Source organism: Thamnophis elegans, chromosome 17 (genome assembly GCF_009769535.1).
Source record: "Thamnophis elegans isolate rThaEle1 chromosome 17, rThaEle1.pri, whole genome shotgun sequence".
Classification (NCBI taxonomy): domain Eukaryota; kingdom Metazoa; phylum Chordata; class Lepidosauria; order Squamata; family Colubridae; genus Thamnophis; species Thamnophis elegans.
This window is the reverse complement of record NC_045557.1, coordinates 6,365,395-6,505,098: the sequence shown is the minus strand read 5'-3', so window position 1 is coordinate 6,505,098 and position 139,704 is coordinate 6,365,395. Positions and strand designations below refer to the sequence as shown.

The following is a 139,704-nucleotide window of genomic DNA, read 5'->3' as shown; positions in this document are numbered from 1 at the left end:
GAGGGACATCCTTGGTTGGATAGAGAAGAAGGACGTTAGCAAGTTCCGGAGAGACATCCTTAGCTGGAGTGTCTTCTTTTGAGGAATTCAAGGCACACCTCCTCCTGGAAAAGGGGTCCGGGAGAAGACCGACTAGGGGGCCACGTAGGGGAAGCTGAGAAGGAGCCCTTCCGACGGGAGCAGCTTCAAGTTCTGCAGATCCAGCGTCGTCTTCTCCCGGCTGGGGTGGGTGCTGAGCTCCACCTCTACTTGGGCTGGGAGGTGAGAGTGGAGGAGGGAGACGGTTCTCTCTTGCGGGGCGAAGTTGAGCGCCACCAAGAACCGCTTGTTCTGGTCCCAGACCCGGAGGTAGGAGAAGACGGACGTGTTCGAGCCTTGCACCAGGTGAAAGTCGCCGTGCAGGAGGGAGCGTTCCTTGGTTCGAAGCTCGCTCAGCTCCTGGAAGAAGCTCAGGAGGGAGCCCTTGTGGCCCTGCTGCGCCTGGAAAAGAAAAACCGGGCAATGGGGGGGGGGGGTTTATAATATTTTTTCTAGCTTTCTCGCGCCTGGTGTTGTCACCTAGAAGCTGTTCCGAGACAAGCTGCCTTTTGCAATCGAACGATGGGGATTGTTCTGACTGAGGCTTCCCAAGCACCTCCTGGTGATTGGACCAAAGTCACCTAGCCGGCTTCCGTAGTTAAGGCGGGACTAGAACTCCCTGTCTCCTGGTGACTGGTCCCAAGTCACCCAGCTGGCTTTCATGCCTAAGGCGGGACTAGAACTCTCCATCTCCTGGTGATTGGCCCAAAGTCACCCAACCAGCTTTCATAGTTAAGGCGGGACTAGAACTCCCTGTCTCCTAGTAATTGGTCCCAAGTCACCCAGCTGGCCTTCATCCCTAAGGCAGGACTAGAACTCTCCATCTCCTGGTGATTGGCCCAAAGTCACCCAACCAGCTTTCATAGTTAAGGCGGAACTAGAACTCCCTGTCTCCTAGTAATTGGTCCCAAGTCGCCCAGCTGGCTTTCATAGTTAAGGCGGGACTAGAACTCCCTGTCTCCTAGTAATTGGTCCCAAGTCACCCAGCTGGCCTTCATCCCTAAGGCCGAACTAGAACTCTCTATCTCCTGGTGATTGGTTCAAAGTCACCCAACCAGCTTGCATAGTTAAGGCAGGACTAGAACTCCCTGTCTCCTAGTAATTGGTCCCAAGTCACCCAGCTGGCCTTCATCCCTAAGGCAGGACTAGAACTCTCCATCTCCTGGTGATTGGCCCAAAGTCACCCAACCGGCTTTCATAGTTAAGGCGGAACTAGAACTCCCTGTCTCCTAGTAATTGGTCCCAAGTCGCCCAGCTGGCTTTCATCCCTAAGGTGGAACTAGAACTCCTGCTTCCTACCCTCTTGGCCCTGAATCTCGGTCCCAATTTTTTTTTCCCCGTTCCTGCAAAATTAGCTTCTCTCCCACGGTTTTTTCTTACCTGCACGGTGACGTTGCTGCCTTCATCCAGCTGTTGCCCCCCTCTGGAGAATCCGTAATTGGCCGAGTTGTCCCACTGCATGCGTGTGATGTTGGATGTCGCGGGCTGGAGGGGAAATTAAAGAGGATTGTTGCTGGGAGAAGCCAGCAAAATATCCCCCTATCCTCCATCGTTGAGCACACAGAGTTATACACCCCCATGTCCAGTGGTGGGATTCAAATAATTTAACAACCGGTTCTCTGTCCTAATGACCAGCTGGGTAGGTGGGACTCAGTGGTCATGTGACTGGGTGGGTGTGGCCAATTCAATGTCACTCACGTCGATGGCGGCTTCGCGTTGGCTGTTACAATGCAATAAGGGTTAACCGGAGAGGCAGTTTCGTAAACAGGGCAATAAAAATTAAGCTAATAAAAACACCAGAATTCCTGCCTTCCTTACAGGATTAGCCCTGCAAAGTGGGGAAAAATATCAAACGGAGGTTTCTTCCAACAAGCGGTTCTCCGAACTGCTTAGAAAGTTACCAACCGGTTCTTGCGGATAGGTGCGAACCGGCTGAATCCCACCACTGCCCATGTTGTCCAAAGTTGGCCACCTCCTATGGCTGATCTTACCTGTCCCGGCATGTCCCGTAGGCCAATTTCATCTCCGTAATCGGTGAAGGGCGTCCCGGGCAAAGTGTAGAAGAGGAGATGGTGGAGCCGAAGCAACTGTTCCCCCATAGATTGGGCCAAATGTCCAAAATCTGGTCTACCCATCTGCGGAAGAAGAAAAAGAAAAAAGAGAGGCCGTTAGCATCCCAGCAGAGAAAACCGAGCTGAGTCAGTGTCCCGAAAGTTTGGGTAAGGATGAGTGCAAGAGCCACAGAGGGAATTCACACTAGTGCTGATGACGTTACCCAGTTGGGTCATGAAACGTCTTCAAGGAAACCGCCAAGCTCAGAGAGCATCAAGGACCCCACAGTTCTCCTCCTCCTCCTTCTCCTCCTCCTCATTCTTCTCCTCCTCCTCATTCTTCTTCTCCTCCTTTTTCTCCTCCTCCTCCTCCTTATTCTTCTCCTCCTCCTTTTTCTCCTCCTCCCCCTCCTTTTTCTCCTCCTCCTCCTTATTCTTCTCCTCCCCCTCCTTTTTCTCCTCCTCCTCCTTATTCTTCTCCTCCCCCTCCTTTTTCTCCTCCTCCTTATTCTTCTCCTCCTCCTCCTCCTTTTTCTCCTCCTCCTCCTCCTCCTCCTCCTCCTTTTTCTCCTCCTCCTCATTCTTCTCCTCCTCCTTTTTCTCCTCCTCCTCCTCATTCTCCTCTTCCCCCTCCTTTTTCTCCTCCTCCTCCTCATTCTCCTCCTCCCCCTCCTTTTTCTCCTCCTCCTCCTCATTCTCCTCCTCCTTTTTCTCCTCCTCCTCCTCCTCCTCCTTTTTCTCCTCCTCCTCATTCTTCTCCTCCTCCTCCTTATTCTTCTTCTCCTCCCCCCTCCTCCTTTTTCTCCTCCTCCTCCTCCTCCCCACAATCCCCATTCCCTTTGTACCACTCACAACTCCCTAGTTGGGTTATGAAATGTCTCCAAGAAAACCCACCCAGCTCAGAGAGCACCAAGAACTCCCACAGTCTCTAAGGAGCCGAGGTGGCACAGTGGTTAAATGCAGCACTGCAGGCTACTTCAGCTGACTGCAGTTCTGCAGCTCGGCAGTTCAAATCTCACCGGCTCAGGGTTGACTCAGCCTTCCATCTTTCCGAGGTGGGTAAAATGAGGACCCGGATTGTTGGGGGCAATATGCTGACTCTGTAAACCGCTTAGAGAGGGCTGAAAGCCCTATGAAGCAGTATATAAGTCTTAACTGCTATCTTCCTCCTCCTTCTCTCTACAAACCCCACTCTCTTCTATGGTAGCACTGATGATGCTACCTAGTTGGGCCATGAAACGTCTTCAAGGAAACCACCAAGCTCAGAGAGCACCAAGGAGCCCACAGTCCTCCTCCTTCCCCCCTCCCCATCCTCTTTCTCCTCAACCCTTCTAGCACTGAGGCTATTACCTAGTTGGGTCATGCAAGAAAACTAAGGTCAGAGAGCACCAAGGATCTCACAGTCCTCCTCCTCTTCTTCCTCCTCCTGCCCCTCCCAAATCCCACTCCTTTCTAGCACTGATGTTACCTAGTTGGGCTATGAAACATCTGCAAGAACCACCCCCCCCAAGCTCAGAAAGCACCAAAGGTTCCACATTTGAACTCCGAGCTACAAATATTCTCCTTTAAATATCTCAAGCTGACACTTACGCTCCAACTGGGCCATCGGTTTCCTGCTTCTTGGATATAATCGTTGATCAGGGTTTGGGCCGTGAGTCCCAGCGTGGTGGTGTCTTTCCCTTCAGGCTTCACCAGCTCCTGAAGATACTGGCTGGTTAGCATGTTCACCCCTGTGGTTTCGTTCAGAAGCGAGAAAATCCCTTGAGCATCCTTACGACTGGTCATGGCAATCAGAACCCTGGAAGAGAAGAAGCGAAGAGGGGGATGTCTCCAGGTGGTCCTCGACTTACGGCGACAACCGGGAGCAGAATGCAAGATGGAAGGAAGGAAAGGGAAGGAAAAATGAGGAAGGGGAGGAAAAGAAAGAAAGAAGAAAGGGAAGGGGAAGGAAGGAAGGAAAGGAAAGGAGAAAAGGAAAGAAAGAAGGAAGGAAGCAAAGGAGGAGGGGAAGGAAGGGAAGATAAAGGGAAATGAGTGGAGAAGAAGAGGGAAAGACAGAAAGGACGGAAGAAGGAAAGAAAGGAAAGGAAAAAATGGAATGAAAGGAAGGAGATGGAAAGAAAAGAAAGGAGGAAAAGGAAAGAAGGAAAGAAAAGGAAAGGAGGAGGGGAAGGAAGGAAGATAGGAGGAGGATGGAAAGAAAGAAGGATGGAAGAAGGAAAGAAAGGTAAGGAAAAAATGGAATGAAAGAAAGAAGGGAGATGGAAAGAAAAGAAAGGAGGAAAAGGAAAGAAGGAAGGAAAGAAAAGGAGGAGGGGAAGGAAGGAAGATAGGAGGAGGATGGAAAGAAGGAAGGAAGAAAGAAAGATAAAAGAAAAAGGAAAGATTGAATAAAAGAAAGAAGATGGAAGGAAAGGAGGGCGGGAGGGAGGGAACGAGAGAGAACGAAAGAAAAGAAAAGAAAGGAAAAAAGAAAGGAAAACGATTTCTTAAGAAATGTGCCTGTTTTTAACTCACCCAGGCTGATCATCAACAGCCTCTTGTTCCGTTATGTTCTTCCACTCACTAAAGAGTTGGGGATCCTGTCGAATAAACAGGATTGAGAGGTGTTGGTTGAGACTGGAGGGCCCCCTCCCAGGTTTTAGCACCCCGATTTTCTTCCCCTTGCAAGCCCCCCCCCCCAAAGAAATAGAAATTAAAAGGGACAGCAGATGCCGAATGGGAAGGGGGCTGAGGAGGGGCAATCTGCTTACATTCAAATGCTCGATGCTTCCGAACTGGATTCCGGAGACACCTTTCCTCAGCCAAAACTGGATTGCTTCCTGTAGGGTAGAATGTCAAGAAGAGAATGAGACAAGTTAATAGTCCTCAGTGATCCCCGCCAACCCTAGCCGTGACAATTGGTTTTACTTCCCCATGAATCTTGGCCAATTAATAATAATAAAATCGGTTTTCATCGAGCTCCATTAGCAAATATAGAATACACAAACACACACAAACACACACACACACGTAAGCAAAATACCCCTCACGCATCATTACAAAAACTCCAAAACCGTCAAGCCTACAAATTTGAAATTTGGCAAATAGGTTCCTCTTCGCTTCTAAGTGCTCACGCTAAGAAAGGGTTTTTCCAAATGAACCTCACATAATTAGTATTTCTTACATTATTATTAGCACGCTCTGATGCTAAGGAGGTAAGATGTTCTACTTCCCCTCCCCACCTGAAAAGAACTCTGTTCCAACTGCCACTTGGGTGTGGGCACGGCCAGAGCGTGACTCATCCGGGCTGCGGGCTGGGAGTTTAGACATTCTACTCCCTCTCCCCACCTGAAAAAATGCTCTGATTCTAAGGAGTTAGACGGAGGGAGAGAGTTCGGAGAAGACTCTGTGGGGCAATCCTGAGGGAGAGAAGGGAATAAGATAGGAGAGGCCTCTGTGGGGCAATCCTGAGGGAGAGAAGGGAATAGAAGAGGACCAATGGGCCCAGTGTAGTGGAGCACGGGTATTTAGCTACCTATAGTAATAATTAACCAACCGTTGAAAAGACATGTTGGTTTTGATCAGAGTGGGGGATACTGCGACATCGTAACTGTGAGGAACAGTCATAAGTCACACTTTTAGTCAATGAGAAGCTGTAAATGCAAGGGCTACTTGTATCAACTGCACACTCCCTGATTAGATCCTCCTAATATATTTATATTTATTTTATAGGCTTAATTCATGCTTTTGCTGCTAGAGCTTATATTAGAGGCTGTTTTTAACCGTGTTATTGCAATTTCTTGATTGACTGATGAATCAATAAGAAATGCTTGCATCCTGTTCGTCTTTTGGCTCTATTGTTTACATTATTAAAAGGGACTTAATTGTCATTCTCTCTCTCTCTCTCTCTCTCTCTCTCTCTCTCTCTCTCACACACACACACACACACACACACACACACACACACAGGTTTTCCTTTGCGGGGAGACATGCTTTCCTTCACTTACTTTCATTTTGTTCTGGAAATCCCCCTCAAGCCATACATCTCGGCTAAACCAGGGTAACTGGCCATGATAGTTAGGGGTCAGGTCCAAGATAACCTTCACATCTGAAAAGAGAGACATGTTACATTACAACAAATAAGGAGACTAATCAAGGAGAGAAGCAACTTAGAACTCAGGAGGAATCTCCTGACAGTTAGAACAATTAATCAGTGGAACAACTTGTCTCCAGAAGTTGTGAATGCCCCAACACTGGATGTTTTCAAGAAGATGTTGGATAGCCATTTGTCTGAAGTGGCGAAGGGTTTCCTGCCTAAGCAGGGGTTGGACTAGAAGACCTCCAAGGTCCCTTCCAACTCTGTTTTCTATTCTATTCTATTCCATTCTATTCTATATTTTACTCCTATTCTATTGTATATTCTATTCTATATTTTACTCTTTCTACTCTATTCTATTCTATTCTCTTTTCTATTCTATTCTCTTTTCTATTCTATTCTTTTTTCTACTCTATTCTTTTTTCTATTCTATTCTATTGTATATTCTATTCTATTGTATATTCTATTCTATATTTTACTCTATTCTACTTTATTCTATTCTCTTTTCTATTCTATTCTTTTTTCTATTCTATTCTATTTTCTATTGTATTCTATTGTATATTCTATTCTGTTGCATATTCTATTCTATATTTTACTCTATTCTACTTTATTCTATTCTCTTTGCTATTCTATTCTCTTTTCTATTCTATTCTCTTTTCTATTCTATTCTCTTTTCTATTCTATTCTTTTTTCTATTCTATTCTATTGTATATTCTATTGTATATTCTATTCTATTGTATATTCTATTCTATATTTTACTCTATTCTACTTTATTCTATTCTTTTTTCTATTCTATTCTATTTTCTATTCTATTCTATTGTATATTCTATTCTGTTGTATATTCTATTCTGTTGCATATTCTATTCTATATTTTACTCTATTCTACTTTATTCTATTCTCTTTTCTATTCTATTCTCTTTTCTATTCTATTCTTTTTTCTATTCTATTCTTTTTTCTATTCTATTCTCTTTTCTATTCTATTCTTTTTTCTATTCTATTCTATTTGATATTCTATTCTATTCTATTCTATTCTATTCCAATCATTCCGTAAAATTCTACTCAGATCAACTCCAGCTTACGTCCTCAACTGGGCGCCAAAATTTATATCGTTATGCGAGACCATTGTTAAGGAAGTTTTTGCCCTATTTTACACTCTTCCTTGCCACAGCTGTTAAGTGGATCACCTCGGATGTTAACTTAGTCACACGGTTGTTAAGTGAATCAGGCTTCCTCATTGAGTCTGCTGGTCAGAAGGTCAGAAAGGGGATCGCAGGACGAGTCAGTTGCCAAGAGGCTGAATTTTGATCAAGTGACCATGGGCATGCTGCAACAGTTGTTAAGTGTGAAAAACAGTCCCAAAAGTCACACCTTATTCAATTGTTGTTGTTTTAACTTTTATTTCCATTAGGTTTTTGGGGCGGGCCCAAAGAGCCAAAAACAGAAATAAAGAGAGCGGGTTGAAAAATCTAACCTAATGCTAGGATGAGCCAATCGACAAAGCATTGTTTGAAGGGTGTCTGAATTAAATTAAATTAATATTTACACAGCCTTAGCTGTGAAATATACAGACACTGCACTTCCTTGTTTGTTCACCTACTTCAGAACTTACAAAACACCTGAGGTGGATTGAGAAACAATACAGACAATGGGAAAGGAATTAAAGAGGAATATTTCCCATGGAATTGTGTAACAAGTGACATTCCCAAAAATAGTCTTCCTTCTTTTGGCAAAAAAAATCAATAAAATTGTTTTTAATGTATTGTAAAGCACAAAATAAACGTTATTTGGGCATAGTGGTACATAAACAGTATTGTGGAGATTATTATCCTTCTTACAGTTCCTTGCACACTCAGCCAGATGTTTAAACATCATAGACATTATTATTTTTTATTATTTTTATTATTATCATACAATTGTATCACAGCGGCCAGTGGTTTCGCCGGATTTGGCATTGGTTTCTAGTCGGGCCCCACCCAGGACGTCGTAACGTATTTTCGTAATATGCGTGCAGATCCAAGCAGTGCGGCTTTTTTCATTTGCCTGATGGTGATTTTGACAATTTTAAACTGTTTTAAATGTAATTCCAGTGCTTTTGGAATAGCACCCAGTGTACCAATTACCACTGGAATTACCACTGCTGATTTGTGCCATAGTCGTTGAATTTCGATTTTTAAGACCTGGTATTTTGCTATTTTTTCATGTTCCTTCTCGGCGACCCTGCTATCACCTGGTATTGCAATATCTATGATTGTGACCTTATTTTTCTCAACCAGTGTGATGTCTGGTGTATTATGCGCCAGTGTTTTGTCTGTTTGTATGCGGAAATCCCACAAGATCTTGGCCATCTGATTTTCAGTGACTTTTTCAGGCTGATGTTCCCACCAGTTTGTGGCTGTTTTAATATTATAATTTTTGCACAAATTCCAATGGATCATTTGTGCTACTGAATTGTGCCGCAATTTATAATCAGTCTGCGCAATTTTTTTTACAGCAGTTGAGTTATTATTATTATTGTTGTTATTGTTGATTTACTCTTCAATTCGATGCACAGTCTAGGACTGGTAAAAACAGTCCAAGTCCTAACCAACAACATTACTAATATTACTATTATTATTACAACCCTATTGCTGCTATTACTACTACTACTACTACTACTACTACTACTACTACTACTACTACCACCACCACCACCACCACCACCATTTGGTTAATCTTTGGTGAGATTCACAGCCTTTGGGGCTGCTTGGTAGCTCAACAGCTCGAGTCCTAACCAAGGACCTAGGAACTGTTAAGGTAACGTTGGAGGATATAAGCTGTTCCAAGTAGGGTGTTTTTTTGTAGAATCAGAATGTTCAAGTCTGATAAATTTAAAATTCCCAAATAGCGAGGTAGCCCTTTAGGTATTGCTCCAAGGGCTCCAATTACAATCGGGACAACACACGATTTCTTTTTCCACAGTCGCTCAACTTCAATTTGCAAGTCCCGGTACTTTGTGATTTTTTTCTTGCTGTTTATCTTCAATCCGTGCATCTCCAGGTATTGCAATGTCAATGAACCATACCTTTTTCTTTTCAACTATTGTTATGTCAGGTGTGTTGTGGGCCAAGTCCCTGTCAGTCTGGATTCTGAAGTCCCACAAGATCTTGACTTTCTCATTCTCTAAAACCTTCTCAACCTGATGGTCCCAGTGGTTTTTGCTGTACTCAAATCCAAACTTTTGGCACAATTTCCAGTGAATGCTCTTAGCAACACGGTCATGGCGTTGTAGGTAGTCAGTTTGTGAAATTTTGCTGCACCCACTGATCACGTCTTCACCCCTGAGCCATTATTCAATACATATATTCTTGATTATTAAGTCCGTATATTAAACTCATGATTATCTATTTAAATGTATTTTTCGCCACTTACTTTTTTTCTTGGCAGCTTCTAAAACAAGCTGGAAATCTTGCAAGGTGCCCAGTTTTGGGTCAACGTCTTGGAGGTTGGTGCTGTCCGGCTGGTCCACGGGATTGACGTGAAGAGGCCCGATGACAAAACCTTTCACCTTCAGAGTACTTAAATACTGCATCCTGTCTTTCACCCCTAAAAAGAAAAAGAGAAAAAGAAACCAAGTTTACCAGAATGCAGAGGGGGAAAAAACACATTTTTGAGGCCTTTCAAAGCAAGTTTCCTGCAAATCTGTAATAAGATCCACATGGACCATTTTCCGCAAAACAACAGGTGAGATTCAATGGGAGGAGACAATACAGGCGGTCCTTGACTTACAACTGTCCCATTTAGTGACCGCCGAACATTATCACGGCACTGAAAAAAAAAGTGGCTTATGATTGATCCTCGTACTTGTGACGGTCACAGTGATCAACATTCAGATCTTGGTAACTGACTGGTATTTATGACGGTCGCAGCATCCCGGGGGTGTTTGTGTCCCATTGGAGGAGGGGGGGGGCTTCTGACGAGCGAAGTCAATGGGGAAGCCAGATTCACTTAACAACCGTGTGACTCCTTTAATGGCTGCGGTGATTTGCTTCACCAAGTTGTAAAGTGGGGCAAAACTCACTTAAGAGAGCCAAGGTGGCGCAGTGGGTAGAGAGCAGCACTGCAGGCTACTTCAGAGGACTGCTAGCTGCAGTTCGGCAGTTCGAATCTCCCCAGCTCAAGGTTGACTCAGCCTTCCGTCCTTCCGAGGTGGGTCAAATGGGGACCCAGATTGTTGGGGGGCAAAAGGCTGACTCTGTAAAGCGCTTAGAGAGGGCTGTGAAAGCACTATGAAGCGGTATATAAATCTAAGGGCTATTGCTAGTCCTTCCTTCTTTCCTGCAGGCAAACTCTGCCCACTGCCAGCAGTTCAATCCCGACCGGCTCAAGGTTGACTCAGCCTTCCGTCCTTCCGAGGTGGGTCAAATGGGGACCCAGATTGTTGGGGGGCAAGAGGCTGACTCTGTAAACCGCTTAGAGAGGCCTGTGAAAGGACCATGAAGTGGTATATAAGTCTAAGGCCTATTGCTAGTGCTATTAACAAAATGTCTCACTTAATTCCGTGTCATCCAGAGCTGGAAGGAGAACAAATCTTAGTTTGTTCTGGCCAGCATCCCAGATGGTGGTTGTATAAACTGTGCGTGCAAAACATCCGTGCCGAACGCTGTCTAACTCTTTGCTCAAGGTTACACATTGCCAGTCGGAGTGAGCAATTGTTGGATTTCCTCCCGCTCCCCCCCCCCCTTTTTCTTAATCCTTTCACTTGCTCCGTTGAACCGTTTCCTGGCTACCGTGATCCGCACTTAATCCCGAAGGTAACGAGGCGGAGAATTTATTCAGCAAGCCAACTCGCATTGGCTTCAACTGCACAAAAGAAGAGCTGTCTTTTTTTTTCCTTTCTCTCTCCCGGCGCTCTGGAAATTTTTGCCCTCCTTTTCTGCGTTCCACAGCAAAGCTGCCCCAGCAAATGACAGCAACTTTGGGTGGGAGGGCGGGGGTTAAATTTGTAGCGGGGAGAAAAGGCTGGGGTGAGATAGGATAGGATAGGAAAATAGAATAGAAAATAGAATAGAATAGAAGTAGAATAGAGGAATGAAAGAATATAATATAATATAATATAATATAATATAATATAATATAATATAATATAATATAATATAATAAATATAATATAATATAATATAATATAATATAATATAATATAATATAATATAATATAATATAATATAATATAATATAATATAATATAATAATTAATATAATTAATATAATATAATATAATATAATATAATATAATAATAGAATAGGAATAGAATAGAGGAATAAAAGAATAGAATAGGAATAGAGTAGAAAATAGAATAGAATAGAAGTAGAATAGAGAAATGAAAGAATAGAATAGGAATAGAAATAGAATAGAATAGGAATAGAATAGAATAGGAATAGAATAGAATAGAGGAATGAAAGAATAGAATAGAACAGAATAGAAAATAGAATAGAAGTAGAATAGAGGAATGAAAGAATAGAATAGGAATAGAATAGAATAGGAATAGAATAGAGGAATAAAAGAATAGAATAGGAATAGAATAGAAAATAGAATAGAATAGAAGTAGAATAGAGGAATGAAAGAATAGAATAGGAATAGAATAGAATAGAAAATAGAATAGAAGTAGAATAGAGGAATGAAAGAATAGAATAGAATAGGAATAGAATAGGAAAAGAATAGAATAGAGGAATGAAAGAATAGAACAGGAGGAATGAAAGAAAAGAATAGAATAGGAATAGAACAGAAGAATGAAAGAATAGAGTAGAGGAATGAAAGAATAGAATAGAATAAGAAATAATGGAATAGAATAGAATAGAATAAGAAATAATGGAATAGAATAGAATAGGAATAGAATAGAAATAGAATAGAATAGGAATAGAATAGAATAGAGGAATAAAAGAATAGAACAGAAGGAATGAAAGAAAAGAATATAATAGAATAGGAATAGAACAGAAGAATGAAAGAACAGAATAGAATAAGAAATAATGGAATAGAATACTTTATTGGCCAAGAGTGATTTGGACACACAAGGAATCCTTATCCTTTGCAAGTTCACTCTTTCAGCTTCTCTGTTGTTAAGTGAGACATGTCCTATTTTACGACCTTTCTTGCCACAGTAGTTAAGTGAATCATTGTTCTTAAGTTAGTGACACGGTCGTTTAAGTGAATCTGGGTCCCCCCGTGGACTGTGCTTGTCAGGAGATGGCAAAAGAGGACATGGGCAAAAGACAGGAAAATAGATAAACCAATTCCCCCAGCCTCTGTATTTGCTGCAAACTGGCGGTTTTAAAGAAGAGATTGGACTCAGATAGCACAGGGTCCCCTGCCTGAGGAAGGGGTTGGACTAGAAGACCTCCGGAGGTCCCTTCCGGCTCTATTCTGAATTGAAGTTAAAAATGGCTTTCGCCGGCTACTTGTGCGGGTAAGTTGCAAAATGACACCGTGGGGAATTTTTTTTAAAGACAGAGAAATCCAGCTGCAAATCACATCCTTTCGAAGGCACATTGAAGGGTGAATTTGCACCCTTGAGCAGGGGGGGTTGGACTAGATGACCTCCCAGAACCCCACTGACCTTAATGTTCTATAATGGGCCGCTCTCCTGAGAAATGCATCAATCCAATCCCGGTGTGTCATCTTCCTTTCCCATCCTTCAAGTCAAAAATATCTATTCTTTTGACTGGGGCTCTCATCAAGTTTGAACTGGTTTGAATTTGGCATTCCGGTTTTGGGCGTGGCGGTACCCGTCATCCCAAAACGCCTCCGCTTCAAAACCCACAAAGTCCTGACCCAATCTGGGTCAGTGGTTAAGGAGCTCGGGGCAAAATGCGTGGGCACGGCACCAACCGTTCCTTAGCCCTGCCCTACTTCGCAAGGTTGTTGTTTTGCGGGCCTCCAATGGAGGACAAGAGCCATCTCGTTTCCTTGTTTTGGTTGGGAAGTTCTCACGGCAACCTCTGCAAAACTGGCAACCAGGCTGCTCTGCTTAACAAGGATGTTAGAAAGAAGCTTAATTTAAAACAACAACTCAAGTTTCTGGTCCTCAAGCTAGGGCAACATGTGGGCCAGGAACTGCTTTTACGGTGGAGTTAGAGTAAAGAATGTAAGCGTGTCAAGACTTAGTGAATATTTATACCGTGTATGGGTTCTGGGAAGTCGGGGGGAGGGAAGGCTGGGGGGGGGCGGAGGGTAGGAGGGAGGGAGGTTTTACGAGGGGTGTTAGAATTTAATGTAATATGATTGCACAATGCACATGTATACTGTTTTCTCTTATTTTTTCTTTATAACTAAGTCTATTGTTATGGAAGTATAAATACTATCAACATAGATTGGAGTTTGCTCAGAAGCAGAAATACGCCAATGAGAGGAAGAGTGGGAAATAGAGGGGAGATGGGAAGAGAGGGAGGGGAGAGGGTGAGGGGGGAAGAGGAGGAGGATAAGGAGGAGTGGAATGTAGAGAGAAAGATGGGAAGAGAGGGATAGGAGAGAGGGTGAGGGGGGAGGAGGAGGAGGAGGATAGGGAGGAGTGGGATGTAGGGAGAGGAGAGGGAGAGGGGAAGGGGAAGTAGAGTGGGAAGGGATGATGGAGGGAAGATAGGAAGTAGGAGAGAGGTAGAAGAAAGAGGTGTATGGAGAGCAGAAGCGCTAATAATGGGTTTTTATTTTTTGGGGGGGTGTTGATGACAAGAGGAACTGATGTGATCATTATTTGTTACTATATGATACTGGCTATGTATAGTATACATGTGATTGTATGTTGTGAAAATGGAAATTAAAAAATATGTTTTTTTTTTAAAGACAGTGAATAATTGTCTTATTTTTAATGCCCCAGTTTTTGCTGCTGTCCTGTCTGGAACCTTCTTATTGTGGAATATTTCTCTTTCGGAAGATTGAAACTTTACAAACTCCAGAGAAACTGACTAGTCCCTGAACAGAATCAACCACTGTTTGTGAAGTTTCGTAACATCAGAACAAATTCCCCCAAAAGTTTGGGCCAAGGGTCAAAGGGACACCAATCCAGCAGAAAAGATCTGAAAAATTCCAGGAAGGAAGGAAGGAAGGAAGGAAGGAAGGAAGGAAGGAAGGAAGGAAGGAAGGAAGGAAGGGATAAGACCGTGTAAAATGAAAGACAGAAAGAGACAGAAAGAAAGATGAAAGAGAAAGACCCCGAAACAAAGAAAGAAAGTAGAAGAAAGAAAGCCAAGGCAGAAAAAGACAGGCAGACAGAGAGAAAGGCATTGAAGGAAAGAAAGAAGTGGATGAAAGAAAAAAAACGATGGAAGGCAGAGAAAGGACGGAAGGAAAAAAAGGTATGAAAAACGAGAGGAAAGGCGGGAAGCCAATGAACGGGAGAAAGAAAAAGAACAGAAGAAATGAGGGGAAAAAAGAGGCAAGGCAGAAAGCCAATGATCGGGAGAAACAAAAAAAAGGAATGAAAGAAATAAAGGAAAGGAAGAACGAAAGAAAAAAGACAGAAAGACAGTGAATGGAAGACAAAGGAAGAAAGGAGGGAGGAAAAAAAGAAGGAAGGAAGAAAAACCAATGAACGGGAGAGAGAGAGAGAGAAAAAAGGAAGGAATGAGACAAAAGGAAGAATAAAAGAAAAAAATAGGAAAGGCAAGAAATACCGGGGAAAAGAAGGGGGAAAAAAACCCATAGTCCTTCAACCTAACTCGCCGGGAGCTGAGTCAGCTATTCGGCTGACGTCAAGAGCTGATGAAACGCCAGTCAGCAATTACTCAGGAAGCTCAAACCGGCTCAAACTGGCAAAGAACAGTCCGACCGGCATGGCGTCCTTTCAACTTGGAACAGGGCAATCTCCCCCCCACCCACATGCCCCCCCAGCAGTGGTCAGTCTCCAAATGACCCATGGAGACCCCCCCCCAGTCCCTTTGGAGGATCTCCAGCTTCATTTTTTTAAAAAAATCCACTGGTTTGTCTTGCTCTTAGATTTTGGAGCAGGCTGGTTATATATATAACCAGTGGATTTAGATATATATATACCAGCCTGCTCTAGAATCTAGGAGTGAGAAAAATCAAGTGGATTTCTTTTTTTAAAAAAATCCATTTTGTGTGTGGATTTATATATAAAAACCAGCTTGCTCCAGAATCTAGGAGCGAGGCAAGTAGATTTTTTAAAAAAATCCATTTTATTTGTGGATTTATATTTAAAAACCAGCTTGCTCCAAAATCTAGGAGCGAAGCAAGTAGATTTTGTAAAAAAATCCATTTTATGTGTGGATTTATATTTAAAAACCAGTTTGCACCAGAATCTAAGAGCGAAGCAAGTAGATTTTGTAAAAAAATCCATTTTATGTGTGGATTTATATTTAAAAACCAGCTTGCACCAGAATCTAGGAGCGAGGCAAGTAGATTTTTAAAAAAAATCCATTTTATGTGTGGATTTATATTTAAAAACCAGCTTGCTCCAAAATCTAGGAGCGAGGCAAGTAGATTTAAAAAAAAAAACCATTTTGTGTGTGGATTTATATATAAAAACCAGCTTGCTCCAGAATCTAGCAGCGAGGCAAGTAGATTTTTTTAAAAATCCATTTCATGTGTGGATTTATATTTAAAAGCCAGCTTGCTCCAGACCCACTATGTGTGCATTTATATCTACTCTGTCTGTCCATCCGTCTATCTAATATCAGGATAGGGGGAAAAGGAAGTAGTAACCCCAATCCTAAACTCTCATTTAAGGAAAAAGCCCTCCACCTAAGCCACAATCAAGCCAGCCGAATCTGGTTTGATTAGACATTATTAGAAGACCCTTTGGAAAAAGATCCCGGGATCTTCCGTGACTTCCAAGTAAGGAGATCCCTTTTGCTATGACCTGGATGGATCCCCCCCCCTCCACCTGCAGGAAGCAAAGCGAGTGAGCAAGTGAGACAGAGAGAGAGAGAGAGGGAGGGAGGGAGGGAGAGAGAGAGAGAGAGAAAGAGAGAGAGGGAGAGGGAGAGAGACAAAGAGACACACACAGAGAGAGATTAAGAGACAGAAAGAGAGAAAGAGACAGAAAGACAGAGAGAGAGAGAGAGAGAGAGAAAGTGACAGAGAGACAGAGAGAAAGAGAGAGAGGGAGAGAAAGAGACACAGAGAGAGAGAGAGACAAAGAGACACACAGAGAGAGAGATTAAGAGACAGAAAGAGAGAAAGAGACAGAAAGACACACAGAGAGAGAGAGAGAGAGAGACAAAGTGACAGAGAGACAGAGAGAAAGAGAGAGAGGGAGAGAAAGAGACACAGAGAGAGAGAGAGACAAAGAGACACACAGAGAGAGAGATTAAGAGACAGAAAGAAAGAGACAGAAAGACAGAGAGAGAGAGAGAAAGAGAGAGAGACAGTGACAGAGAGAAAGAGAGAGAGAGAGAGAAAGACAGAGAGAACTGAGACAGAGGGACAAAGAGGGGAATGCTAGCGAGAGTGAGTCAGGGACTCCTTGGCATCACAATGCCCATCAGCCTCGGGCCCCAAACTCACCTGTCAGGTCCCCGATGCCATCGCTGCCCGAATCTTGGAAGCCCTCCACCTGCAGGATCCGGTAGATCCCTCCTTTCTGCCACCATTCCTGCTTGGGGAGATCCTTGCAGCGGGGGGCCTTCACGATGATGACCACGGCTCCGGCTAGCATGCCGAGCCAGCCGAGCCAGAAGAGGATGAGGAGGGCCCAGCGAGTCCGGACCCAGGCGGGGGTGCCGGCTACCTGGAGCAGCTGCTCCTTCGACAAGCCGGTGAACTTGGCGGCCATCTCGGCTTCCTCTTCCTCCTCCTCCATCTTCACCTTCACCACCCCGTTCTTCTCGCCCAGGCTGCCCGGAGAGCCAGCCAGGGGCGAGGAGGCGGTCATGGGCTGCTTTTCGGGGTCCATCTCGTTCAGCTCCACGTCCTTCATGTCCAGTTCTGGGGTCACGCCGGGGGAGCTCATGGTGTCACCTGCGGAAAGGAGACCAAGAAGTTAAATTTTTTGGGGGGAAGACCCTGAGAAGCTAGTTTTCTGAGCGCGGGGAGAGCCTTAAAACTCCTTTCTCACTGCGGGAAGACCTCGTGCTAAGGAGAGACGGACCAAGGTCCCTCTCGACCTTCCCACACCCTGAGAAGCTAGTCTTCTCCTTGCAGGGAAGGCCCCGAGAAACTAATTTTCTGAGTGTGGGGAACTCCTCACTGAGGGAAGACCTCATGCGAAGACAAGATGGAGCCATGTCGGTCTAGAGACCTTTTCAGACCCAGAGAAGATATTCTTCTCCCGGAAGGAAGAGAATGTTGGAAGAACCTTAAAAACTAGATTTCTCACTGCGGGAGAGAGATTTTATATTAAGGAAAGGTGGAAACAAGGAAGGTCTCAATCTTTCCAGGGCTGGTTCCTTGCCCCCGAAAGCCGGCACCTTGACCACAAACCCCATCCTCAAAGGGGATGGGGAAGATGGGCTGGGGAACCCCACCTGGCTGTGAAAAAACCACGCACCGCTCTCTCTCACCCTCGGTGGGGTTTCAAAGCGATCTTGGGTGGGTTTAAAAGAAGACAATTCAGTGCATTTGATCCCTTTGCCAGAAGGAATCGAGGCTCGCCCTACTACACCACCCATCATCCCCAGACACACACACACACACACACACCCAAAGGGAAGAAAGGCCAGCCCGTTTCCAAGCGCTCTACCTGGGAACAAAGCGGCGCGGAGCAGCCCCGACTTGGAGATCCGCGAGGGAATCTGGTTAGATCCGATTTGGGAACCCGATCGCGCCGGCCGGCAGCTCAAGTAGAGCCAGGCAGAGCCTCCGCCTCTCCCTCCCGCCCCTACGGATCCGCCTCCCGGGCTCCCTTAAGGTGGATCGCAGCTTTCAGCCCAGGTAGGACGGGGAGCCAGTAGATTTCCAGGTAGACTGCCATCGGATGGGGAGGTTCTACCAACCAGATCCCCCCACCGGCCCAAAGAAACCAGGGTATCGTTGGGAGCGGGGGGGAGGCAATTGCAACCGCGTGGGTCCTTTGCCACGAGGTCGGCGTGGGTTACCTGGGCAGAGGTAGACTGCTCTTAGACGTGGAGGCTTTATCTCAAGAGATGAGATCCAGCCCCATAGGAACGACTTCCATTCCTTGGGGAGGGGGGAGATGTACGAAGTGGGGTGTGCGTGTGTGCGCGAATCACCTGTTCATACCTTCAACCCATGGCAGAGAATAATACCCTCCCCCTGGGTGCCATAGCTGGGCACTTTGGGGATTGTAGTCCCCGGGGGGGGGGCATCGATGGGATGGGGAGTGGGTTTTAAGGGTTGAAAACGGGGGTCTCCAAACTTGGCGACTTCTGGACTTCAATACCCAGAATGCCCCAGTCAAGTTGGCAACTTTTTCAACACTTGTGGACTTCAATACCCAGAATGCCCCAGTCAAGTTGGCAACTTTTTCAACACTTGTGGACTTCAATACCCAGAATGCCCCAGTCAAGTTGGCAACTTTTTCAACACTTGCGGACTTCAATACCCAGAATGCCCCAGTCAAGTTGGCAACTTTTTCAACACTCGTGGACTTCAATACCCAGAATGCCCCAGTCAAGTTGGCAACTTTTTCAACACTCGTGGACTTCAATACCCAGAATGCCCCAGTCAAGTTGGCAACTTTTTCAACACTTGCGGACTTCAATACCCAGAATGCCCCAGTCAAGTTGGCAACTTTTTCAACACTCGTGGACTTCAATACCCAGAATGCCCCAGTCAAGTTGGCAACTTTTTCAACACTTGCGACTTCAATACCCAGAATGCCCCAGTCAAGTTGGCAACTTTTTAAAGACTCGCGGACTTCAATACCCAGAATGCCCCAGTCAAGTTGGCAACTTTTTAAAGACTCACGGACTTCAATACCCAGAATGCCCCAGTCAAGTTGGCAACTTTTTCAACACTCGTGGACTTCAATACCCAGAATGCCCCAGTCAAGTTGGCAACTTTTTCAACACTCGCGGACTTCAATACCCAGAATGCCCCAGTCAAGTTGGCAACTTTTTCAACACTCGTGGACTTCAATACCCAGAATGCCCCAGTCAAGTTGGCAACTTTTTCAACACTTGCGACTTCAATACCCAGAATGCCCCAGTCAAGTTGGCAACATTTTAAAGACTCGCGGACTTCAATACCCAGAATGCCCCAGTCAACTTGGCAACTTTTTCAACACTCGCGGACTTCAATACCCAGAATGCCCCAGTCAAGTTGGCAACTTTTTCAACACTCGCGGACTTCAATACCCAGAATGCTCCAGTCAAGTTGGCAACTTTTTCAACACTCGCGGACTTCAATACCCAGAATGCCCCAGTCAAGTTGGCAACTTTTTCAACACTTCTGGACTTCAATACCCAGAATGCCCCAGTCAAGTTGGCAACTTTTTCAACACTTGCGGACTTCAATACCCAGAATTCCCAAGTCAACTTGGCAACTTTTTAAAGACTTGGGGGACTTCAATGCCCAGAATTCCCCAGCCAGCTGGCTGGGGAATTCTGGAAATTGAAGTCCCCCAAGTCTTTAAAAAGTTGCTAAGTTTGGAGAGTCCTAGTTTTGTCAAATGCCTTAAACCTGCTTTCTTCTTAATTCTGATTATTCATAACGTGGAGCCATTTCGGTTGCTTAAATATCCTACTTTATTTTTCTGTGCTGATTGGGGATCCTTGGAAAAAAAAAGAAGAAAAGAAACGGAATCACTTTTTTTTAACCCTTGGATAAAAGCTAACTTAAATGTCGGTTTAATTGCCTTTAATGAGCAGGGTGATAACTTTCGCACTATTTAGGAATGCCCCTTTCCCGTCACATTCAAAATGACAGCTCCCTCAAGCTTGAAGACGGAGAGGCTGGGGGCCACTTCAAAAGTCTTGGGAACTCTGGTTTAATGGTTAAGCCAGAGTTTAATGATTGGCAGCCAAGAAAGTCTTGCGTGAGACTCCAGATGTCCTGAAAATCTCCCCTAGACTAAAGCAATGTTTCTCAACCTTTGCAACTTTAAGATGGGTAGACGCTGGGGGATTCTGGGAGTCGAAGCCCACTCATCTAAAGCACGCTGGGTGGTGAATTCTGGGAGTTGAAGTCCAGCCATCTAAAGCATATTGGATGGTGAATTCTGGGAGTTGAAGTTCTTCCATCTTAAAGCATGCTGGATGGTGAATTCTGGGAGTTGAAGTTCTTCCATCTTAAAGCATGCTGGATGGGGAATTCTGGGAGTTGAAGTTCTTCCATCTTAAAGCACGCTGGATGGGGAATTCTGGGAGTTGAAGTTCTTCCATCTTAAAGCATGCTGGATGGGGAATTCTGGGAGTTGAAGTTCTTCCATCTTAAAGCATGCTGGATGGGGAATTCTGGGAGTTGAAGTTCTCATCTTAAAGCATGCTGGATGGGGAATTCTGGGAGTTGAAGTTCTTCCATCTTAAAGCATGCTGGATGGGGAATTCTGGGAGTTGAAGCCCACCCATCTAAAGCATGTTGGATGGGGAATTCTGGGAGTTGAAGTTCTTCCACCTTAAAGCTGGATGGGGAATAATTGGGTGGGTGGGGGATGAAGTCCACCCCTCTTAAAGTTGCCAAGATTGAGATACACGGTTGAAGAGAAAATAAGTCTTAAATGTCATCACAGCATTGAAGCTCTTCTATTCTTGCTGTTGGGCTCAAGTTTTTTTATTTATTTTAGAAACACACCAGAAATGGGTGTGTGGCAATGTGCGTGTGATAGGACTGCACACTCCACCGGCCCTTACTTCTGGGAGGGGGGGGGATCAAAGGAGCAAACATCCCCTTTGAACAATTGCAAGAAGTGACCAATTGTTCTCGGCTTTGAATGGCGGGCCTTGCCAGCTCTGCGGGAGGGGGGGGGAGGCTTTTCTGAGTTAGGTTGAGATACGGACCCCCCTTAGCCATTAGCAACAATAAAACCCCTCCAATGCAAGAAGAGCCTTGGCAGCAGGAGGTAGACTCCCTCTCCCCATGGAGGTTCCACAAATCTAACCACACAAACACAGATTTTTTTAAAAACAGAATAACAGAGTTGGAAGGGACTTTGGAGGTCTTCTAGTCCAACCCTCTGCTCAAGCAGGAGACTGAATACCATTCCAGACACACATGGTTATCCAACATCTTCTTTAAAACTTCCAGTGTTGGAGCATTCATAACTTCTGGAGGCAAGTTGTTCCACTGGTTAATTGTTCTGCCAGGAAATTTCTCCTTAGTTCTAGGTTGCTTCTCTGCTTGATTAGTTTCCACCCATTGCTTGTTGTCCTGCCCTCAGGTGCCTTGGAGAATAGCTTGACTTCCTCTTCTTTGGGGCAGCCCCAGAGATATTGGAAGGCTGCTATCATGTCTCCCCTAGTCCTTCTTTTCATTAAACTAGATCTACCCAGTTCCTGCAACTGTTCTTCCTATGTTTTAGATCTCCAGGCCTTTAAATCTCTTCGTTGCTCTTCTCTGCACTCTTTCCAGAGTCTCCATATCATTTTTTATATTATGGCCACCAAAACTGGATGCCGTATTCCAAGTGTGGCTTTACCAAGGCCTTATAAATTGGCAGTAATATTCACTATGCCTCTTGGCCCTTTTCTTTCTTTCTTTTCTTTTTCTCTTTCTTTCTCCTCCTTTTCTTTTTCTTTCTTTCCTGAACGCCATCCCTCTGCTAAAACAAATAATTCCCTCAACACTGTCAAACTATCCACTAAGGTTGCATCCTATTATTATTATTTCTCTCATCGTTCCTATCACCCACCTCCTCCCACTTATGACTGCAGGACTGTAACTTTGTGGCTTGTATCCTTAAAATTTATATGGATATTGTTTCCTGATTCCTGATTTGTACCCCGGGACTATCATTAAGTGTTGTACCTTATGATTCATGATGAATGTATTCTATTTTATTTTTCTTTATGTGCACTGAGAGTATATGCACCAAAGACAAATTCCTTGTGTGTCCAATCACACTTGGCCAATAAATAATTCTATTCTATTCTATTCTATTCTATCCTATTCCATTCCATTCCTCTTCTCTTCTACTTTGTATCTCTTCTCTTCTATCTCTCCTCTATTCCATTCCATTATCTATTATCTTCTGTTCTGTTCTATTTCTTTCTTTTTCTTTCTTTCTCTTTCTTTTTCTTTCTTTCTCCCTCACTCTTCCTTCTCTTTTTGTCTTTCTCTCCTTCCTTCCTTCCTTCCTTCCTTCCTTCCTCTTCCCTTCCCCTCCCTCTCTCTTTCATCCCTTAAATCTTTGCGAGTACAGTCCTTCCGTCTGGCGAAGTGAGCTTCTGTAGAAAACCCTGGACTTCTCTTAGCCGAAATCAAAAAAATATTCTTCATATTGGATTCCTCCACCTTAAGCGGCCTGGACTTTGTTAGCCAAAAACCTCCCCCCCCCCTTCCCTTTCCTCCTCTCTGCTGCAAGGCAGATAAACAACTTTTAGACAAACAAAGAGGGAACTGAAGTGTTTTTGACTTCCCTAAAACATCTGGCCAGCCAATTCCTGTCTAATCTGGATCAACAACCCCCCCCCTTACTTTCAAGCGTTTTAGTTTTGAAAAGAACCATTGCGCGGATGACTTGGAGCCCAGTTTATTCATTCAACTGGCCCAATTTTTAAGGTTTGGGTCACCCTCTGAAGCATAGGTGGAAATTTGGGTAACATGTGAGGACACACATGGGGGGCCTTGATTTATGGGTCACAGGTTTGCAAACCAGCCTGATCTACCTCTTCTGCCAAGGAACACCATCAAATTTCTGTTTAAGAAACACTGGAGAAACACAGAGAAATGTCCCATTTTGTGGTTGTTGTTAGTCGAGAAGTCGTGTCCGATCCATCGCAACCCCATGGACAACATTCCTCCAGGCCTTTCTATCTTCTACCATCCTCTGGAGTTCATTGAAGCTCAGGCCGACTGCTTTGGTGACTCCATCCAGCCACCTCCTTCTCTGCCGTCCCCTTCTTCTTCTTCTGCCCTCCATCGTTCCCAGCATGAGGCTCTTCTCCAGGGAGTCCTTCTTCCTTCTTATCAGGTGGCCAAAGTCTTTGAGCCAAGAGCCGAGGTGGCGCAGTGGTTAAATGCAGCACTGCAGGCTACTTCAGCTGACTGCAGTTCTGCAGTTCGGCTGTTCAAATCTCACCGGCTCAGGGTTGACTCAGCCTTCCATCCTTCCGAGGTGGGTAAAATGAGGACCCGGATTGTTGTTGGGGGCAATATGCTGACTCTGTAAACCGCTTAGAGAGGGCTGAAAGCCCTATGAAGCGGTATATAAGTCTAACTGCTATTGCTATTGCTATTGAGTTTCCTCTTCAGGATCTGGCCTTCTAAAGAGCAAAGAGGGTTGATCTCCTCTAGGACTGACCGGTTGGATGGCCTTGCAGTCCAAGGGACTCGCGGGAGATAGATAGATAGATAGATAGATAGATAGATAGATAGATAGATAGATAGATAGATAGATAGATAGATAGATAGATAGATAGATAGATGATAGATAGATGATAGATAGATAGAGATAATTATATAGGTAGGTAGATAGGTAAGTTGATAGATAAGTTGATAGATAGGTAGGCAGTCAGTCAGACAGATAGATAGATAGAAGTCTCCTCCTCCTCCTCCTCCTCCTCCTCCTTCTTCTTCTCCTTCTTCTTTTGCCCTCCATCCTTCCCAGCATGAGGCTCTTCTCCAGGGAGTCCTTCTTCCTTCTCATCAGGTGGCCAAAGTCTTTGAGTTTCTTCTTCAGGATCTGGCCTTCTAAAGAGCAGCCAGGGTGGATCTCCTCTAGGACCGACCGGTTGGATGGCCTTGCAGTCCAAGGGACTCGCGGGAGATAGATAGATAGATAGATAGATAGATAGATAGATAGATAGATAGATAGATAGATAGATAGATAGATAGATAGATAGATAGATAGATGATAGATAGATAGAGATAATTATATAGGTAGGTAGATAGGTAAGTTGATAGATAGGTAGGCAGTCAGTCAGACAGATAGATAGATAGAAGTCTCCTCCTCCTCCTCCTCCTCCTCCTCCTCCTCCTTCTTCTTCTCCTTCTTCTTTTGCCCTCCATCGTTCCCAGCATGAGGCTCTTCTCCAGGGAGTCCTTCTTCCTTCTCATCAGGTGGCCAAAGTCTTTGAGTTTCCTCTTCAGGATCTGGCCTTCTAAAGAGCAGCCAGGGTTGATCTCCTCTAGGACTGACCGGTTGGATGGCCTTGCAGTCCAAGGGACTCAATGCAGGAGTCTTCTCCAGTACCAGAGTTCAAAGGCCTCCATTCTTTGGCGCTCAGCCTTCCTTATGGTCCAACCTTCACAGCCATCCATTGCAAACTGGGGAAACCAGTGGGAGGTTGTAAAAACATCCGCAGCTCGCTTAAGCACTTCACATAGCGATGGACGTCCCAATCCCCGTTTTGGTCGTAATTCGAGATCTACCTGTATGCCATTTCTCAGTGAGGTACCAAGTTTGGTATGGCAAGAGCAGGAAAACTGAGGATCTCAACCCTGAGAAAAATCTATCCCGTTTCAATCAAAGTGGCGGAATTGAAATCCTTAACTCTATTTTTTTTTGTCCTTCCCCTCCCACCCCCCCAATTTCTCAACCGACTGGTGTTTGAAAATTGACTGATAAGTCACATTTAATGGCAATGTTTACCCGGGCAATGTCTGTCTTCGAACAAACACAGCCGGAAAGTGGATTAAACAAGGCTACAGAGGCTTAATTGAGGGCCCAGAAAATATGCTTTCTCCAAACACCGGAGGCCTCTCTCCCTCTCTCTCTCCATCCCGCTCCCTCTTCTTTCTCTCTCCCTCCCTCCCTCTCTCTTTTTCACCCTCCCTCCCTTTCTCTCTCCCTCCCCCTCTCTCTCCCCATCCTTCTTCCTCTTTCTCTCTCCCTCCCTCCCTCTTTTCCTCCCTCCCTCCCTTTTTCTCTCTCTCCATCCCTCTTCCTCTTTCTCTCTCTCCCTCCCTCTTTTCCTCCTTCCCTCTCTCCCCATCCTTCTTCCTCTTTCTCTCTCCCTCCCTCCCTCTTTTCCTCCCTCCCTCCCTTTTTCTCTCTCTCCATCCCTCTTCCTCTTTCTCTCTCTCCCTCCCTCTTTTCCTCCCTCCCTCTCTCCCCATCCTTCTTCCTTTCTCTCTCCCTCCCTCCCTCTTTTCCTCCCTCCCTCCCTTTTTCTCTCTCCCTCCCTCTTCCTCTTTCTCTCTCCCTCCCTCCCTCTTTTCCTCCCTCCCTCTCTCCCCATCCTTCTTCCTTTCTCCCTCCCTCTTTTCCCTCCCTCCCTCTCTCTCCATCCCTCTTTCTGTCTCCCTCCCTCTTTTCCTCCCTCCCTCCCTTTCTCCCTCCCTTCCTCTTTTCCTCCCTTTCTCTCCCTCCCTCCCTCCCTCCCTCCCTCTTCCTCTTTCTCTCTCCCTCCCTCTTTTCCTCCCTCCCTCCCTTTCTCTCTTCCTCCCTCCCTCTCTCCCTCCCTCTCCCTCTCTCTCCCCCTCCCTCCCTCTTTTCCTCCCTCCCTTTCTCTCTCCCTCCCTCTCTCCATCCCTCTCCCTCTTCCTCTCTCTCCCCCTCCCTCTTTTCCTCCCTCCCTCTCTCTCTCTCTCTATTCCCATCCCGTGTTTACAACATGTACTTGCATCTGATTCCAAGAATCCCTTTCCTCGTGAAATTAAAAGCCGCCGGCCCATGTTATTTGGAAGAGCTCAGCTGGATTTTAGCCAGGCTTGAGAAGCAGGGAGAGAGGGAATTAACTGACATTGCAGCTTCAGTGTTTTTCTGCCTCCGAGAGAAGATAACATCCCCGCAGCTGGGGTGGCTGGAATTCGACCAAAACTCCCTGCGGAAAAGTTGTCAACAGCCTCCAACAACCCCCCCCTCCACATCTGCGGGGGTCTGGGAACCAAACTGCAGGTGAAAACATGCGATGGACTTTGGAATTTTCTCTCTGGGTCAGGAATCTGCAGTTTTCCCACTGTTTTCCCCGACAAGAGGACCATTGAGAAATATGTCTTTTAGGGTTTTGAAACCGTATGAATCAATTATTCTCGCAAAAGAGAAGTTAATATTACAGCCACAACCACTTTAACATTTTCCTTTTTCTTTCTTTCTTTCCTTTACCTTTTTCTTCCTTCCTTTCCTTCATCCTTATTTCCTTTCTCTTCCTTCCTTTCCTTTTCCTTTCTTTTTTCTTTCTTTCCTTTACCTTTTTTTCTTTCTCATTCCTTCCTCTTTCTTCTTTCTTTCCTTTTAACTTTCTCCCTCCCTCCCTCCCATCCACATAAACAAAACAAGTTCCCAGCCCTCAACACAGCAGGGGTAAACTTGAAATTGGAGAGGTGTAGGCTAAGATTTCTACAGATCAAAGAGAAGGTTTAGTTAATGGCCCTTTTACTCCCCGCTCCACTTCAACTCCCAGAATCCCCCAGCCAGTATGCTTTAAGATGGGTAGAATTCAGCTCCCAGAATTCCCCAACCAGCATGCTTTAAGATGGGTGGACTTCAACTCCCAGAATTCCCCAGCCAGCATGCTTTAAGATGGGTAGAATTCAACTCCCAGAATCCCCCAGCCAGCATGCTTCAAGATGGGTGGACTTCAACTCCCAGAATTCCCCAGCCAGCAGGCTTTAAGATGGGTGGACTTCAACTCCCAGAATCCCCCAGCCAGCATGCTTTAAGATGGGTGGACTTCAACTCCCAGAATCCCCCAGCCAGCAGGCTTTAAGATGGGTAGAATTCAGCTCCCAGAATTCCCCAACCAGCATGCTTTAAGATGGGTGGACTTCAACTCCCAGAATTCCCCAGCCAGCATGCTTTAAGATGGGTAGAATTCAACTCCCAGAATCCCCCAGCCAGCATACTTCAAGATGGGTGGACTTCAACTCCCAGAATTCCCCAGCCAGCAGGCTTTAAGATGGGTGGACTTCAACTCCCAGAATTCCCCAGCCAGCATGCTTTAAGATGGGTGGACTTCAACTCCCAGAATCCCCCAGCCAGCAGGCTTTAAGATGGGTAGAATTCAGCTCCCAGTTAGTTGAGGAGTTCAGGGACTTGAAGCCCACATATCTTAAAATTGCCAAGGGCAAGAAATCTTGTACTAACTGGGTAAATGTCATATTTGCAGGCCGTCTTCTTTACACATCCCTGCACGGGTCGCCTCCGAGCAGCCCTCCCGAGCATGGGATTCTCACCAAACAAACAGCCTCCTGGAACTTTCCATCCAGCCAAAACATGAGACGGGTTCTCAGAATCGAAAATAAATTCAAAAGAACAACATCAGGACATCTGTGTCCAAACTCCTGCCTCCCGTCTGGGAAAGCTCCAGGGGTTGGTGAATGAGACACAAACAGATCCGCGTGATGAGAAACAGAAAACCGTCGGTGGGACAGATTAAAAGATCGGTCGGTCTTGTGAGCTGGGAAAAAAAACCTCTAGTAAGGGTTCCAGATTTATCAAAGAGATCGTAAAGGGAGATGGATTTAACGAACTGGTTTGGTTTGCATGCACTCCCTCCAAGCCACGATCTGATTAAATCAAAGTTAGATGGACGAGCCTCAACAAAGCACACACTATGTGCTTAGAGCCTAAATCCTTGTTTATTAATAGCTTTTGGGAGGTTTTCCCTCCTTCCCTTTTAAGTGGTTTGCTGGGCTGTTTATATGAAAAGCTCTGAAGTTCTCACTTTCTTTTTGCAACCTTCCAAAATGACTTGTTTTTCCTTTAATTTTTTTTTTCCAAAACCACGAATGCAGGAGTAAATGTATTTTTTGCCCCTGAAAAGGATAAATTTCATCCTGTTTTAAGTGCTGACTTCATAGATTGTTACAGAGTTTATCTATTTATTAGACTTATATACCACTTCATAGGGCTTTCAGCCCTCTCTAAGCGGTTTACAATTTTTTTTTAGCAAATTGAGTCAGCAACTTGCCCCCACAGTCCGGGTCCTCATTTCACCCACCTCGGAAGGATAGAAGGCTGAGTCGACCTTAAGCCGGTGAGATTTGAACCGCTGAACTGCAGATCACAGTCAGTTAAAGTAGCTTGCAGTACTGCACCCTAACCACTGCACCACCTCGGCTTAAGTTTGCTTACATGAATGGCGTTTCGTGGAAAGAAAAAGTATTTAAAACTCAACTTATTTTTCTTTAAAAGTTCATCTATGTCTCTATATAAAAATGTCTGTCTGTCTGTCTGTCTGTTTGTGTGTTCCAACATAACTCTGGAACGCCTCAAGCAATTTCAACCAAAACTTGGTATACAGATGACTTACTCTCTGGAGAAAAATACTATGGGGGTAAGACACCCTTAACATCCCTTGGTGTGTGTTCTGTTAAGATACAGCCTGTTGTGTCTTAAAATGGCTTCTACCAGACTGCCGTAAAATGGCTTCTACTGTACAGCACAGTGGAATTGTCATGGTAACGGCTTCATAGTACTCCAAAAGGGGGCTCCCTCTGGTAAGGGGGAAAATCCAACATTAGAAATTACGTTTGGTCCGGATATTTCCCCCCCTATAAATAAATACCCAGACAACGGCGAATTATTGGCTAGCTAATTATCCTATATATATATTCCTTTCCATATATTACAGGTAGTGCTCAACTTATTACCATTTTAAGTTACAAGAGCACTGATCAAAATTCACACGCTGGGCAACTGTCTCACATTTATGATGGTCAAAGTGCCCCGGGGTCACGTGATCCGCTTTTGCGACCTTCTGTCAAAGCAATGGGGGAGCCTGATTCGTTTAACAACCGGGTTGCTGACTCATCAACGGCAGGGATTCACTTAAGGACGGTGGCAAGAGGGGTTGCGAAATGAGTCTCGCTTAACCACAGACATTCGGGCCCCCATTGTGGCCGTTAAGTCAAGGCACTAACCTATATAATATTTCCTGAATATGAACTGCGGTGGATTCAATTGGCAAGCGAAACAGGCTCTATATTTATCGACTGGGTTTGTTTTAACTGGCTGCGCTAAATCAAATTCACTGGAAAAGGTCATCCGTCCTGTTTGCCCCCAGATGAGCCAAATAAATATCTCAAATTTCTAGGAAGCTTGGAAAGATCACGCAGGGATCACAGCCTGCCATCCAGACGTAAACACCACGGAGGGCTAGAGAAGATCCCTTTTGAGGGGTGATTCGGGAAAGATAACTTGGGTGAGGTTACTTGGAGGAAAACTGGCAAAAGGATTGTTTAGTAGGGTTGGTATTTATGGATAAGGAGGGTGGAAGCATTGGCTTGAAACTCAACATTAAGGAAAGGAAGATGATGGCATCCGGCTTTCTCAATTCCTGGGAAATAGATGGGGAAGAAATGGAGGTAGTGACAGATTTTACTTTCCTGGGCTCCAAGGTCACCACAGATGGGGACGGCAGCCAAGGAATTAAAAGACTGGGGAGGAAAGCTATGGCAAAGCTAGACAGCATCCTAAAAAGCAGAGACATCACCCTGCCAATCAAAAATGCATTGAGTCAAGGCTGTGGTTTTCCCCGTTGCAATGGATGGCTGTGAAGGTTGGACCACAAGAAAGGCTGAGGGCCAAAGAATGGAGGCCTTTGAACTCTGGTACTGGAGATGAAGATTCCTGCATTGAGTCCCTTGGACTGCAAGGCCATCCAACCGGTCAGTTCTAGAGGAGATCAACCCTGGCTGCTCTTTAGAAGGCCAGATCCTGAAGGGGAGACTCAAAGACTTTGGCCACCTGATGAGAAGGAAGAAGGGCTCCCTGGAGAAGAGCCTCATGCTGGGAACGATGGAGGGCAAAAGAAGAAGGGGACTTCTATCTATCTATCTGTCTGACTGACTGCCTACCTATCTATCAACTTACTTTATCTATCTATCTATCTATCTATCTATATCTATCTATCTATCTATCTATCTATCTATCTATCTATCTATCTATCTATCTATCTATCTATCTATCTATCTATCATCTATCCTCTATATCTATCTATCTATCTATCTATCTATCTATCTATCTATCTATCTATCTATCTATCTATCTATCTATCTATCTCCCGCGAGTCCCTTGGACTGCAAGGCCATCCAACCGGTCAGTCCTAGAGGAGATCAGCCTCGGCTGCTCTTTAGAAGGCCGGATCCTGAAGAGGAAACTCAAAGACTTTGGCCACCTAAGGAGAAGGAAGAAGGACTCCCTGGAGAAGAGCCTCATGCTGGGAACGATGGAAGGCAAAAGAAGAAGAAGGGGACGGCAGAGAAGGAGGTGGCTGGATGGAGTCACCAAAGCAGTCGGCATGAGCTTCAATGGACTCCAGAGGAGGGTGGAGGACAGGAAGGCCTGGAGGAACGTGGTCCATGGGGTTGCCATGGGGTCGCAACTAACAACAAATTTTGGGATGCCCAGATTTGACAGCTGGAATCTATTTGCAGGTAAAGTCCTCAATGTACGACTACCATTCAAGACGGGAGCTTATGTTACTAAGCGAGGACATTCTGATTCACACTGATTTTTCAAGATATATATATATATATTTTGCCAGGAAACACTGCAGTTGTTGACCGAGTCGCACGGTCGTTAAGCGAATCTGACTTTCCCCTTCCTATTTTGCTTGTCGGAAGTCACAAATGGCCATCAGGTGATCTTGGAGGCAACCCTCGTAGACAAGGACCCCAAATTTTGATCTGGGATCCGGCAATGGTCATAAGCCTGAGGACTGGTGGTTAAGTCGCTCCCCCGCTCTCCCCCGCGGTGGTGTAACTCTGCTCGCTAAACGAATGGCTGTAAATTGAGGACTACCAGCAGATCCGGTTTCTTAGCATGGGATAGTACAAGATTTTCTTACGCAAGGGAGCTGGCTGGATTCCCCGCCAGGGTGATCTTTCGTGGATCTTTTTTTTAAAGGCCAAATCCAGACCTGCCTCTCTGCCAAGCAAGCACACACAGCTGAGCTGGGCTCACCGACAGAAACCACTGTAAGGGTGTTGCAGGCACAAGGGTGTGGAGATTTGGCACAACCGACAACAGAGGAAAAAAATCCCTGAAATGAACCGAATTTGCTGAGATGGCTTAAATGGTCTTCTTTGATAAGACAATGATTGGCCTTGATAAGCTGACTGCCAACGCCTTAAAGGCTTTCCATAAAACAGGAGAAAGAAAATCAACTTACGATTTATGGTTCTAATTAAACAGGATTGATTATGGCAAGGAGGGAGGCTGTGTCGTGTGAAGTAAAGGTATAATTGTATTTAGAATTGCTGTAAAGAAGATAACCTTTTTTTTAAATATTTTCTTTTCCTTGCTTCATTTTTAAGTCTCTCCTCCCTTCCATCCTTCGTGTTTCCTCTCTGACACAGTACTTGCTATATCTTTTTTTAACTCTTCCCTTCCCTTTTTCAGCATCTCAATTTCATCCCTCCCTCCCATTCCTCCTGTTTTCTTCCTTCTTCCCTCGTTCTCTCCTTCCTTCCATTTATCTTTCATTATCCTCTCCTGCTCCTTCCCTCCCTCCATTTCTCTCCTTCATTATCCTCTCCTTCCTTCCATTTGTCCTTCATTATCCTCTCCTGCTCCTTCCTTCCAGTTCTCTCCTTCATTATCCTCTCCTTTCCATTTGTCCTTCATTATCCTTGCCTTCCTTCCATTTCTCCATTATCCTCTCCTGCTCTTTCCTTCCCTCCATTTCTCTCCCCTTCATTATCCTTTCCTTCCTTTCCTTTCCTTCTCCTTCCCTCCCTCCTTTCATTTCTCTCCCCTTCATTTTCCTTTCTTCCCTCTCCTTCATGATCATCTCCTGCTCCTTCTCTTCCTCCTCCCTACCATTTCTCTCCTTCATTATCCTCTCCTGCTCCTTCCCTCCATTTCTCTCCCCTTCATTATCCTCCCCTCCTTTCCTTCCCTCTCCTTCAGTATCCTCTCCTGCTCCTTCCCTCCTTCCATTTCTCTCCTTCATTATCCTCTCCTTCCTTCCTTCCCTCTCCTTCATTATCCTCTCCTGCTCCTTCCCTCCTTCCATTTCTTTCCTTCATTATCCTCCCCTTCCTTCCTTCCCTCTCCTGCTCCTTCCATTTCTCTCCTTCATTATCCTCCCCTTCCTTCCTTCCCTCTCCTTCATTATCCTCTCCTGCTCCTTCCCTCCTTCCATTTCTCTCCTTCATTATCCTCTCCCTTCCTTCCTTGTCTTCCTTCCTTCCCTCCCTCCCCTTTCTGTCCCTTCTCTTTCTCCTCTTAGTTTGTATTACTTTTTAATGTTCTTTAAAAAAATCTTTATGACGCCAGAACTCTGCCCTCTGACAAAGGTGACACCGGTGATACCTCTTAAGGAACTCAGAGTCCTGCCAAAGCTCACCTTTCAGATAAGGAAAACAAACCCTCAGCAAATCCAGAGAAAACCAAGATATGAGAAAGGGGATAAAAAAGGAGAAAGAAACAATGGATAAGGGAGAGCCAGGGAAAGACAAACAGGCGGAGAAAGAAAGTTAAGATAAAAAGAGAAGTAGATTTCAATCCCATGGGGGGGAAAAAAAAATCAGAGGTTATCACAAAGAACTGGGTCCCCTCAAAATCTTGAGCATAACCCCCAAAGCGCCAGAAAACATTTATTAAATGTATTAAGCAGGGTGGATAAAACGATTAACTTTTTTAAATGGGTTTAAAAAATGTAAATCGATTTTTTTAAATCAAATTCATTTTACTAAAATGCTTTTGGAGTTTAAAAAAAATCTATCTAGTTTTCTATTTAAGATGCATTCATAATTTAGTTTATTCAGCATGAAATGGAGCTTAGTTATGTAACCTTTGAGGCTACTGTCTATTCTGCAATATTGGGAATGTCGGTGAGTCAACAGCGGGCCAGAGGAGGAGGAGGAATCACTGCGGGACAGAGACGACAGCTGCTCTTTAAAAATTACGATTTAAATTGAGTCGATTTAAAATCAAGCCTTTTAAATTGTGATGGAGCAACACAATCAATCAATGAATAGAAAGAAGCCAGAGTATTTCTGACCTTGGATTCCCCAACCCATCCCAGCCCTCTGGATTGCAATGCCCATCCTCCCCATTCTCAAGAATTAGATGATAGATAGATAGATAGATAGATAGATAGATAGATAGATAGATAGATAGACAGACAGACAGACAGACATACATATAGATGTAGATAGATAGATAGATAGATAGATGTAGATAGATATAGATGATATATATATATATATATATACACACACACACACACATATACATAGAGATAGATAGACAGACAGACAGACATATAGATGTAGATAGATAGATAGATAGATAGATAGATAGATGTAGATAGATATAGATGATACAGATATATAGATATATAGATATAGATAGATATAGATAGATAGATAGATAGATAGATAGATATAGATAGATAAGATAGAGAGATGTAGATAGATATAGATGATAAATATGGGGAGACATAGATAGATGGACAGATATAGGGAGAGATAGAGAGACAGACATATAGGTGAGTTTGTGTGTGTGTATATATATACATACACATACATACATACAAACACACATATATATATGTAATACATACATACATACACACACACTCACACACATAGAGAGGGAAGGAGGGAGGGAGGGAGAGGGAGAGAGGGGTAGAAAGATGATAGACACACCGACAGATGATGGACAAATAGAGATAGATAAATGATAGAAAGGGAGGTAGGGATAGATGGATGGATGGATGGATGGATGGAGACAGACAGACAAGATAGATAGATAGATAGACAGACAGACATATAGATGTAGATAGATAGATAGATAGATAGATATAGAGAGACATAGACAGACAGACAGACATAGAGATAGATGTAGGTAGACAGATAATTTAAAATGTACATGCAGAAGGCTGTTAACGGTCGCAAAAAAAGCCCGGACCAGCTTACCTCCGCTTCCCTGCTCCCCCGTCTCCCTTTCGGGCTCCGCTCTCTCGTGAACCATGGTTGGGGTCTCCCCACCACCCAGCTCTCCGCTCCCTGGAGCCGCCATTTTGGTTCCCTCTCACTGCAGAGGCTGAGGTTGCCGTGGCAACAGCAGCTGCAAGCAAGGATGCTTGGGGGGGGGGAGGAGGAGGAGGAGGAAGAGGAGGACTAAAGCCTTCTCTTTCTTTCAACTCAAAGAGGATGCGGCCTCCCCCCCCCTCCCTATTATTCCAAAATAATCCACTTTTGCTGGATGCAGAGCAGCCGGGGGGGGGGGGGGGGGAGGTTTCTCTCCCTCTCTTCAACTACAAAAATTGGGAGGTTTTTCCGGTGTGTGCTCAAAGCTCCTCCGAGTTGCTGGCATTGGATGGTCAGAGGAATTAACTTTAAATGTGGCTTTCAAAGGGCTAAAAAAAACACCCCATGTTTTGAGGCAGAGTGACCGAATGGCATTGGTTGGCAAGATTTAAAATTAAAAGAATAGATAGATAGATAGATAGATAGATAGATAGATAGATAGATAGATAAATAGATAGATAGATAGATAGATAGATAGATGATAGATATAGAGGATGGATGGATGGATGGATAGATAGATAGATGATAGATAGATAGATAGATAGATAGATAGATAGATAGATAGATGATAGATGATAGATAGATAGATATGACAGATAGATATAGATAATAGAAATAGAGATAGATGATAGACAGAGATAGAGACAGATAGATATAGACAAGACATGAGATATATACATACACACACATATATATAATAGACATGAGATATAGATAATAGAAATAGAGATATAGAGATATATAGACATGAGATATAGACACACAAACATACATATATATATAGACACACATATATATATGTATGCATGTATATGTGTGTGTGTATATATATGTATATATATATATGTATATGTATGTATGTATATATGTGTATATATATATATGTATATATATGTATGTATGTATATGTATATACATACTTGGGCATACCAGGGGTTGTGACTTTAAGTGTATATGTATATATGTATATATCTGTATATCTGTATGTATGTATGTACGTACATACGTACGTACGTATGTATGTATGTAATTAGTGTCACAACCCCCTGGTATGCCCAAATATGGGAGGAAGCTCACTGCTTCCATTCTCTGTCCCTCGGCTCGTCACAAGAGACCATCCAGACAGAAACCCAATTTTTTTTTAATGTTGCCTTTTGTAACAAATACAACACACACACACACACACACATATATATGACATGAGATATAGATTGACATGAGATAGATGACAGATATAGACAGACATTATATATATACAGTATATATACTGTATGTGTGTGTATGAATGTATGTATGTATGTATGTATATATGTATGTATGTATATAGATATATGACACAGATATAGGTAATAGACTAGAAATATAGATAATAGAGATAGATGATAGACAGATATAGATATATAGATATAAACAGACATGATATATATATACAGTATATATACTGTATGTATATGTATGTATATGTATATATGTATGTATGTATGTATGTTGATAAATACAGATAATAGACATGAGATAGAGATAAAAGAGAGAGAGAGAGAGATTGTAGACATATGAGATATAAACAGACAGTTATAAATATATAATACAGGCATGAGATAGATGGATGACAGAGGTAGACATGAGAGATGATATAGATTATAGACAGACATGATACACAGACAGATTATAGACAGATAGATATATATATAGACAGACATGAGATAAAGATAGACATACAGACAAATAGATACCTTAGATAGAATGATAGAATGAAATAGATGATAGAATGACAGATAGATAGATTAGACTGATAAAGAGGGATAGATGGATGGAGGAGATAGAAGACAGACAATCCCCACCACCACCTTTAGTGACAAGACACATATTTGGAGGAAAAAAGATGCTTTCTATATTTTTTTACACCCAATATCGGCATTGCTGGGCCAAATTGATAAGATATTGATACATTAATTCACATTTCAGTTCATATATGAGTGCTCACCACCCTTGGTGCACACACAAGGCATTAGCATCGCTGGGCCAAATGTATAGATATTCATCTTTAAATTCACATTATGTGTCCCAAACATCCTGGGGTACGAGACGACACGCATTTGAAACCAGAGGCTTTCTGTATTTTTAACACCCGGGCGTGAGTACAACTCGAGTAAAAGAGCCTCCTGCTGGCCCTCCGGGTGGTCTTCGCTTCATCTTCTGTTTAAGGTCTTTCTTGTTTTAAATTTAAATTTAATTTAAAGCAGGAGGTTGAGGGTTATCATTCAAAAGTTCCCACCGGGAAGAAGCGGTGAATTCTGGATTTGAATGTCTGCATTTTCCCTCTTCTCGCTTCCAGCAGCCTCCGGACATGTCGTGGCCCCGTGGCTCCTGGGTATGGACCTCACCATTCGCGATAGGCCCCCACGGTGATGTCAAACAGGGGGCTGCTGGCGATGGATCCCTGCTTGTCCAGCAAGAAGTAAAAAGGCTTCCCTTTGATCTTGACTGGGATGATGGCGGCCACTTCCGAACGGTGAGACATGCAAGAGATGTGGCGGAGGGGCACCGTGAAGGACGACGTGTAGCCGAAGAGGTAATAGGTCGTAAAAGTCACCTCCTGACTGCCACGGAGAAGGAGGACCCGGCTGACCGACCGCCGGGCGAAGACGAAGCCCGCCACAAAGATCAACGTACCTACGAAGAAACACCGTTGGAGGGAGAAATCAATCAATCAATAAAATTTAACAGAAGGGAATATTTGCAAGAGCAAATATTGGGTACTCTCTGAACTTGGCTGTTTTCTTGCAGACATTTCATAACCCAACTAGGGAACATCATCAGTGCTAACAGTGAGTGGGGTTTGCAGGGAGAGAGAGGAGGGGTTGTGGGATCCTTGGGGTTCTCTGAGCTTGGTTTATTGCCGATGTTTCACGACCCAACTAAGTAACATCATCAGTGCTACAAGGGGGAAGAAGGAGGAGAATTGTGGGGTCCTTAATGCTCTCTGAGCTTGGTGGTTTTCCTGTAGACGTTTCACGACCCAACTAAGTAACATCATCAGTGCTAGAAGGGGGAAGGAGGAAGAGGACCTTGGTGCTCTCTGAGCTTGGTGGTTTTCCTGCAGGCATTTCACGAGCCAACTAGATAAGATCAGAAGTGTTAAAAGGTTTGCAGGGAGGAGGAAGAGGAGGAGAAGAGGAAGAGGAGGACTGTAAGGCCCTCGGTAGTCTCTGAGCTTGGTTGTTTTCCTCCAGACATTTCTTAACCCAACTAGGTAGCATCATCAGTGCAAGGGAGTGTGGTGTTTGCTCTCTATTTGTATATAATAGTGTGCCCTGCTAGTATCGGTGAGGGAAACTAATGTAACTTGGCAAGCTACAACATAATACAGCAAATTGCTATATATAACAGAGATCAAACAATATATTTCCTTACATGGATGACTTTACACATTATATTTTATTCGTTTTAATTAATTTACAAAGCACCTCTAGATGTGCCCGTATCTGACACACACACACACACATACATATATTCACACACACAAAGTAATAAAACACACACCTAAGATGGATTTTTTTTAAAAATAGGGAGGGAAATACACTTTTTTTTTAAAAAGATAAACTGGTTGCTCTTTTCCCTCCAGTTCTAACCTAGGTCCACATTTTTACACGGTATAAAAATATAATTATATATTAAAATATAACCTTATATATATATATTTATATGAATTAAAGTATATTTATAAACATAACATTATAAATATATTGTATATAAAGACCGCTTCTGTTAACAATCAGGTGGCCAGCCACAACTGTGGTCACTAAACTAGGATTATGTAGATGTAACTATAATATCTTATCATGAATTGTTGCACATAAACAGCTAATAAATTATTGTTTTAAATTTCTGCCTTTTAAAAAGATTTAAGTATTTGTGCTGGAGGGAAAATCACCTCATGGCTTGATTTGGCTTGTCTAATCCCCCCTGCTTATTTTATATTGAGTATGTTTTATAGTCAGAATAAATTTAATTTTAAGCCTCGCTTAATTATGTTTTATAGTCAGAATAAATTTAATTTTAAGCCTCGCTTAATTATTTGGAGCATTTATTCAAATTCCGGAGTTCAAAACCCCACCGTTTTCAGCCAATGGGCATCCTCCGAAAAGACCGTGCCGTCATTGGTCACTTAGTGAGCCTGAGGACCAATGAAATGGGTGGGCTTAGAACCAATGAGAAGGGGAGACCGCCAAGTTGGGTCACCAATCAGCTGACAGCAGGTTCGGGGCAGGAAGGGTATAAAAGGAGCCGAGGCAGGAAAATTCGGTAAGAACTTCAGAAGACCTGGAAGGAAGAAGAAGGCTCAAAGAAGAGACTTTCCCTCCAAAAGGAAAGGAGGCCACCAAGATCCCAAGTTGAGGGAGCTGAACTTCAAAAAAGGAGCTGAAACTCAAAATAAGAGCTGAAGTGATGCTTTTAGTGGCGGGAAGCCTTTGAGAAAAAGGCGTAAAGCGAAGTCCACTCATGCTCCTTTCCAACAGGTTGACCCAGGACTGAAGAAGTCTTCAGAAGACCAAGGAACCTTCTATCTCCTGAGACCAGGTGGGTCAGGAAGGCCAACCTTCATCCTGAGAGAAATGCTGGACTTGGAAGTTGATCATTCACACATTCATCGGAGTCATTTCCTTCAAGATAGGCCATTTCCAGGTGACACAACAAACCCAGAAATGGGGTTTATTCCATCCACCATAGCCAGACCAAAATAATGTTTTATGCTCTGACTTCTCCTTCCATTTAGATTTTGCATCTATTATTTTATAAGGAACTTAAACAAAGTTTTTCATTATTCATGTGACTCGGATGAAGGCTCTGAGCTTGTTGATCAGAAAGGTTGGCAGTTTGGTGGTTTGAATCCCTAGCGCTGAGTAACGGAGTGAGCTCCTGTTCCTTGTCCCAGCTTCTGCCAACTTAGCAGAACATTTTAAAATGTCAATTTATATCCAATGGAAGACCGGTGAATTTATATGATGATAAGGATGCTATGATAAGATGGCCCAGTGGCTAAGACACTGAGCTTGTCGATCAAAAAGGCAAGTTTGGCGGTTCGAATCCCCAGCGCCGCGTAATGACAGCTCCCGTTCCTTGTCCCAGTTTCTGCCAACTTAGTTTAAAAGCACGTGAAAAATGCGAGTAGAAAAATAGGGACCACCTTGGGTGGGAAGGGAACAGTGTTCTGTGCACCTCCAGTGTTGAGTATGCTGGCCACATGGATCATGGAATTTTATTTATTATATTGCCAAAATCTGTCTCCAAGGGGCAGTTGAGATATATTAAATATATATAAAAAAATGGAAATTATTTTTTTATTCTTCAATGCTGCTTATCTATCTCCCCAAAGCCAGCTATAGAAAGAGAAAGACAGACAGACAAGATAAATCTATCTATCTATCTATCTAATCTATCTATCTATCTATCTATCTATCTATCTATCTATCTATCTATCTATCTATCTATCTATCTATCTATCTATCTATCTATCTATCATCTATCTATCTATCTATCTATCTATCTATCTATCTATCTATCTATCTATCGTCTATCTATCTATCCCATCCATTATCCATTCAATCTAATCTATCTAGAATTGGAAGCCATGTTACTTTTCACTACAAATGGTGGCTTAAATGAGGATTCTTTTGTATTGACCGAATCCTGAATGTCTGCCCCAAATGAGGATTTCTGAGGGCAATTTGATGTCCTTGAGTCTCCAGGCTTTCTCCTTCCTCTTCTCTCCCACCCTTTAAGGCTAATTTCCGCTAAATAAACCAGGATCGATTCCCACATTAGCACAATGCTAGGCTACACCAAGGTTTGATGGAGAAGAAGGGAGGGAATTTGGGATGTTTTTTTTAAAAAAGGGGGGGAAATGAGGTGTTAGCAAAGACCCTCTTACAAAACAAGGGGGACTTCATTTCAATCCAGCACAGAAATAACAGGGCTTCACCCAAACCAACATAGTCCAATTATGGAATATGAAATCACACTATGTATGAATTTGCTCCATTTTTTTGCCTCAGCATAATGGGCCGATGTCAAATCGGATTGGGTTTTCTAGGAGCAAAGTCACCACGTAAGTGTGACCTAGGTTAACTCTTCCAATTGCTGGGGTGTGGGAATGCATCCCCCCTCCCTAAATCATCTTCCTCGGACCTGCCGAGGTGGGCAAAATGAGGAGCCAGGTTGTTGGGGGCAAGAGGCTGACTCTGTAAATGGCTTAGAGAGGGCTGTGAAGCGGCATATAAGTCTAAGGGCTATTATTGCTGCCTATCTACCTACTTTCTTTCTTTCTTTCCTTCTTTCTTTTTTTCTTTGGCTGTGAAGTGGCATACAAGTCTAAGGGCTATTGCTACCTATCCACCTACCTCTCTCTTTCTTTCTTTCGCTGTGGTGGCATATGAGTCTAAGGACTTGCTACCTATCTACCTACCCCTTTTTTTCTTTCTTTCTTTGGCTGTGAAGCGGCATATAAGTCTAAGGGCTATTATTGCTACCTACCTACTTCTTTCTTTCTTTCTTTCTTTCTTTCTTTGGCTGTGAAGAGGCATAGAAGTCTAAGGGCTATTGCTATCTATCTATCTACCTCTTTCTTTCGCTGTGAAGTGGCATATAAGTCTAAGGGCTATTGCTACCTATCTACCTTTCTTTCTTTCTTTCTTTCTTTCTTTCTTTCTTTCTTTGGCTGTGAAGTGGCATATAAGTCTAAGGGCTATTGCTACCTACCTACCTACTTCTTTTCCTTTTTTCCTTCCTTCCTTCCTTCCTTCCTTCCTTCCTTCCTTCCTTCCTTCCTTCCTTCCTTCCTTCCTTCCTTCTCCACCACTGGGGGTTTTCAAGAAGAAATTGGACAATCATTTGTCCGGAATGGTAGAGGGTCTCCTGCTTGAACAGGGGGCTGGACTAGAAGACCTCCAAAGTCCCTTCCAACTATGTTATTCTGCTATTCCTTCCTTCCTTCCCTCCCTCTGCTTAGAATGCAGGATTGCAGGCAAACTGCCCACAGCCAGGAGTTAAGAGAGGCCTGTAAAAGCACAGAGAAGCGGTATATAAGTCTAAAAGTGCTACGGCTATTATCCAGGAGCTGAGCGGAACCGTCGTGGAGTTTTGCAAACGCAACAAACGGGATAGCAAAGCGGAGCTGCTTCAACAATACACCCAAACACACGTGTATACACACACACACACACACACACACACACATAATTACTTCCCGGAGCTGAGCCTCGCAGTAGGGCTTTTAGCCCATTTTTGAAAAACAACCCCCCCCCCCAAAAAAACAAGCTTCTCCCCCAATGCGATGCCCCGCCTCGCTTACCGACGGCCACGCAGGTGGCGGAGAATCCGTAGCGCCACTTAGCGGATCCGTGATTGCCCGAGGTCAGATTGAAGAGGTTGCCCAGCCAGGGTCGGGCCGGCTGGGACGCCCCCTCGGGGCTCTCGGAGCCCGGTTTCTCCGGGCCGGGCGGCGCTTCCCGCAAGGTCGTAAAGGCGAGGTCGGCCAGGTAGAGCCAGCAGGCGAACTGGCTGATGCAAAAGAGCCCCACGTTGCGGAAAAAGCGCGGTCGCTCGTGGCGGAAGAGCTCCACGTCCCGGTTAACGAAGCCGTCCAGCGGGAAGGGCTCTTGCGCCGGCCGGCCGGCGGGGCTCCAGAGGCGCTTAGCCGTCGGGGGGACCCCGAGCCGGGCGCTGGGGAAGCCCCCGCGTAGGAGGGAGGAGAAGCCCACGCGGGCCCGCGGGGAAGCCCACGCGCCACGAACCTGCAACAGGAGCAGCATCGCGGAGCCGGATCAGGGGAGCCGCATGGGCGGAAAGGGGGAAGGAAGAAGGGAAGGGAAAGGAGGAGGAGGAAAGAGAGAAGGGAAGGAAAGAAGAAAGGGAAATGAAAGCAAAGGGGAAGGGAAGGAAGGAAGGTGAAATAGGGAGGGGAGGAAGATTAAAGGAGAGGGAAGGAGGGAAGAAGGAAAATGAAAGCAAAGGGGAAGGAAAGGAAGGTGAAATAGGAAAGGGAGGAAGAGAAAAGGGAGGGAGAAGAGGAAGATAAAAGGAGAGGGAAGGAGGAAAGAAGGAAAATGAAAGCAAAGGGGAAGGGAAGGGTGAAATAGGGAAGGGAGGAAGATAAAAGGGAGGAAGGAGAGGAAGATAAAAGGAGAGGGAAGGAGGGAAGAAGGAAAATGAAAGCAAAGGGGAAGGGAAGAAGGTGAAATAGGGAAGGGAGAAAGAGAAAAGGGAGGGAGGAAATGAAGATAAAAGGAGAGGGAAGGAGGAAAGAAGGAAAAAGAAAGCAAAGGGGAAGGGAAGGAAGGTGAAATAGGGAGGGGAGGAAGATAAAAGGGAGGGAGGGGAGGAAGATAAAAGGAGAGGGGAAGAAAGGAAAATGAAAGTAAAGGGGAAGTGAAGGAATGGAAAGTAAAATGAAGGAAAGACAAGAAGATAAAAGGAGAGGGGAGGAGGAAAGAAGAAAGGAAAGTAAAATATGGAGGGAAGGAAAGCGAGGAAGGAAAGAAAAGGAAGACGGAAGGAGAGGGAAGAAGGAAAGGAAAGAAGACAGGTAAAATAGAAAGGAGGGAAGGAAAGAAGAAAAAGAAAGGAAAGGAGGAAAGAAGGAAGGGAAGGAAATTAGATAAGAAGGGAAGAAGGAAGGGAGGGACCGCGTTTGTTCTGGGGGGGGGGGCTTGCAAGGTCGTGGGAAGGGGAGTAGAAAGTTAAAAGAGAGTTTCGGTTTTTCTTTCTTGGCCGGCCGGAGACGCTCGTTTGCACCCCTAGATGCGTGTTCCGGGGCTCTCCACCCTACACGCGAGAATGCACGATCCAGAAGAGTCTTGGGGTGGGCTGGTGGGGAGCGAACCCAGCCCCAGTTTAAACGTGGAGTAACTAAACTCGCTGGTGGTTTCCTTCCTTTGCAATTCCAGATCGGAAGACTTCCACTCCCAGCATGCTCAGGGGTACGCAGGCGGTGGAATTCTGGGAGTTGGAGTCCACACGTGCAAACCCGGAAGTTGCCCTGGGTCGGGAACCACGGGTTACATTTAAGGGGTATTGCTGCTTTTGGCTCCAGGGAGTAAATAGGAGGGAGTAAGGTGCAAATCTCCCTCCCCACAAGATTTGAGGGGGGGGGGGTTGCTTTCTTTTTAGAGTGGGATGCTGTGGCTCAGTGGCTAAGACGCTAAGCTTGTCGATCAGAAAAGTCGGTGGTTCGAATCCCCAGTGCCACATAACGGAGTGAGCTCCCGTGACTTGTCCCAGCTTCTGCCAACCGAGAAGTTCGAAAGCACGTTAAAAAATGCAAGTAGAAAAACAGGAACCACCTTTGGTGGGAAGGGAACAGCGTTCAGTGCACCTTTGGCGTTGAGTCATGCCGGCCACATGACCCCGGAGACATCTTCGGACAGCGCTGGCTCTTCGGCTTTGAAATGGAGATGAGCACCGCCCCCTAGAGTCTGGAACGACTGGCACATATGCGCGTGGGGAATCTTTACTTTCTTTTCAGATCTTCTTGAAATTTAGGGTCTCACGTGGCATGTAATAAAACTAATTGACCCAACATTTGCTTGCATTAAATTAACCAGTTCCATTTGCACTTAGTAGGATGGATTTAAAAATGAGCCGTTTTGGAAAATTACGGGGCTTGGGGGTTAAGCTGCAACCAGACAAACAAACCCAGAGAGAATTTGTATCATCACTTTAGTATCCTATGATTTACGATTGCCTCTTCATGATTCATCATTTACCATTTTGTGCACACAAATTCCTTGTGTGTCTAATCACACTGGCCAATAAAACATATGATCCGGTTAGGTTTAATGCTTTGCGCAGTAAGCAAATTTTACAAACATCCCAGGGGTTGTTCCCCCCACCCCCCAATTTATAATCCTGAACTTTCCAGCTTCATCTATGCATTGCAATATACATCCCCCCAGATATATATTGCTTTGTTCCCAGTTATTAATTCCTGCTTGTTGGGACAGAAACTACCCAGAGGGCAGCCTTTAAATTTTAAAAAATAAATAAGAAATCTTTGCCAAGAGACACGCTGCGCATGAAACATATATATTGCTTGAGGTAAAAATCAAGTTATTTACATCTATCATCTATATATATATATTATGTATCATCTATATCTCATCTATCTATATCTCATCTATCTATATATTATATTTCATCTATCTATATATCTATATATCATCTATATCATCTATATCTATATCATCCATCATTATTATCTCTATATCTATCTATCTATCTATCTATCTATCTATCTATCTATCTATCTATCTATCTATCTATCTATCTATCTATCTATCTATCTATCTATCTATCTATCTATCTATCCCATCCATCCAAGGCTGTGTGCATGTGTGTGTACCAGCATAACTCTGGAACACCTTGAGCAATTTCAAACAACATACAGAGATGGACTTACTCTCTGGAAACAAATACTGTGGGGGTAAGACACCCCTAACACCCCTTGGGGGTGTGTGCTTTAAGATGCAGCCTGTTGTGCCTTAAAATGGCTTCTACTGTACCGTACAGTGGAGTTGCCATGGTAACAGCTTCACAGTACTCCACAAGGGGGCTCCCTCTGATAAGGGGGAAAAATCCAATATTGGAAATTACGTTTGGTCTGGATATTTCCCCCCCCCCCCTCGCTTTATAAATAAATATCCGGGCAATACCGGGTTATCGGCTAGTCCTTTATAAATGTCTTAATCGAGAAGTTTTTGGAGGGGGGGGGTTTGGAAGGAGGAATCGAGGAATTTCCCCCCTTGATTCACGGAAGAGAAAGTCCGACCCTCGTAGGCCCAAGAACGTGATGCACAAAGTCCAAGATTTTAATAATAACTTTACTAGGCAAGAGTGTTTCCAAGGACTGGAAGGAAAATTAGAGCTTTGCTGGACCGAACGGCCTCCAAGCCTTTTCTCTCTTAAAAGGAAAACAACACGGAACACCTCAAAGTAGAACCAGGCACTACGATTTACAGTGCACCCAGGAACGAGGAAACGTAACGCCTGGGAAAACTCCCCCCCCCCCAAAATAACAGGGTTTTGGGAAGCGCTCTCTTTCCCAGCTTGAAAGTTTAAAGAGTTCTCGCGGCATCATCTTTGTGTTTCAAACTGCTGGCCCGTCCGTCGCGGCCCGTACAAAACGTAGCTTTCGAGAGGGTTTGAGGGGAAAAAAAGATTTTAAGAATTTGCTGAAAATAATTCATTAAAAAGTTCATGTTTTCAAATGGAAAGGGATGGAGGAAAGGTTTCTTTCTTTGTATGCTTGTCTCCGGCTTCTGAATTTGTCTACTTAGCCGCCAGCTTCCCTCTCTTAGCGTCTCTTCCCACTGGCGACGGCGCTGCATCTTCGACTACGGCACAACTCGGGGTTTTTCTACCTCCACCCCAGCGGCAAAAGGTTTTCTAAGAGGCACTGCGTAACCAAAAGGGAGGAGCAGGGCTGGAGTCTCTTTGAATTTACCACGGAGAAACTTGTATTTACAAAAAACCAGAGGTCTCAACAACAACAACAGCGCTGCTCCGATCGGCTTTGGTCGTTCCACTCAGTGGATAAACGCCACTTCGGGGATCTTCTGTTCAGCCTGGGAGAAGCGGGAAAAAAGAGAGGGGGAAAAAGTGTGAAATCGCAACTTTCTCGGTGCCTGAGTTGTTGGCAAACGTCCTCGAGGTGTCTTTTGCCGTGACCCGTCAAAACCGCAGAGGACAAAATCGCGCTCGACGAAAGCGCACATGTGACATCATCACAGCGCGACGAAAAAAATTAAAAATTGAAATAAAATTAAAATTAAAGCAAGCCGATTCACATAAAGGCAAGGGTTAGGTTTAGGTTTAGGGTTAGGTTAAGGGTTAGGGTTAGGTTTAGAGCGTTAGGGTTACGTTTAGCGTTAAGGTTAGCGTTAGGTTTAGCGTTACGTTAACGGTTAGGTTTAGGGTTAGATTTAGGGTTAGGTTTAGGGTTAGGTTTGGGGGGGTTAGGGTAAGGTTTTCGCTTTTTTTTACATTTTTCGATCACAGCGCGATGTTTTCGTCGCGCTGTGATGACGTCAAATGCGCGCTTTCGTCAAGCGCGATTTTGTCCTCCACGGTTTTGTGGTGGAACCTCTTTTGCGGGATGTCCTGGACGACGGTACAGGAAGTCCTCGACTTACAACAGTTCTTTCATTCCCCATTCAAAGTTAATGGGCTTAGGACCGTTTCTCACACTTACGACGCTTATCGTTTCCGTTGTGGCCCGCCGGTGGAGCTGGCGGCAGATTTGGAGAGTGAGGAGGGTTGGGGAGGAACCTGGGCCAGTCCTGGAGTCTGGGGAAGGCTCTGAGGAGGGCTCTGTGTCGAAGGCAGAGAGGGGGCCAGGGCCGTCTGACAGCTATCAGCTGTCTTCAGAGTCAGACATCAGTGAGGCAGAAGAACAGCTGAAGCCTGTTCCCAGTGTGCGCATGCACAGAGCTGCCAGAGGAAGGGAACAGCTAAAGAACAGGGGTCGAAATGGCCGTTCAGTTGCTCTTTTTAAGTGCCCCTTGGGGCTTTCAGCCACTGAGTGAACTGTTGTAAGTGGAGGGCTACCTGTCCAATGGCCAGAATCCCGAGGGAGAGGCACCACTTGCTCGCCCTGAGCACAAATAGGAATCAGGTTGTATTTCCTAAGGCAGAGACAGATAACTCACCTTCAGCAGGGTGAAGGCGTGAGCTGCTTTTGCGTAGTTCCAATCATTGTCCATGAGGCACCTGGGAGGGGAACCGGGAAAGAGAGAGAGATTGAAAGATGTGGATTGATTGATTGAAAGAAAGAATAGAGATTGAGTGAAAGAAAACAGAGACTGAAAGAGAGAAAGAGGATAGGGAGAGATTGAAAGAGAGGAGAGATTGAAAGAAAGAATAGAGAGATTGAAAGAAAATAGAGATTGAAAGACAGAGAATAGGGAGAGATTGAAAGAGAGATTGAGAGATTGAGAGAAAGAATTAGAGAGATTAAAAGATATGGATTGAAAGAAAGAATAGAGATTGAGGGAAAGAAAATAGAGATTGAAGGAGAGAAAGAGGGATTGAAAGATATGGATTGAAAGAAGGGATAGATTGAGTGAAAGAAAATAGAGATTGAAAGAGAGAGAGAGAATGAAAGATGTGGATTGAAAGAAAGAATAGATTGAAAGAGAGAGAAACAATAAAGATTGAGAGAAAGAGAATAGAGATTGAAAGAGAGATTGAAAGAGAATAGAGTGTGATTGAAAGTGATTGAGAGAAAGAGAATAGAGAGATTGAAAGAGATTGAGAGGGAGAGATTGAAAGAGAGATTGAAAGAGAATAGAGAGTGATTGAAAGTGATTGAGAGAAAGAGAATAGAGAGATTGAAAGAGATTGAGAGGGAGAGATTGAAAGAGATTGAAAGAGAATAGAGAGTGATTGAAAGTGATTGAGAGAAAGAGAATGGAGATTGAAAGATTGAAAGAAAGAATAGGTTGAAAGAAAGAATAGATTGAAAGAGATTGAAAGAGAATAGAGAGTGATTGAAAGTGATTGAAAGAGAAGAGAGAGATTGAAAGATTGAAAGAAAGAATAGGTTGAAAGAAAGAATAGATTGAAAGAGAGTGAGAGAGAAGGATAGAGATTGAAAGAGAGAGAGAAAGGGAGAGAAAGAAGAGAGATTGAAAGAGAGGAGAAAAAGAGAGAGGAGGTTCTTAAGCCTTGGGAGAGACCCAAGGCCAGTCTGAAGCCATCTTGGCCTCTACCCACTACCCCTTCCTGCCCTCGCTCCCCCGCCGGCACTCACTTCTGAGACCACTCCAGGTTCATGCCCGACTGCAGGGAGAAATTCTGCAACATCTCCTGCTGCTCAACCGTCAGGGTGAGCCCGGGGCACGAGGGGGGCATGGACTCGGTGGAAGGGGTGGGCACGGGGCTGGAGGACGGGGTGGGGGCCGGCATGACGAAGGCTTTGCGGATTTCCATGTTGTTGGCTTTGCGGATGAAGATCTGGTCGTTCACGATGCTCAGCCTGGCGGAAAGAAAGGAAGAGCTGCAGCCGGATGCTCCCCCCCGGGACAGGAAAGTCCTCGACTTACAACAGCTCAGGTTGGGACCGCTTGAAGTTACAGCGGGAGTTAGGACCGGTTTTCTTTTGCAGGTGTTTCATCGCCCTACTGGGTAACGTCCTCAGTGCTAGAAGGGAGCGGGGACAGTGGCGAGGAGGAGGAGGACTGTGGGGTCCTCCTCCTCCTCGCCACTGTCCCCGCTCCCTTCTAGGACTGAGGACGTTACCCTCTGAGCTTGGTGGCTGTTTTCTTGCAGACGTTTCATTACCCAACTAGGGAACATCATCAGTGATACACAAGAGGATGCTGGGCTTATAAACCCAAACATCTTTTGCACATGTTCTGACTCCTGGAGACGACGCAATGCATTTAAGGGGAGGCTGGTGATGAGAAGGACAAGACAGGGAGCGACTCAAAAGGACCTAAGGTGGGATTCGAACCGGGGTCTCCCCCAATCCCCGCCGGGCAGCACTCAAGCACCCCCCGATTCCTCTGCCTGTCTGCCGACCCTCTGGAGCCGCTTACCCGCTGTGGCCCACAGGGACGGCAATGAAGATCCGGGTGAAGGCTCGCACTGTATCCCGAGAACGGCTGTCGACTGCAGTGGGGGAAGGAAACCAGAGAGCGGAGGGGGTCAGGAAGGGGTGTGTGTGTGTGCATGCTGAGGCCTGACCCCCCACCCTGCGTTGTAGGACGGGGCCTTTCGATCACGCACTCACCTTCCTTAAAGATTCCGCTCAGGGTAAAACACAACAGCGTATTCTGAAACGAGAAAGGAGCAGCGTTCACAACGGAAGGGACAGGCTACCTCTGCACCTGACCGGAACTGGGTGGGAGGAAGCTGCCAGCGTGGCAGTGGGAGATGGGACCCCGAGATGGACTTGTGGGTGTTTGGGGCAGGATCTTGAACTTTCAACTGGGTGGGGAAAACCGCGAAGCTGTCAGATTCGGGTTTTCCCAGATGTGCCAACGTGTCTCTCTTCATAAATTGGAACTTTTGAGCAATACTTTGCCTCGGGCTCTGATAATCTGGAACCCTGACAGCAGGATTGAGGGAAATGATAGATCTCCAGATGTCGCTGGCCCTTTGTGAAGATGTGCAGGTTTCCAGAAGGAATTCCACTACTAGAGAAACCTTCGGACTACCTGACGGATCACACCGACAGAAATAGGTGTTGTGGCCTGTCGGTCCGCAGGGGAAGAGGGAATGGAGCTGAGAGAGGGGGGGGAGAGGAGAGAGAGGGAGAGAGGGAGGGAGGGAGGGAGACGGGGAGAGCCTGGGCCGTCCGTCAGCCCTCAAATGGAGAGTCAGCAGCCCCCAGGTCTGGAGGTGGCCAATGAGGAAGAGGAGCAGCTGGGTTCAGTGCCTGAGGCACGGATGCGCAGAAGGCAGAGGAGAGGAGAGCAGTGGAAATCTATGGGCCGGTCCTTGGGACGGAAAAGCCACTGCTGCTAGCGAATCCCCACCCTAGCTCTGGGGATAAAAGGCAGGGGGCGGAGATGAATAGATGGGGCAGAGGAGAGGAGAACAGTGGAAATCTATAGGCCGGTCCTTGGGACGGGAGAGCCACTGCTGCTAGCGAATCCCCACCCTAGCTCTGGGGATAAAAGGCAGGGGGCGGAGATGAATAGATGGGGCAGAGGAGGGGAGAACAGTGGAAATCTATAGGCCGGTCCTTGGGACGGGAGAGCCACTGCTGCTAGCGAATCCCCACCCTAGCTCTGGGGATAAAAGGCAGGGGGCGGAGATGAATAGATGGGGCAGAGGAGAGGAGAGCAGTGGAAATCTATGGGCCGGAAGAGCCACTGATGCTAGCGAATCCCCACCCTAGCTCTGGGGATAAAAGGCAGGGGGCGGAGATGAATAGATGGGGCAGAGGAGAGGAGAACAGTGGAAACCTATGGGCCGGTCCTTGGGAAGGAAGAGCCACCGCTGCTAGTGAAGCCCCACCCAAACTCTGGGGATAAAAGGCAGGGGGCGGAGATGAATAGATGGAACAGACAACGATTCATCTTCCGTTCGGACGGACTTGTGAGAGAGAAACTGTCAGCGCTCCTAATAAAGGAATCTTTTGAGTTAATTTCAGAGGGTTTGTCCCCTTGCCTGATCTCAAAATACAGCTAAGCCTCGACTTACGACCATCATGGAGCCACACCCCGTCCACGGTTGTTCAGTCAGACCAGACCTGGCCGGTCCTTTCTCCTTACTCACCGTTTGCGCGCAGACGTCCACCACGAAGGAATTCACGTCGTGCTGAGTCTTGGGCAACTCGCTGAGGAAAGCCACGACGTTCAACTTGGTGTGTTTGAGGAGACGGAAGCGTAGGGCTGAAGGGGAGAAAAGGCAGGAGGGTTTCTGGAAGTAATTTTGGCCTTTTTTACCCAAAACCTGAAACCCAGAAAGGGAAGCAGAGGCTACGAATGGCTTCCTGCCTCAAAAGGAACGAGGAACAGAAACAAAAATGGTGGGGATGTGATCGAAAGGAGGCTGGTAGAATAGAATAGAATTTTATTATTTGTAGGCCGCCCTTCTCCGGGAGGACTCAGGGCGGCGAACAATTCAAGGGGGAAAAAAGGGGAACATAAAAAACAAAATACAAATAATAAAAGTAAACAACAGTCGCACCACCATACATGTCGAGAGGGGAGGGAACTCATCACCCCCAGGCCTGTCGGCAAAGCCAGGTTTTGACGGCTTTTCAGAAGGCCTGGAGAGAGGTGAGGGTCCGAATCCCTGCGGGGAGTTCGTTCCAGAGGGCCGGAGCTGCCACAGAGAAGGCCCTCCCCCGGGTAATAGCCAGGTGGCATTGGCTGGTAGATGGCACCCGGATGAGGCCAACCCTGTGAGATCCTGAGGGCAGGACAAGAAGCAATGGGTGGAAACTAATCCAGCGGAGAAGCAACTTAGAACCGAGGAGGAATTTCCTGACAGTGAGAACAATTAATCAGTGGAACAGAAGTTGCCTCCAGAAGTTGTGAATGCCCAAACACAGGAAGCCTTTAAGATGTTGGATAGCCATTTGTCTGAAACGGTGTAGGGTTTCCTGCCTAGGCAGGGGGGTTGGACTAGAAGACCTGCAAGGTCCCTTCCAACTCTGCTATTGTATTGTATTAAATGACTTCAAAGGGAAAGAATTTGGGATCTGGGAACCAGAAGGTATAAAGAGGGACTTGAACTCGAGGGGCACGAGGGGTAAAACCTCTATGCAGGACAACCCGAGTCCTTATGCTTGTCTCCCCAAGTAAAAGGGATCCAGGATCAGGAGCTGGGAAGGGTCTCAATCTGTGACCCTGAACGACCATGCTGGGCTAGGCAGAAGAACGGTTGGACTGGATAAAGAAGCTATTTAATTCCCCCCCACTCCCCCGCCTTTTTATTATATTTTATAAATAACTCAAGGTGGTGAAGATACAGAATCCTCCCTCCTCTTCTTTTCCCCAGAACAACCCCGTGAAATGGGTAAAGCTGAGAACAGGAGGGATTGGCCCAGTCATCTAGCTGGTTTTGTGCCTAAGGCGGGACTAGAACTCCCTGTCTCCTGGTGATTGGCCCAAAGTCACCCAGCTGGTTTTCATGCCTAAAGTGGGACTAGAACTCTCCTGGTGATTGGCCCAAAGTCACCGGCCGGCTTTCCTACCTAAAGCAGGACTACAACTTATTGTCTCCTAGGAATGAGACCAAGGTCACCCAGCCAGCTTTCATGCCTAAGGCGGGACTAGAACTCACCATCTCCTAGTAATTAGCCCGACGTCACCCAGCCAGTTTTCCTGCCTAAGGCGGGACTAGAACTCACCATCTCCTAGTAATTAGCCCAAGGTCACCCAGCCAGCTTTCATGCCTAAGGTGAGACTAGAACTCACTGTCTCCTAGTGATTGCCCCAAAGCCACCAGTCTGCCTTTCATGCCTAAGGCGGGACTAGAAATCACTGTCTCCTAGTAATTAGCCCAACGTCACCCAGCCAGCTTTCATGCCTAAAGTGGGACTAGAACTCACCGTCTCCTAATGATTGGCCCAAAGTCACCGGCCAGCTTTCATGCCTAAGGTAGATCTCAGAATCTCCTGGCGATTGGTCCAAAGTCACCCAGCTAGTTTTCATACCTAAAGCGGGACTAGAACTCACCATCCCCTGGTTCCTAGCAAGCGCCTTCACTCCTAGACCAAACTGGCTCTAGTTTATTGATTGACGGATTAAGGAATTTAAGCAGGGAATGAAGAAAGGGAAGGTATGGGAACGTTCCGCATTTTTTAAAGGAGTTGCAAATATTTTGCTTTGCACCGGATGCTCTTTCAGGCTAGGCCTCAAAGGTAGCCCCGTAACCCCAAACCTCCTTTTATCATCATTTCCTTACAAGGATCCTTCAGCCGCTTCACATTCCGGCTGTTTTTGAAGTATTCAGCCAAAGAGTTCCTGCAGGGGAAAACAAACAAACAAACATAAGGAAATAAATTAAAAGACTTCAGCGGACATTATTAAATAATGAAAACTAGGGCAGTTTGGGGGGGGGGGGAAGTAAAGAACACTTCCTAGACCTTCACTTGAGTAACAAGGGGCCTATCTTGCTATAAATCTCATTAAAACTCTATCGTTATCATCCGCTGAGCAGAAGAGGCCGTCCCTGGAATTGGGTCTCCCTGAGCTGACTGAAAACCTCACTTTTTAAACTCAAGGGTCAGCCCTCAACAATCTGGATCCTCCTTTTATCGACCTCAGAAGGATGAAAGGTATAAAGATAGAAATCAGAAGCCGGGGGGGGGGGGGGGATTACTTTTTCAATCTGGATATTATTCTATTAATGGGTATAAAATAGCAGCAGAGATTAACAATCTACATATGTAAACAAAGATGAAGTACTGTATTTTTCGGAGTATAAGACGCACCTTTTCCCCCCTCAAAAAAGAGGGTGAAAATCTGGGTGCATCTTATACAATGAATACAGCATTTTTGCCCTTCCAAAACTCTGCCCCCTTTGCAAAAATGGACCTTCATAACCTTTAGGAGGCTTCCAGAGTGCTCCTGGGGGCTGGAGAGGGCAAAAATGAGCAAAAAATGGGCCATTTTTTTGCTTGTTTTTGCCCCCCCCCCCCCCAGGAGCACTCTGGAAGCATCCTAAAGGCTATTCATGCCCTTTTTTTGACAAAAAAACGGGCCGTTTTTGGGAGGTCTGCATAGTGCAAAACCTTTTTTTTTAATTTGCCTCTTCAAAATCTTGGTGCGTCTTATACTCCCATGCGCCTTATACTCCGAAAAATATGGTAATTTGTGCAATTAAATAATGAACATTGAGCACTTCAGATAAGCAAACTGTATAATTATTTGGAAATTAATGGTTATACGCGTGATATTTACATGATGTTTATAATGTTTGATATTATTAATAGATTATAGATAAAATTGAACAGAGGGTTTAATCAAACTACACAAAGTTTTCAACAAGGATAAATGAAGATGAATTAGGTATTGAGAAAATAGTTACAATACAGATTGACTATCTGTACTCAATAGAGATTGTACCTAGATGGTATACTGTTAATCGTGAATATAGATATTTTATACATAACTAAGAAAATTGTACAATAAAAATATAATAATAATAATAAAAAAGGATGAAAGACTGACTGCCGGTTTTCTGATTGGGTTCTCCCCACATGCTCCCTTCTTCGTTATGGCTGTTTTCCAGGGGTGTCAAACATTTTGAATTTTCAATGAGCAAGTTTGTACCCCGGTCACAGAAAGAAAAGCAGAAGTGGAGGCAAAGAAATCCAGCTTAACTCGTTGGCCTGGTCCAACGAAGGCAGGGTGAAAGCTGAGTTTTAAATATTTGCCGGCACATGGTAACGTGGAACACGGCGAATAATAGCAGCAATAGCAGTAGACTTATATACCGCTTCATAGGGCTTTCAGCCCTCTCTAAGCGGTTTACAGAGAGTCAGCATATTGCCCCCAACAATCCGGGTCCTCATTTTACCCACCTCGGAAGGATGGAAGGCTGAGTCAACCCTGAGCCGGTGAGATTTGAACCGCTGAACTGCTGATCTAGCAGTAGCCTGCAGTGCTGCATTTAACCACTGCGCCACCTCGGCTCATACTACCCCCCAGAAGACAAGACAAGCGGTGGAACCCCCAAACAGACCTGTAAGGGTGATTCGTGGAAAACGGGATGCTTAGCGAACAGCACGCCCCCTCGTGATAGGCATCCAGCAGGCCTTGTCGGTCTCCCGAGTCGTAGATGGCGTAATATCTGGAAGGGAGTGGACAATTATGCACCACCAAAGAGCTGGATGCCACTATTCTTTTATACAACAGGGACCTGGGAGGTCATCTACTCCAACCCCCTGCTCAAGCAGGAGACCCTATAGCATTTCAGACAAATCTCAATGTCTACTCCTAAAGTTGCCATAGTGAGGAAAGTTGGGGGGGGGGCGCATTCCACGCACGCTTTTGGCTCGAGTCGGGTCTCAGATTACCGCAGCAGGCTTGGGAGGGCAGCACCTCATTGCGGAATGTGATTTATGACACAGACTGAGGGAAGGGAAGGAACAGGGGTAAAGTTCAGCGATAATTCAAACGAGGCTCAGATCTGACTGCCAAAAGGTCTTGCCAAAATAAATGCCCCTAATAAATGACTGGTTTTCTTTTGAAACTTGGCTCGAGACTCATGAGTCAATTGGGGAATCTTTCGGAAACCTGACGCTCTTCTTGAAAACCTCCAGGGTTGGAGCTCCCACAGCTTCTGGTGGCAAGCCGTTCCACTGGTTAATTGTTCTCAACTAGGCAGTTCAGTTCTATAGAATATAGAACCATAGGGTTGGAAGGGAACTCGGAGGTCTTCTAGTCCAATCCCCTGCTCTACCAGCAGACCCTATTATACCCTTCCAGACAAGCGACTGTCCAGTCTCCTCGTTAAAAACCTCCAGTGTTGGAGCACCCACAATTTCTGGAGGGAAGCCATTCCACTGACTTGGTCATCCTCGACTTATAACCATTTAGTGATCATTCCAAGCTACAACAGCACTTAAAAAAGGGACTTATGAGTGTTTTTTACACTTCCAACCATTGCAGCACCCCCATGGTCCTCTGATCAAAAGGTGGACACTTGACAACTGGCGGTTTGGTCCAGACATTTCCCCCCCTTATAAATAAAATCCCCTGGGCAATGCCGGGTTATCGGCTAGTTGTGAATAAAAGTGATATACTCACTGTTGTAAAAAGCGGACAATTAGCATTTTCAAGCCTTCGGAGGCAAAATAACTGCCCTGCAGAAAGGAAGACCAGGAGGCTGGTTTGAAGGAGGTGGGTCTCCGAGCAGACCAGGGAGGACAGCCCACCTGGGGAGACCCTCGTGTGGTCCTCCCCCCACCAACCCATTTCCATCTGCCCCTTCCCCGAGGTTTGGTCTACCTTGCATGGAGGCAAAGTGGTAGGCGTTTCAACGTCAAACGAGATCGGCGCAGGCAGCTCGTGACCGTCCTGCAGAGGGAAAAGAGGGGGGGGGGAGCTTTGTCAAACGTGTCACACACACACACACACACACACACACAAAACCAGGACCTGCCAGCCTTTGGATAACTCACCAGTCGCAGCAGCTTGGGGAACCGTTCTCGGATGGCGCTGTCGGAAACACAACAAAAATGAGTACGCAGGAGGTCCTGTTGGCACAGCTGACCCCTCCCTCTGAATAGCCTGCCCTCCATGGAGCCTCGCCCTGCCTAGCGAGCCCGTTTCGTCCATTTTTAGGAACGGCGCCCATGCTTCAGCGAAGGGGGGGGGGCGGGCTTTAACTCCCCCAGCACGGTGCTGATGGGCCAAGAAATAAAGGATGACTCATAAAACGGCTCCGGTGGACGGAAGTTAAAAGAACTTCTCTTAAGCTGCCAATCCGGTGTTTAAACTTATGAAGCAGCTAGTCCTCTTTCAACAGGGAACCTTACGCTGGGTCAGCATTTTGCAAAGAATGGGAAAAGGAATTCCGTTCGACCGGTTTGAGCCCTGGAGCGATTGCTCTTGGGGCTAAGAAACAGGGGCGCAGCTCACCGGAATCTTTTAAACGAGGAGCTGCAAAATAGACTCGGTAAGATTTTTGGCGGGGATTTACACAAGCTCCGTCTGACGAAGGGTGTGCCTAGGGTTTGAACTCCGGCCCAGTCTCTTCGGCTAGGTGCTAAAAGAGCACATTTCAAAGGCCATAAAAAGACACAGCACCTCTTGAAACAAAGCTGAGTCACTTCTGCCATTGGTTAAAAGCTCCCCCACTGCCTGTTTTAAGTACTGGAATGCGATGCTCGACCTCTCTTAAGGAGAAAACGTCGCCATCGGTTTTCATTTGCTGGACATTTCTAGCTTTTAAGAGAAGTGGCTCCAGCTGGTTATTACCACCGCGTGGAACGGGGGGCGACCGCTGGCTTGATGCTAGGAGACAGCACGCCAAGGTTCTGACCCCCCCACCCCAAAACGCAAGCCTCAGTCGAACACCCTGTAAATGGGGCAGTTTCCTTCCCTGTAGTTTTACACATGCAGGAGAGACAGAGGTGTTCACTTTTTTTTAAAAAAAGGAGGCTGCGTGAACTGGAAGGGTCTCCACACTTACCTGAAGGAGGTACTCACCTGGCCGGATCATTTATAGGAGAAACGCTCTTTCAAAGGGGGGAGGAAGAGGAGGGGGGAGGAAGGGAATATGGCCAAGGTGCCCCATCGGTCCTGGAGATGCCAGAAGCAACTTCTTGGGCTGCCAACCTTTTAAAACGCTTTTTTTTTTTTACAAAAAGCGTTCCCGTATCAAGGTCGAAGTCTAATTTAAAGTGTGCAAAGGACAGGGGGGGAGTTGGGTTGAGAAGCAAGGGAACCCCAGGGGGGAAAAAAGGGTGTGTGTGTGTGTGTGTACGTGATTCAGAAGCCCGCCCGCTCTGGTGCACAGCCTCCTCCATCCTCAAAAGCCCCTTTGGGCGTTCCCTTCCCACCGCCAAGGTCCGTCCTGCGTGCCTGCCATTGTGTCTGAAGCCTCCTCCTGCAGGGAGAGGGGAGGGGGGTTTCCGCCGATTTGCTCGCCACAAGCTCCGTGGCCATTTCAGCTCGGGAGAAAACGCCGCCCTGCTCGGCTGTTAAGTGAGAACATTCTCCCTCCTTGAGCCGTTTCCGGCAGCATCCATGCCAGGAGAAAGCGCGCGCGGGCGCGGTGCGCAAACGAGGTTCCCTGGGCTCTCTCTCTCTCTCTCTCTCACTCCGTCGCCTTCCGCCACCGGGAGGGCTCGTTCCGGCCACCAATTTGACTGTGCCTGTCTTAGGTTGTTCCTTCCACCGAGGAATCTTACCCGTCATTGGCTAACCAGCCGTCTGTAGGGGCCACTGTTTTTTTTTTTTTTTGGTCTCTTTTCCGGTCACCAGGGAATCCTCGCTGTTTGGCAGCTCTCGTGCCAATGTGAAAGTCGAGGAGGCGCAAAAAAAATATATTCTGGCCCTCCAAACAGAGAAGGAAGACCCAGAATGGCCGGCTCGGGCCAAGGGAGGTGGGCGAGCCACAGAAGGAAGCGGGAGGGGAAGGCGAAGGCTGTGCACTCAGAGGAGTCTTGGGGGCCTCCGAAGGAGAGAAGATTGAGGGGAGGGGGGGACTTTAGGACAGGCAAGAGACGCCTGGAGGGGAAGAGGAATGTATTAACATGGGGATGGGGGAGGAAGAGGGAGGCAGAGAGAGAGAGGGATGGGCACTTTAAAAAAAAAACACTTTTTAAATCCCTTTTGAGGAGGGTGAGAAGGAAACCCCCGGCAGGCAGTGCTCCAATCTAGCTGCAATAAAACCATGGTCAGAAGACATCGCAAAGCAAAGTCAGAGAAGGCAGAAGGCCCCCCGCTCTGGGAGCACGGGGGCCAGCTGGGAAGACCCAGTCCTCAACCAGGCAAAAAGAGAAGGCCTCTTGGGCGAAACTGGTGGTGGTGGTGGTGTTGCTGTCACCCCATCACAATCCGGGGAGACAGGGCCATGGGAAGGGCGACTCTCCTCCGGTGAGTCGAGGGGGGCACCGGGGACGAAGGCTGCGGCTCACCTGATGTAAGCAGAGCGGTCCTGGAAGCTGTCACACATGGGGTTGCCGTCCAGCCAGAGCTCCTCCAGCTTCAAGCCTTTCAGCTTGTCCAGCTCGTATTCGGTCTTCAGCTGCGGAGAGTCAAGAGTGGGGGAGAAAGGGAGGAAGGGGAGTCAGACACGGGGCGAGTTGGCTAAGCACAGATCCGGGAAGGGGGAAGGGTTGGGGGGGGGGGAAGAGGATGGGGTCGGCTGAGATATTACCTGGTTACAAGACAAATTGAGGATCTTCAGGTTGGGGGCTTTTTCTTGTAAATCGGACATGTCGTAGAGACGATACAGCTTGTTGTCGCTGAGGTTGAGGGAGAGGAGCTGCGGAGAGTAATAGCACGGAAACTTGATTGTCACTTTCAATGCCCCCTTATTTCTGCATGGAAGGCGGCTGGGTGACTTTGGGCCAATCCCCAGGAGGCAGGGAGTTCTAGTCCCGCCTTAGGCATGAAAGCCAACTGGGAAACTTTGGGCCAATCCCCAGGAGACTGGGAGTTCTAGTCCCAATTTAGGCATGAAAGGCGGCTGGGTGACTTTGGGCCAATCCCCAGGAGACTGGGAATTCTAGTCCCAAATTAGGCACGAAAGCCAACTGGGTAACTTTGGGCCAATCCCCAGGAGACTGGGAGTTCTAGTCCCGACTTAGGCATGAAAGGCGGCTGGGTGACTTTGGGTCAATCCCCAGGAGACTGGGAGTTCTAGTCCCGACTTAGGCATGAAAGGCGGCTGGGTGACTTTGGGCCAATCCCCAGGAGACTCGGAGTTCTAGTCCCGACTTAGGCATGAAAGGCGGCTGGGTGACTTTGGGCCAATCCCCAGGAGACTCGGAGTTCTAGTCCCGACTTAGGCATGAAAGGCGGCTGGGTGACTTTGGGCCAATCCCCAGGAGACTCGGAGTTCTAGTCCCGACTTAGGCATGAAAGGCGGCTGGGTGACTTTGGGCCAATCCCCAGGAGACTCGGAGTTCTAGTCCCGCCTTAGGCATGAAAGCCATTGGGCGACCTTGGGCCAATTACCGTGAGACCCTGAGTTCTAGTCCCGCCTTAAGGATGAAAGACAGCTGGGTGACATTAGGGCAGGCCTGCTCTCATGGCCCAACCCACCTCACAGGGTTGTTGTTGTTGGGAGGACAGAAGAAGCAAACAGAAGAAAGAGCATTAGGAACCCCACCTTCATATAGGCAGGATATTATGTAAGTAAATAAAGCTGGAAGCCTCCAAAAATACAATCTGGAATTAAGATGCCGAACGAAACACTAGAAATGTTGAATTTGAAGGTTCAGCCACCAGCCCGTTTTCCCCAAAGGAGGCCCATCTGACCAGCTAGAGCAGTGTTTCTCAACCTTGGCTACTTGAAGATGTCTGGACTTCAGCTCCCAGAATTCCCCAGCCAGCGAATGCTGGCTGGGGAATTCTGGGAGTTGAAGTCCAGACATCTTCAAGTGGCCAAGGTTGAGAAACACTGAGCTAGAGATCTCAAAAGAGAGCCCACGTCCATTTGAAACCCCCCCCGGGTGGAAAAACGTGGCAAAATGCACTCTTTTCCTTGCCTCCCCCTCAAACCGATGGACGGGCGGAGGACGGGAGACGGCTAACCTCGGGGATGTTGTCGCTGATGATCTGCAGCACGGCTAACATGCAGTTTCGGCGGTTCAACACAATGTCGATATTCTGGGATATCAGATCTGGGGTGGGGGGGGAGAGAGAGAGAGAGAACGAAACGGGATTGATTTCACTTCTGACGCCTGGGCTCGAGAAAACCTGTGTGTGTGTATGTGTGTTTGTGTGTGTGTGTGTGTGTAGGGCGGTGCTGATTTTAAATGAAGGCCAAACTGGGCCCTCTCGGTGGAAGAAAAGGGGAGGGGGAGGGAGAACGACTTACCGGGATCTGTGTGGATATTTTTCATATTCAAAGCTTGATTGGCGCTATCGTACCTTTTACTCATACATTGCTGAAAGCGGAAGGAGAGGGTTATCTGAGAGGAGGCTGCGATCACTCCCACCGGGAGGTTTGCATTCCCCAAAGGCTAGAGAAAGCAGGTCTGGTTTGCACTCTGAGGGCCAAAGAGCTCGGAGGGAGCCAAACAACCAACAGGAAGCTCGTCCTGCCTCCAGGCTGCTCCCTCAGCTAATATGTCTTGGTTTCCTCTCTGCTGTTTCGGCAAACCAGCCGCTTCTCCCTCCCTTCTAGCTATCGGGATAACAGAGCTGGAAGGGACCTTGGAGGTCCTGTAGTCCAACTCCCGGTTGAAGCAGAAAACCCTATCCCATTTCAGGCAAATGTTTGTCCAATCTCTTCTTAAAAAACTCGAGAGAGTGAGGAAGGAAAGGTAAGAGAGCTGGAAGGGACCTAGGCGGTCTTCTAGTCGAACCCCCACATGGTAGGAAACCTTAAACCATTTCAGACAAATGGTTCTCCAATTTCTTCTTTAAAAACTCGAGGGAGGGAGGGAAGGAGGGAGGGAGGAAAGAAGGGAGGGAGACAGGGAGGAAAGAGAGCGGAAAAAAGGAGAAGGGGAAAGGAAAGGAGAAGGGAGGGAGGGAGGAAGAAAAGAAGGGAGGGAGACAGGGAGGAAAGGAAAGGGAAGAGAGAGGAAGGAAGGAGAAGGGGAAAGGAAAGGAGAAGGGAGGGAAGAAGGAAAGGGAGGGAGACAGGGAGGAAAGGAAAGGAAAGAGAGGAAGGAAGGAGAAGGGGAAAGGAAAGAAGAAGGGAGGGAGGGAGGAAGGAAGGGAGGAAGGAAGGGAGGGAGGGAGACAGGGAAGAAAGGAAAGAGAGAGGAAGGAAGGAGAAGGGGAAAGGAGGGAGGGAGGGAGGGAGGGAGGGAAGGAAGGAAGGAAGGAAGGAAGGAAGGAAGGAAGGAAGGAAGGAAGGAAGGGCAGAATAACATAGTTGGAAGGGACCTTGGAGGTCTTCTAATCCAACCCCCTACTCAAGCAGAAAACTCTCTACCATTTCAAACAAATAGTTGTCCAATCTCTTCTTAAAAAACTCGAGGAAGGAAGGAAAGAAGGAAGGGAGGGAGGGAATAAATCAGAATAACAGAGCTGAAAGGGACCTCAGAGATCTTCTAGTCCCAACCTCCTGCTCAAGCAGCAGACCTTATCCCATTCCAGTCAAACGGACGTCCAATCTCTTCTTAAAAACCTCAACCTCTGGAGCCAAGCCGTTCCAAACCATCCCTTCCTTTCTCCCACCCACCCCTCCTCCCCTCCCTTCCTTCTTTTCCTTCCTTCCATCTCTTTCTTTCCCCTAGCGGAGGAATAGCCTGTGCAGGGCAAGCTAGCGGGAAGAGGTTTTGCCAAACGCTTTAACCGTTTGTTGTTGTTGTTTTTTAAATACCTTCAGCTGCTCAATCTCTTCTGGTTTCAGTTCTTGCTGGACGGTGGTGGGTGGGTTGCACGTGTTTATAAGTATCGCCACCTGAGAGAAAACAGAAGCTGAATTAGGGAAATGGCTTGTGGGAAGTGAAAGGAGGCTCAGGTCCCTTTTCATGGGCCTTGTTCCGCAGCCGAGACCTGCTGTTCCCCCCACTCCCCCCCCCCGCCCTCTCCCCAAGCATTTCCCAAGCAAGGATGAACCAACCTTGTATCCATCCGGAGAAGAAATTTTACGAGAGGTCTGCTTAAGGGCGTTGGCCACGGAAGTGTCTTCTACGTAGAACACCACCCGATTATTCACGCAGTGGTACTACAAGCGGGAGGGGGAAAAAAAACACGCCATCTTGGGATCAAAGAGCTCTTTTCTGATTTTTTTTAAAAAAAATAATTAAAATAAAGCGAACATTCTCGATAATTGGCGACTTTTCTGATGAACCGAGTCAATGGGGAAGTCAAATTCACCTAACAAAAATCAGCATTTAATGACCCCACAATTCCTTGCGGCAGGGGGTGAAATGCTACCGGTTCCGGCTGGTTTTGCCAGAACCGGTAGGATTTAATGTTAATGGAGGATTTTATAAATAAGTAAATGAAATGCCAGCATGTGGTTATGTATGAAATCTTGGTATATGAAGGACGTTTAAATAACTATAGTCAAATAAAAGTGGAGGCATGATGATGGTAATATAATAAATATTTGAGTTAAGATATTTGAATTAATATGAATTATATTTCATGACAGTGGAAGAGATGCACAAAAGTCTTTTGAAACCAGCTGATACACTTTCTACAGTATGTAAAGAAGGAGGATTTGTATGTTTGTTTTGAAAATAATAAAAAAATTACAAAAAAATAATAATAATTCTCCCTTCTGCATTGCCTTCCTCTCACTATAACCTTGTCCTATAATGTAACAAACATAATATTAACACTTATAATAGTATTCATTATTTATATCTCCATATATTTGTATTCTCGATTTTCTGTCTTCTTGGCTTCTGCCCTCTAGCCACTTGTACATTTTATTCCATACTTTATAGAAGTCCGATTCGTCTCTTTTAGTTCTAACCACGGCGTGATTAATTTTAATAGCAATAGGAGTTAGACTTATATACCGCTTCATAGGGCTTTCAGCCCTCTCTAAGCGGTTTATAGAGTCAGCATATCGCCCCCTCAGTCTGGGTCCTCATTTTACCCACCTCGGAAGGATGGAAGGCTGAGTCAACCTTGAGATTTGAACCGCCGAACTGCAGATAGCAGTCAGCTGAAGTAGCCTGCAGTGCTGCATTGAACCATTGCGCCACCTCGGCTCTGCATCATTTCACTTGGCGGTGGCAAGAAAGGGTCGTGGCCTGGGGCAAAACCCACTCAACCAACGTCTCCGCTTAACAACAGAAATGTTGGGCTCAGTTGCGGGTCGTAAGTCGAGGACTCCCTATAGTTTTGAGGGAGGCGGAGGGCTCTCTTACCTCTATGGGGTTGAAGGGGACGGTGCAGGTTTCCCGTATGGCGTTCAGCAGCCAGCTCTTTTCGTATTTTCTTCCGAAAGGAATCTGGCAAAAAAAGAACACAAGGAGCCAATCAAAAGCCAGAATTTCTAAGCCACAACCCACGATTCTTGCTTCCTCACCTGCTCTCCCTAATAGCTGCCCAAGCCTCTTAATGCCAAAAGGGCCCTGGGTGAATGCCCTGCAGAGGGGGGAAGCCTGGCAGAGGAGGGGGGGAATTAGCTGCCATCAAAGCTTCTTTTTTTAACTTTCCTTCGTTATCTTGATTGGCAAATTCCTCTGCACACCTACTTGTTTAAAAAACAAGGAACACCTCAGCAATTTCTACCTGTATTTTAAATCTCAAGTCTTCCAGAATTTATTTATTTTTTCTCTTGGATTTTCATCTCATCTTTTCCCACCTTTTATAAATAACTCAAAACAGCAAATGTACCTTATTACTAATGCTTCCTCTATTTCCCCCGCAACCACCACCTCGTGAGGTGCGTTGGGCTGAGAGAGGAGGATTGGCCCAAGGTCACCCAAATAGCTTTCCTCTCTAAGGCGGGACTGGTGATCGGTCCAAAGTCACCCAGTGGGTTTTCATGCCAAAGGCAAGACTAGAATTCCCAGTCTCTTTTTTTTAAGAGTTTTTATTATTTTTATTAAAGAAAACACACACACACACACAAAATCATCTGTCATTACATCTTGCAGAAAGCGTATCCATTGGTTACAGGTACATTTCGTGGGTTTCTTCCACAATCAGATATATTTCATTCAGTTTAAATTGTTACATTTTAGAATTTATATATTTTACTATCACTATACCACCATTTTCATTTAATTTAGGGTTTTAAGGACACAGCCACCTACACCTAGAATTCCTAGTCTCTTGATGATTGGCCCAAAGTCTCCCAGTCAGCTTTCACATCTAAGGTGGGATTGGAATTCCCTGTCTCCTGGTGATTGGCTCAAAGTCACCCAGTGGACTTTCAGGCCTAAGACAGGACTAGAATTCACCATCACCTTAGTGATAGGCCCAAAGTCACCCAGTGGACTTTCATGCCTAAAGCAGGAGTAGAACTCCTGTCACTGGCCCAAAGTCTCCCTGCCAGCTTCCCTATCTACGACGGGACTAGAACTCATCATCTCCTAAATGTCAGCCTTCCGCCTTATCTACTAGTCAGGACAAACTGGCTCTCTAAGAGTTGATGACAATTCATAATAAGAAAGGTCTGTGGAGTCAATTAAGACCCAAGAGACAAGAAGAGGGCCAAGGAAGGAAGGAATTAGCCCTTCCTGAAAAAGCTTGAAATGGCTCAGTGAAAACTGAAGGAATGTTGGGCAAACACTCAAAGAGCCACAAAGGTCCTAACTGGAAGCCCCCCCCCCCCCCCCGTTCAATTCCGGAGCCGACCGGAAGTCTGGTTCTCCCACCATAGAGTCTTCTCCTAGCGTGGCGTCCTTTCTCCTCTCTCCGTCCTAAACCGAAAGCCCAATCAATTGTGGACAGGGAGCCGCAGCAGAGGGATGGAAGAGCCACGTGCGGCTCCAGAGCCAGGGCTTGCTGGTCTTGGGGAAAACAGATGTCCTCCAATAGACCCGGGTCCTTCTGAATGCCCAGGTAACTGGTTACCCGCCGCGTGGCTCACCGTAATTCTGAACCAAGTCTTCTTGCTTACAAGCCCTCCTTTATGAGCAGGAGCAGGAGCACGGTCCCCGATATTCAGATTCCGTCTCACAGTGGCGTTCATAAGGTTCGAGCTCCCTCGGTCTGGTCGATGCGGACGTGACCCGTAAGGAGTGCTAAGAGAGAAACAAAGGTTTTTTGTTTTTTTTTACTACAGACCAGAGAGATATACCGTATTTTTCCGGAGTATAAGACGCACCTTTTTCGCTCAAAAAAAAGAGGCTGAAAATCTGGCTGTGTCTTATACACTGAATACAGCATTTTTTGTCTCCTGAACCCCGCCCCCTTCACCAAAATGGCCATTCATAGATCTTAGAAGGCTTTCAGAGAGCTCTTGGGGGCTGGGGAGGGAAGAAATGGGCCGTTTTTTGGTCATTTCCCCCCCCCCCCAGCCCCCAGGAGCACTCTATAAGCTTTCTAAAGGCTATCCATGCCCGCCCCCCTTTGGCAAAAAATGGGCCCATTTTCACAAAAAAAAAGAGGGTGTTTTTTTGCTCGTTTTTGCCCCCCCCCCCCCCGAAGCACTCTACAAGCCTCCTAAGGGCTGTTCATGCTCTTTTTTTGGAAAACAAAACAGTCCTCTTTTCGCGAAAAACGGGCCATTTGGGGGAGGCCTGCAGAGTACAAAAACTTTTTTTTTTAATTTGCCTCTTCAAAACCTTGTTGCTTCTTATACTCCGAAAAATACAGTAATTAAATTTGTTTTGCAGAGAATGCCCAATATGAAATTCAGATTGTAGGAAATGCCACAGGCAGTGTGGACCATCATTTGGATAAAGGTAAGTACTTGACTTAGGACCGCAAGAGAGACCAGGATTTCCATTGCTAAAACAAGATGGTGGTTAAATTAGTGGCGCCTGATTTAACGGCCTTTCCGTCACGGTGGTCGAGTGCAAATGTTAAGGGAACCACACAGTCGTTAAGCGAATCTGGCTTCCCCCATGGACTGCATGTCGGAAGTAATCTGGGATCATGTGACCTTGGGACTGGTGTTGTAAATACATGGCCTTTGCCAAGTGCCTGGCATTTTGAACATGTGAACCATGAGGGTGTGAGAGGACTGGTCATAAGTCCCTTTTTGCAGTGCTATTGTGACTTCATATAGCTGTTAAATGAATCGTAAATCAAGGACTACATATATATCTATATATCTATATCTATCTATCTATCTATATCTATATATCTATATATCTATATAATATAATATATAATTTTAAAGTTAGGTAAAGGTTCCCCTCGCACATATGTGCTAGTCGTTCCTGACTCTAGGGGGTGGTGCTCATCTCCGTTTCAAAGCCGAAGAGCCAGCGCTGTCCGAAGACGTCTCCGTGGTCATGTGGCCGACATGACTCAACGCCGAAGGCAAACGGAATGCTGTTCCCTTCCCAACGAAGGTGGTTCCTATTTTTTCTACTTGCACTTTTTATGTACTTTCGGACTGCTATGTTGGCAGAAACTGGAACAAGGAACAGGAGCTCCCTCCGTTACGCGGCGCTAGGCATTTGAATTTCCAACCTATCTGATCGACAAGCTCAGCATCTTAGCCTCCGATCCACCGCGTCCCTCTTTTTAAAGTTACAATTATACTTTAATAAACCAGGCCATCGAGAAAACTAGCCCTAATTAACTTCTAAATCATGAACAGGTTCCAATTACTAGTTTTCCAGCTGCTGCCTTTGAACTTCCTGGCTCTTTGTCTAATTACTAGGATGACAAATGGATCAGATGGCCTCAATTACGCCACTTCCTAGAAGCAAACCCCAGAATTTCTAAGCAATGAACTAACTCTGGTTAGGCAGGAAAGACTGACCTGTTTTCTCTCTCCAGTGCCTATTATTCATGTTGCTTCTTACAGGAGCTTCCACATATTGGCTAACACATTCAACCAAAACAGGGATCAGAAGGAACACCAAAGCTTTACAATACAATACAATAGCAGAGTTGGAAGGGACCTTGGAGGTCTTCTAGTCCAACCCCCTGCCTAGGCAGGAAACCCTACACCGTTTCAGACAAATGGATGTCCAACATCTTCTTAAAGTCTTCCAGTGTTGGGGCATTCACAACTTCTGGAGGCAACTTCTGTTCCACTGATTAATTGTTCTATGGAACAGCTTGCTTTAAAACAAGAGTTTCTCTCACAAGCAGACAGTATTCCCCCCCCCCCCCCCGACTACCCCACAGGTTCTATTTCTCACTAGCGTGTTCGGAGCACTTCATGAGCATCGCTCATGAGAACGTCCCCGTCTTCTTCGTCTGGCCAGCCACGAGACCCGGAGCCGGAACTGTTCCAACCGCGCTGGTGATGGCCCATCTCGCTGTACATTTTCCCCCGGAAGGGGACACGGCCCTTTCTCCTCCGTGGATAGTTCCTGTCGCTGGAGCCCACGCGGTCGTCATGTTCTGAGAGAAAGGAAAACGGATGGAAGCATCAGTCAGGTGTCCCGAGACAGTTCGATTGTATAGAGGGCTGCAGGCCAGAGGTTCTGAGCATCATTCCTCAGCCTTTGCCAACTTTAATCTCGGTGGACTTCAACTCCCAACTTTCCCCAGCCTGCATGTTGCTAAGGTTGAGGAACATCGGTTTGGAGAAAGGACGATTAGGTCAGTTAAGACTCCAAAATGGATAGGATTGGCTTGGTTGTTACCTGGGAGATAGCAATAGCAATAGCAGTTAGACTTATATACCGCTTCATCGGGCTTTCAGCCCTCTCTAAGCGGTTTACAGAGTCAGCTTATCACCCCCACAGTCTGGGTCCTCACTTCACCCACCTCGGAAGGATGGAAGGCTGAGTCAACCTTGAGCCGGTGAGATTAGAACCGCTGAACTGCAGATAACAGTCAGCTGAAGTGGCCTGCAGTACTGCACACTAACCATTGTGCCACCTCGGCTCTGGTAATGAGATGATTCTAGGTAGGTAACATCATCACTGCTGAAATTGCATTGATGATGTTACCTGCCTGGGTCATGAAACTTGTCTGCAAGAAAACAAGCAAGTTCAGAGAGCGCCAAGCACCCCACAGTCCTCTTCCTCTTCTTCTATCCCACAATTCCCATTCCCTTCTAACACTGATGATGTAACCTAGTTGGGTCATGAAACATCTGCAAGAAAAGAAGCAAGTTCAGAGAGCACCAAGGTTCGCACAGTTTTCCTCTTCCTCTTCCTCCTCCTCTTCCTCCCCTTGCCTCGTCCTCCTCCTCCTCTCTCTCCTCTGCAAAACCCCTTCCCTTCAAGCACTGATGATGTTACGTAGTTGGGTCATGAAACGTCTGCAAGAACACCACCAAGCTCAGAGAGCATCAAGGACTCATGAAACCAGTAAGTCTCACTCCCTTCTATCACTTTTCCTCCCCACTCAGACGACACCAAGGACCACACAATTCAACCCTGAACTACAACTACAGGTAGTCCCCAACTTACAGCAGTTCGTTTAGTGACACTTCAAAGTTACAGCAGCACTGAAAAAAGTGAGTTTTGACCATTTTTCACACTTAACAACCGTTGCTTGGACTTGGACTTAATCTTCGTAAATGTCAACGTCCATAAGGCAGTGACCGTTGCATTGTGAAGGCCAGGAGCAGGACGTCACGGATTACAGCACGCCATTGATTCCGATTTAGGGCGGCTTGTTGGGCATCGGTTATTGAAAAATGGAGTGGTTGAAGATCGTGAGCCACTTAGGATATCCACATTTTCTTTGGGGCATTTCGTGCGATTTTCCACCCATCCGGTCGCAGCGAGTTAATCGATCGGTAAGGTAATCGGCTATTGTCCATACGGCAAACGTGTCCAAACCACCTAAGTCCGTTGCAGCCGTTGTAAGTCAAGGAGTACCTGTACACAGCATGCTTTTGGCGCCCACTAATCTACAGGCGGCCCTCGACGTACGACCACAACTGAGCCCAACTTTTGTGTTGTTAAGTGAAACATTTGTTCAGTGAGTTTTGGCCCATTTTACGACCTCAAGGCCCCACCACCACAGGCTCCCCTCGCAGCTTATCTGTCTTCCTCCCTCCTTCCCACGTCCAACGACCCTGTGTGGTAGGCCAGGAGGCCGAGGGCTCTCTGGGAAGCCCCGTCCCCCTCGCTGTTGAACAACGACCCTGTGAGGTAGGCTGGAGTTGCCAAGGACTCTCTGGGATAGTCCCCCCAACCCCTCCCCCCTCACCACTGTATCTTTCCCGCCCTCCTTCCTATGCCAAACGACCCTGTGAGGTAGGTCAGGAGGCCGAGGACTCTCTGGGAAGCCCCGTCCCCCTTGCTGCTGTACAACGACCCTGTGAGGTAGGCTGGGACCACCGAGGACTCTCCGGGGTAGCCCTCCCCAACCCCTCAAATCTCCCTCCTCCCCTCAGGTACCCCTCATCATTGTATCCGCCTCTCCCGCCCTCCTTCCTATGCACGACGACCCTGTGAGGTAGGCCAGGTGGGAGAGAACTATCCAGGAAGCCCCCCCCACCATGTCCCGCTCAAGTCCCCCCTCCGTCGCCCTCTGAGCCCCCCCACAACCGCTGTATTCGCCTTGCCCCCCTCCTTCCCACGCACAACGACCCTGCCAGGTAGGCCGAGACTGCCCAGGTCTCTCCGGGAAGGCCCCCCTCACCGCTTATCCGTCTTCCTATGCACAACGACCCTGTGAGGTAGGCCTTGGCGGCCGAGGACTCTCTGGAAAGCCCCTCCCGGGCCCTCAGCCCCCCTCACCGTTGTATCCGCCTTTCCCGCCGTCGGCCATGAAGGGAGCCCCGCTGGCGGGCACCTCGGAAAACCGACTCCCCGGCACACGCGAGCGGAAGGCCGCGGAGGGATGCCTCGGAAGGGTCCTTAGCCTGCCGGCCGTCTCCGTCGTTGCAACCGCCTCCACTGGCCTTTCTTCTTCTCCCCGTCTCCCCTCAGCGCGCTGCTCTCTAACGGAGGAGGCGAGCCGCCCAATGCGCAGGCGCGGTGGGCAACGCGCAGCCGCCGCCGCGAGAGGTTTCCGGTGAGGGCGGCACGGTTTCCGGGCAGCCGGTCGCGCAGGCGCGGCTCTCCCGCTTGGCCCTTCTAGCCCGCTTTGCGATCATAGACTTAGACTGGAGAATGGCAGATTTTTTTTTTTTTTAAGGTGGCCAAGATTTCAAACCTTGTTTGTTAGGGTTGGCCCTGAATGGTGGTTTGGAGGGATGCTTTGCCCTGCACCCGTCGCTGATGGGCTGCTAAGCCAAGTTTGGTGGGCTTATGAAAGGTTTTTTTAAAAAGAGTGCTTCATTTAATGACGGTTGAAGTTACACTGAAAAATTGTGACCTATGACCATTTTTCACACTAATGACCATTGCAGAATCCCTGTGGGTCACATGATCAAAATTCAGATGCTTGGCAACCGGCCAAGCTTATGACAGTTACAGTGCAGGGGGGGGGGCACATGATCCCCTTTTGCGACCTCCTAACAACAATTCACTTAACAACCATTTTACTAGCCTAACTAGAATCATTCCCTTAACAGCTGCAGGAAAAAGGGTCGTAGCATGGGCCAAAACTCCCTTAACAAAGGAAAATCAGGGCTCAATTGTGGGCGTAACTCGAGGACTACCTGTTAATTGAATTGCTGAGTTACAGGAACTGCAAAATGCTTTAAAACGGCCCAAGAAGAGAAACGCTTTTAAATCCTGTGATTTACCGAAAGTCAGAAAAAAAAATGTTCCTATACTTGGGAAATTTCAACAGCCACGTGTCATGCTAATAATAAAACTGGCATGATATCTGAACATTTTAAAATGTCATTTATATCCAACGAAGACCGGTGAATTTATATGACGACAAGGACGCTATGATAAGGTGGCCCAGTGGCTAAAACGCTGAGCTTGTCGGTCAGAAAGGTCGGCAGTTTGGCGGTTCGAATCCCCAGCGCCGCGTAATGGACCGAGCTCCCGTTCCTTGTCCCAGCTTCTGCCAACCTAGCAGTTCGAAAGCACGTAAAAATGCAAATAGAAAAATAGGGACCACCTTTGGTGGGAAGGGAACAGCGTTCCGTGCGGCTTTGGGAGTTGAGTCATGCCGGCCACATGACCACGGAGACGTCTTCGGACAGCGCTGGCTCTTCAGCTTTGAAACGGAGATGAGCAGCGCCCCCTAGAGTCAGGAACGACTAATGCATACGTACGAGGGGAACATTTACCTTTACCTAAGGCACACTGCGCCTGAGGTGCTTTACAAATAATCCTCAATTTACAATAATTAGGACCACAACATCCGTTGCTAAGCACGCATGAGTCACGCCTGATTTTATTACCTTTTTTTCCCCATGGTTATTAAGTGAACCATTGTGAATACTTGTACATGTAAGGTATGATTTTGGTTGTGGCTATTATTTTGCACCCTTAAGGAAGTGACTTCATGGCACACTAAACACACCTGTTTTAACACATCCTAAACAGATTAAAGGTAAAGGTTCCCCTTGCACATCTGTGCTAGTCGTTCCCGACTCTAGGGGGCGCTGCTCATCTCCGTTTCAAAGCCAAAGAGCCAGCGCTGTCCGAAGGCGTCTCCGTGGTCATGTGGCCGGCATGACTCAACGCCGAAAGCGCACGGAACGCTGTTCCCTTCCCACCAAAGGTGGCTCCTATTTTTCTACTTGCATTTTTTACCTGCTTTCGAACTGCTCGGTTGGCAGAAGCTGGGACAAGTCACGGGAGCTCCCTTCGTTATGCGGCGCTGGGGATTCGAACTATCCAACTGCTGACTTTTCTGATCGACAAGCTCAGCGTCTTAGCCCCTGAGCCACCACGTCCCTAAAACACACTTGTTTTAACACTTCCTAAACAGATGAAGCCAATCTTCTGGATTTGCAGGCCAAAACCAAGGTACGTTCATCCCACAGATTCACACAACATCCCTGGGTAGGCCAAAAGAAAAAAGGATGTCCCAACGGTTCCACCACAAAACCGCGGTCGACAAAATCGCGGTCGACGAAAGCGCGTATGTGACGTCATCACAGCGCGACGAAAAAGATCAAAAAATGTAAAAATAAAGCGAAAACCTTACCCTAACCCCCCCCAAACCTAACCCTAAACCTAACCCTAAACCTAACCCTTAACCTAACCCTAAACCTAACCCTAAACCTAACCCTAAACCTAACCCTTAACCTAACCCTAAACCTAACCCTAAACCTAACGAAAAACCTAACGCTAACCCTTAACCTAACGCTAAACGTAACGCTAACGCTCTAAACCTAACCCTTAACCTAACCCTTAACCTAACGCTTACCTTTATGTGAATCGGCTTGCTGTAATTTAATTTATTTCAATTTTTCGATCTTTTTCGTCGCGTTGTGATGACGTCACATACGCGATTTCGTCGACCGCGCTTTTGTGGAACGCGGTTTTGACGGGTCACGTGTCCCAACTGGACTTTTTATTTTTTATTTTTTCCTTGAAGACTTTCTGCTCCTTGTCCAAGAAGCGTCTTCCGCTCTGCAGAAGGGGAGAAGCTTCCTGGGATGAGGAGCGAAACATCTTCAGGAAGGAAAATAGAACCCGAAATCCAGTTGCCTTTTGAAAAGGTGATTTTTTTTTGGCACCACCCTGAATTTGAGAATCTCCCACCGACAAAATCCGGACGGCCAAATAGTTAAAGAGGCCTCTGATCGAGGCCGGCATACAAGACGCAGAAAGGGAACGGGATGTTGGTTTAAAGTAGGGTTTTTTTTTTTCCTTTTTCGTTTTAATAGTTTTCAGAGCACAAGGAAGAGCTGGGACTGCTCGCAGTTGGAATTCAGATTAGAAAAACAGCTCGTACCACCCCCCAGCCCACCCACTCAAACCGCAGCGGAGAAATCACTCCCCCCACCCTCTCTCCCCGGGGTTACTGGCACCATCTTTTTCAGGAAGGAGAGCAAAATGGGGCATTTAAGGACCGTTTGCAAAGTGGGTGGAGAGGAGGAAGAGAACTCCGGCTCCCTATTTAAGAAAAAAAAAAAGAGGTGGGGGGAAAGGAAGTTTACAGCTCAGCCACCATAACTGGGCCAAGAGAGGGATATCGTGGCCCCAGCGTAGGCTTTTTTTTAATTTAAAAAAAAAAGGAAATTAAAGAATAAATTGTATTATTCTCCAGTAGTGTAAAAACTTTAAAGTTTGGGGGGGGGAGCAGAGATGCTTTTTTCCGCTCCTTTCGTGAGAACGGAGAACCGAAATGGATCGGAAAGTGGAACAATAGCCCTACTGGGGACAGGGAGCCAGTAGAATCTCACCTGGCCTAAGGCTGCTGCATTTAAAGTCCCCCAGAGCTTTGCATGATGAGCCGGGCTGAAAAAATGACAGGCACGGGGAGGGGGTGGGTGGGTGGGTGGGAAAAGAGACATTCGTAGTTTGGTTCTTTGCTCCTGTACTAGAAGAGCAAATCTGATTGGGTATGGTGGGCGGGAGGAGGGAAGAGGAGAAGGGAAAGAGGAAGAGGAGGGGAAAATAGGAGGAGGGAAAGTGGAAGAGGAGAAGAAGAGGAGAGGAGGAAAAAAGGAGGAAAGAGAGAAGGGAAGACAAGATGGAGAAGAGGTAGAGGAGGAAAGGAGGAAAAAAGGAGGGAAGAGAGAAGGGAAGACAAGATGGAGAAGAGGAAGAGGAGGAAAGGAGGAAAAAAGGAGGGAAGGAGGAAGAGGAGGAAAAAAGGAGGAGGGAAGGAGGAGGAGGAAAGGAGGAAGAAGAGATGAAGAGGAGGGAAGGAGGAGGAAGAAAAAAGGAGGGAAGGAGGATAAACAGAGAAGGGAAGGAACAGACAGAGAAAGAGAGGGGGAGGAAAGAAGGAAGGAGAGAAGGGAAGGAGGGAAGGAGAAAAGGAGGATGGAAGCCTGTCAATTAGCTGAAGAACTGGGGCTCCTTCCCAACATTGATCGAGAACCGCTCTTCCATTCCAGTTTAGCTTAGAGAAGACACACTTGGTCAGAAAGGCTCAAACTGCTACAAAAACCTGCCTACTGGGATGTGTGTGTCTGTGTGTGTGTGTGTAGGGGAGTCTTCAGAAGGAGAGAGAAAGCAGCTGGGCGAAGGGCCTGGTCTACTCCCCGTGTTATGGAAGAACTAGTCCCCGAAAAGAAAGGAAGAAGAACAACAACAACTTAAATACGTTAAAAAGAGGGGGAGAATCCTGCCTCGTAGGGGTGGTGGCGGAGGGAAGGCGGCCATCCTCCTGATCCAAAAAACCCAGCTCTCTCTCTCTCCTCACCAGGCGTGGAAAAGTTGGGAATCCATTCTGAAATACTCATATTTGTTTTAAAAATTAAAAAAAAAAAAAAAAGGTTGCAGTGAGCAGATCTGAGCAGATCTGAGGATGGGGAAAACACACACACACAGACAGACAAAAGGGAGGAGGAGGAAGATACTGGTCCCACTACCCCACAGTTGCTCAGCCTGGCAGCTTGAAGACGGGTGGACTTCAACTCCCAGAATTCCCCCAATCAGGAATGGAAAGTCCCCTCCCCGCTCTTAAAGCCTGCCGGCTGGGGAATCCTAGCAGTTGACATCCACACATACACACCCGTCTCAAAACCTGGCCAGGTTGAGAAACACGGCACTAACATGCGCTCCGCGGGCCGAGTCCCGTTCGACGGGGGTTCCGTCCGCAGCCTCGTTCCCAAATGCTCTCGCGCTCCCATCCGCTCGTTTCCGGGCCGTAGGAACCGCGAGCGAAGGGGAGCAGGGCGGGTCGCCGGCCACGGGTTTCGGGGCAGCCCTGCGCCTCTCTCCGGCAAAACGTGGCAGTGTCCAGTGTCTGTCGCGGCTCAGGGAGTACGACGAGGAAAAGGGGGGGCGGGAGGTCGAGCCCCCTCCTCCGTCAGGCGAAGAAGACCACGAAGATGATGAAGAAGACGATCAGAATGAGGAAGATCTTGACCATCAGCCACCGGTTGGAGGAGACCGACTGGAAATACTTCAGGATCTCCATGTGGGCGCCCTCCACGTTCAGCTGGGTGTCTTCTACGTTGGCGTCAATTCTACATTGGGGGGCAGAATTGCAGGGGAAATTGAGGAATGGGCTTCCTTAGCAGGAGAGGTTTCCCCCCTCCCCCAGTTGCCTTGCCACCCCCCTAAGCTACTTTTCCTTTGAAGGGTTTTTGCTTCTCAAAGAAGCTTCTGCTCTGGCTGGATGGTGGGGAATGGAAGGATTGATGCCCCTTGCAGACAGCTGGTCATTTGCATCCTTTTAGAGGGTCGTTGAGGCAACTTGGAGGTTTATTTGTGTCTTCTTTAAAGACCTTTCGCTTTTCCTCCAAGAAGCTTCTTCTGCTCTGACTGGATGGTGGGGAAGGGAAGGATTGATGCTCCTTGTAGACCGCTGGTCATTTGCATCCTTTTTAGAGAGTCACTGAGGCCACTTGGAGGTTTATTTGTGTCTTCTTTAAAGACCTTTCGCTTCTCCTCCAACAAGCTTCTACTGCTCTGACTGGATGGTGGGGAATGGAAGGATTGATCCTCCTTGCAGACAGCAATTTTTCCATTGGAAAACCATTCCACTCAGGGGACCCTGAGAAGATAAACCTCCAAGTGGCCTCAATGACTCCCTACAAGGATGCAAATGACCAGCTGTCTGCAAGGAATATAAATCCTTCCTTTCCCCACCATCCAGTCAGAACTGAAGAAGCTTCTTGGAGGAGAAGCGAACGGTCTTTAAAGAAGACACAAATAAACCTCCAAGTGGCCTCAACGACCCTCTAAAAAGGATGCAAATGACCAGCTGTCTTTTTCTTCAAAAAGAAAAAACCAAGAAAATCCAATTTGCCTCCTGAAAAAATAAAAGCACCTTTGGGACAACCATAACCAAGATGACGGAGAATCTTTACGGACGTTTAGCGATACAATTTGGGATGGACACCCTTGGAATGGTGTGGGAGGAGGAATGGAATTCCAGAGGAAAAATAGCAGACTAAAGGAACCATTTGCTCCATTCGGGTGACCCTGAGGACACAGAGGAAACCTCCAAGTGGCCTCAACGACCCTCTAAAAGGAGACAAATGACTAGCTGTAGGACAGCCGTAAGGCGAGGACTATGGTCCCTTCATCCCAGATGGGGCCACCAGGCCTTGCGGCCGGTTCAAAACATAATCAACCCTTCTAAGGTTGTGGCTGCGTAACGAGCCACAGCGGAGCGAATCATGGCTCGGTTAGAAGCATGTGGGAAGCCAGCTGGGGCCTCTGACCTCTGGATCGTCTCTTCCTGTTCTTTAACCATGTGTGCCAGTTGTTGAAATATGGAGCCCAGCTCTACGATGGTCGATTCGATGTTCTGCATCGTATCCGCCCGGCTCTGGATGTACGAATCCTGCAAAAGATGCAGAGGGGGGGGGGGGAAGTCAAGTCGGTGTGGGGTGTTTTTTTTTAAGCGGGGGTGTGGATTCATTCAATGTTTTTCCCAAATTGTGGTTCTGAAACATTAAGCATAGACGGCAGAGCTTTAAAATGGCCTCCTTTAAACCCCGGCGATCACGTTTACAAATTTAACGCAAGCCCAGGGGGTTAGCAAAGGGACTGAGATAGATAGATAGATAGATAGATAGATAGATAGATAGATAGATAGATAGATAGATGATAGGTAGGCAGGCAGGCAGGCAGGCAGGCAGGCAGGCAGGCAGATGATAGACCGACAGACAGAGACAAAGAGACAGACAGGCTGTGGATGGATGGATGGATGGATGGATGAATAGACATAGATAGATACATAGATACATAGATACATAGATACATAGATACATAGAGAGATAGATAGAGATAGATACATAGATAGAGAGATAGAGAGATAGATAGATAGAGATAGATAGATAGATAGATAGAGATAGATAGATAGATAGATAGATAGATAGAGAGAGAGAGAGAGAGAGAGAGAGAGAGAGAGAGAGAGAGAGAGATAGATAGATAGATAGATAGATAGATAGATAGATAGATAGAGGAATGAGACAGACAGAGACACTGTGGATAGATGAAAGATAGATATAGATAGATAGATAGATATAGATAGATAGATAGATAGATAGATAGATAGATAGATGATACATAGATAGATAGATAGATAGATAGATAGATAGATAGATAGATAGATAGATAGATAAAAACAACAATTTAAAATTCTACTATAGATACACGGAGATAGATAAATGATAATAAGGGACACAGGGAGATAGACCGACAGACCGATAATAGATTATGTATAGATACAGTAGTTAGATAAATGATTGAAAGGGAGATAGATAGATAGATAGATAGATAGATAGATAGATAGATAGATAGATAGATAGATAGATAGACAGACAGACAGACAGACAGACAGACAGACAGACAGACAGACAGACAGACAGACAGACAGACAGGGCAACATTCTACTTTGTAGGTCTCCATCTCCAAGGCACCTGTTCATTGATAAGTTGCAACTGCTGACTCGTCCGATTGTCCATGTCAATGGCCACGTCTCCCGAGTACCGGCGTTCGTCCTGAAGCACGCTGGAACCCCCTGTAAGGAAGAGACAGGTCAGAAGCGGCGCCTCCAAAGCCTCCCAGTTCCAGAGACGGACAAAGGTTTCACCCCATTCCTCCTCCTTCACCTGCCCGAAGCCACCCAGGCATCCACCGATTCTGCCCCACGTGATGGAGGGGAGGGAGAAACTCACCTAGGTTGTTTGCCTGGAGAGGCATATTGGCCACCGGGGGACGGGAAAATTGCTCTCGCCGACTCTTCTGCTGCTTAAGATTCTGGGGAAGGGGAATGTGGGGAGAAAGGGAGGGTCACGGGGTTAGAGAAGGGCCAGGTAGGCAACCAAGATGAGCCCCTCTCAATTCTATGGCTCTATTTACCCATTTACCCTTCCTCTATTGATAGTATTCTATCCCACCCCTCCCCTCTCTCCCACCGTATGTCATCTATCATCTATCGTCTTTTTCCTTCCTTCGGCTCTCCCTCCTTCGCTTTCCCTTCCTTTCCATCTTCACCTCCTCCCACCTCCCTTATCTCTCCCCTTTCCCTTCACTTTCTTTCTTCCTCCCTCTCGATCTCCTTCCTTCCTTCCCTGCCTTCCCCAACAGCTAAGTAAATGAAAAGGGCTACTACACTGTTTCCTTTCCTTTTTCCTCCCCTTCCCTTCTTCTGTCTTCCGTTCCTTGTCCCTTTCTTTCTTCTACCTTTCTTTCCTTTCTTTTTTGCTTCCCTTCTCTTCCTTTCTTCTCTTCCCTTCCTTTCTTCTATCTCTATCTCCTCTTTTTCCTCCCCTTCCCTTCTTCTATCTTCCCTTCCTTTCCTTGTCCCTTTCTTTCTTCTATCTACCTTTCTTTCCTTTCCTTTTTGCTTCCGTTCTCTTCCTTTCTTCTATCTTCCCTTCCTTTCTTCTATCTCTATCTCTTTCCTTTTTCCTTCCCTTCCCTTATCCCTTTCCTTCCTCTCTTCTGTCTTCCCTTCCTTGTCCCTTTCTTTCTTCTATCTACCTTTCTTTCCTTTCCGCTTCCCTTCTCTTCCTTTCTTCTATCTTCCCTTCCTTTCTTCTATCTCTTTCCTTTTTCCTTCCCTTATCCCTTCCCTTCTTCTTCTGTCTTCCCTTCCTTTTCCATTCCCTTTTTTTCTTCCCTTCCAGTTTCTATCCTTCCCTTCCTTTCCTTTCTTCTATCTCCCTTTCCTTTTTCCTTTCCTTTCCTTCAGCTCCTTCCTCCATCCCTCCCTTCCCAACAGTAAAAGGGCTATCGCACAGCCACTCCCCCCCCCGGGGGGTGGGGCAAAGCACGAAAGCCACAGATGACCACTCACCTCCGTCCGCACCTCCAAAACCGACTTGAAATCATTGGACATGGAAGCCAGTTTCGACTACAAAAGAAGGGAGGAGGGAAGACAGAAATTCAGCGTCCCTTGTCCTGCTCTGTGGCTCCGAGAAAACGTCCCACCCTTTTGCCCGTTGCTGGTGCCACCCATCCAGGAGCAGCAGGTACTAGCGGGGGTGAACACTTTACAGGGAGCGTATTTTCAATGCGTGGCACGACAAAACTGCGCTCGACTAAAGCGCGCCCGATTAAACTGCGTCGCTGATGTCATCAACAGGGCGACAACAGCGAGCGCGGAGAAAGAAGGGTGCTTCAAATAGCGCTTTGAAAGCAAGCCGATTCAAGTTAAGGTAAGGGTTAGGTTTAGGGTTAGGTTTAGGGTTAGGTTAAGGGTTAGGGTTAGGTTTAGGGTTAGGTTAAGGGTTAGGTTTAGGGTTAGGTTAAGGGTTAGGATTAGGTTTAGGGTTAGGTTAAGGGTTAGGATTAGGTTAGGTTTAGGGTTAGGTTAAGGGTTAGGTTTAGGTTTAGGGTTAGGTTAAGGGTTAGGATTAGGTTTAGGGTTAGGTTTAGGGTTAGGGTTAGGTTAAGGGTTAGCTTTAGGGTTAGCATTAGGGTTAGGGTTAGGTTAAGGGTTAGCTTTAGGGTTAGCATTAGGGTTAGGTTTAGGTTTAGGGTTAGGATTAGGTTTAGGGGTTAATTTTAGGTTTAGCGTTTACAGCGTGCTTCTGTCTCCGCGCTGTTTTCGCCCTGTGATGACGTCAGCTACGCGGTTTCGTCGAGCGCGCTTTAGTCAAATGTGGTGGAACCTTTTCAATGCACCTAAGGGTCAGCTCGGGGTAGGTGAAGCTTTGGCGCCAGGGAAAAAGCAAGCCAGGAGTTCAATCCTGGGAGAAGGGCACCGCTGCAGCCTTTTTCCTCAACCTCCCCCCCCCCCAATCTCCTCCCCGCTCCCTAAATTTTAGAAAACGTAACAGGGTTTTTGCTGTTTTTTCTGCGATTTCCAAAGCCTCACCTGCAAAGAGACGACCACCGTGTTGGAGTGCGTTTGAACATGTCTCCCGTTGAGGCTGCCTTTGGCTTTGACAAACTCCTGGAGTTGTGCGATTTGTTTGTTCAGACTGTTGATGTCCTGCGGGAGGTTAGAAAGGGACCAAGTTGAGGGGCGAGGGCAGCGAGAACCCAATGGAATGGCTGCCGGTTCTTTTCGCCCTGCAGGCGCCGGATTTCCGCCTTCCTTGTTCTGACCGAGGCTTCCCGAGAGCCTGAAGCCAACTCCTTGTTGTCCCGACAAAAACCCCTTTTCTTAAATTTGCTGTGAATTCTGCTCCTTCACCTCCAACGAAGTCTTTCGAGGGAGGATTTACGGTCACAGACCTCATCTGGCTTGGAGAGCTGCCAGGCTGAGATCTGCAAAACTTGGCCAGGAGTCTCGGAGAGTCACGAATCAATGAAGCAAATTAATGGCCTCCTGCAAACTCCACTCCCCTGTCGCTCCTCTTTTATTTCCTCTGGGAGGGGCCATTCACCGACTCACTGTGGCCTTACTCCCAAGTCAACCCATTCTTTCGCGTCGTCTGGCAATGTGCACACTGGGAACAGGCTCCAGCTGTTCTTCTGCTCCACTGATGTCTAACTCCGAAGGCAGCTGGGAACTGTCAGACGGCCCGGGCCCCCTCTCTGCCTCCGACACAGAGCCTTCCCCAGACTCCAGGACTGGTCCATCTTCCTCCCCAACCTCATCACTGTCTGAATCTGCTGGCAGCTGTGTTGGCGGGCCACAACATTCCTTACCTGCTTGATGATGTAAGTCAGCTCCTCTATCTCCACTGCTTTGTCGTCGAAGAGCGATTTCCGTTTGGCCACTGAGTAGGCAAAGAGTGATATTGAGGGTCATTATTTTTTTCTTTTGCCTGGCCTCCCAACAACCTCACCAGGTCCCCCTGTCCTCTCTCTCTCTCAATTTTCTTCACTCCTTCCTTTTTCTTCCCATCTTCTTCCTCCCTCTTCCACCCCCACCCATTCCCTTCTCCAATCCCATCCATCTCTATTTCTGCTCTCCCTTCCATCTCTATTCCTTCCTTTTTGCTTTCTCTTCCTCTCCTTTTCCCTTTCCCTTCCCATCTTCTTTGCTCCTACCTATCCATCTCTCTTCATTCCTCCCTCCCTTCCTTTCCCTTCCCATCTCCCTCCCTCCCTCTTTTCCTTCCCTTTCTTCTTTCTTCCTTTCTTTCTTCCTCCTTCCCTTCCCATCTTCCTTCCTTCCCTTCCTATCTCCCTTTCCCTCCCTTCCTCTTTTCCTTCCCTTTCTTCTTTCTTTCTTTTTTTCTTTCTTTCTTTCTTTCTTTCCTTCCTCCTTCCCTTCCCATCTTCCTTCCCTCCCTTCCTATCTCCCTTTCCCTTCCTTCCTCTTTTCCTTCCCTTTCTTCTTTCTTCCTCCTTCCCTTCCTTTCCCTTCCCATCTCCCTCCCTCTTTTCCTTCCCTTTCTTCTTTCTTCCTTTCTTTCTTCCTCCTTCCCTTCCCATCTTCCTTCCCTCCCTTCCTATCTCCCTTTCCCTTCCTTCCTCTTTTCCTTCCCTTTCTTCTTCCTTCCTCCTTCCCTTCCCATTTTCCTTCCCTTCCTTGCTCCATCTTTTCCTTCCCTTTCTTCTGCCTTCCTCCTTCTCTTTCCCTTCCCATCTTCCTTCCCTCCCTTACTCCCTCTTTTCCTTCCCTTTCTTCTTCCTTCCTCCTTCCCTTCCCATCTTCCTTCCCTCCCTTGCTCCCTCTTTTCCTTCCCTTTCTTCTTCCTTCCTCCTTTCCCTTTCCCTTAAAACGGGCAGCTATAGTATCAGGCTTCTAGTTTCATAAGTGGCAACTAGAGAATTATTTTCAAAATCTGTTAGAGGGAGCAGCAGCACGGCCTCCCCTGTTCCAATTTGGACAAAGTTTTTCTCTTATTTAAACACAGCTGTTCCCATGGAGTCCTTGGTGTTCCCTGAGCTTGGCTGTTTGCCAGCAGATATTTCTGACCACAGATGATGTCTGTGGTCAGACATCAGTCAACAAAGGTTTGTGAGGAAACAACCAAGCTCAGAAAGGGTGAAGGACCCCACGGTCCTCCTCCTTCCCCTCTTCTCCTCCATCTCCTCCACTCTGCAAACCTCCCTCCCTTCTAGCATGGGTGACGTTCCCTAGTTGGGTCATAAAACATTTGCAAGAAAAGTTCAGAGAGCATCCTGACAGTCTTCTTCCTCCTTTCCATAAAATCCCCTCCCTTCTAGCCCTGATGATCTTACCTAGTAGGGTTACGAAACGTCTGCAAGAAAGCCACCAAGCTCAGAGAGCACCAAAGACCCCACAATCCTCCTCCTCCTCCTGTCAACAAACCCCACTTCCCTCTAGCACTGATGATGTTACCTAGTTGGGTCATGAAACGTCTGCAAGAAAGCCACCAAGCTCAGAGAGGGTCCCAGTCCTCCTCCTCCTCCTCTCTACAAACCCCATTCCTTTTTAACACTGATGATGTTACCTAGCTGGGTCATGAAATGTCTGTAAGAAAACCACCCAGCTCAGAGAGCACCAAAGACCCCAACGTCCTCCTCCTCCTCTACCCATTCTCCTCCTCCTCGTCCATTCCACAACCTTCACTCCCTCTTAGAGCTGATGATGTTACCTAGTTGGGTAATGAAACGTCTCCAGAACAACAAACACCAAGCTCAGAGATCACCGAGGACTCCACAATCCATCCCTGAGCTACAAATATTCTCTTCTATTCACAACCGGATTACATTTTTTTCATTCCTGCACTTTTCCTGCAGAATATTCATTTTTATAGCTGTTATTCTTCCTGTTGTAAGTTGTAAGTCCTTCCTTTTTTCCAAGTCCTGTTTAACTTGCCTCTTCAGTTTCAGATAATTGTCTTCTTTAAGTGTTGCACATTTCGCTGTCAACTATATAACTAAACACTTTTTAAACTATCTGTGTATTTATTCTTTCCATTAAAATTCGTTTTGTATATCTGTAAAATTCTTAACGAGGATCTTCGTCTTATCCTTGTTTATTTTCCATTATTTCTGCTGATGCCTCTCCGTGATTCCCCCCCCCCCCCCAATTGCTACGAGTCACACAATAATCTTCGCAGCACGTAAGTCCCAAGATACTCACAAATTGTTAGCTTTTCCAGCTTGGCAAAAGTGTTGCTGAGATCCTTCCCAATCCGCCTGAGAATGACAAAGAGACGGGGCCGTCAAATACAATACCAAATTTGCAATATTGTTCGCTACGCTGAATTATCTTTTTTTAAAAAATTATTTATTTTTTTATTTTCAAAACAAACACAACACATAAGATCTTCCTTCCTTACATACTGTAGAAAGTGTATCAGTTGGTTACAAAAGGTTTTCGTGCATCTCTTCCACAGTCATCAAGCATAATTCATATTAACTCAAGTATTTTAACTCAAATATTTATACATGTTACTCTTATACCTCCAATTATGTTTGACTATAATTATTTAAACGTCCTTCGTCATAAAATATACTGAAATTTAATACATAACCACATACTGGCATTTCATTTAATATTTCTAAAATCCTCCAATAACACTGAATCCTTATGTCCTGTTCTAGCTAAACATCCATAATATTTAATAACAGACTTTTCTGATCCTCCTTTCCAAATCGCTGTTGGCAATTTTCATCTAGTTTCCTTATATTATACTCATATATATGTATATAAGTTGTTGTTGTGGCCCAGCAGGAGCCGTTGGAGCTGCCACCAAACTCCGACGGCGAGGGACCCTAGGAGTCGGCTCTGGAGGATGTAGAGGACAGGGTTCTGACTCCGAGCAGGGCACAGAGAGGCTGGTTGGCCACCAGGAGGCACCTGAGCCTTGGACCAGTGGGGAGGAGACAAGGGAGAATGATCCAGAAACCAACTGTGAGTTGTTCCAGGATGCACGCTGTCGAAGGGCTACTAGGCGTCAGGAACAATTACGCAATTACAGGAGGTAATTGCACTCAGCTGGTGGTCATTAGGCTCCTCTCCAGACTATAAAAGAGACTGGTTGTGCACACGCCCCTCTTGCAGAAGTCAACACAGGATCGAATGTCGGAGAACATTGTTAGAAGCTTGGCAGGCTGGATTGCTGCCAAGCCTTATCTGTGTTTACTGCTGCCCAAGCTTGTCTGTGCTGGTTTGCTGCCAAGGACCTGTCTGTCTGTTAATTAAATGCCATAACTTATCTTTGACTCGGAGTGTCCTTGGGTGTGGAACGAGGGGGGTCAGAACAGGTGTTGTCATCATTATCCCTCCTTTATTTGACTATATCCTGTATCGTAACATTTTACCCCTCATAATCAAAATACGCTGAGTTCTCTTTTGACAAATCACTCCTGCGTTACAGGTCGTCCTGAATTCACGACGGTAATTCAGGCCGGCAGCACAGTTGTAAACTGTCGCAGTCGTTAATTTGAGGAACTTTTTTTAATGAGGATTTTTATAGCGGTAGTTAAGCAAACTCTCCCCTGTGCGTTCTGCCTTAAAAGAATGAAACAATCATAACGATAAGAGTTGGAAGGGACCTTAGTTGAAGGTTTCAGAAATCCATCACAGCAGGTGGGGCCCAAGATGTCCTGTCTGCCTTAACGCAGAATTGATTTGGCTTTTATGCAGTTTTAACAAGCAAAGCAAAATCAGGGGCAGCAACAGCATCTGATTGGCACATTCTCCTTGTCAATCTCTAAGACCATCCCAGGCAAGGTAGAAGCTTCACAACAGTTTCTGGCACTACTCGGTTCTCATAAACAGTTGAGGTCATCGGTCACTGAGGTCATGGAGGGTTGCTGCGCATGTCTGTACGTAACCTTTCCTCTCTACTTACACCTGGTTCTGCTAATTAGGTGAGCTCCTAGGTTAAGAGGTAACCAACCAACCAACTAACCAAGAGCCGAGGTGGCGCAGTGGTTAAACGCAGCACTGCAGGCTACTTCAGCTGACTGCAGTTCTGCAGTTCGGCTGTTCAAATCTCACCGGCTCAGGGTTGACTCAGCCTTCCATCCTTCCGAGGTGGGTAAAATGAGGGCCCGGATTGTTGTTGGGGGCAATATGCTGACTCTGTAAACCGCTTAGAGAGGGCTGAAAGCCCTATGAAGCGGTATATAAGTCTAACTGCTATTGCTATTGCTAACTACTGAGGTCATGGCCTTTTACTGTACATGGCTTTTTCGTAACCTTTCCTCTATTCCTACATCTCAGAGGTCCTCCAATCCAACCTGCCTTATCCAGCTCAAGCAGGAGACTTGTCATTCCAGACAAATGGTTGCTGATTTCTTCTTGGCACCCACAACTTCTGGAGGCAAGTTGTTCCACTGATTTAATTGTTCTAAGGAAATTCCTCCTGAGTTCCAAGTTGCTTCTCTCCTTGATTAGTTTCCACCCATTGCTTCTTGTTCTACCTTCTGGTGCTTTGGAGAATAGCTTCGCTCCCTCTTCTTTGGGGCAACCCCTGAGATATTGGAAGACTGCTATCATGTCTCCCCTGGTCCTTCTTCTCGTTAAACGAGACGTACCCAGTTCCTGCAACTGTTCGTTTGTTTTATCCGCCAGCGCCCTAAATGATCTTAAGTTCTGCTCTTCTCTGCCCTCTTTCCAGAGTTTCAACATCTTCTTTGAAGCTGTGGCGATCAAACCTGTTGCAATATTCCAAGTGTGGCCTTACCGAGGCCGAGGTGGCGCAGTGGTTAGGGTGCAGTACTGCAGGCCACTTCAGCTGACTGTTATCTGCAGTTCGGCTGTTCAAATCTCACCGGCTCAAGGTTGACTCAGCCTTCCATCCTTCTGAGGTGGGTGAAATGAGGACCCAGACTGTGGGGGGCGATATGCTGACTCTGTAAACCGCTTAGAGAGGGCTGAAAGCCCTAGGAAGCGGTATATAAGTCTAACTGCTATTGCTATTGCTATTATAAACCGCTATGAACACCTCCTCTTGATTCTACCGCTCTGTTGAATGCAGTCTGGGACTGCATACCCATTTCAGCAGCCATGCCTAAAAGGCCTTCATTGGGGTCCCCAAAGCTGCCCGCCCTGACTGAACGGTCAAACATGCTAGAAATAAAGGTGCTTACTTGGCCATGAGGGTAAATTCACTTCTTTGCCGGATGGCTCCACTCTGTGCCGGCTTGTTCACATGAAGCCCATTCTGGAAACGGAAAAGCAGAAGAGAGAAAATTGCTTTTTTTTTTTTTTTAAACCCTCATCGAAAACCAAAAGTCTACTCATCCTCACTTTTCCGAGGGTAGGAAAAATGCCAATTTAGGATGTGCATTTCATTTCCCTACGCTGGGCAGGAGACCAAAGGCTACTTCCTGTCTTCCTGGAGACCTCACCCCCTCCCCTTATATTTCTTAGATATACAATACATTCCAATTGTGCCCTCATCCCTTCCAAAACAGCGTACACTATATTGCCAAAAGTATTCGATCACAACTGAGTATGATTATGTGGATGGGTGAGGGAATACTTTTAGCAATACAGTGTATATTCTTGAGTAGGTTTCTTCCCCTTTGCCTTCCGCCAACACTGATTTTATAAAATCCCCCCCACATTTTGTTATAACTGTTGATTTGAACACTGGTTTTATAAAATCCCCCCCACATTTTGTTATAATTGTTGATTTGATCAACCCTTTTTTAACTTTAATTTCCATTGTTAAGGTATCATTTGTTGCCATACTCCAAATTTCATTATCCCACTCGTTTCTTTGAATATCCCAATTTCGTCCCCAATATTTAGCCATCACGAATCTAGCTGCCATTATCCAATTTACAAGCAATTCCTGTTTTGTTTCATTGATATCCCTTTTTCCCCACCAGCAACGGTAACGCAATCCTCAGTGATATCTCTAGATTTACATTCAACAATGCTCTAATTTCTCTAAACACCTTGTCCCATATTTTTGGGCACTATCACAATCCCACCACATATGTTTATATGTTCCAACCTCTTTCTTGCACCTCCAACAAATATTTGTATATTTGCCATCTATTTGATTTAATTTACGGGGTGTTAGGTACCCCCTCCCTATCGCTTTGTATCCGTTTTCCTTAATTCTGATGGAGATATTCTTGTATACTCTTCTATTCCAAGTATTTTTCCAATCATCATCATTTATTTCTCCCAAACCTGATTCCCAAATGAATTGTAAACCTTTTGCCTGCTCTTCTAATTCAGTTAAGCACCCCTTTCTATGGAATTTTTTTCTTCACACTGCCTGGACTCCAAAATACAATCAAAATACAACCCTGAGCTTCCCCTAAAGGTCCTGCCTTCTACAACGTCAACTCTGCCTTGGCCTGGGGTTCCAACGGATCATTTCTCTGCACTCACTTCTCTGCTTTGCAAGGACTTGCAGGCCGAGCGGAACTCGTGAGTGCGGTCCTGGCATGACATGGCTTCCCACTGAGGTTGGGGAGGGTTGATGGGGGCGGCGGTGGGGGCGGCCGCAGGAGGAGCACCACCAAGCGGAGAGAAAGTTTGCGTCTGGGATGGCCCCAGGTAAACGCCTTCCTCAGTGTTTCGGGAGCCGTGGCGTTTCCTCGTATTCATGGAGGCTCATAACCTGTGGCTGTAAGGAAGGAAGAGAAAGGGATTAGAGGAGAGCAGGGATGGAAGGGACCTTGGAGTCATCTGGCCCAATCCCCCCCCCCCCCAACAACTCCTGCCTAAGCAGGAAATCCTTGGGACTAATGGCTCTCCAATCTCTTCTTAAAAAACTCCACCACCCTCAACTTCTAGAGGCAAGCCGTTCCACTGATTAATTGTTCTGCTGATACATTTTTCCTTAGTTCCGGCTTCTCTCCTTGATTAGTTTCCATTCATTGCTTCTTGTCCTGACTTCTGGAGTTAGAGCCACAGAGTTAGAAGGGATTTTGGAGGTCTTCTAGTCCAGGGGACACTAACCTTTTGAACATCAGGGACCACTAAATTCACAATTTTAAATCCCGCGGACCACTAATACGATCTGCCTAATGACTGGCTGAGTGGGCGTGGCTAGGTGGTCATGTAACTGGGTGGGCGTGCCCAGTTCAATGTCACTCACATCAAGGGATGCATTGCCAGGCGCTACTTGCCACTCCTCGCCTGCCCGCCCGGGGTTCCTTAGGGCCCCCACAGGAAGCCGTTGCTGGAGCTAAGCAGCCCCCAGGAGAAAGAGTTGTCAAAACAGCTCCGTTCAAATTGGATCTGACCGAGAAGGAGGCTCAGCAGACGCACCTCACTGAGGACTAGGAGCATGGGCTTTCCAAGCAGAGGGAAGACCTGCGGGAGTGCAAGGCCAGGTGCCGGCGCCTGGAGGCTCAGCGGGCTGAGATGATCAGCCAGTTCCAGGCCATGATGCAGTCCCACTGGAACGAGGCTCTCCGGCTCTTCATCACCAGTGGCTCTTCCCTCCAGCCTTCGCCCAAAGCCCCCCACCAGGAGGCTGAAGGAGACCCCAAGTCGGAATTTCTCCCCCCGCTCTGACCCCCACAAAAACACCCCGAAGGGGGAGACTCCCTGCAGCAACACAAGCGTTCATCGCACGTATCCATCCCAGGGGCCGTAGTTTGAAGACCCCGATTGAGTGCAATATCAAAAAGGCAAATAATTTTTCTGCGGACCACCCAAATTTTCTTGCGGACCACTACCAGTAGGTGACTGCTGTTCTAGTCTACACCCCTCCTCAAGCAAGAGACCCCATATGAAAGAATCCCATGAAATATGGCTACCATTTTAATATATGTCTTATTTGTAAATATTTGTCCTGCACACCTTTGTTCCTCTTTTTTTTTTTAGTTTTATTTTCTTTTTCTCTTTCTCCGAGATCTTTTTCTTTATGAGGTGGCATGTTGTTGATTTTTAAATGGAATTCAATTAGTTTTGGTTTCAATGACTCAAAGCAAAAGCAATGATAAGGAGGGACGCTTTTAATTTATGCGTCTGGAAGTTAGAACTTAAGAGCTGAAAACTAAAAATGAAAGGCACCAGAAGCACGAAGGGTTTTTTTTTCCTAAGCAACACCCGAGACTGAAACGGAATAGGAAACGAACAATCCGCCAACAACAACAACTCTGAACCCTCTCTGCCAATTTCACGTTGACCTCCTCTTTGGGTTGTCAGCAATAGTAACAAATATCCCGATTTCAACTGCTTCCTTCTCTGTTTCCTTCCTTCTTATGCGGTCACCATCGCAGGTCCTAACCAAATGGCAGGATAATTCCTCGTCCGTTTAGGGGGTTTCTCCTATCCGCCTTATCACCCCAGCGTCTACAGAGGATCCCCTATAATCTGCTGGCCCCTTCAGGATCAACAGCGTTCAAAACTGAGCCCAAAATTACAGTTAGAGGTTGGGAGAGCTCCCTTTCCTCTGCTCTAAGCACGGTGACGTCACCACAGGAAGTAACTCTGAACTTCCTAACAAAGTGAAACTTCTCTATTTAAGTCACTTGTTGAAACTGTCGAAGTCAGCTTTTTCTAATGGAGATATTTGACAAATCCAGATTCTGGGTGTTGTTGTTTTTTTTGCCTGACTTCTCAAATGTCATAAAATCATTCTGATTCAGGTTTTCCTAATGTCTGGTTGGGTAGGAAAGTACCTGTGCAATACTTCAATTATCAATAGAAACTATTTGTAGCTCAGGGTTGGAATGAGGAGTACTTGGTGCTCTCTGAGCTTGGTGGTTTCCTTGCAGATGTTTCACGACCCAACTGAGTAACATCATCAGTGCTAGAAAGGAATGGGGCTTGTAGAGGACGAGGAGGACGACTGTGGGGCACTCTCTGAGCTTGGTGGCTTTCTTGCAGATGTTTCACGACCCAACTAGGTAACGTCATCAGTGCCATAGGGAAGTGGGGTTTGTGGAGAGGAAGAGGAGGACTGAGATCCTTGTTGCTCTCTGGTGTTCTTGCAGACGTTCCATGATCCAACTGAGTAACATCATCATCAGCGCTAGAAAGGAATGGGGCTTGTTGCCAATGCCCCTCCGAGCACTGATGAAGTTATCTACTCTGGCAGTGAAATGTCTGCAAGAAAACCACCAAGCTCAGAGAGCACTTCAATTATCATTAAGACCAATCACTGACTCACCATGAAATTAAAATGAATTATTATGGGGTTCCTATAATGGTCTCCTGTTTGGGAACTGGCAAAACACAATCTTGCTTATTAGCTGCTCCCAAAGTTGCTACCTCATACAGGCTGTGTCTTTTTTGGCCTCCTCATTTCAGCGGGAAGAACTAAGGAATGATCCCCCTTAATTAATATGTTCTGTCTGAGTATAAGGGATCTAGTCCTGCAGAGGGAATAGATATCTAAATATTGAAGGGAAGACAGAAATCCTAGGTATAAACAACGTTTTATTCTAATACCAGAAGAAACAAAAAGCAAGGCGCCAAATGTTTTCACTGCACCAAAATCCTACAACTTGCTGCAGTCAGCAACCCACACCGCCAAAGCTTCCTTCTTCCTTGGTTTAATATTCCACCACAGCCCTGCAAGGTAGGCTCAGTTGAAAGACAGGAGGGGATCGGAACCCCGAGAAGCTAACTTGACAAGTTGGTGGGGGGGAGGAGGATTTGAACCCGGGTCTCCAAGCCTAAGGCAGCCAAAGGAAAAGAGAGGAAGGAAGGAAAATAATCTGACCGTCCCGAGCGCAAACACGGACACCCCATTTGGGTTGAACCACCAGGCTGGGAAGGATGGGAGGTGTGGTTCAAGGTGACTTGGGAAGGGAACATCTACTTCCTTCATTCCACTAGGTTGGGGAGGATGGGGAGTGTAGTTCGTGGCTTGGGGTCCTCTAATCCCTTCACCCCACCAGGTTGGGGAGGAAGGGAAGTGTAGTTCAATTGGCTCGGGGACATTTATTCCCCTCACCCCACCAGGCTGGGGAGGATGGGTCATGTAATTCCATTGGCTGAGGGATATTTACTCCCCTAAACCGACCAGGTTGGGGAGGATGGGACATGTAACTCCATTGGTTCAGGCATATTTACACCCTCACCCTAACAGGTTGGGGAGGATGGGAAGTGTAGTTCAATGGCTCGGGGACATCTACTCCTCTCAACCCACCAGGCTGGGGAGGATGGGACATATAATTCCATTGACTGAGGGATATTTACTCCCCTCACCCTACCAGGCTGGGGAGGATGGGATATGTAATTTCATTGGCTCAGAGACATCTACTCCCCCCAACCAATCAGGCTGGGGAGGATGGGAGGTGTAATACTACTGGCTGAGGGATATTTACTCCCCTCACCTCACAAGGCAGGGGAGGATGGGAAGTGTAGTTCCATTGGTTCGGGGACATCTACTCCCCTCACCCTACCAGCTGGGGAGCATGGGAGGTGTAGTTCAAGCCGCCGGGGACATCAGGAAAACGGGGCAGGAGAAGAAATCCATGGGAAAGGGGGGACCCCAAAGGAGGGGGCACCCTGGAGGCGCAGCTGCGGGGGGAAGGGGGAGCCCTTTCGAGGGGACACCAGCAGGAAAAGAGGGGGCGACGCGGCAGGGGAGACCCCGAGACCGGGGGGGGACGACTTTTACGACAGGACACCCCCAAGGGCCACCCGGTCCCCACCCCGCGCTCACCAATCCCGCGGACCCGGAGCGTTTCTCGGCGTCGCTGGGCGGCTCGGCTCCGAACACCGGCCTCCGCATCGAACAGCCAAACAAGGCGAGAAGAGGGCGGGCCGCGACGTCACTGCCACGTACCCTTCTCGGGTGATGGCGTCACACGCACGGCGCCACGTACGGCGTCGCGTCGCGCCACGCCACGCCCCTCGCGCGGCTTCCTGCCGGTCGTCGAAACCGTGACGTTAAAGGGAGAGGAAAAGAGGGAGGGGTCGTCGCTAGGCGACCGAGGAGATTGAGAGGCGCCGGGAAAAAGCGAGGGGGAGGGACTACGTCCCGTCATGGTTGCTGAGCAACCAAAGCAAACAGGGCCTACTGCCTTTCCTCAACCTTACATTAGCATAGGCCAGAGGTCTCCAAACTTGGTAACTTTAAGACTTGTGGACTTCAACTCCCAGAATTCTTTCGCCAGCCATGTCAGCTGGGGAATCCTGGGAGTTGAAGTCCACAAATCTCCAAGTTGGAGATCCCTGGCATAGACTCTCTTGAACTCCAACAGTCTCTTCTCTCCATTGACAAGCAGACATTTCCCAGAAGTTAGTGCACGCAGTGCCGCCATAGCTAGAAGTTGCTGGAGTAGTGGAACAGGCAGAATTTCAATTTTTTATAAAACCTGCACCTGCCTCTCTAAGGCAGTGTTTCTCAACCTTGGCAACTTGAAGATGTCCGGAGTTCAACTCCCAGAATTCCCCAGGAATTCTGGGAGTTGAACTCCGGACATCTTCAAGTTGCCAAGGTTGAGAAACACTGCTCTAAGGGACGCTGTCATGCAAGGTTGTGGACTTCAACTCCCAGAATGCTCACCCATGGCCATGCTGGCTCTGGAATTCTGGGAGTTGAAGTCCCTAAGTCTGGAAATGGACAGGTGCTGAAACCGAAACTAAGGAAGGCCAAATGGGGAAAGGGGATTTTCAGCCAATCAAACATTTGTTTTTCTTCCCAACACGTATACAAGGTTGGCTGGGGGTGATTGGAAGTTGCAATCTAATCCATACAAGACATGTGTTTCTCTATAGGCGGGGGCACTTCTAGGACTGTGGACGTAAACTCTCAGAATTCTCATTCCGTGGCCATGCTGGCTGGGGAATTCTGGGAGTTGAAGTCCACCCATCTTAAAGCATTCTGACTGGGGAATTCTGGGAGTTGAAGTCCACCCCTCTTAAAGCATTCTGACTGGGGAATTCTGGGAGTTGAAGTCCACCCGTCTTAAAGCATTCTGACGGGAATTCTGGGAGTTTAAGTCCACCTCTCTTAAAGCAGGCTGGCTGGGGAATTCTGGGAGTTGAAGCCCACCCCTCTTAAAGCATGCTGGCTGGGGAATTCTAGGAGTTGAAGTCCCCCCATGTTAAAGTATACTGGTTGGGGTATTCTGGGAGTTGAAGTCCATCCGTCTTAAAGCATTCTGACTAGGGAATTCTGGGAGTTGAAGCACACCCATCTTAAAGCATTCTGACTGGGAAATTCTGGGAGTTGAAGCCCACCCATCTTAAAGCATTCTGACTAGGGAATTCTGGGAGTTGAAGTCCACCCATCTTAAAGTCTTCTGACTGGGAAATTCTGGGAGTTGAAGTCCACCCATCTTAAAGCATGTTGGCTGGGGAATTCTAGGAGTTGAAGTCCACCCATGTTAAACTGATTGGGGAATTCTGGGAGTTGAAGTCCACCCCTCTTAAAGCATTCTGACTGGGGAATTCTGGGAGTTGAAACCCACCCATCTTAAAGCATTCTGACTGGGGAATTCTGGGAGTTGAAACCCACCCATCTTAAAGTCTTCTGACTGGGAAATTCTGGGAGTTGAAGCCCACCCATCTTAAAGCATGTTCGCTGGGGAATTCTAGGAGTTGAAGTCCACCCATGTTAAAGTATACTGATTGGGGAATTCTAGGAGTTGAAGTCCACCCATGTTAAAGTATACTGATTGGAGTACTCTGGGAGTTGAAGTCCATCCATCTTAAAGCAAACTGGCTGGGGAATTCTGAGAGTTGAAGTCCACCCATCTCAAACCTTGCTGGCTAGGGAATGCTGGGAGTTGAACCTCTTAAAAAAAACTCCCATGTTTGAAAAAAACACTAAATAAAACCATGCTTTCAGACCAGACAAATCCGTTTTCCGATCGCTTCCTTTTGCCCCATGCACGCGACCTAAAACGTCCTATGTGATAATGAATGTTTATTCCCCATAGCTGTACAACCTCCGATATGTTGAAACCGAGCTGCCGCAGCACTAGCTAACTTTTCGGTCAAGCGATCCCCCCAAAGACTCAGCACTGGGGCTGCCACTCTGGGGGGTTTCTGCCACTCTTCCACTGGGTCCGGCTGTTTCTCCTTCCAAGTGCTTGCTAAAGTAATCGTGGGTGCTGCTGAAAATGGACCAGCGTCTCCAAATCACGGTGACCTTGGCACTTTCCGTTCTAGATGCCAAGCCTGACTTCTCCACATCCGACCCTTTATTCTGCTGGACCGTTTTTTTCCGCAGTGAGATTTTCTTCTTCCTTTTCCCTAGCAAGGGCGGAAAGAAGAACAGGGAGAATGAAACCTTGATTGAGGATGGGATCCACTGAGTTTGCTTCGCTGGCAGCTGAATCAGAAATCAAGACTGGGGAAAAAAACTGGGCTGTAAAGATAGATAGATAGATAGATAGATAGATAGATAGATAGATAGATAGATAGATAGATAGATAGATAGATAGAGCCGAGGTGGCGCAGTGGTTAGAGTGCAGCACTGCAGGCCACTTCAGCTGACTGCTAACTGCAGTTCGGCGGTTCAAATCTCACCGGCTCAAGGTTGACTCAGCCTTCCATCCTTCCGAGGTGGGTGAAATGAGGACCCAGACTGTGGGGGCGACATGCTGACTCTGTAAACCGCTTAGAGAGGGGCTGAAAGCCCTATGAAGCGGTATATAAGTCTAACTGCTGCTACTGCTAGTTAGGTACAACTGAGCAGGGGGTTGGACTAGAAGGCCTCCAAGGTCCCTTCCAGCTCTGTCATTCTGTTAATCAAGGAGAGAAGCAACCTAGAACTAAGGAGAAACTTCCTAACAGTGAGGACAATTAAGCAGTGGAAACAACTTGCCTCCAGAAGGTGTGGGTGCTCCATCCCTGGAGATTTTTAAAGAAGAGATTGGACAACCGTTTGTCTGAAATGGGTTTCCTGCCTGAATAGGGGGTTGGACTAGAAGGCCTCCAAGGTCCCTTCCAACTCTGCTATTCCTACAGTGTGCGGCCGGACACGAAAAAAGCCAATGCAATCCTAAATTGCGTTAACAGAGGGATACATTCAAGATCAAGCGAGGTCCTAATACCACTCTATAAAGCCTTAGTAAGATCACACCTAGGATACTGCATCCAGTTTTGGTCACACTATAAAAATGTTGAAACTCTAGAAAGACCTGGGTACTTGAGAGACTGCCTGCTGCCAATCACCTCCACTAGACCGATTAGATCCCACAGATTAGGCCTCCTCCGAATTCCATCCGCCGGCCAGTGCCGACTGGCGACTACCCGGAGGAGGGCCTTCTCTGTGGCTGCTCCGACCCTCTGGAACGAACTCCCCGTGGAGATTCAAACCCTCACCACCCTCCTTAAAACCTGGCTGTTCCGACAGGCCTGGGGCTAAAGAGCTGTTGCCCCCGTCTCGAATGGTATGACTGTTGTGTGTTTTTAAATTATGCATTGTTATGTTTTGTCTTTTATTTTCTGTCTGTACCCCCCCCTTCCCTGATTTGAATTGTGAGCCGCCCTGAGTCCCCTTCGGGGGGGGAAAGCACAGCATATAAATATAATCAAATCAAATCAAAGAGTGCAGAGAAGAACAATAAAGATGGTCAGGGGACTGGAGGCTAAAATACACAATGGACTTTTGCAGGAACAGGGCCTGGCTAGTCTAGTGAAGAAAAGGACCAAGGGAGACATGATCATAATAGCATCTTCTAATATTTGAGGGGCTGGCCCAGAGAATAAGGGGGTCAAGCTATTTTCCAAAGCACCCAAAGACCAGATAATGGAAACTAATCAAGGAGAGTGGAAACTAATCAAGGAGAGATTCAACCTAGAAATAAGTTGGAATTTTATGACGGTGACATCAATCCACCCATGGAACAGAAGTTGCCTTTTGGAAGTTGTGGGAGCTTCATTATCATCCCTGGCAGCTTTCAAGAAGATCGCTGTTTGTCTGAAATGGTGTTTGGTGGGCTTGGACTAGATGACCTACAAGGTCCCTTCCAACTTGGTTCGCAAAGTTATAAAAAAGCCCAGCTCAATTTCTCCCTTTCAGATGCCCTACTACACCCAGATCCGTGTTGGGAAACACCCATTCCCACGATGGCAGATAAAGTTTGAAGAAGGAAGGCTTGCAAATACCTCCTTGGGCAGTGAAGATTTTTTTTGGGGGGGGGGGGGATTTTCAGACCACCCCCCTCCCCATTTGCATTATAAGCCCCTCCCCCTCCCCGCGAGCCCCGCCCCGTGCTCCCCCCGAACGTTCCATCATCAGGAAGCTCCTCCCACCCACGTGGAGAGGAGGAATCCCCGCCGGGATTGGGGAATTCCCTTTATGGGGGGAAACCCCCTCCGTCCACCGATCCAGCCGCTCACTTTGTCCCCGCTTCGCGGCCGCCGCAGCCCGGGAAGCCTGCTCCGCCTCTTCGTCCACGTCGGGGATCCCTTCCTTGGCTTCCATGCAGCCCATCGCCCGCCTGGATGGGGGGCCCGAGCCCCCCCCAGTCAGGGACTCGGCGCCGCCGCCGCCGCCTCCGATGCCTGGGCGGCTTTTGTGAGATCACATCAACGCCGCCCCCTCCCCATGTGGCCCCCACCCCACCTCGACCCACGCGTGCAGACTAGATCGCGGGGAGATCCTCCCCTCCGTTGCTTCCCCCCCCTCTCCCCACGCGCGATGCCCCCCCCCCAAAAAAAGCCTTTAATCCAGAGGTCTTCAAACTTGGCAACTTTTAAGACCTGTGGACTTCAACTCCCAGAATTCAATTCAACCCTGTAGTTGGCTGAGGACTTCTGGGAGTTGAAGTCCAGAAGTCTTAAATAGGTTTACATTTTGGAGTTTGAAGACTTGTGGACTTCAACTCCCAGAATTCCTCAGTCAGCCGAACTTGGCAGTTTTAAAGCTTGGGAACTTCAACTCCCAGAATTCTTCAGCCAGCCGAACTGGAGAGTTTTAAGGCTTGGGAACTTCAACTCCCAGAATTCAACTCAACTCTATAGCTGGCTGAGGAATTCTGGGAGTTGAAGTCCACAAGTCTTAAAAAGGTTTACATTTTGGAGTTTGAAGACTTGTGGATTTCATCTCCCAGAATTCCTCAGCCAGCCGAACTGGGCACTTTTAAGGCTTGGGAACTTCAACTCCCAGAATTCAATTCAACTCTATAGCTGGCTGAGGAATTCTGGGAGTTGAAGTCCAGAAGTCTTAAAAAGGTTTACATTTTGGAGTTTGAAGACTTGTGGACTTCAACTCCCAGAATTCCTCAGCCAGCCAAACTTGGCAGTTTTTAAGACTTGGGAACTTCAACTCCCAGAATTCAATTCAACTCTATAGCTGGCTGACAAATCCTGGGAGTTGAAGTCCACAAGTCTTCAAACTCCAAAATTTGGCTGGCTGGAGAATTCTGGGAGTTGAAGTCCACAAGTCTTAAAGTTGCCAAGTTTGGGGACTCAACGTTAAACCAAGTTTCATTTGAACAGGACTTAATTTAAAAGAAGCTCCATTTCTCCCCCCATCCCCACCTAGTTGTGGAGCAGAAGTTTGTGGGAATCGGGGGGGGGGGGGGTTGTGTGTTGAGGTGTGGGATGCCGGGTGAGTTTGGGAGGCTAGCATTAAAAAGGTTGTTTTCATTTTAATGCTCATATTTATCTTTTTTAAAGGTTTTATATAGTTGCCTTCAGACAGACTGCTTCGAAACCTGGAGGCTCCATTTCCCCAAAGGGAGCGAATAACAGTTTTATCGACCGTCGCCCTTCTCTTTCTTCAACAATTTCAAAGTGTCATTTTGTTAATTCGTTAAATTGACACGCTGCCCCGCTGGCATTATTACAGCGACCCGGGCAAGAAGATAAAAACGTTAAAAAAGAAACACAGACTGATACAAGATTATTACAATTATAATTAATTGTGGGCAATAATAACCTGCTGGAATCCAGGCGGACAGCATGTTAATTTAATAAGTAAATAAATTAGCTCATCTGAGCTGCATCCGATAGCCAGATACCACTTCAAGCGGCAAGGAAATTTATCGGATGGCATCTGACTTACTTAAACACAGATTTTCCTCTGGCTGCTGTGATTGTGGGTATTCTAAACCAATCGATCGATCAATCAGAATAGAGGTGGAAGGGATCTTGGAAGTCTTCTAGTCCAGCCCCCTGCTCAAGTAGGAGACCCTATAAGTTTTTAGCTGACAACGCATATAGTTTTTTTCCTTAAACAACTGAAGAGGTTTCTTTTAAGAGGTTTAATCCCTCCTCTATTTATTTTTATAAATAACCCAAGGCAGCAAAAATACCTTATACTTCTGCCTCTTCCCTCCCACATAACAGCTGGTTGTAAGCCAAGACTACCTGTATTTTTTTTAAAATTGTCATATAGTACACCTTTTATTTTCACTGGGATTCTTCTGAGACTAAAAAAACAAACAGCTCCAAGCAGTTAAACGGAAGAGAGAGGAAACAGAAAAAATAATAATTCCCACCTTCGTTTCATTTTAGCTCTCGGTCCTATAAAATCTTGTACCGGAAACGTGTCCTCATTCCTGCTTTGCCAGCATCAGAACTCGCAGCCAAGGACTTAAAGAATCGCTCCCCCCTCACGCCACCCCCTCCGGGAATCGGTCAGCCTTGCCTTCATTAAACTCCCCACTCCCCAATCAATGCATGAAAGACAAGTCCTCAATTGCATATCTGCATGTGAAGGAAATCCATCAGATGAGATTTTGGCAGTTCTACGTTAAAAAAGGTAGAGGCTGTAACTGCCAGCGGCCAGTGGAGCTGGCAGCAGATTCAGAGAGTGAGGAGGGTTGGGGAGGAACCTGGGCCAATCCTGGAGTCTGGGGAAGGCACTGATGAGAGCTCTGTGTTGGAGGCAGAGAGGGGGCCAGGGCCGTCTGGCAGTTATCAGCTGCCTTCAGAATCAGACATCAGTGAGGCAGAGGAACAGCTGGAGCCTGTTCCCAGTGTGCTCATGCACAGAGCAGCTGAGAAACCTGGGTTGACTTAGGAGAAGCCACAGGTGGACAGTGAATGGCCCCTCCCAGAGGACATAAAAGAAGAGAGAAAAGAGAGTGGGGGCTTTTGCAGGAAACAATTTGTTCGTTCGTTCGTTTCAGGAGTGTGAAGATCTGTCCGTGAATCTCAGAGACTCTGTGCCCAAGTCTTTCCTTGCATTTGGACAATATTTCCATGGCAGCTTTCCAAGATAGATAAGGTCTGTGGTCATAAATACGCCTTTGCAAGACTGTATGCCAGGCCTTGGCTGAATGTGAAGAAGAGGCATTCACATTCGTTTAATAAAAGGGGTTTTGCTGGGACCAGGAATCTGATTCGTGCTTTTTGGGGAAGCCTAGGTAAGAACGGTACCTCTCACCGTGAACATAATTTAGTCTTTTTCATCTTTTTCTGCTTTTGAACGGTTGCGTCCTTAGGGGGTTTCGAATTCCCCGTCCGGGAGCCAAGATCATCACCGGCTTTCCGTTTAGAAGCCACCACTTCCATGGAGTTCCATAATTCGTCGTCTTCCTCTTTCACCTCGTCCTGCAGGTTAATGGACGGCTCGATATCCTCACTCTGCAAAGAGAAAATAGAGAGAAACGGATCAGGGAGGGGAGTTGGGTGGTAGTATCTAAATCTTTGAACTCCGGTGCTGGAGAAGACTCCTGCGGGTCCCTTGGACTGCAAGGCCATCCAACCGGTCAGTCCTAGAGGAGATCCACCCTGGCTGCTCTTTAGAAGGCCAGATCCTGAAGAGGAAACTCAAAGACTTTGGCCACCTAATGAGAAGGAAGAAGGACTCCCTGGAGAAGAGCCTCATGCTGGGAAGGATGGAGGGCAAAAGAAGAAGAAGGGGACTTCTTCTATCTGTCTGTCTGACTGACTGCCTACCTATCTATTGACTTATCTATCTACCTACCTATCTAATCTGCCTGCCTACCTGCCTGCCAACCTACCTACCTATTGACTTACTTACCTACCTACCTACCTACCTACCTATATAATTATCTATTATCTGACTGTCTGTCTATCTATCTATCTATCTATCTATCTATCATCTATCTATCTATCTATCTATCTATCTATCTATCTATCTATCTATCATCATCCATCCATCCATCCATCCATCTATCTATCTATCATCTATCCATCCATCCATCCATCCATCCATCCATCCATCCATCCATCCATCCATCCATCCATCTATCTATCTATCTATCTATCTATCTATCTATCTATCTCCTGCAAGTCCCTTGGACTGCAAGGCCATCCAACCGGTCAGTCCTAGAGGAGATCAACCCTGGCTGCTCTTTAGAAGGCCAGATCCTGAAGAGGAAACTCAAGGACTTTGGCCACCTAATGAGAAGAAAGGACTCCCTGGAGGAGCCTCATGCTGGGAACGATGGAGGGCAAAAGAAGAAGAAGGGGACTTCTTTTATCTATCTGTCTGTCTGTCTGTCTGTCTGTCTGACTGCCTACCTACCTACCTACCTACCTACCTACCTACCTACCTATATAATTATCTATTATCTATCTATCTATCTATCTATCTATCTATCTATCTATCTATCTATCTATCTATCTATCATCTATCCATCTATCTCCTGCGAGTCCCTTGGACTGCAAGGCCATCCAACCGGTCAGTCCTAGAGGAGATCAACCCTGACTGCTCTTTAGAAGGCCAGATCCCGAAGAGGAAACTCTAAGACTTTGGCCACCTAATGAGAAGGAAGGACTCCCTGGAGAAGAGCCTCATGCTGGGAACAATGGAGGGCAAAAGAAGAAGGGGATGATGGAGAACGAGGTGGCTGGATGGAGAACCGCCGACCTTTCTGATTGACAAGCTTAATGTCTTAGTCACTGAGCCACTGCCTCCTGCGTTGATCGTACACCAGCGTAATATATGTTGCACAGAATATGACGTACATATGGAAACATTTGACTAGGTTTCTTCCCTTAACAACTTGTATAAGTATGATTCTTTATATTATTTATGTTGTCTTGAATTCTTTTATTGGGCTGCACCAGGAGAGGCTAAAACCAATTTCATTGTAGGTAGGATGCACAGTGACAATAAAGGCTTTGAATTTTGACCTTTAACAACCACTCAAAGTTATGACGGACTCCCGCAAAGCTACTTATGGGCAATTTTCAAAGGTATGATAGCTGTATGCACACACACACACACCCCACAGCCATGGCAACTCACCTCCCATTTTTCCCGGCTGGTCAGCAAGAGACAGTTCAATCGGGATTTGAGATAAACCTGGAATCAAGACAGCCTTGGTCAGAAAGGTTTTTTTAAAAAAGGGAATGAATTAAATTGAGGATTTCCTGTCTCTTGGGCAACGGCAACAAGCTTCAGATCCAACCTGATTAAAGATAAAAGATTGGCGACCTGCAGCTCACACAGTTTCAATTCCTCCCCACCTTATCATTTGGAGTTAGAGGGACCTAGGAGTCCTAGTGGGCGACCACTCAAATAGGAGCCGGTGGTGTGTGCAGCAGCTCCAAAAGCTAACACAACCCTTGGTTGTATAAACGGAGGCACTGAATCAAAATCACGTTGCAGTGTTAGTACCGCTTTATGAAGGTTTGAGTAAAGCTACACCTGGAATCCTGCATCCAGTTATGGTCACGTTACAAAAAAAGAGGTTGAAACTTTGGAAAAAGTGCAGAGAAGAGCAAATTAAGATGATTAAAGGCCTGGAGATTAAAACATATGGTTTGCAGGAATTGGGTTTGGCCACTTTAGAGAAAAGAAGGACTCGGTAGAGAGAAGGGGAAAAAAAGGAGTTTGGAAATGAAGCTAAAAATAAATAGACAATACACTGAGACAGAGATATAAATAAGATGAAAACTGTCAGTATGTGTATGGTGAGAGTAATGTTTAATGTTGATATATTATTACTAGGAGATATTGTATATTATAACCTTTTAAATGGAATAACTAAAGTATAAGAATGGCAAAGAAAAAGAATAACCATGTGAATGTATACCTATAATTGCATGTAAGAGAATAAATGACAGTAAGAATATAAAACACAATATAGGTAAACAATATTTTGTTATAAATAGCTAAGTATAAATAAATATAGAATAGTACATAAAAATGGATAACGGATAAGGAGACCATGAATGCAAGATAGAAATGTATAGAAGGGAAAACACTAACTGTAAAGAAACCGATACGGAACCGCTGTATGATATATGATGGAACTTCTTGTTCCTATGTTGTTTTAAGTCATGTGTTTGTTTTTGTTGATGTGTTGATGTGTTTAAAATAAAAATGTATTAAAAAAAAAAAGAAAAAAGAAAAATAATAACACTCATTCAAATAAAAAAAGGACATCGATAGCAGTATTCCAGTATTTGAGGGGCGGTTACAAAGAAAGGGTCAAATTATTTTCCAAATAATTTGCAGGACAAGAAACAAGGGATGGAAACTAATCTAGGACAGAAGCAATCTGGGGTTAAGGAGAAACTTCCTAACAGTGAGAACAATGAACCAGTGAATCCTGCAGGATTGGGCGGCCTATAAATTTAATAAATAAAATTTAATAAATAAACCTCCAGAAGTTGCCTCCAGAAGTTGTGGGGACTTCATTACTGGAGGTTTTTAAGAAGAGACTGGTCAATCACACCTGAAATAAAATAGGCCTACTCCTGTTTGAGTAGGGGGTTGGACTAGAAGACCTCCAAGGTGCCTTCCAGCTCTATTCTGGTCACAAGCCCCAGATTCTGTCCCCAAATCCCCAATTCTCAGGACTGTCCCCTACCTTATGTTCTAAACGCTGGCTCTGGAGGTTGTGCAGCCGAAGGAAACGGTCCAACCCACAAGAGGCGACCACAGGAAGCGTTGGGTGACATTGGATGGCGCGGACGCTGCCAGCAAAACCTTTGAGGCACTTCACCAAACGCCCTGTGGCAGAGAGATTCCAAGGTTGAGTCACAAGGATGACATGCGATAGGACAGACTCCATCGCAACTTCAAACCTAAAGCGAGATTTAGGCATTTCTGGAAGCTTGGCACTCAAGAACAATGAACTATCAACAGGCACAGAGTGGTAAACAACATTTAGGCCCCTTTCGAAAGACAATAAGCAAGCTAAGGAAGGAAATAACAAGGCCACAACACCTCCAAGAGCCGAGGTGGCGCAGTGGTTAAATGCAGCACTGCAGGCTACTTCAGCTGACTGCAGTTCTGCAGTTCAGCTGTTCAAATCTCACCGGCTCAGGGTTGACTCAGCCTTCCATCCTTCCGAGGTGGGTAAAATGAGGACCCGGATTGTTGTTGGGGGCAATATGCTGACTCTGTAAACCGCTTAGAAAGGGCTGAAAGCCCTATGAAGCGGTATATAAGTCTAACTGCTATTGCGATTACTATCCTCAACACCCAGATAAGCAGGGATTAACACCAGACAAACAATTGAGCAGAAAACAATACCCCAATCAAGGGATAAACCACAACCTCTCCAATAGGAGAGGGCAAGCTGCTGTATATAAATGGAGCAAAACCCACACGCCCTCTCAGTTAAATTACTGATAAAGTTTTTAGCCCTCAGGGAAGTAAGGTAGACATTTTGATGTGCCAAAATTTGGTTTGCTCCGCTGTGGTTTTAGGGTGGGATCAAGCAGGGATTCTGATATTAGAATCGAAAATATAATTAACGAAATAACAAACCCAGTTACTAAACCAAAATAAGAATAGTACAACCCACATCTAAATCTGAAACCGTTCCATCCTCAATCCAAAACAGAATTGTTGTCATGTCATCCATTTGTTCTTCATAAATCTAGTTAAAGAAAACTCCATAGGAATCAGGCATAGAAAACACAGCCCTACAAATTCTCTTTTGAAGTAAAATCCTATTTTTTATTCTCCATTTATACCTTGACGTAGATCTATAACCGCAACATCTCCGTGGGAACTGCCAACAATAACAGCACTGGGGGGGGAAATAGAATTTACATGTTAGTTTTAAAATCTTGCTTTGCAATAGAAAATCGCCAAGGAAGCAAATGGTTATCTCCACGCCCCAAACTCTAACAACTGCCTTCCCCGAAAGCTCCTCCGTTTTAGGGAGAGAAAGAGAGACTCACTTCGCATCGGAGGTGAGCGAGAGAGCTGTGAGTGGGTACTCTCCGAAGGTCGCTTCCAAGACGGGACGGCGTTGGGGGCAACTGGGATCATAAAGCCGGACCTGGATGCAGAAGATCAAGAGTATCAGGCTGAGTTCTTGTACCAAAAGCAGGATAGGATGAAATAATTGAAATAAATGAAATATTGTTGGGGTACTGTTGTGGCCCAGCAGGAGTCATTGGAGCTGCCACCAGACTCTGACAGCGAGGGGCCCCCTGAGTCGGCTCTGGAGGATGTGGAGGACCCTGGACAGGGTTCCAACTCCGAACAGGGCGCAGAGAGGCTGGTTGGCTACCAGGAGGCACCTGAGCATTTGTCGAGCGCGCATTTGTCGGTGAACCCTGAAGATCTCACTTATCTTTACCAGCTTCTACCTGATGGTGTCCGGTACAAGTAACAATCTTCTCAGATCCAGGCAGGAATTCCATATCCCGGTCCCAGATAGGTACCCTCAGATCAAGCCAATCGTGAGGCACCTGTGACAGGTACAAAAAAAAATATGACGTAAATGCCGGGAGAAGCCGCTCAAGTCCGAAGCGGCAAACCCAAGGCAATGAAGGCATTGTTGTGGCTCGCCAATGGCCAGTTGAGCTGGCAGCAGAGTCGGACAGTGAGGAGGTTGGGGAGGAACATGGGCCAGTCCTGGAGTCTGGGGAAGGCTTGGAAGAGGACTCTGTGTTGGGAGGCAGAGAGGGGGCCGAGGCCGTCTGACAGTTATCAGCTGCCTTCAGAGTCAGACATCAGTGAGACAGAAGAACAGCTGGAGCCTGTTCCCAGTGTGCACATGTGCAGAGCTGCCAGACGAAGGGAGCAGCTAAAGAACAGGGGTCGACTTGGGAGGAAGGCCACAGGTGGACGATGAATAGCCCCTCCTAGAGGAAACAAAAGAGGAGCGAAAGGGGAGTGGAGTTTGCAGGAGACTCGCTTAATGACTACGGCAATCGAGACCATCCAAATGGACGTGGCACACGTTAATGTTCATCTTGCTGATTGGGAGGGGAACACCCAACACGAAGGGAGCAGCTAAAGAACAAGGGTCGACTTGGGAGTAAGGCCACAGGTCTTACCGGAGGTGGATGGTGAATGGCCCCTCCCAGAGGACATAAAAGAGGAGCAAAAGGGGAGGGGGCTTTTGCAGGAAACAATTCGTTCGCTTGTTTGAGGAGTGTGAAGATCTGCCCGTGAATCTCAGAGACTCTGTACCCAGAGTCTTTCTTTGTACAGCATCTCGTTTGGACAATATTTATATGGCAGCTTTCCAAGATAGATAAGGTCTGTGGTCATAAATACACCTTTGAAAGACTGTTTGCCAGGCCTTGGCTGAAGGTGAAGGAGAGGAATTCCCATTCGTTTGATAAAAGGGGTTTTGTCAGGACCAGGAATCTGCTTCATGCTTTTTTGGGGGGGAAGCGTACGTCAGAACACCCCATGTGTGCAAACACAAATCCAGGCAGGCTGATAAATGACTCACGTTTTTGGCTCGGAAAACCGGTTCCTGAGGCTGGTGCAAGTCCCATATTTTCAGACAATTCTCTTTTCCCCCCGTGGCGATACGGTGGCGCTGCTGGGAGTTTTGCCTCATGCGGCAGACGCCAGGCCCCACCTGAATTTCCACCTGCCAAAAGGAGAAATTGGTGAGCGATGATGAATTCCGCCACTTCCTTTCTTTTTTTTTTTTGGGGGGGGGGGATGATTTTATTAACCATTCTACTGGCAATAATAAAAAAAAACTCTCATACAAATGAATGATAGGAAAAACAAGATGGTAAATGTTATTCGAGAATATGGATGTTAAAACACCTGTAACCAAACGACATGCTGTATGTGATGATGCTTTTTTTTGTTGTTGTTTTCTTTTTTATTGTTGTATGTATGTGTTGTCTGCGTAATAAAAATAAAAAATTATATATATATAAAAAAAGAAACCGTAGCGTCTTCGACGGTACTAACAAAGAGAAAAACCACCTTCAATTTTCAATCTTGAATAGAACAGGACTCACAATGAATAAAATGCAACACTTACATTCTCCGAGGAGGCATCCCGCCAGATTTTCATCAACCCAGACTCCACACAGGTGATAAGGGAACTGCAAGCAGCAAGGGGGGGAGGAAACAAAGGCAGAAAAATATTTTTCAGTGCAAGATATAAGATGTCTGAAGTGGTATAGGGTTTCCTGCTTAAGCAAGGGGTTGGATTAGACTTCCAAGGTGCTTTCCAACTCTTATTATTCTATTCTATTCAAATTCTATTTCTATTCCATTCTAATTCCTATTCCTATCCTATCCTAATCCCATCCCGTTCTTTTTCATTTCTGTTCTGTTCTATTCTATTAATCCCATTCCCATTCTATTCTGAAATACAGAAAGGAATCCAATATGGTTTGTGTTCTGAAAGCTTCCAGGTTTTCCCACCCATTTGAAAGTTCAAGATCCTGGCCCAAACACCCACAAGTCCCATCACGTGGTCCAATCTCCCACTGCCATGAAGACAGATTCCTCCCAACCAGTTCCGGCCAGGTACAGAGGCAAAGATGACCTTGGCTTTCTAAGAAGAATGTTGTTATGGCTGCATATCACCCAACTCCATATAATCCCCCCTTCCCACAGTAGAAAGTGTGGCAGGCCTGAAGTCCAAAAAAGAAAAGATGGCTTGCAGGCATGACAGGAGGAAGGGGGGGGGGAGGGAAGAAGGAAGGAGGGAAGGAAGAGAGGGAGGGAGGGAGGTAGTAAGGGGGAAGAGAGAATGAGGAAGGAATGGATGGGAAGAGGAAGGAAAAGAGGGAGGAAGGAAAAGGGGAGGAGGAAGGAAAGAATGGATGGGATGCGTGTGTGCGAACCGGTAGTGAAGTTGATTTCACCTCTGGTTTCGAGAGCAGGTGTGCAAAAGTCTTTATACTTGTGCGATGCCTATTTCCAAGTCAGTTTTCATCTCTTTCCTACCTCAAGTAGGAAGAGGAAAAACTTTTCCCAAGAGAGGGAAAAATGAAATGGGATTCGCTCTTACCCATCAAGGACAGCTAAGCCACAAAAGGCTCCTTCACCTCCGTGGCAGTCCCGCGATTCAATAAACTTGCCCTTTTCGGTACTGAATAATCTAACGGATCCATCGAGGCATCCCACAAAGATCTGTGTGGAAAAAGAAAGCGACGGGATTCTTTAGGCCCGTTACGAATCTCCGTGACTCTGGGCAGGCAAACAAAGACATGACAATCAAATCAATGAAATATAATAATTGGCAGGAGGGATGAAGAGGAGGGTCCTCATTCTTCCTCACTCAAAGTCTGCATGAAGCCAGCAAAGCACAAGCAGAATCGGAAGATCACGTCACCTCTGATTCGTACGAATCACCCCAACACATGGAGGTGACAGCTTCTCGTCGACTGACAGTTGTTTCCCCCATCCTATAATTCGTGGCCTGTTTCTTCTGCAGGTTGACTCCTAAAAGTGGGGAAAGGGACATCACATGACAGGAAAGAATAAGAGAGAAAAAAGCATTATAGCAGCCTATTTCCTCCCCTCAAGCTATTTAGCTCTATCATTTAAATCCCAGTAAGGGTATGGCTAGCTGATGAGAGCTAAATAGCTTGAAATAGATCTATACTAGTCTCCCTTTATTTACTTATCAGCACAAATGCTATATATATATAGTAGGTGGGTAGATGGATGGATAAAGGCCTGGGGACAAGGATAATTCCCCTCCCGAATGATGAATGTATGTTGTTTATTATTTTATTATATGTCTTACCTTAATGTCTGTATCTCCCCTTCCCCTATTTTATGTGAGCCGCCCTGAGTCCCCTCAGGGAAAAGGGCGGCCTACAAATATTAATAAATCTCTAAATCTCTAAATGGTAGATATTAGATAGATATTAGATGATAGATGGATGGATGGATGATATTAGATTATAGATATAGATAGATAGGTAGATAGATAGATATTAGATGATATAGATAGACAAATAGACATGCATTATTGTTATTATTATTATTATTATTATTATTATTATTATTATTTTATTTAAAAAATTATATGTCCCATCTCGCCTAAAAGTTTAGTAAATTTAGTAAATGCATTCAGCAAGTGAAGCTGAAGGGAGCTGAGATTTCCTTCCCTCCACTTGGCCCTCTCCATTCTCCGCTCGCCTTTTTTCCCTTCGCCCTCTACACATGCCCAGAGGCACCATGCACATTCAGAAGCAGCTGTTCCCCCTATCCCACCGGCTTCCCCGCCCGTCCGTTGCTCCTCCCGTCCCTAAACCCTCCATTCCAGATTCACCCCAACATGCGGCTGGTCCTCATTGTTACCTTTCAAAATCCCCGTCTCGGATCCCACCCACACGTGGCTGCCCACCGCGGGAGACGCCATGTCTGCCTCGGCTCCGCTGTGTTTCCGGGTCGGAGCGATTAAAGTGACGGACCGGAACGTACGGCCCTGGCTTTGATTGGCCGACGCGCCGCTTAGGTGCGCCAACTATAATCGACCCCCTCGAGCTTTCCCCCCCTCTTCAGACGGTCCTGTCAATTTTGATACAGGGCAAACTAAAGCATTGGCAGAATAATTAGATTTATTAGAATAATTAGATTAGACTAATTAACGGGTTATTTTAATTATTGCTAAGGGGTAGCTTTTTAATTTATCTATATCTTTTTAAATCCCGCCTTTATTATTTTTATAAATAACTCAAGGTGTCAAACATACCTAATACTTCGTCCTCCTCCTATTTTCTTCATAACAATCCTGTAGGGTTGGGCTGAGTGAGGGACTGCCCCAAAGTCCCCCAGGCATGTTTCATGCATGTATATTTACATTTATTAGTTTGTCAAATATGTACAAGATAGCAGGTATAAATATAAACATGGACATAAACAAAAGAAATGAATACAAATAAATGGGGATATTAGGACAAGGACGGTGCTTATGCATGCCCCCTTTACAGACCTCTTAGGAATGGGGTGAGGTCCACGGACTAGAAATCACTATCTCCTTTTTTTCTAGGCTTAGTGCCTTAACTACTAGACCAAACTGCCTCTTAGAAATCATGCTTAGAAGTCATCAGAACTGAAAGTCCCATTCATCCAGAGTCTTCTGCTTTTTCCCTCCCTCTTTTATCTGTTTCTTAATGCCAAAGAAGGATCTAAACTAAAATAAGAAGCAAAGATAATCTTGGTGTTGTTTTTTTTTTAAATTTCACTGATCAGAAATAAGCATAGCAGAGATTTCAGCAGAGGCTTACTTTTATTTCACTAGCCCCACCCCACCCCACCCCACCCCCAACAACATGGCAACATCACAAATTTTCTTTTGATTCCCTTCCCTCCCAACATTGTAGATAGTTTGACAATTGATGTTGTCTTCGCCCAAAAATATAGACTTCCAAAAACAGACAAGGAAAACCTAATAGATAAACGAAGGAATGGATAGAGACAAGGGGTAACGGTGAATAAGTGACCACAGAGCCCAGATAAATATTATATGACACTGCCACTCTCCCGCAACATATAAGATTACATTTCATGAGGAAATACAGATATCTGATTTCAGACATTTTCCACAGAGGATTGCTATTCCTTTCAAGGAAATTTTAAAGTCTAGCAAAATCTGTCCAACAACAGGGATGCGCTGTCAAAATATATTTTTCTTATGCTTAATCCCAACAGCCAAGATTACAATAACAGCACAAATTGAGAGAACTTCCAGCCTGTGATAAGATCATGAGTGAACCATTCTGAAGAAATTGGGGACATCCTGTCAGGGAGAAGGAGAGCAGGAACAATAAAATCTCAGGTAAAAGAGAAAAAAAGGCCTTCAAAACAACGTCTTGTTTTTGCTAGTTGAAATCTCTTCTTTTAGCAGGCGAGGTAGAGTCGCTTGACATGGGTGGTACATTTGCAAAACCTGGCATCTTCAGGAAAGAGGAAAAGGAAAGGGGGAAAGGAAAGGAGGAGAGGAGATAAAAGGGAAGGATGAAGAAAGAAGAAAGGGAAAGGAAAGGAAAGGAAAGGAAAGAGGGAAAGGAGATGAAAGGAAAGGATGAAGAAAGAGGAAAGGGAAAGGAAAGAAAGAAAAGAGGAAAAGGAAAGAAGGAAAGGAGAGGAGATGAAAGAAAAGGATGAAGAAAGAGGAAAGGGAAAGAAAAGGAAAGAGGGAAAGGAGATAAAAGGGAAGGATGAAGAAAGAGGAAAGGAACAGGAAAGGAAAAGAAAAGGAAGATGAAAGGAAACGAGGAAAGGAAAAAGATGAAAGGGAAGAAGAAAAAGGAAAGGAAGATAACAAGAAGGAAAAGAAACAATGCCGCATAAACCTGGCATCTTCAGCTTTGTAACAGATGACTCCAAATCAGCCCCCTTTCATTACAGGTAGTCCTTGACTTACGACCACAAGTGAGCCCTACATTCCTGTTGCCGAGTGAAACATTTGCTAGGTGAGTTTTGCCCCATTTTGCGAACTTTTTCTGTCACAGTTGTTAAGTGAATCCGGCTTCCCCCTTGACTTGGCCTGTCAGAAGGTCATCAAAGGGGATCTCTTAATGTCCTGGGACACTGCAACCGTCATAAACCCGAGCCAGCTGCCAAGCTTGATGCTGCAACGGTTGCAAGCGTGGAAAACAGTCGCAAGTCCCTTTGTTCAGTGTCGTCGTAACTTTGAATTGTCACTAAACAAACGGCTGTAAGTCAAGGATTACCGGGACCTGTACTTGCAATAAATCTGACTAAGATGCTAACGTGAAAAGAGAAGGAAGCATGTTAGGCATGGAGTTGTGATGTGGTTCATTCTCAGAGTGAAATCTTCCCATCATTGCCGTCTGGAACACAATCGACACATGACTGAACGTGCGCAGCTGGGGCCTGGCACACGCCTGCAACATATCCTCTGTCCCGCTTGAAGCAATGTCAACATTGCCAAATAAAAATAAACTCTGCAGGGAAACCTGTCCAAAGATGGCCTCAGCAGCTGAACTGGAGTGTATGCGCACAAAGGGGAACCGTGGAGCGCTTCTCTTCCGTGCAGAAGATGCCCTCCGTCTCTTTAGCCGTCAGGACGAGGCAGGCTGCGCCACAGAGTGGCCAAGAAGGGCGGGCAGCGCAGACTCGACCGCAGGTCCTCGCAGGAGTCTCCCTCCGGACACGCGACTTTCACGCACATCTCGGCCTCTCGGTCCCCTTCGGCGTCGCGGAAGGGCTCCGTCACGTCAAAGCGGGCGCCGCAGGCGTCCCCGCTCAGCAGCCGGGTGTCCCGTCTCTTGGACCGGGGTTGCAAGAGGGATTGGGGCCAAGAGGGAGCAGTGAGGAGCAGGCGGAGAGGGAAAGGCTGGCTCTGACCCAGAGGCTGCTCCAAGTTCAGCAGGACGAAAGCTTTGGTGAGACGGACGCCTCTCTGGCAACGGAGGTGAAGCATCCAGCAGAATTCATGCTCTGCTCCTGTGAGGGGTGGGGGAGAAGAGAGGCAGTATGTTGAAAACTGCAGAGGGTCACTTAGATGTGATAGTTAGAGAAGAGGAGAGGGGGAAAGTGTAGGATAAAAAAAGAAGGGAAGGGAAGGTGGAAAGGAAAGGAAGAGGAAAGGAAGAAGGAAAAGGAAAGGATGAAGGATGAAGAAAGAGGAAAATAAAAGGGAAGGCGGAAAGGAAAGGAGGAAAGGAAAGGAGGAAAGGAAAGAAGATGAAAGAAAAGGATGAAGAAAAAGGAAAGGATGAAGAGAGGAAAGGAAAGGAAGAAGAAAGAGGAAAGGATGAAGAAAAAGGAAAGGATGAAGAAAAAGGAAAGGATGAAGAAAGAGGATAGGAAAGGATGAAGAAGGAGAAAAGGAAAAGGAAGGGAAAGGAAAAGCAAGATGAAAGGAAAGGAAGAGGAAAGAGAAAGCAAAGGATGAAGAAAAAGGATAGGGAAAGGAAAGGAGAAAAGGAAAAGATAACAAGAAAAAGAAACAATAGCGTATAAAGTGTAGATTGTAGACTATAAAATATAAAGCAAAAATAATTAAAACACCCAGCCTTCCTTTCTCAGCTGATCTGACTTCACACCACCAGAATTTGGCCGGAAGCAACTCAAACCCAATTTATCCTAATTTTAAAAACTGCAGACTTCCCCTAAGTTCCAGCACAGGGCTTCAAACAGAGCTGCGTAAACGTTCCTCCATTCCCTTCTTCACAATCTTCGCAGCCTGCCCAGTTCCCTAGCCGATTTTCACCTAGAAGCTCTAACCTCAAGAGGCCGTTAGGACTACAAAGACCATCGGTTTTACGTGGGACAAGAGATTCCACGGGGGGGGGGGGGGGGAAATCGCAAAAACCCTTATTGAGAGACAACCTTCCCAACCCCAGGAACTCTCCAAAGCCCTGGGAAACAGCAGCCCGACAGCTGTTGCACAGCTGCCTGGGCTCCGAGGCGGAGTCTCCGAAGCCCATCCTCCGCTTGGGTCTGATTGGCTGCCCAGCTGGCACCCAGTCGGAGCCTGGCACCTGTCCCACGGCCCTCCCCGCTTACCTTCTCTGCCTTCGTTGACTTTGAGCGACGTCGTCATGCTCTTGAAGTCGCCGGATGCTAACATTGCCATGTAGGTTTCGTACGCGTGGGAGGTGCACCGCAGCATGCAGCTGCTAAAGCTGGGCTGTGCAGGCAGCTGCCCTTCCAGCGTGGCCGCCGGGCTGTCATCGGCAGGGCATAGCGCCCACGGCTGCACCGTCGCCAGATCCCGACTCCTTCCGACGTAGCCCACAACAGCCATGCCCAGGATCCAGAAAACAACCAGTCCAGAATGACCCATCGCAGATTTTCGGGACAGAAACCAGCATGTCGAGGGAGAGCGCCGAGGGCAGGCCGAGGGGCTGGAACTCACAGCCACAACAGGCCTGAACCTGTTGCTTCAGCCCGCGTGGATTCCTCAGCCCCCGCCAGCTGCTGGGAGGGTGCCCAGCGCGGCAGCTGCCAAGCCACTTCGGAATGCCAGGCGCCAGAGGGGGAATCAGAGGCAGGGAGGGAGATGAAGACCGCTGGAGGCCTGCCCGAGTTATACGAGATGTAGCTTGCCTACCAACAGATGAAGAGATGGTTTAAATAAAAAGAGATTAGATTGTGCGGAGATGAATAGGTTGACCATGAAAATAAAGGATAAAGAGGAATCGGAGTACTTCCAAGACATGGGGAAGATTTTATGATTGGCTGGAGAAAGGAAACTGGAAAAGAGTTTCTGGGGTTGGGAAGGGTGTCTCTCAGTAAGGGTTTTTGCGATCTTTTCCGCGTGGAATCTCTCGTCCCACGTAAAACCGATGGTCTTTGTAGTCCTAACGGCCTCTTGGAAAAGAAATTAGGGAGAAGATAAGAGAATCCAAAGGATGCACTGTTAAAATTCCAGCCCCGATTAGAACGAATGCGTGTCTTGTGAATTTTTAAACTTAAATCTTTTTTTAATTTTTTCTTTCTTTCTTTTTTCTTTGTAAGCCGCCCGGAGTCCTTCGGGATTAGGCGGCATATAAATTTTAACAATAAATAAATGGAAATGGGGGTGGCGAGGGGGAGATAAGGGGAAAACAGAGAAGAAAATATTAAATATGTAAGTATATATCCAAAAGCGAGATAGAAAGGGGAGGAAAATATAGTTAGGGTAGATTAGCAAAAGGTAAGGGAATAAGAAACCATGTCAAATTATATTTGGGTTTGCGGAAATAACCATCCCAAGGAAACATAAAATGAGATCTGAAAGAAACACCTACAATAGAAAAGAGAGAGATGAGAGAATGAAAGGAAGATGGGGGAAAGAAGAAAGAGGTAAGGAGAGGAGAGGAAGCGAAGGAGGGAGGGTAGGAAGGGGAAGAGTAGGAGTAGGAGAAAGGTAAGGGAAGAAGGAAGGGGAAGGAGAGGAGGAAGAAAGTAGAGAAGGGAAGGAGGGAGAAAAGAAAGGAAAAATGCAAGTTTTGTCCCACCATTTTGTTCAGGTACGGGGGCAGGCTGCGGCAAGAGGTTGCTACAACAGAAATGGCGGATGCTGGTTTATTTTGCACATTCTCCAAGGACTGAAAGCATGCCAAGGGTTTTTTTTTTGTAACTAGCCCCAAGGGGAAGGCAAGATCCTCGGGGGTTACTAGCTTAGGAACTGCCGCGATTCATTTAGCAACGGCGTCGAGGTTGCAAAATAGGACAAAACTCAAAATGTTCAAGTCATCCAGGTTGTGGTTATGCCAAAGATGTTTTCAAAACAAGAGCTGAAGAAGCTTCTTGGATGCGAAGCAAAAAGAAAAACCAGAATTGGGAAAAAAGAATTGGGTCACTGAATAATTGCTCGAGTGGAGGATGGAAAGCACATAAATTTGATGGAGGGTCCAGCTTTTGACCTGTCCTCCATCAAATGACCTTAAAAAGGTCATTTGGGGCAGCTTATCAGAGGCCTCATTGTCCCATTCCCCAAACCAACAGGATGACAAGGTCGGAAAACTGATTATACCCAACCACAGTTGAAAGGGTTTGGAATTGTCTGCTTATCTCTAAAAAGGATTTTGGAGAACAAAATGTACTTCAATACAAATAAAAGTAAACTCAACACATTTTCTTTTTGATTTATTCCCAAGCCAGCATATACTAAACATCAAAATTATCTGGAACTGTAAAAAAATAGAAGTTGCAGGTTGTTGGGAACTTAGAAAGGAACTTTTAAAAAGTGACTTCTGACCCCACCTTAAGACATGAAAGCCAGCTGGATGACTTTGGGCCAATGGCCAGGATACTGGGAGTTCTAGCCTCCCTTTAGGCATGAATGTTGGCTGGGTGACTTTCAACCAATCACTAAGAAGATGGTGAGTTCTAGTCCCCCTTTAGCCATGAAATCCAGATGAGTGGCTTTTGGCCAGCCCTTCTCAGCCCAACACACCTCACAGGATTGTTGTGAGGAAGAGGAAGGAGGGTTGGACTAGGCAAGGGGTTGGACTAGAAGACCTCCAAGGTCCCTTCCAACTCTGCTATTGTACGGAGTATTAGATAATCTACCCAATTAGGTAAGAAAACATCCACTAAGCAAATCCCGTCTCCATCCATCCATCTTTCACCAGGATAGTCAAGAAAACAAACCACAGCATTGTTTTTCAAACTAGCATATTTATTAACAGTAGCAAATTTGTATGCATTTAAAAGAAATTTAAATTGCCAGTAATTTTTTCCTGACATGTACCAAAAATCTTTTTAACAAGTGGGGGGGGAAAAATCCTGTAAATTTGTAGATAAGTTTAGTTTATAAGTTTAATAGCATTTATATGCCGCCCAATCCCGTGGGACTCCGGGCGGATTACAGTACAAAATAAATCAAGGAGAAAAAAATAAAATAGAAAAGATAGATTAAAAAACACACCATGCACTCCGTTCTAAATGTATTTAGGGTCAACAGCCACAGGGCTGGCAGAACAGCCAGGTTTTAATAGCTTTCCAGAAGGCCGAGAGTGGGAAGGGTCCGGATCTCTGCGGGTAGATCATTCCACAGGGCCAGGGCAGCTACAGAGAAAGACCTCCCCCAAGTAGTCGCCAACTGGCATTGCCCGGTCGACGGTACCCGAAGGAGGCCCAGCCTGTGAGATCTTAATGGGTCGTTGGGTGGTATATGGCAGGAGGTGGTCCCGTAGATATCCAGGTCCTAAGCCGTGTAGGGCTTTAAAGGTAACGACCAGCACGTTCGGAGACCGATGGGAAGCCAGTGCAGCTCGCGGAGGATAGGTGTAACATGGGTGTACCTAGGTACACCCGATATCACTTGCGTGGCTGCATTCTGGACCAATTGTAGTCTCCGAACACTCTTCAGGGGCAGCCCCACATAAAGCGCATTACAGTAACGAGAGCATGAGTGACCATTTGAAGTGCCTCCTGGTCCAGGTAGGGCCGCAACTGGTGCACCAGGCGAATCTGGGCAAAAGCCCCCCTGGTCAAAGCCGACAGGTGGTATTCTAATGTCAGCTGAGAATCCAGGACAACACCCAAGTTGCGGACCCTCTCTGAGGGGTGAAGAGTTCCCCCCCCCCCAGGCTGAGAGATGGAATATCTGGTCCGTTCTTGGGGGGCAGCATCAATAGCCACTCAGTCTTGTCTGGATTGAGTGCCAGCTTGTTAATATATAAGATATATTAAATATTATAAGATATAATATCCCCCCAAAAAACTTTCATCCAGTTTCTAAGTAACAGCAAACTCTTCAAGTTATAATAGTTTTTAAAAGAGAGAATCCCAAAACACACATCTCTGTGCTGCATATTCTTTTGGGGTGGGAAAAAGCTAGTAAAAATATCTCCAGCTAGACTTGAATTTCAGATGTTACAGGTATTTGAAGGCGGAATATCGGCGTTTCATTATTCCACTACTGAAGCACACACACATTCTTGTTTCACAGCTGGTGTTATTCTTCTCAAACGTCTTCAAGGTAACCATTTAAGCCTGCTTTTATGGAGACAGAAAAAAACATAGATCGAAAATTGAGGAACTGCTGAAATAATCTGTAAATTACAACACAGGTTGACTCTCAAGAGCCAAAGGAGAACAAATAGGATTTTTGGAGCACAAAGACGGCAAAATTTGAACTAAGGAGGGGATGATGCATCAGAAACCAAGAATAATGGAATTGGAAGTTTAAATCTAGCCTAGTCTAGATTTAACTAGTCTAGTCCAACCCACTGTTCAAGCAAGACACCCTATGCCATTTCAGACAAAATAGTTGTCCAATCTTATTAAAAACTTGTGTTGGAGCATTCACAACTTCTGGAAGCAAGTTGTTCCACTGATTGTCAAGAAATGTCTCCTTATTTCTAGGCCGCTTCGCTCCTTGATTAGTTTCCACCTGTTGCTTCTCGTCCTGCCTTCCGGTGCTCTGGACAATATTGACACACGCACCTTCTTTTTTGGGGCAGCCCCTCAAAATATTGGAACCCTATGCCACTCACTTCTTTTCACTAGACGCATTCCCGTCTTACAAAATGAGATTTCAATCCGTGTTTTGGACAGCTTCTTCCCCACAAAAGCAATCTTTATTTTTTAAAAAATATTACGTTTGGTGTTAGAAATGAAACTCTCACCTCTCGCTGTGAGAAATAGCAGATTTCAAGCTCTTGTTGAGTCCAGCAACATCATCCTGGCAGCCGCCTGTGGCAAGGAGAAAGATGACATGGCCAGCATGGCGTTAAAAGTCACAGATTAAAGAAAAGAAATGCAACATGAAAAGGTGGCAGAATCTCCCAAACCCGGCTTTAATTCATCAGAGGAACCACTCAGTCACAGGATATCAGACTGGGGCGGTAACAATCTCATCATTGAGAGCCAGCCAGGGCAAGTATCAGAAACCACCACAAAGGCCTGGCTTACACACCACTAACCACAATTGCCCCAAGCCCCCCCCCAAAAATGAACCAGACTGTGATTTAGCGAGCGATATGAATCCAGGTGGATTTGTCACTCCGCTAACTTTTATCTCATCTACGGATAATCCTTCACTTACAACCATTTATTTATTGGCTTGTTGAAAGTCACAACTGAAAAGGGGGACAGTTTTTCACCCTTGAATCAACCCTAAAGCGAGAGTCATCTCGGAGGCTTGAGGACTCCCCAAGTCACGGGGTTTTGTAGCCCAAACAATAAAGTTTTCCTGTGGGAACCAAGGACCTTCTCACAGGGGGCTGGCCAGGAGGAGCAAGTATCCAAGCAACCAGCCGGCACCTGGGATTGGACAGCGTGACCCCGTGACTTGGGAGGAAAGGGGAAAACTTTTAGTTTTAATTAGGTGAAAGCTACGGGAAATCTCTGAGTCGGCTTTCATCAGCTTGCGCCAATGTGATGTATCCAATAAATTATTCTTTATGGAACTCAGGTGCCTCAAAGTTTGCGTTACTTGGAACCTCGACAAATAACCTGTGCAAAATTCAGAACCTCAACAAATAACGACCGTGCCACTAACTTAAAAAGGCCTGTGACTCACTTAACACCTGCGGCAAGGGAAGGTCAGAAAATTGCAGCGGTGGGGAAGCTCGCTGAACAATTGTCTCGCTTAGTAACAAGACAGTTTTGAACTCAACTGTGCTCATTAAATTCAGGCCTACAGGCAGGAAAATCCACTCACCTATGTTTTGGGCAATTCCTTCCAAGTTATTTTCTGCAGGAGGCAAGAAAGAAAAAAAATCAACTTGTGTACAATGAAAACATCAACAAATCAATAAAAAAACCAGCAATGTGGAAACCCCATCAGGAATCCCGCTTATCAAATTCGTCTCTTTCTTTTGCAGTTTTTCAGGCAATTCCGGGTGTTTTCATTTGGTTCAAAGTGAGCTAGGTGTATTCATCATTAAAACTGCAACGGGCAGAGATGAGAATGCCCATTTCTCCTATTTATTTTTGTCCTTTAATGACCCCGCAATCCTTGGCATCAGGGTGGAGGCAGGGGAACTGAATGGAGCAAAGAGTGTTACGGGCCAGATGCCTTTCTTGTTGCCAGAGAAGAGTTTTGTTCAGCGTGTATGTTATTTTCCATACCTTTTAATTATATCTTAATGTCAGTATTTTTAACATAGTGTTAAAAACCAATGTGTATTGCTGGTCTTTGACCGTAATAAAGATTTTACTTACTTACTAGTTCAACAGGTAATTTACTCATTGTGCCCAGAGAGAGAAATATCTGCCGCTACTTAGGATTGAACTCACAGCCTCCTGATTATGAGGCAAGAGAAATCCACCTCTAGGCCACCACACCACTCATTAGAATGCCCATTTATGTATTTAAAAAAAAATCTAAGAGACGTGTGGTTTGGGATTCTTTTTTATTTAACTACTAGCTGATAACTCAGCCTCGCCCAGATATTTATTTATAGGAGGAAAATGTCTGGACCAAAAGTAATTTCTAATGTTGGATTATCGCCCTTACCAGAGGGAGCCCCCTTGTGGAATATAGTGAAACCGTTACCATAGCAACTCCACTGTGTTGTACAGAAGCCATTTTACGGCGGTAAGGTAGAAGCCATTTGAAGGCACAACAGGCTGTATCTAAGCTAAACAAAAAAAATCTACCTCTGAGGTCAACTCCCAAGTGCCATCCCCCCCAGGTTTGGCTGTAAGCGGCCTATAGGGCAGCCCCATAGCTAGATTGGCAGCAAATAAATTTAACCAATAAATTTTATTTCAGCTCCAACCCTCAGGATGTCTAGAATGAGGCTGGGATCTATGTCTATCAGCCATTCCTAGCTTAAGGGCTGTACGAAAACAGCCACTCACCGGGCCAGATTTGACCCACGGGCCTTAAGGTTGCGGACTCATAGATTAAAGCTATCTCCATGTGTTTCTTACCCATTCATTCTCCATCATGCCGGAACACTGGAACTGGCATCTCCATTCTGTAGGAAATAACGTATCAAAAATACATAAATACACCAGCCAGGTAAAATTCTGGTTCTCAATCAGTAAGTGTCTGTTTGCAAGCAGGGCCTTCAAATTTCAGTACCAGCCTCAAAAGCTTGGAAATCTGCCCCAACAAGGAAAAACGTTAAATTAAATTGGGGTTATCCTGCTTATAACAAGGCTTAGGTCTGTTTTCACTCCAAATTGAGGCTTTAAAACAGGGACATCCAACTTAAGGTTGTTAAACTTTAAGATCTGTGGAGTTAAAGTTCCCAATTTAAGGACCTTTAAATGTTTGTAGACTTCAACTCCCAGAATCCCCCAGCCAGCTATGCTGGGGGAGTTGAAGTCAGTCTTATGGGATGTTAAAAAGGTAAAGGTTCCCCTTGCACATAGTCCTTCCCAACTCTAGGGGACGGTGCTCGTCTGTTTCAAAGCCGAAGAGCCAGCGCTGTCCAAAGACGTCTCCGTGGTCCTGTGACCAGCATGACTCAACATCGAAGGCACACGGAACACCATTACCTTCCCACCAAAGGTGGTTCCTATTTTTCTACTTGCATTTTTTTTAACCTGCTTTCGAACGGCTAGGTTGGCAGAAGCTGGGACAAGGAACGGGAGCTCCCTCCGTGACGCAGCGCTAGGGATTCGAACCGCCAACTGATCAAGTGTTCCTAGCCAACGTGCCCCTATGTCTTATGGAAACTCCTGCTCCCAAGAGATTCAAGAAAGCAGGGCATAGGAGGAAATATTTGGGGCACCAATGACCTCCCCCACAACCTGAGGCTTGCCTAGTTCCCAACCGATGCTCAGATTCCGGTTCTCAACAGCGAAATTCAGCCGAACGAGATTCCAAGTGTTGAACTCATCATATCAGCGGGAACCCAGGCTGTCCGAAGACAAAATTAACGGTGAATTGAGCGACCGGGGAAAACTTACTTCGGCGACGCAGGAGTGCCCGTCTTCCTCTTACTTCGAGAAGCTTCATTTCCTTTTGGAAGCTGTTGAAAGAAATAATAACAGTTGATGTGCATCAAAGCAGAATTTTGACGCTCAAGAGGGTTTCTTGGGAGACAAAAGGGGGTTTAAGATGCCCGGTGGGTCCCATCAGACAGCTTCTTCTGAAGCAATCCATCCTCTTTTCCACCTGCTGGTACCAGTGGGTTCAAACTTTGCAGTTTCTGGCACCAAGCAGGCAGTAAGACGTGGTGGGTTTTCATCACTGGGACGACAAATTGCTGGTTTTAACAGCCTTCAATGCATTTATTAAATTGATAGGATGGCCCCCATCTAACTTAGATGCTAATTAAGCTGCCATGATATCTGAACATTTTCAAATGTAATTTATATCCCATGATCCGAAGACCGGTGAATTGACATGACGATAAGGGCGCTATGGGGACGCGGTGGCTCAGTGGCTAAGATGCTGAGCTTGTTGATCAAGGTCGGGAGTTCGTATCCCTAGCACCGCGTTAACGGAGGGAGCTCCCGTTACTTCTCCCAGCTTCTGCCAACCCAGCAGTTCGAAAGCAGGTAAAAAAATGCGAGTTGAAAAATAGGAGCCACCTTTGGTGGGAAGGGAAGAGCGTTCCGTGCGCCTTCAGCGTTGAGTCATGCCGGCCACATGACAACGGAGACGTCTTCGGACAGCGCTGGCTCTTCGGCTTTGAAACGGAGGTGAGCACCGCCCCCTAGAGTCGGGAAGGACTATGTGCAAGGGGAACCTTTACCTTTTACTAGTCCTACATACTGGTAATCCTTGGCTTGCCACAGTTCAGTTAGTGACCAGTTACAACAGCACTAAGCAACTTGTGTTTTTGACACTTATGAGCATTGTGGCATCAAATTGAAACGCTTCGCAACTGTCTCATATTTAAGCGATTCCCTTTTGCGACCTAATGAAAAGCAATGTCAACGAGGAAGTCAAGATTCCCTTTATCGTTGCGTTACTAACTTCGGTGCTGCAGTGATTCATTTAACAACGGTGCCAGGAAAGGTTGTAAAAACGGGGGCAAGATTGACTTAATAAAAATATCTCCCTTGTCAATCTAGTTTTGGGGTTCAATTGTGCCCGCAAGCGGAAGACTACCTCTGCAGACTTAAAGGCCTAGCCAAAATCCAACATCAATTCCCTAAAATATCTTTAAATACGGACTCACCTTTCTTTAAAGTGAATCCATTGCCTGTAGGGTAGAAAAAGAAAACTCAAATTAGTAAAAGAAAAGGAAAGAAAGACATTTGTGTGAGAGAACCGTGGCCGATCAGGGCTTTGGTAACTCAATTGCCATTTGACTTAAGAGTCGTCCAATAACAGAGGTCATCCTTTCAAAGGCCAAAGTCACAAAACACCACAATGGACCCACAACCTTCAAACTCACCTCTAAGAGCTCCTGTAGGGCGCATCTTAACCATCGCCGAATCTTTCCAGGTTCCCTGCCGTGTGCCCTGAAAAAAAAGGAAAATTCAAAAATTATACATTTTGGCTCCAAGCGGATCGCCTTAAAATAATAATAATAATCAGGATTTTTGCGTGTTCTCAGACGGTTAAATTAACATCACCCACAATCAGACATATGCTTGTCTATTTTACGCTCATCACGGAACACAGGAAGGACATTTTAAAGTGCCTTTGGTAACTAATAATCCAGATTTTTAAAGGCTGTAAGCCAGCTAGAAAACAGTAAGCAGTAACAGAGCTGGAAGGGACCTGGGCGGTCATCTAGTCTCACCCCCTGCTTACGCAGAAAACCTGTAACGAGGATTAGAACTGCCGACCTTTCTGATCAGCAAACTCAGTGTCTTAGCCACTGAGCCATCTAGACAGGAACTGCATTGAAGGGGTGCCAATTTTTGTAGATTACATTATAGTCCTCAATTTAAAACCATCCATATACTGACCGTTCAAATAGCAATTAGACTTATATACCGCTTCATAGGGCTTTCAGCCCTCTCTAAGCGGTTTGCAGAGTCAGCATATTGCCCCCAACAACAATCCGGGTCCTCATTTTACCCACCTCGGAAGGATGGAAGGCTGAGTCAACCTTGAGCCGGTGAGATTTGAACCGCCGAACTAGCAGTCAGCTGAAGTAGCCTGCAGTGCTGCATTTAACCACTGCGGCACCTCGGCTCTAAGTTACGACAGCATTCAAGTGTGACTTACAATTCACTTACAATATGGCATCCCCATGGTGCGTCATGTGATTCCTTTTGCGACCTTCTAGGAAGCGAGATTCACTTAAGAACCGTGCTACTAAATTAACAGCTGCAGTGATTCACTTAGCCACTGCGGCAAGGAAGGTTGTAAAGTGAGGAAAACAGCTCGCTTAACAACGGCCTTGTTTAGCAGTGGAGATTGGGAGGGGGAGTTTCAATTATGGTCGTAAACAGAGGACTACTTGTAGCAGAGTAAAATAGCTTTAAAAATGATTTTTAAAATGGACGCTCTGTACTTTTTACTTACTTACAACGCAGAGACATCTGTGCTGCCCGAAGCTGCAAAACAACAATAGGAAAAATGAATATATATATATTTCTTGTCATCTAAACCTGACAAAGCCTTTTTATTAAGACAATGGTTTTCTGGAATCCAGTTGGTCAATTCTCCTTTGTGGAGGGGAGAGGGAGCCACTCAGATCCGTTTTAATTTCTCCATTAAACCATCAGAAAGAGAGAGTTCTGGATCTCTTCATTGTAGCCTTCCCCGACTTCAAACCAACTCGTGGAGATATATAAATCTCAAGTTACCTCCTTCAAATGTTTAATATTCTCTTGGTTATTTCTTTTTATTACTACATTTCAGTGCAGGATATGGAAATGGGCTACAGATAACAGTACTGTGCAAAAGTTGCAGGCAGGTGTGAAAAAAATGCTGTAAACGAAGAATGCTTTCGGAAGTATAAATAATGTTTATTTTCTGTCCATTTCCAAAAATGCAAACAAAAATCTAAATCAAATCAATATTTGGTGCGACTGCCCTTTTGCCTTCAAAACAGCAGCAGCAATTTTTCCGGGTTATTATACACAGTTATTGAAGGAACTCAGCTGGTAGGTTACCCCAAATATCTTGGAGAACTAACCACAGATCTCCCGTGGATGTAGGCTTTCTCACATCCTTCTGTCTCTTTGTGTAACCCCAGACACACCGAATGATGTTGAGATCAGGGCTCTGTGGGGGCCATGAAATCACTTCCCACTACTTCTTGTTCTTCTTGACCCTGAAGATGGTTCCTTAATGACTTTGGCCGTAAGCTTGGGTCATTGTCCTGCCGCAGAATAAATTTGGGGCCAATCATATGCCTCCCTGATGGTATTGCATGATGGATAAGCATCTGCCTGTATTTCTCAGCATTTTTTAACTTGAAAAGTTTTTATCTTCCATTTTCATAGCATATAATCACATGTATACTATTGCATGGTCAATATCAAGTTGTATTATTAAGTACTTACATCAATTCATACCAAAGGGGAAAAAAAAGAAAAACCCAGTTATTGGCTCTTCTGCTCTCCATACACCATATTTATACCTTATCTGACACTTTCTTCCCCTTCTCTCCTCCCCCTTTCTACATCCTGTCTTCCATCCATCATTTTCTACTCTACTTCCCCTTCCTTTCTCCTTCTCCTCTTTCCCCTTACCATTCCTCCTTATACACCTCATCTTCCCCCCTCACCTGTCTCCTACCCCTCTCTTCCTACCTTTCTTCTCTCCTCTGCTTCCCACTTTTCCTCTAATTCACTTGGTGTTATTTCAGCTTCTGAGCAAACTCCCTTTTGTGTTGATGGTATTTATAATTCCATTTCAATATACATAAAAAAGAAAAAATAGCAGTATACATGTACAATCATAGTACCTTAAAATCCAACACCCCTCCTCCAACTTAGTAAACTCCACTCCCTCCCACCCTGACTTCCCAGAACCAATACAAGGTATAAACCTTTAACAAAAACAGTTTAAAATATACTTAAAGAGACATTTCTCAACATTGAGAACACCATTAATACTCTTGTTCGCTCACTTTGCGTTTTGAAAATTGACAAAAAGTAAACAACTATTTATATTTCTCAAAGCATTCTTGGTTTACAGCATTTTTTCACACCTGCCTAAAACTTTTGCACAGTACTGTATATATAAATATTCCCCGCCCCCTAATATTTCTTCTTTTAGTCACCAATTTAATGGGCATTTATTGATAACTGGCTTTTCAATTTGTTAATTTCATGAATCAGGTTTTTTCTTTCCTGTCTTGTGCAAACAGGCGGCAATATAAATTTCCAAATAAATAAATATTGCAGCAGACAGCAAAATTAGTGCCACTTGCAAAACAGATTTGCCCATTTAAAAAAACCCGCTGTTTTAAAAGCCTGTCTCACCTGAAACTGCAGAATCTCATCGGCCCAACCTGCAGAGAGAAAAAAATAATGTCTCTTGGCCAAATTGGAAGGAAGACAGCAGGCTGAGTTCCTCGGGATGAGGGCCTCGAATGTACTTCGAGGACCTCTTTTATTGAGAAAGTTAGTTACAGCGTCATCAAAAAGAGCGTATCAAAAGGCGTATGTGGTCACACGTTACAAATAAGCAAATAAAAAGTTATAGCATGGCATAGGGTAGGGGGAGGGAGGAGAAAGGGCAGGTATTGGCATAGCTTGCTCACATAGCTCATGTTACATGAGTTCGCGTAGTAACTCCCGACCGCTAGGCGGAAAAGTTCCTGATGCGTCCCACGGCGCGATGTCTCACCATCCCCTGTGTACGTGTTCCAGGCAGCCGAAGCTTCCCTGCACGCACACCCGGTGATGGATTCCAACATCTCCTCTGTTTTTGCTTTTAAAAGGCATCGTCTCCTTCTTGGTCACTGGGCTTGCAAAAGGGATCTTTCCCCATGAAGGGGTTGACTGTCCAAATTGAGTTTAGATGGTGTGCAATCCAGGTTACCTAGTATTTGTAAAATTACACAGAACGAGCCTGCACACACACACACACGGAATGGATTCCAACATCTCCACTGTTTTTAAAAGGCAGTGTCTCCTTCTTCTTCTGGGCATGCGGAAGGGATCTTTCCCCATGAAGGGGTTGACTGTTCATGTAACTCCATGTGGTTGACAATGTGAATATTCTTCTGTGGAGCCAAGCTAGAGAGTATATTCTTACACACAGCTAATAAAGAGGGTACACATCGAATACAGCAACACAAGAGTACCAGCAAAGCAACAAGGGTTATAATGGGGGATATTCCCCTAAAGAAAAGCGGATCAAAGGGATTTGCTTACTGCTACCATTATTAGTTACTACTTGATAACCTTCATGCGAAACGTTCCGCCGTGTAATACAAATGGGGGCAAGAGGAGGTAAAACCCGATGTGTCAAAATATACTGGGCAGAATCATAAAAGAACATGTGGACGATTACTTGTCGTTCCATACAGTGCAGTAACATTCCAGCCTGTAAGGTTTAGGGGGACCAAAATGGGCCAGCCCTGTACAAACCCAGCAATCGGACAGATTATTTATACGGGTAAGGTTATGTATAAGGAGATGAAACTCATTTACTCGCCAATCCACAGTGCGTCTGGGTCGACGGTGTGGAGTGGAGGCATCCTCTACACGCTGTTAGTATAGTCCCAGAAGGAGCCGCCCCACATTCCCCAACCCAAATAAGGAAGAACAAAATAACCATCAATAAAGCAAATATAACCTTATGATATAAACACGCTCTGCAGTCCATGGGCTTGGAAACCTCCTCCCACTATGATCGATAGTGGGGGGACTTGCGGCGAAACACAGGGGAGCATAAGGTGGAGGGTGCCCTGCCCTGTTTTCCGGGTCAGAGACAGAGACAGCCTCAAGCTGTGGTTCCTGCTGGTTGGTCATGATCAGGCTGCTCCTTGTTTTGGTGGTTTGGGCAAATATGGTCTTACGTGTCTTCCTGGGACCCAAAGGACTTTGTCTTTTAGTTCGATTGCAGCGTAGCCCCCTCCCCAGGTAATCAGGTCCTCGCCACGTCAAGTCAGGCAAGCAGCGATAGTAGACGGGTGGTCGAGGAGTGTCCGCAGAAAGCGGAGTTGCAAAATGACGAGTTGCTGCTGAGGAAGGCGGCTGACCGGTGAGATTTAAAAAGTTTAATGTATCGAGACAAAGATTAAGAATGTTTTGCAAAGCCGGGAGGCTAGGGGGTCCTTTCCCCTGTGTTTCAATGTAGCGATCAAGGGCATGCTTAAGAGTCTGATTGGCGCGCTCAACCATAGCCTGTCCTTGGCTGTTATATGGAATGCCGAATTTATGCACAATGTCCCATTGGTTACAAAAGGCAGCAAAGGCTGCACTAGTGTAAGCGGGCCCATTGTCTGTTTTTAATTCTTTTGGGCGTCCCAGCGATGCAAAGGTCCGAATGCAGTGATGGGTGACATGTTTTGTGGCTTCGCCCCTTTGTGGGGTAGCAAACAAGAAGCCAGAGTACGTATCTATAATTACGTGTAGATACTTCCATGGAGCAAAGGGTGAATAGTGTGTCACATCCATTTGCCAAATTTGACAACATTCCGTCCCTCTGGGGTTAACCCCCATAGGGAGGGAATGCGCTTGTCGGCTACAAGTGGGGCACTGCTGAATAATCGCAGATGCCTCCGCCGATGTGAGGCCAAATTGTTTTATGAGCGCTTTTTAATTTTGATGAAAGTATGAACGGCTGTCCCATGGCGCGACAGCAGAGCAAACATTGACATGGGGTGGGGGAGCTGATGCCGCAGCGTCAGCAACGTCATTGCCCTCCTGGAGAGGCCCAGGAAAAGGCTGATGACTTCGGATACGGGAGACATGAAAAAAAATGACAGCGAGAAGAAACAAGATCTTGTAAAGTAAGAAACAAGGACAAAAGTTGTGAGTCAATACAGGGAGAAAGATACGATTCATGCAAAGAGGTTATAAATCTGAGTCACATATAAGCTATCAAGAATTAAGTTAAATGGTTGTTTTTCAAATAATTGAAAGGCCAAAATGGAAGCGGCCAATTCAGCTCTCTGAGCAGATTTTTGTGGCTCTGTTAGCTGGGTGTGCCATGTACCATCCTCCTGCCAGGCACATGCCCCACGATGTTTGCTCCCATCGGAGAAGACAGTCACAGCGTCTTTAATAGGAAAGGCGGATTCCATTGGAGCGGAAGGACCTTGGCGAGGCTGAGCCTTGGGTCTGTGGGGAGGTGGCAGGAAACTTCCCCCGTCCGCCAAGGCGAACTGGAGTTGCTCCGAGGTGGCACACAGTATCTCCCGTGTCTGCAGGGAACAAAGAACGTACAGGCCAGTAGGTTCTGTGCCTGTCAAGAGTTCACAGTGGAGCCTGCCCTTGGAAATAAGGGCGGCAAACTGGTCTGGTTTTTGGCTGAGTTCCTTGGGGTGTGGGAAAGATGGAACCATTCCAAAATCAATACCTGAGATGTTTTTTGCGTGACCCGTCAAAACCGCGGAGGACAAAATCGTGATCGACGAAAGCGCGCATGTGACATCATCACAGCGCGACGAAAAAAATTAAAAATTGAAATAAAATTAAAGCAAGCCGATTCACATAAAGGTAAGGGTTAGGTTTAGGGCTAGAGCGTTAGGTTAAGGGTTAGCATTAGGTTTAGCGTTACGTTAACGGTTAGGTTTAGGGTTAGGTTTGGGGGGGTTAGGGTAAGGTTTTCGCTTTATTTTTACATTTTTCGATCACAGCGCGATGTTTTCGTCGCGCTGTGATGACGTCAAATGCGTGCTTTCGTCGAGCGCAATTTTGTACTCCGCGGTTTTGTGGTGGAACCCTTGGCTTATCCTAATTCTAAAGAAAAACTAAAGAAAAACAGTATACATGTGAAGTCACATTTTGTAGTAGCACTCCTGTTGGTAGCTGGGGAGTATTGACTAAGGCTATGGCTAAGAGGGCATTTGCTTGCATTTGATCTACCCATACCCTTTGCAAGGCTTCCTCCACTAAGTGGAGAACATTTTTATGTGAGTCGGAAAGAGTTTGGAGTTGGAGTTTATTCAATTTGTAGGCCGCCCTATTCCCCGAAGGGACTCAGGGTGGCTGAACAAAAGCCAAGGGAGGGGAAATTACAAAAAGTAAGACAAAACAATCAGACAATACGAACAATTTAAAAGCACAACAGACACAGCAGATTAGAGTAGGGGGGTGGGGAGGACTCAATCCCAGGCTTGCTGGGACAGCCAGGTCTTCACGGCCGTCCGGAAGGCCCGAAGGGTGGAGAGGGTCCGAATCTCCATGGGGAGCTCGTTCCAAAGGGCCGGAGCAGCCACAGAGAAGGCCCTCCTCCGAGTAGTCGCCAGCCGACATTGGCCGGCAGATGTAATACGGAGGAGGCCTAATCTGTGGGATTGAATGGGTCTGTGGGAGGTGTCTAAAATACCAGAAAAGCGGTGGCCATTAACGTTAAAGCTGGTGATCGGGCGAGCATGCAGCAAAGGTTGTTCCATGGCCAACAAGTGAGTAGACGACACAGGAGTGGGTTAAGGAAGCGGCAAGGCAGAGGAAACCACTTGCCCTTCCGGCACTCTCAGGGGAACGTAGGGGATGAAAGCCATACCCATATGCCCCGGGTCATCGGGGTCCAGCAAAAAGGGGGCGTCGATGGCTCCCTGCAGGACAAAGTGTCGCTGTGGAAAGACCAGCAACAGAACATTGATGGGCAGGGGAGTGGGGCCTTTGGGGCGGAGAATTAAAGACTAGGCGGTTCCCGGCAGCAGGGTAGCGATTTCCTCTGCGTTCTCCAGTTCCACCAAGGCCGGAAGAGGAGGTGGGGACTGGTGACTGCCACCATTATCAGCCTTTCGAGCGGGGCTGGCCGATCGCCCCTGTTCTAGTTTCCCAGACTAGGGGGACAGTTGGTCCTGCATTGTTTTGCCCAGTGAAACCCCTTTTTGCAACGGGGACAAACCGTTTTTGGTTTCGCTTCTTGACTGTTCTGTCGCCGACTCCCTCCCCCCGGAGCTCTGCACTGGGCGCGAAAGTGTCCCGGTTTTCCACAATTAAAACAGTTACCGGAACGTCGCGCTCCATATTGTTGCAGGGCAGCAGCGAGGGCATCCATTTTATAGGTCACGGTGCCGACCACTCGGCAGGCTTCTAAGTAGTCAGCGATGTCTGCCCCGGGCTGGTCCACAAGGGGCTGCAATATGCACTGACAGTCATAGTTGGCATTTTTATACGCCAGTATTCTAAGCAATAACTGGCGGGCATAGTTGTTGTCCACCTGCCGGTCGATGGCCTTTTTCAGGTCGTCGACAAAGTCTTGATAATTTTGAGAAGGACCCTGATATAATTTTGAAAAGCATTTTTTAGGGCCACCCTCTGGGTCATCTACTTTTAAAAGAGCGGTGTTAGCGGCTCGAGAAATTATGCGGCTAGCCTCCCAAGGGACAGCAGCCTGCTGTTGGGGGGTTTCAAAGTCTACCCTCCCGATCAGGTGGTCATTGGTGACCCCCGGTGGGAGGCCAAAAGCACTTTCTTTTTCAATTTCAATCTTGTATGCAAAAGACCAGATGGCACACTGGAAGCGAGTTAAAATCATTGAAAAAAGAAGCTCCCAATCATCAAGGACAAGCCAATAAATGTTTCCCAGACACTCGATCAAACCTCGGGTGTAGGGGGAAGTTATTCCGTACATGGCAGTTGCTTCTCTGATGTCCTTAATGGCTTTGTACGGGACGGGTGTATATACTGGGATTTGTGGCCCCGCCGGGTTGGCAGGGTCAGGCTTCATGTTAACGGGGGGAACACAAGAACTGTCTTCCAAATCCAGATCGCCGTTTTGAAGGGCGTCCCAGAGAGTAGAGGCCACCGCTCCTCCTTTCAGGGGGGCGCGAGGGGCCGGCACCTCGGGGGGAGACTGACTAGGCCCTGAGGGCACCAGGGTAGTGCTTTCTCCTAATTGGGGCAATTTGGTATCTGATTGATATGCCGGAGGCGGGCCTGGTTCTGCCGTCAGGGGCTCCTCATGAATTTTTAGGCATTCCACGATTATCCGCCACGTGGCGAGCATTTTCGCCGGAGCCCTTGGGGACTCGTGCAAATAAGTGCCTAATTTAATCCATGTGGACGTTCGAATTGAACCCTTCTCCGGATAAGCCGGACAATGTTCGTAAATGTATTTTAGTAAAGCAGTTAATTCAGTTTTTGTTGGCCGGGGCAATTTTTTCCCATTTTTAAGTACAATGATTGAGTACTTGGTGAATTCTCTAAGTTCGTGGAGGTGCGCGACCTGAGACTTAGAAAATCCTGTCCCCATACTCACGAATAAGGGAGGGTGCTCCGTCCAGCCGAATGAGTATGAAAATGCCAAGAAATGTGCTCGATCCGTGAATCACGTCGAGGTCACCAGTTGCGGCGTTGCCACGCTGGCGGGCCACTCATGTCTCTTGGCCAAATCGGAAGGAAGACAGCAGGCTGAGTTCCTCGGGATGAGGGCCTCGAATGTGCTTTGGAGACCTCTTTTATTGAAAAAGTTAGTTACAGCGTCATCAAAAAGGGCGTATCAAAAGGCGTATGTGGTCACATGTTACAAATAAATAAAAAGTTACAGCATGGCATAGGGTAGGGAGGAGAAAGGGCAGGTATAGGTGTGGCTTGCTCACATTACATGAGCTTGCGTAGTAACTCCCGACCGCTAGGCTGAAAACTTCCTGATGCGTCCCACAGCGCGATGTCTCTCCATCCCTGTGTACGTGTTCCAGGCAGCCAAGACTGCCCTGCACGCACACCCGGTGATGGATTCCAACACCTTTCCACTCCTCCTTATACACCTCATCTTCCCCCCTCACTCTCTCTCCTGTCCCTCTCTTCCTATCTTTCTTCTCTCCTCTGCTTCCCACTCTTCCTCTCATTCACTTGGTGTATTTCAGATTTCAGCTTCTGAGCAAACTCCCTTTTTGTTTTGATGGTATTTATAATTCCATTTCAATATACATAAAAAAGAAAAAATAGCAGTATACATGTACAATCATAATACCTTAAAATCCAACACCCCTCCTCCAACTTAGTAAACTCCACTCCCTCCCACCCTGACTTCCCAGAACCAATACAAGGTATAAATCTTTAACAAAAAGTTTAAAATATACTTAAAGAGAAATTTCTCAGCATTGAGAACACCATTAATACTCTTGTTCGCTCACTGCGTTTTGAAAATTGACAAAAAAGAAACTATTTATATTTCTCAAAGCATTGTTTACAGCATTTTTCCACACCTGCCTAAAACTTTTGCATAGTACTGTATATATAAATATCCCCCGCCCCCTAATATTTCTTCTTTTAGTCACCATTTTAATGGCCATTTATTGATAACTGGCTTTTCAATTTGTTAATTTCATGGATCCGTTTTTTTTCCCTGTCTTGTGCAAACAGGCAGCAATATAAATTTCCAAATAAATAAATGTTGCAGCAGACAGCAAAATTAGTGCAGCTTGCAAAACAGATTTGCCCATTTTAAAAAAACCTGCTATTTTAAAAGCCTGTCTCACCTGAAACTGCAGAATCTCATCGGCCCAACCTGCAGAGAGAAAAAAATAAAATAAAAGCGAGTTAAAAATACAATTTAACCCTGGTTAAATCGAAGTTTTTACCAAGCCATATGGGGACACGAGGAGCCTTTTCAGAAATTAAAACTCATCCTCACAGCACAGTTCAGAACAGGTCTGTGTTAATTTCATCATCGAAAGACTCCGCTTTATTCATTAAAAATTAACCCCCCCCCATAGGACGGGGCCTGCAAAATCTAAAATTAACTTTTAAAGCAACCTTTTTTCAGATAATGGCAAAATGCATAGCACTGTAAAGAGAATCTGCAAAAGCATAATCCAAATTTAGGCAACCCTCCGAAATGTGTTAATTTTTATAAAGGAAAGACTTTGATTTATTATTTTTAAAAGAGCCCCACGGGACGAGCCTTGCAAATTTAAAATATTTTACAGTAACCTTTCGATAATTGCAAAATGCAATTATTTTAATTATTTTAAGAGCAAAAAAAATCCAAATTAAGCCTCCCTCCCAAATGCAAAACGTGTTAATTTTATCAAAATAAGACTACGATCTATTGAAAGGAAAAAAAACGGGAGGGAGGCTCGCAAATTTAAAATCAATTTTTACAGCAATTTTTTAAATAGATAATTGCAAAATGCATTGCCTTTTAAAGGACTTTGCAAAAGCAAAATTCCAAATTGAAGCATTTTTCTCTTCCCTCCACAGGACAAAAAAAATATTCATATTAAATATCTATATCTATATATGCACAATACATAATATAAACGCTTAATATATTGTTTAAAAACACAGCAAAGGTCGCAAGCAGCATTTCGAAACTTCCCCAAAGCAAAGGTTGGGCTCTGCAGAGATCCTATTTTTGCTCGCATGCATTGATTGTCGCCCACCCTGGGCCGGGATCCTTCCCCCCCGATCTAGTGGATCTCAATCGTGGCTAATTTAGGAAGAGGGGATCGCTTGAAAGCGATCGGGCGAATTGGGCTGGGGCTGATCTTCCCGCAGGCCGAGGATGGCGACCGATTAAAAACACGCACCTCTGCCTGGATCCACCGAAGACGCTTCGTAAAAGGAAATAGGATCCGGCGGCCAAAGAGTTAAATACTCGGGAGGCGCGGGGCACGATGGGAAACGCTCCGCCCACTCCAATAGTGTGTCTCTCTCTGGGGTCTTTAGCGCGCGGAGGGTTGTGGGTAAATTTGACTACAGAGATACTAAAAGATAAGACTTGTATCTTGCCGTTGTTCTAGATTTAGAGATACCAATTTCGAGATATTTTGCCATGGATTTCATTCAACAAACTCCCCTGTGGTGAATGTAATAATGAAGAAGGCAACCTGCGGATTTTCAATCTACAATTGAGCAATAAAGGCCGTTTTGGAAATGATATAGTAAACTTACATTTGAGCCCAAAATTTGAATTTCCTTGCAAAGGTTCTATGGTTTCGTATCTCTATGTCAGCAATGGAGAGGTGGGAGAAACGCGCGCGAAAGGCCGGAGCGGTGCGCAAGCGCGGAGAGAGGAAACGGCCGAAAGAGCGCGCATGCGTAGGGAGAAATATGGTGGCTAGATCAGGGGAGGGGCTGTCTTTCTACTTCCTGGATTGCAAGCCCTCCTCCCCCCCCAAAAAAACAACGTTCCCCTGAGCATGTACAGAATACTCCCAAACCTCATGCATTAAAAGCTTTTGCCCATTTGGTGGATCTATCTGATTGCAATGCCTGTCTTTAAAGCTTCCACCAATTCCTATTGCTCCATTTGTTTTAATGCACCAATTTAATGCATCTATTTAATGCACCTATTTAATGCATCTGTTTAATAAATCAGTAATTGCTGGCGAGAGTCGAGTCAACTGCAGAAGGAAGAAATGTACGACTGAAATCCCATAGATGAGATGAGAGACAGAGTGATGATGCTCTCTCGGTTGTTTTCTTGCAGACGTTTCATCACCCAGCTAGGTAACGGCATCAGTGCTCAAAAGAGAGGGAGGCCGAACTGTCGACTTTTCCGATCGACAAGCTCAGCCTCTTAGCCACCGCATCCCTATAGAACGACGGCAAGAACTGAAAACACAATGGAAGCAGGATTCAATTTTTTCTCCGCAATTTCTTTTATTCTCGCCAACAGTCAGAAAGGGGGAAACATTTATCTAAATACAGAATTTTCAAATGTCCCCCACTGGAGGAGAAGATTTTTCTTCTGGGAGACGGAGGTCTGGAGGCCGCTTGGTGGCCAGGTACTGCTCAACCATTCGGGGCAGGAAACCTTGCAGGAAATGAAAAAAATCTTGGAAAACCCCTCCCTGTTCAGGGTCTGGAGTGAAATTGAGGTTGACTTGGGGATCCTGTTCCCCGGAACCCGCGTCTTTGATCGTGGCGCAAACGCTGAATCCGAACAGCGGCTCGACGGGCCTAGTCTGCCCCTCTTGTTGGGAAATCGCCTCGGATACTTTGCCTTCCAGCTCTAAGGGATCAGTGGATGTTTTGGGATCTGCTTGCGGGCTGCTGAACTGTCGCCGGACGCGCCGTCTTCCTAACCAGACGCGGTGCCAGGCGGTGCAGTCCCAGGTCACACTTTCCGTGTCGGGAAGCGAAACCTCCATCCGTGATTTCTTCGCAGGGGGAGCCCCCAACGCGGCGTCTTCTAGATCCAGAGATCGCTTGGAACCCACCGACAATTGTTCGGTTTTCGTTTTCAGGTGATCCTCCTCCGGATCGCTGCCGAGGGATTCCCCATCGTCTCCGGGTCCCTGCGGATTCTCCGAGCAGCTGCATTTCAACACATGCTGCAGGACGTACGAGATGCCTGCGCACACCCTCCGAAACGGGAGCTGGGGGGAATCCTTGCTTGGATGCAATTCCGAGCGGGATTGTGTGGCCGGCGTTAAAGGGAGGAGGATGACCAGGTGTTCCGGGGCTTGGGAGCTACCGGGCTGGAAGAGACGAACTAGGCCCCAGCTCTTCCCCTTGCTGGATTTACGCTGGTATTGCAAACTCCGGCAGTATTTGGCGGCGTCTTGGCAGCTCCGCTGAAGGCGCAGCGCCGTCTTTTCGTTGACGTTGGCTGCTACATTGTGGCTCAGCTCAAAGGGATCCTGGAGGTTGATGGGGCCCACCTTGAATTTCTGACCAGCGTCGGATAACAGGAAATCGGAGAGAGGGAGGGACCGGCCCTCACGCAGGGAGATGACACCGCCGGCGAAATTGTAGCTTTCGAAGACGCGGAAAAACTCCGCCAGGAGGGAGCCTGGAATGCAGGAAACCAAGCGAACGTTAGAGGACGTTGAGTTTTTCTAGCTTAAATTTAGAGCTTGTTATGCGCTAAGGAAGGATGAGTGGTTTAGCTTTCTAAGCGAGGGAACATGGCAGTTTAATTGTGGTTTGTTAAGGGGCTTGTGGAAACACTTAGAAGGGACGGAAAGGATGCAAGGGAAATTGGGCAACCATATTAATGTCAGTTGTAATGTGTGGCTGTGAAAGTTGGACCATAAGGAAGGCTGAGTGTTAAAGAACTAAGGCCTTTGAACTCGGGTGCTGGAGAAGACTCCTGCATTGAGTCCCTTGGACTGCAAGGCCATCCAACCGGTCAGTCCTAGAGGAGATCCACCCTGGCTGCTCTTTAGAAGGCCAGATCCTGAAGAGGAAACTCAAAGACTTTGGCCACCTGATGAGACGGAAGAAGGTCTCCCTGGAGAAGAGCCTCATGCTAGGAACGATGGAGGGCAAAAGAAGAAGGGGACTTCTATCTATCTCACTGACTGCCTACCTATCTATCAACTTACTTAATTATCTATCTATCTATCCATCCATCCATCCATCCATCCATCCATCTATCATCTATCTAATCTATCTACCTACCTACCTACCTACCTACCTACCGTCTGTCTATCTATCTGTCTGTCTGTCTATCTATCTATCTCTATCTATCTATCTATCTATCTATCTATCTATCTATCTATCTATCATCTATCTATCATCTATCTATCTATCTATCTATCTATCTATCTATCATCTATCTATCATCTATCTATCTATCTATCTATCTATCTATCTATCTATCTATCTATCTATCTTCTAGCTATCGTCTATCTATCTATCTATCTATCTATCTATCTATCTATCTATCTATCTATCTATCTATCATCTATCTATCTCCTGCGAGTCCCATGGACTGGAAGGCCATCCAACCGGTCAGTCCTAGAGGAGATCCACCCTGGCTGCTCTTTAGAAGGCCAGATCCTGAAGAGGAAACTCAAATGTTTTGGCCACCTGATGAGAAGGAAGAAGGACTCCCTGGAGAAGAGCCTCATGCTGGGAACGACGGAGGGCAAAAGAAGAAGAAGAAGGGGACGGCAGAGAAAGAGGGGGCTGGATGGAGTCACTGAAGCAGTCAGCGTGAGCTTCAATGGACTCCAGAGGATGGGAGAGGACAGGAAGGCCTGAAGGAACGTTCTCCATGGGGTCGCAATGGGTCGGACACGACTTCGCAACTAACAACAACACATTCATGTCAGGCACACTCACAACTAGTCCTTGATTTACAGCCGTTAGTTTAGAGACTGAAGTTATAACGGCAACGGAAAAAAGTTGCAAGTAACCAGTTTTCACATTCACGACCTGTTGTACCATCCCATGGACATGTGATCAAAATTTGGGGGCTAGGCAACCAATGTGTATTTATGATCGTTCCAAGAATCCTGGGACACCCGATTTCCCTGTGATCTTCCCAGCTGGCTTCCAAAAAGCAAAGCCAAAAACGGGGTAGCCGTATTTGCTTAATGACTGTGTGTGATTCACTTAACAACGGCAGTGATTGGCTTAACGACCAGGGGGGGAAAGGTCATAAAATCATGGCGCAACTCACCTGCCTCAATTAGCAATGGAAACTACTGACGGAAATTCTATTTCCAGTGGCGGTCATAACTTGAGGATTATCCGTCATTTATTTATGAGTTGCATTTCTACGTCGCCCGTCTTACTGTCAAAAGTGATTCAGGGTGGCTTACAATTAAAAACACCCCTACGTCACATTTTTTTCCCCCAAGGATTGGTCCTACCCCCTCATTCATTCAGTGCCGTCGTGATTCAAAGAGTGGCAGAACGAATGGTTGTAAGATGAGAACTGCCTGTAGTTAAAAAAAAAAATCAACTTAAAAGCTCTTTGTAGCAACTCACAACAACTCTCAGGGTTTCCGCTGGGTTGCAACGAAGCCGGATCTGTAGGGAAACTGCAGTCCCAACCGTCCACCACAGTCAGTTCTCCATCATCTGAGAAAAGAGGGGGGGGGGGAATAAGAGGAGGATGAAAAAATTGTGGTCAAGGTCCCAAAAATCAAAGGCGAGGCTTTTCGGAATTACGAACGCCTGAAGCAGGAAGGGACAGAGGCAGGATGAACAGGAGAGAAAGATCTTCGGTGAGGAGCAAGTACCATCCCTCGGAGTAGGACCTGATTGGACCACCCGATGGACTGCATGGGCACGGGAAGGAAAACTTGACATTCAACTGGGGTGAAACTTGGGGGGGGGGTTTAGAATTGCGACAATATGACACGCCTAATAAATCTACAATTTGAGGAAGATGGTGGCCCTGGGGTTTTGATTTCGTTGGGGGGGGGATTACTTGGAACCCCGACATAACAGAGGGAGATTAACCTGAGAGATCCTTCAACCGGGCAACGGTCGGTAAGACGGGGGGGCTGCGTGTCTGTAGAAAGAAGAACACCAGCAAGGTCAGGGCGTAGTTATTGAGGAGGGGGCCTCCCCCAAAAAGATTTCCTGCAAGAAAAGTAAGGAGGGGGGCGTTAGGAGGGGAAGGAAGGCTAAACCACTGCCTTAAATGACTTTTCACATTGATTTTCCTTCCTTATCTTTTCTTTATTCCCCCCTTCTTCCCTGTGTCATTCCTTCTCTTCCTTCCTTCCATCCCTCCATCTATCCCTCCATCCAGGGACTGGACTAGAAGATGTCAAACGGCCATCCCAACTCTGTTATTTTGCTATCCTTCTTTCCTTCCTTCCTTCCTTCTTTCCTTCCTTCCTTCCTTTCATCCATCCATCCATCCATCCAGGGATTGGACTAGAAGGTGTCAACCGTCCATTCCAACTCTGTTATTTTGCTATCCTTCCTTCCTTCCTTCCTTCCTTCCTTCCTTCCTTCCTTCCTTCCATCCATCCATCCATCCATCCATCCATCCATCCATCCATCCATCCATGGATGGGTTGGACTAGAAGATGTCAAACATCAATTTCAACTCTGTTATTTTGCTATTGATCCTTCCTTCCTTCCTTCCTTCCATTTTTAATTTTTTTTTCTTTTCTTCCTCCCTGCCTCATTCCTTCCTTCTCCTTTCCGTCCCTCCCTCCCTTTCCTTCCTTCCTGCCATGCATTCTTCTTTCCTTTCTTCCATACATCCTTCCTTCCCTTCCCTCATTTTCCTTCTTTCCTTCCTCTCTGCCTCCTTCTTCCTTCTCGCTTTCCCTCCCTCCCTTTCCTTCCTTCCTGCCATGCATTCTTCTTTTCTTTCTTCCATACATCCTTCCTTCCTTATTTTCTTCCTTTCCTTCCTCCCTGCCTCTTTCTCGCTTTCCCTCTCTCCCTTCCCAAGCGTCCATCCATCCAGCTCTTCCATTTTACCTGCCAAACCTTGCTGCTTCGCCCAGTAGCGCACTGCGTAGACCAAAGGCCTCACCCGCTCATCGGCTTCTGTGCAAAACTGCAGGAAGCGCGTGTTACACAGAGCCAGCCTGCCATGGAAGAAGGAAACGGAGCATAAATAAACCAGGAGTGGCCCAGGTTCCTCCCCAACCTCCTCCCTGTCCATACATACATACATACACACACACACATATACATACATACGTGTGTGTGTGTGTGTGTGTGTGTGTTGCATTTGTGCTGACAAATAAATAAAGGGAGACTAGTATAGATCTATTTCAAATTTATTTATCCGCACAATTGCAACACAAGTGTAACAAAGGCAACATTAAAAATAATGGCTGTCTGTCTGGAGGGTCTCTTGGGATGAGCCGATAGACAGAGAAAGGAAGCAGTATGCTTCCTCCCACATTTGGGCATACCAGGGGAAATTTTCACGGGTGTAGGTATGCTGGTCTTCTTGTATTCAGGTCTTTTCCCGTGTAAGATTGAGACTGTCTTGGCAACGTTTCAGCGAGGTCTCACTGCCATCTTCAGGCTGGGTTTTGGGCTTAAAGCTGCCGTCTTTCTATAAATCTTGGTGGGGGTGTGTGGAGTGCTTTCAGTAAGTGGATTGATTGGATGTGTGGCTGTATCATGATTGGTAGATTGGTGCTGATTGGTGCTGGCTGTGTGTCCATTGTTGTTTCGTGTTGTAACGGGTGGTGAGTGGGGCTCATTTGTTGACTAGGGCTGGTTTCCAGATGTTTGTGTGTGTGTGTGTGTGTGTGTGTGTGTGTGTGTGTGTGTATATATGTTATATTTGTGCAACAGTAAAAGGCAACAGTAAAAAAAAAATCTAAAAAAATATTGGGTTCTGTCTGGATGGTCTCTTGTGACGAGCCGATTGACAGATAATGGAAATAGTTAGCTTCCTCCCATAATTGGGGCTTACCAGGGGTTGCGACACTAAATATATATATAGGTTCAGGTTCGATTCCCAACATGGGTAAGGCTAGCTGATGAGAGCTAAATAGCTTGAAATAGATCTATACTAGTCTCCCTTTATTTATTTATCAGCATAAATATAACACACACACACACACATAGACAGACAGACAGACAGACATACATACATACATACATACATACATACATACATACATATATATATATATATATATATATATAGTCATTGTGCTTTTAATCCCCCTCCCCTCCCAGCCTAATTTTGGTTGCGATGTAGACCTAGTTACAATTCCCAGCTATTCTCATCATTACATTTATATAATTATACATCCTTACTAGCCCCATTTTTGTGATTCTGTGCACAGACTGATTGAGTAGGAAACTTTGCCACAGAGAAGTAAAATTCCGTACTTGTTGTTTATGGAGATGTCTCCCCTCAAGCCGGACTCCTTGTGGCAAAACTTGACCACAGGACGGCGGGCAGTGGAGACCACCTGGACATGGTGGACACCTGGCACGCATTTCTGCAGCACCGTGGCCACCAGATCGAGGATTTCAGGCACGGTGGCTGTGACCAGGTCGATATCTGACAAGATCGAATCTTCGGAGCAAGATTC

General features: G+C 46.2%; 6 protein-coding genes, 1 long non-coding RNA gene and 5 other non-coding genes across 13 annotated transcripts in view; 1 reads left to right on the top strand and 11 right to left on the bottom strand.

Moving 5' to 3' along the window:
• The window catches only part of SLC3A2 (solute carrier family 3 member 2), a 19,681-nt gene extending 1,642 nt beyond the window's left edge, over nucleotides 1–18,039 (bottom strand). The window contains exons 1-10 of one of the 2 annotated variants that reach the window (XM_032233955.1): nucleotides 17,877–18,039; nucleotides 16,703–17,155; nucleotides 9,616–9,789; nucleotides 6,119–6,219; nucleotides 4,883–4,951; nucleotides 4,647–4,711; nucleotides 3,720–3,927; nucleotides 2,070–2,213; nucleotides 1,459–1,563; nucleotides 1–480 (exon numbers count right to left, since the gene is read on the bottom strand). The exon at nucleotides 1–480 is cut by the window's left edge and continues 1,642 nt beyond it. In XM_032233955.1, coding sequence (XP_032089846.1) covers nucleotides 133–480; nucleotides 1,459–1,563; nucleotides 2,070–2,213; nucleotides 3,720–3,927; nucleotides 4,647–4,711; nucleotides 4,883–4,951; nucleotides 6,119–6,219; nucleotides 9,616–9,789; nucleotides 16,703–17,147 — 1,659 coding nt within the window. In that variant the 5' untranslated portion in view covers nucleotides 17,148–17,155; nucleotides 17,877–18,039 and the 3' untranslated portion in view covers nucleotides 1–132. Of the gene's footprint in view, nucleotides 481–1,458; nucleotides 1,564–2,069; nucleotides 2,214–3,719; nucleotides 3,928–4,646; nucleotides 4,712–4,882; nucleotides 4,952–6,118; nucleotides 6,220–9,615; nucleotides 9,790–16,702; nucleotides 17,156–17,836 lie in introns of both variants that reach the window. The other variant, XM_032233956.1, reaches the window with a different exon arrangement.
• A 12,541-nt stretch (nucleotides 18,040–30,580) lies between these two features.
• Nucleotides 30,581–36,638, top strand: LOC116520206. The gene is made up of 2 exons (XR_004256728.1): nucleotides 30,581–31,378; nucleotides 36,516–36,638. It is a non-coding gene; the product is annotated as an uncharacterized LOC116520206 (long non-coding RNA).
• Nucleotides 36,048–42,099, bottom strand: TMEM223 (transmembrane protein 223). The gene is made up of 2 exons (XM_032234352.1): nucleotides 41,532–42,099; nucleotides 36,048–36,853 (listed from the first exon to the last, which is right to left on the bottom strand). Exons 1-2 carry the CDS (start codon nucleotides 41,989–41,991, stop codon nucleotides 36,561–36,563), a joined length of 753 nt encoding a protein of 250 aa, XP_032090243.1. The 5' UTR covers nucleotides 41,992–42,099; the 3' UTR covers nucleotides 36,048–36,560.
• A 2,939-nt stretch (nucleotides 42,100–45,038) lies between these two features.
• On the bottom strand, nucleotides 45,039–69,820 carry NXF1 (nuclear RNA export factor 1). Its single transcript, XM_032233990.1, has 21 exons — nucleotides 69,573–69,820; nucleotides 67,068–67,272; nucleotides 64,835–64,988; nucleotides 63,162–63,245; nucleotides 61,898–62,002; nucleotides 61,655–61,735; nucleotides 60,197–60,266; nucleotides 59,911–59,999; nucleotides 58,529–58,636; nucleotides 58,287–58,396; nucleotides 55,824–55,860; nucleotides 55,651–55,719; nucleotides 55,450–55,505; nucleotides 54,383–54,490; nucleotides 52,601–52,659; nucleotides 50,462–50,577; nucleotides 48,969–49,011; nucleotides 48,775–48,847; nucleotides 47,988–48,212; nucleotides 46,885–46,945; nucleotides 45,039–45,801 (listed from the first exon to the last, which is right to left on the bottom strand). The coding sequence occupies exons 1-21, from the start codon at nucleotides 69,601–69,603 to the stop codon at nucleotides 45,763–45,765; spliced, it is 1,923 nt and encodes a 640-aa protein (XP_032089881.1). The 5' UTR covers nucleotides 69,604–69,820; the 3' UTR covers nucleotides 45,039–45,762.
• A 4,301-nt stretch (nucleotides 69,821–74,121) lies between these two features.
• On the bottom strand, nucleotides 74,122–91,346 carry STX5 (syntaxin 5). Its single transcript, XM_032234176.1, has 11 exons — nucleotides 91,235–91,346; nucleotides 86,995–87,232; nucleotides 85,734–85,807; nucleotides 82,774–82,829; nucleotides 80,421–80,491; nucleotides 79,642–79,758; nucleotides 78,619–78,675; nucleotides 77,495–77,576; nucleotides 77,237–77,337; nucleotides 76,034–76,155; nucleotides 74,122–74,830 (listed from the first exon to the last, which is right to left on the bottom strand). The coding sequence occupies exons 2-11, from the start codon at nucleotides 87,211–87,213 to the stop codon at nucleotides 74,671–74,673; spliced, it is 1,059 nt and encodes a 352-aa protein (XP_032090067.1). The 5' UTR covers nucleotides 87,214–87,232; nucleotides 91,235–91,346; the 3' UTR covers nucleotides 74,122–74,670.
• Nucleotides 91,347–98,773: 7,427 nt separating this feature from the next.
• On the bottom strand, nucleotides 98,774–108,026 carry WDR74 (WD repeat domain 74). The gene is made up of 11 exons (XM_032233780.1): nucleotides 107,936–108,026; nucleotides 106,959–107,068; nucleotides 106,635–106,756; nucleotides 105,654–105,717; nucleotides 105,102–105,245; nucleotides 104,005–104,106; nucleotides 103,591–103,691; nucleotides 103,381–103,436; nucleotides 102,267–102,409; nucleotides 100,697–100,753; nucleotides 98,774–99,063 (listed from the first exon to the last, which is right to left on the bottom strand). The coding sequence occupies exons 1-11, from the start codon at nucleotides 107,994–107,996 to the stop codon at nucleotides 98,860–98,862; spliced, it is 1,164 nt and encodes a 387-aa protein (XP_032089671.1). The 5' UTR covers nucleotides 107,997–108,026; the 3' UTR covers nucleotides 98,774–98,859.
• An 8,818-nt stretch (nucleotides 108,027–116,844) lies between these two features.
• LOC116520308 lies at nucleotides 116,845–116,912 on the bottom strand. The gene has a single exon (XR_004256753.1). It is a non-coding gene; the product is annotated as a small nucleolar RNA SNORD31 (small nucleolar RNA).
• A 2,864-nt stretch (nucleotides 116,913–119,776) lies between these two features.
• LOC116520307 lies at nucleotides 119,777–119,848 on the bottom strand. Its single transcript, XR_004256752.1, has one exon. It is a non-coding gene; the product is annotated as a small nucleolar RNA SNORD30 (small nucleolar RNA).
• A 225-nt stretch (nucleotides 119,849–120,073) lies between these two features.
• LOC116520309 lies at nucleotides 120,074–120,200 on the bottom strand. The gene has a single exon (XR_004256754.1). It is a non-coding gene; the product is annotated as a small nucleolar RNA SNORD22 (small nucleolar RNA).
• A 1,304-nt stretch (nucleotides 120,201–121,504) lies between these two features.
• Nucleotides 121,505–121,576, bottom strand: LOC116520305. The gene has a single exon (XR_004256750.1). It is a non-coding gene; the product is annotated as a small nucleolar RNA SNORD27 (small nucleolar RNA).
• Nucleotides 121,577–122,595: 1,019 nt separating this feature from the next.
• LOC116520306 lies at nucleotides 122,596–122,666 on the bottom strand. Its single transcript, XR_004256751.1, has one exon. It is a non-coding gene; the product is annotated as a small nucleolar RNA SNORD26 (small nucleolar RNA).
• Nucleotides 122,667–133,589: 10,923 nt separating this feature from the next.
• TUT1 (terminal uridylyl transferase 1, U6 snRNA-specific) overlaps nucleotides 133,590–139,704 on the bottom strand; it is an 11,347-nt gene continuing 5,232 nt past the window's right edge. The window contains exons 6-10 of the mRNA XM_032234418.1: nucleotides 139,499–139,704; nucleotides 138,119–138,228; nucleotides 137,138–137,260; nucleotides 136,661–136,753; nucleotides 133,590–134,732 (exon numbers count right to left, since the gene is read on the bottom strand). The exon at nucleotides 139,499–139,704 is cut by the window's right edge and continues 24 nt beyond it. Coding sequence (XP_032090309.1) covers nucleotides 133,651–134,732; nucleotides 136,661–136,753; nucleotides 137,138–137,260; nucleotides 138,119–138,228; nucleotides 139,499–139,704 — 1,614 coding nt within the window. The 3' untranslated portion in view covers nucleotides 133,590–133,650. The remainder of the gene's footprint in view (nucleotides 134,733–136,660; nucleotides 136,754–137,137; nucleotides 137,261–138,118; nucleotides 138,229–139,498) is intronic.

Bases quoted from the DNA above. Each gene is read 5' to 3' on its own strand.
- TMEM223 (XM_032234352.1), bottom strand. From the start codon at position 41,991: ATGCTGCTCCTGTTGCAGGTTCGTGGCGCGTGGGCTTCCCCGCGGGCC. The intron at 36,854-41,531 runs GTAAGCGAGGCG...GTTTCTTCGTAG, and splicing joins CGCCACCTGCGTGGCCGTCG to GTACGTTGATCTTTGTGGCG.
- NXF1 (XM_032233990.1), bottom strand. From the start codon at position 69,603: ATGGCCGACGGCGGGAAAGGCGGATACAACG. The intron at 58,637-59,910 runs GTTAGCCGTCTC...TACTCTCCGCAG, and splicing joins TCAGCGACAACATCCCCGAG to CTCCTCTCCCTCAACCTCAG. The intron at 52,660-54,382 runs GTCTGTTTGGGG...TTTCCCCTGCAG, and splicing joins TCCACGAATCACCCTTACAG to GAACTCTTTGGCTGAATACT.
- STX5 (XM_032234176.1), bottom strand. From the start codon at position 87,213: ATGAATACGAGGAAACGCCACGGCTCCCGAAACACTGAGGAAGGCGTT. The intron at 78,676-79,641 runs GTGAGGCTTTGG...CTTCTTTTGTAG, and splicing joins CGGTGGTCGTCTCTTTGCAG to TCGAAACTGGCTTCCATGTC. The intron at 76,156-77,236 runs GTGCCTTGGAGA...CATCTTTTGCAG, and splicing joins TGCAACTTATCAATGAACAG to GATTCGTACATCCAGAGCCG.
- WDR74 (XM_032233780.1), bottom strand. From the start codon at position 107,996: ATGGCGTCTCCCGCGGTGGGCAGCCACGTGTGGGTGGGATCCGAGACG. The intron at 105,718-106,634 runs GTAAGAGCGAAT...TGCTGCTTGCAG, and splicing joins GGCTTAGCTGTCCTTGATGG to TTCCCTTATCACCTGTGTGG. The intron at 99,064-100,696 runs GTGAGTTGCCAT...TTCTCTTTGCAG, and splicing joins CCAGCCGGGAAAAATGGGAG to AGTGAGGATATCGAGCCGTC.